The following is a 144,179-nucleotide window of genomic DNA, read 5'->3' as shown; positions in this document are numbered from 1 at the left end:
GTATAGACCTTTTGTAGATTTCTTATTTTATTTGCTTTCTCAAAGTCCCAAACTTCAGAGACTAACTACTAAAGGGTGGCTCACAAGAATTATCCTCTCAGCATTTAACGCTAGGCCGCGTTTTTCACGTACGTTGGGTTGCTTCGTCATTTAACGCTTTTTCACCTCTTCTTAGGCGTCGCTGTTTTCTTGTCGATCTTTTAAAAAAACTTTATTTGTTGGTACCCGATCAATTCGTGGCAGATCTAAATGTTAACTGTTAGTAAAATGTATCGCAAAGCAGTTGCTTATAACGGAATTAGTTGTACTTTACGAGGCCCTCGAAGTTCTGCAAGTATTATCTATCTTTATGTGAAACAGAAATAACTCAGTCGTTAAAGCGAAGCAAGAAACTGACGTAGCAAAAAAAAAAAAAAAAGAAAAAAAAAGAAAAAAATTCTTGAAACACTCAAAACAAATGAACCACTGTGAATTACGATGATAGTGGAAGAGAAACACAGATTCAAAGGAGTCGTAATTAAGGAATCATCTTGTGGTGAGCGTAACAAATTTCAAATATTTCGGAAGAATTTTTTTGTCTTTGGCAAACAATATAACAAACTGCTGTGAAGACTTGGATTTCTTTTCGGATGCAACCGTATGAAATTCAGATCCTGACCTTCAGACAAATATGAGGATGTGTTTTATCGTGACATGGCATTTCATCGCTTACGTAATGAGGTGAGTTTTAAAATAAGTGAAAGCACGTGTGCGTTGCACACTTACAGAAAATCTTCAACATGCATGCTCTTCTGTAAAACAGTTTGTGAAAGCAGTATAAATTATCGATATATCTATGGTTGAACGTGAAGGCGGATTTGATGCAGTGAATCTAATGCTCATCAGAGAAATTATTTATAAATTCCGACACTTTCAAGTCTACCTTTTTCAGTAAATGGACCTTCACTGCGTTGCTTCAGTGCAGAACAATTTTTAGTTAGATGGATCCAATATCAGCACCACAGTGCTCTTGGCAAACCCTCGAATCTTCAGAAAGCAGTCTCATTCATCTCGTCTTTTCAACTAACTCTGTCACCTAAAATAACGAGTACATACTGTAGAATTTTTTTATAATTGTGCTTTATCTATATTGTCCTTTTAAGTTGCATCAAGAAGGTAATCACAAATTATATCAGGTGATCCAAAAAGAAAGAACAGATTTCAATTGTTTATTACAGAGAAACTGTAAAACACAGAAACGTATTGCACATGTCACCGGATGGAGGAAGGTTCAAAGTTTTGACGCAGTTGCACTATTGTTTATTTGTAGCAATGTGGTGACCTCAGCACAACAGAAGTAATTTTCTGTTTTGGAATACGCGCGAAGTCAATCTACTGTTAAAATTCAATGTGTTTCCGCCGTAGATTCAGGAGAAGCCGGCTCTGCACAAGATTTATGACTGGCATACAAAATTTATGGAAGTTGGTTGCATATGCAATAGCCGCGCAAGTCTGATGAGAATGTTAAGTGTAACCGTGAGCGTTCACACGCAACCCTCGAAGTCCACAAGACGGGCAGGCCAGAATGTTCTGAAACGAGGTCTGCATGTGAAGCCTTACAAGTTGCAGTCTACAACAACTGCGTCCCGCAAACTACACTCCTGGAAATTGAAATAAGAACACCGTGAATTCATTGTCCCAGGAAGGGGAAACTTTATTGACACATTCCTGGGGTCAGATACATCACATGATCACACTGACAGAACCACAGGCACATAGACACAGGCAACAGAGCATGCACAATGTCGGCACTAGTACAGTGTATATCCACCTTTCGCAGCAATGCAGGCTGCTATTCTCCCATGGAGACGATCGTAGAGATGCTGGATGTAGTCCTGTGGAACGGCTTGCCATGCCATTTCCACCTGGCGCCTCAGTTGGACCAGCGTTCGTGCTGGACGTGCAGACCGCGTGAGACGACGCTTCATCCAGTCCCAAACATGCTCAATGGGGGACAGATCCGGAGATCTTGCTGGCCAGGGTAGTTGACTTACACCTTCTAGAGCACGTTGGGTGGCACGGGATACATGCGGACGTGCATTGTCCTGTTGGAACAGCAAGTTCCCTTGCCGGTCTAGGAATGGTAGAACGATGGGTTCGATGACGGTTTGGATGTACCGTGCACTATTCAGTTTCCCCTCGACGATCACCAGTGGTGTACGGCCAGTGTAGGAGATCGCTCCCCACACCATGATGCCGGGTGTTGGCCCTGTGTGCCTCGGTCGTATGCAGTCCTGATTGTGGCGCTCACCTGCACGGCGCCAAACACGCATACGACCATCATTGGCACCAAGGCAGAAGCGACTCTCATCGCTGAAGACGACACGTCTCCATTCGTCCCTCCATTCACGCCTGTCGCGACACCACTGGAGGCGGGCTGCACGATGTTGGGGCGTGAGCGGAAGTCGGCCTAACGGTGTGCGGGACCGTAGCCCGGCTTCATGGAGACGGTTGCGAATGGTCCTCGCCGATACCCCAGGAGCAACAGTGTCCCTAATTTGCTGGTAAGTGGCGGTGCGGTCCCCTACGGCACTGCGTAATATCCTACGGTCTTGGCGTGCATCCGTGCGTCGCTGCGGTCCGGTCCCAGGTCGACGGGCACGTGCACCTTCCGCCGACCACTGGCGACAACATCGATGTACTGTGGAGACCTCACGCCCCACGTGTTGAGCAATTCGGCGGTACGTCCACCCGGCCTCCCGCATGCCCACTATACGCCCTCGCTCAAAGTCCGTCAACTGCACATACGGTTCACGTCCGCTGTGCCGTGCGTGTGATCATTGCTTGTACAGCTCTCTCGCAGTGTCCGGAGCAAGTATGGTGGTTCTGACACACCGGTGTCAATGTGTTCTTTTTTCCATTTCCAGGAGTGTATAACAGATGGTACGAATTTTGCATTCCGCTTCTCCAGGATATGGCAGAGGACACTTTTTCCCAACTCAAATCAAATAGCTCTGAGCACTATGGGACTTAACTGCTGAGGTCATCAGTCCCCTAGAACTTAGAAGTAATTAAACCTAACTAACCTAAGGACATCACACACATCCATGCCCGAGGAAGGAGTCGAACCTGCGACCGTAGCGGTCGCGCGGTTCCAGACTGAAGCGCGTAAAACCGCTCGGTCACAACGGCCGGCGAACATAAAAGAGACTTGCCGAAACTGAATGTGGTTTGCGCCATTTCTGTTAAGAAAGTTTATGGACCATTCTTTTTTGTGGAGGGAACTGCGAAGAGAATATCATTCCTGGACATGGTGCAAAACTGATATTTCTCTAACTTCAGGAAGGTTCCAACGATTTTATTTTTATGCATGAATGCGCCCCGCCTCTCTTTCACCTTGAGCTACGGCGTTGTCTTAACACCACCCCACAACATTGGATTGGGAGTGATAGACCACAAGTTCTTGTTCGTTGCATTTAACCTGCTTGGTTACCAGACTTCACAGGCTGCGATTTCTTTCTGTGGGGGGTACTTAAAAGACAGAGTATAGTGCCACCTATGGCAGTTACGCTTCAAAAGCTGGCAAATCGAACTGATATAGTCTTCTAGCATATCCACCTCCCCTCCCCCATCTTCCACCCCAACCACACTTAAGTGGTACACTACTGACCATTAAAATTGCTACACCAAGAAGAAATGTATATCATAAACGGGTATTCATTGGAAAAATATTTTATACTAGAACTGACATGTGATTACATTTTCACGCAATTTGGCTGCATATATATCCTGAGAGGTCAATACCCAGAACAACCACCTCTGGCCGTAATAACGGCCTTGATACGCCTGGGCGTTGAGTCAAACAGAGCTTGAATGGGGTGTACAGGTACAGCTGCCGATGCAGCTTCAACACGATACCACAGTTCATCAAGAGTAGTGACTGGCGTGTTGTGACGAGCCAGTTGCTCGACCACCATTGACCAGACGTTTCCAATTGGTGAGAGATCTAGAGAATGTGCTGGCCAGGGCAGCAGTCGAACATTTTCTGTATCCAAAAAGGCCCGTAGAGGACTTGCAACATGCGGTCGTGCATTATCCTGCTGAAATTTAGGTTTTTTCAGGGATTGAATGAAGGGTAGAGCCACGGGTCGTAACACATCTGAAATGTAACGTCCACTGTTCCAAGTGCCGTCAATGCAAACAAGAGGTGACTGAGACGCGTAACCAGTGGCACCCCATACCATAACGCCGGGTGATACGCCAGTATACCGATGAAGAATACACGTTTCCAATGTGCGTTCACCGCGATGTAGCCAAACACGGATGCGACCATCATGATGCTGTAAACAGAACCTGGATTCATCAGAAAAAATGACGTTTTGCCATTCGTGCACCGAGGTTCGTCGTTGAGTACACTATCGCAGGCGCTCCTGGCTGTGATGCAACATCTAGGTCCATGCTGCTGCAAACGTCGTCCAACTATTCGCACAGGTGGTTGTCGTCTTGCAAACGTCCCCATCTGTTGACTCAGGGATCGAGACGTGGCTGCACGATCCGTTACAGCCATGCGGATAAGATGCCTCTCATCTCGACTGCTAGTGATACGAGGCCGTTGGGATCCAGCACGGCGTTCCGTATTACCCTCCTGTACCTACCGATTCCATATTCTGCTAACAGTCGTTGGATCTCGACCAACGCGAGCAGCAATGTCGCGATACGCTAAACCGCAGTCGCGATAGGCTACAATAGATCTATATCAAAGTCTGAAACGTGATGGTACGCTTTTCTCCTCCATACAAACGGCATCGCACCAACGTTTCACCAGACAACGCAGGTCAACTGCTGTTTGTGTATGAGAAATCGGTTGGAAAATTTCCTCATGTCAGTAGGTTGTAGAGGTCGCCACCGGCGCCAACCTCATGTGAATGCTCTGAAAAGCTAATAATTTGCATATCACAGCATCATCTTCCTGTCGGTTAAATTTCGCGACTGTAGCACGTCATCTTGGTGGTGTAGCAATTTTAATGGCCAGCACGTATCACTCACTGTCTAGCGGGTATCGACAAACCTGTTGCGGCAGACGCAAGCACAGTCCAGCTTCGCCCCTTGGTACTGGGGCCACACTGTTTGCACGCGGCAAGTGTAAACACGGCGCGCGCCGACCGGCCTTTCGCTGGGCAAACGACACGAGCTGCGCGCCGCGCCCGCAGACACCTGCGGTTTTGCGAAACGGTCGCTGCCGGCCGGATTGCCGTCATTTGCGGCACGTGCGCGACCGCCGCCACCGCCGCCGAAAACGGCCTTCTGCGCCCGTCTGTGGCTGTGTCATTACGGCTCGGCCGCTGTCGGACAAACGAGCGGCCTACGTGAAGCTATGCCCTTCTCCCGACTGAGGGAGCGCGGTCGCCTGACGTCACCGCTATACATCACGTTTGCTTTAACTTTGGACAACTAGGTGTCTCCAGCACGACGCATTGCACAAAAAACTATTCTAGGTGAAAAGCTAGTATCAGTAAAGGGGACGTCTGTCTGCAACACAACCGGCCATCTCCTAACCACCTATCCTGTGTGGGCGGGGTCAGCTTTGCATTTTCAAGGAGGGACCCTCAATTTTTATTGCGAATTCGGATTCTACTCCAGGAAAGTACGAATTGCTATTCAAAGCATTGGTTTCCAGTTGTGACAGAAGGCGCTGTAATTAAGAACCAACGCATTTGATGGTTCAAATGGCTCTGAGCACTATGGGACTTAACTTCTGACGTCATCAGTCCCCTAGTACTTACGCCGGAAGGACGATGGTTCAATCCCACGTCCGACCATCCTGATTTAGGTTTTCTGTGATTTCCCTAAATCGCTCCAGGCAAATGCCGGGGTGGTTCCTTTCAAAGGGAACGGTCGACTTCCTTCCCCGTCCTTCCCTAATCCGATGAGACCGATGGCCTAGCTGTCTGGTCTCCTCCCCCAAAGCAACCCAACTTACGCCGGCCGGTGTGGCCGTGCGGTTCTAGGCGCTTCAGTCTGGAACCGCGTGACCACTACGGTCGCAGGTTCGAATCCTGAATCGTGACTGTGTGGGAAGCTCAGCTGGGCTTCCGTGGGAGCTGTTGTAGTCATCGAAGGTACCGCCAGGGCGGTGGACTACCTGTGCATTATTGAAGACCACCTGCATTCGTTCACGTTTGATGTCCTATCCGAACGCGATGTCATCTTCCAGCAGGCTAATCGTTCATATCACAAGGGCGGAATCGTGCTATAATGGTTTGAGGAGCATGATAGTGGTTGTTATCTTAACCATCAGCTTCACCTGAGCCGAACCCGACACAACACTACTGGGGCGTCAGCTCTGCACCTCCAAACCATCGCTCCGTGATTTACGGGATTGCGTGAACCTTGGGTAGACATTTGACACTGCATAACCCCGCACAATCGGCTTAGCACCTCATGCATCCAAGTTGCTGACAATAACAATATAGAGAAGAATGGAAAGAAAATTGAGAATGTGTTGGATGACGATCCGTTTGGCTTTAGGAAAGCTAAAGGCAGCAGAGAGACAATTCTGACGTTGTGGTTGATAATGGAAGCAAGACGAAAGAAAAATCAAGACTTGTTCAGAGGATTTGTCGACCTGCAAAAAGGCATTCGACAATGCAAAATGATGCAAGATATTCGAAATTTTGAGAAAAATATGAATAAGCTATAGGGAAATACGGATAATATACAGTATGTACAAGAGCCGACAGGGAATAATAACAGTGGACAACCAGGAACGAAGTGCTCGGATAAGAAAGGGTGTACGACAAGGATGTAGCTTTTCGCCCCTACTGTGCAATCTGTACATTGAAGAAGCAATGAAGGAAATAAAAGAAAGGTTCAGGAGTCGAATTAAAACAAAGGTGAAAGGATATAAAAGATGCGATTCGCTTATGACATTCTGCCAACGGCCTTATTAAAGAGGGCGGAGGAGCGGATAGAGGTTCAGGGCACTCTCTTGTCCTAGGGGTGGGAAATTGCCCCTAAAGGTGGAAGAATCAGTAATGATTAACGACATGAGGATGCAGAAGGCAATGGAAACCACTGCATTAAAGACACGTAACGTGTATCCACAGGACATGTGGCCTGTAATTGAAGAAGTGTCATGATGATCTCTCCATTGGCAAAAGATTCCGGAATAGTCCCCCATTCGGATCTCCGGGAGGGGACTGCCAAGGGGGAGGTTACCATGAGAAAAAGATTGAATATGGCAAAAGATTCCGGAATAGTCCCCATTCGGATCTCCGGGAGGGGACTGCCAAGGGGGAGGTTACCATGAGAAAAAAATTGAATAATCAACGAAAGGATAACGTTCTACGAGTCGGGGCGTGGAATGTCAGAAGCTTGAACGTGGTAGCGAAACTAGAAAATCTGAAAAGGGAAATGCAAAGGCTCAATCTAGATATAGTAGGGATCAGTGAAATGAAGTGGAAGGAAGACAAGGATTTCTGGTCAGATGAGTATCGGGTAATATCAATAGCAGCAGAAAATGGTGTAAAAGGTGTAGGATTTGTTTTGAATAGGAAGGTAGGGCAGAGGGTGTGTTACTGTGAACAGTTCAGTGACCGGGTTGTTCTAATCAGAATCGACAGCAGACCAACACCGACAACGATAGTTCAGATGTAAATGCCGACGTCGCAAGCTGAAGATGAACAGATAGAGAAAGTGTATGAGGATATTGAAAGGGTAATGCAGTATGTAAAGGGGGACGAAAATCTAATAGTCATGGGCGACTGGAATGCAGTTGTAGGGGAAGGAGTAGAAGAAAAGGTTACAGGAGAATATGGGCTTGGGACAAGGAATGAAAGAGAAGAAAGACTAATTGAGTTCTGTAACAAGTTTCAGCTAGTAATAGCGAATACCTGTTCAAGAATCACAAGAGGAGGAGGTATACTTGGAAAAGGCCGGGAGATACGGGAAGATTCAGTTAGATTACATCATGGTCAGACAGAGATTCCGAAATCAGATACTGGATTGTAAGGCGTACCCAGGAGCAGATATAGACTCAGATCACAATATAGTAGTGATGAAGAGTAGGCTGAAGTTCAAGACATGAGTCAGGAAGAATCAATACGCAAAGAAGTGGGATACGGAAGTACTAAGGAATGACGAGATACGTTTGAAGTTCTCTAACGCTATAGATACAACAATAAGGAATAGCGCAGTAGGCAGTACAGTTGAAGAGGAATGGACATCTCTAAAAAGGGACATCACAGAAGTTGGGAAGGAAAACATAGGTACAAAGAAGGTAGCTGCGAAGAAACCATGGGTAACAGAAGAAATACTTCAGTTGATTGATGAAAGGAGGAAGTACAAACGTGTTCCGGGAAAAAAAATGGCTCTGAGCACTATGGGACTTAACTTCTGTGGTCATCAGTCCCCTAGAACGTAGAACTACTTAAACCTAACTAACCTAAGGACAACTCACACATCCATGCCCGAGGCAGGATTCGAACCTGCGACCGTAGCAGTCGCGCGGTTCCGGACTGAGCGCCTTAACCGCGGCCGGCGTTCCGGGAAAATCAGGCATACAGAAATACAAGTCGCTGAGGAATGAAATAAATAGGAAGTGCAGGGAAGCTAAGACGAAATGGCTGCAGGAAAAATGAGAAGACGTCGAAAAAGATATGATTGTCGGAAGACAGACTCAGCATACAGGAAAGTCAAAACAACCTTTGGTGACATTAAAAGCAACGGTGGTAACATTACGAGTGCAACGGGAATTCCACTGTTAAATGCAGAGGAGAGAGCAGATAGGTGGAAAGAATGCATTGAAAGCCTCTATCAGGGTGAAGATTTGTCTGATGTGATAGAAGAAGAAACAGGACTCGATTTAGAAGAGATAGGGGATCCAGTATTAGATTCGGAATTTAAAAGAGCTTTGGAGGACTTACGGTCAAATAAGGTAGAAGGGATAGATAACATTCCATCAGAATTTCTAAAATGATTGGGGGAAGTGGTAACAAAACGACTATTCACGTTGGTGTGTAGAATATATGAGTCTGGCGACATACCATCTGACTTTCGGAAAAGCATCATCCACACAATTCCGAAGACGCCAAGAGCTGACAAGTGCGAGAATTATCACACAATCAGCTTAACAGCTCATGCATCCAAGCTGCTTACAAGAATAATATACAGAAGAATGGAAAAGAAAATTGAGAATGCGCTGGGTGACGATCAGTTTGGCTTTAGGAAAAGTAAAGGGACGAGAGAGGTAGTTCTGACGTTACGGCTAATAATGAAAGCAAGGCTAAAGAAAAATCAAGACACGTTCATAGGATTTGTCGACCTGGAAAAAGCGTTCGACAATATAAAATGGTGCAAGCTGTTCGAGATTCTGAAAAAAGTAGGGGTAAGCTATAGGGAGAGACGGGTCATATACAATATGTACAACAACCAAGAGGGAATAATAAGAGTGGACGATCAAGAACGAAGTGCTCGTATTAAGAAGGGTGTAAGACAAGGCTGTAGCCTTTCGCCCCTACTCTTCAATCTGTACATTGAGGAAGCAATGATGGAAATAAAAGAAAGGTTCAGGAGTGGAATTAAGAGATGTGGTGCTATAGACGAATGTTGAAAATTAAGTGGGCTGATAAGTTAAGTAATGAAGAGGTTCTACGCAGAATCGGAGAGGAAAGGAATATGTGGAAAACACTGATAAGGAGAAGGGACAGGATGATAGGACATCTGCTAAGACATGAGGGAATGACTTCCATGGCACTAGAGGGAGCTGTAGAGGGCAAAAACTGTAGAGGAAGACAGAGATTGGAATACGTCAAGCAAATAATTGTGGACGTAGGTTGCAAGTGCTACTCTGAGTTGAAGAGGTTAGCACAGGAAAGGAATTCGTGGCGGGCCGCATCAAACCAGTCAGTAGACTGATGACCAATAACAACAACAAATGCAAAAAAAAAAAAGAACAGTTTCAAATACACTCCTGGAAATGGAAAAAAGAACACATTGACACCGGTGTGTCAGACCCACCATACTTGCTCCGGACACTGCGAGAGGGCTGTACAAGTAATGATCACACGCACGGCACAGCGGACACACCAGGAACCGCGGTGTTGGCCGTCGAATGGCGCTAGCTGCGCAGCATTTGTGCACCGCCGCCGTCAGTGTCAGCCAGTTTGCCGTGGCATACGGAGCTCCATCGCAGTCTTTAACACTGGTAGCATGCCGCGACAGCGTGGACGTGAACCGTATGTGCAGTTGACGGACTTTGAGCGAGGGCGTATAGTGGGCATGAGGGAGGCCGGGTGGACGTACCGCCGAATTGCTCAACACGTGGGGCGTGAGGTCTCCACAGTACATCGATGTTGTCGCCAGTGGTCGGCGGAAGGTGCACGTGCCCGTCGACCTGGGACCGGACCGCAGCAACGCACGGATGCACGCCAAGACCGTAGGATCCTACGCAGTGCCGTAGGGGACCGCACCGCCACTTCCCAGCAAATTAGGGACACTGTTGCTCCTGGGGTATCGGCGAGGACCATTCGCAACCGTCTCCAGGAAGCTGGGCTACGGTCCCGCACACCGTTAGGCCGTCTTCCGCTCGCGCCCCAACATCGTGCAGCCCGCCTCCAGTGGTGTCGCGACAGGCGTGAATGGAGGGACGAATGGAGACGTGTCGTCTTCAGCGATGAGAGTCGCTTCTGCCTTGGTGCCAATGATGGTCGTATGCGTGTTTGGCGCCGTGCAGGTGAGCGCCACAATCAGGACTGCATACGACCGAGGCACACAGGGCCAACACCCGGCATCATGGTGTGGGGAGCGATCTCCTACACTGGCCGTACACCACTGGTGATCGTCGAGGGGACACTGAATAGTGCACGGTACATCCAAACCGTCATCGAACCCATCGTTCTACCATTCCTAGACCGGCAAGGGAACTTGCTGTTCCAACAGGACAATGCACGTCCGCATGTATCCCGTGCCACCCAACGTGCTCTAGAAGGTGTAAGTCAACTACCCTGGCCAGCAAGATCTCCGGATCTGTCCCCCATTGAGCATGTTTGGGACTGGATGAAGCGTCGTCTCACGCGGTCTGCACGTCCAGCACGAACGCTGGTCCAACTGAGGCGCCAGGTGGAAATGGCATGGCAAGCCGTTCCACAGGACTACATCCAGCATCTCTACGATCGTCTCCATGGGAGAATAGCAGCCTGCATTGCTGCGAAAGGTGGATATACACTGTACTAGTGCCGACATTGTGCATGCTCTGTTGCCTATGTCTATGTGCCTGTGGTTCTGTCAGTGTGATCATGTGATGTATCTGACCCCAGGAATGTATCAATAAAGTTTCCCCTTCCTGGGACAATGAATTCACGGTGTTCTTATTTCAATTTCCAGGAGTGTATTTACCGAAAATTGAGAAAAAGAAATATATAAGGATATCGACACTCGATACGGGCATTTCGGTACCGAAGCATCGGGAAACTGTATCGAAGATATTGATCGATATCTTTTTTCAGTCAGACTAATAGTGGGGTTCGAGGTCGACCACCGAAATCAAGTGGGGACTGATCACAATCAACCCTACAGGGAACGGAAAACTCCGTTGCAATACGAGTAGCTTCTTTGCCAGAAATGTCAGTGTCTAGTCATATTATTTCGGCAGTACAATGAATTTTCTATACTGAAGTAATGTTAGAACACCAATATCAAGTGTTGGAACTCAGAAGTTTGCATTCACATCGTAAATGAAACGCAGAATCGTGTCGGCTCTTAACTGAAAAAAGGCACACTTGATATTTATCGATTACAGCGCCATGTATCACGAATGGGAAGTAATGGATAGTAAACATTACGTTTTTGTTTTCTACATTTTGTTGTTCGCATAGAATCCAGATGTTCAATGAAAGTGAGAAGGAGGGGGGGGGGGGGGGCGGGGGAAGGTTCTCATTTGGAAATACAAAGTAGACCCCCTCCTCCCCCACGCAGGAGGTGCCCAGTTGTAGCACACACAGATTCCTCTTTATCAATATTAACGTCTCATCAGGACCGTTTTTTTCGTTCGCTGCGTCGTTTTCGAGACATTTATCTGTCTCAAGTTAAAACAAAAACCGTATAGGTCTGACCAAAATTACAGTTAAGCTTTTATTATCTGTGGCTGCATTTTCTACTTTGTGGATTATCCGCAGCCTATTTCACCCACTTCTACTGTTGAAAATTTTCACGCGACAATGATCGCGGATGAGCTCTAATGCAGTAAACAATGTGTAGCTCGAACAATGGAAGCACTGTGCTGTAATTGTTGCAGAAGACAGTCATTGGTGTTTGTTAGTGTCGAACAATGTCTGAAAATAGATAGCTTGTGGTGTTAACAGTGCATCAGAAACTGTAGATAATATACAAACTCGAAGAAGGCAGTACTGTTACACGAAATCTAGCACTGATTTACAATGTGGGTGAAACCACAATCCGTGGTATTCGGAACGACAAACACAAAATAGTTCAGTTTGCTGGCAATTTTGGCAAGTTTGACAAAGGGGAAGGTGTGTTCAACAGGAAAGATCAGAGGGCACATAAGAATCTGTCCCAGCATGCACCAAACAGGTGTACTTTTTCATTAAAATCTCGGGGATTGAAGGAGATTTTAATGGATCTTCCAGATGATTGAAGACATTTAAACCGCGTCATATCCGGGATATTGCTGTACAAGGAAAAACATTATGTGGGGATAATTAAGGTGCTTCTGAATTTTGTAATCATTTCCAGGCATCTATTGCACTAGAAAATTTAGAGTGGGAGCAAATATACAATACGGACCACATGGGGTTGTTTTGGAAGTGTCTACCAACAAAGGCTTCAGCTTTCGCGATAGACGGTAATACGCCTGGTTAAAAAACAAGAAAGGAAAGGATAACTGTGTTGTGTTGTGCTAATGGTACGGGATCACATAAAGTTAAGCTTAGTCAATAGGTAAAGCTAAAAAACAGCGCTGTTTCCAAGGAAAACAATTTACCTGCAAATTATTTTCACCAGAAAGGGGATAGACTGCCTAATATTTCAAAAGTGGTTCAATAATTTCTTTGTGCCACCGATGCGAGAACAAACAACATTAAAGGGTCTACCTGCAAAGACCGTATCGCTACTGGAGAACGTACAATCACATCAGAACAAAAATGTTCTGGAATAGGATGAGCGGATGATATTTGAAAAATATTTACCCCCTAATGTGACAGCCTTAATCCAGCCAATGGATCAGGGTGTCATTGCTGCCAAGAGGAGCTATGGGGGAAGTCTGCTACAAAAACCTATTGATGAGGTCAGTAATTTTCAAACATTTTGGAGACCACTGTGCCAGATGCAATTTATAGTGTTCAAGTCGTGTTGTGACATACGGTAAAAGAATTAACCACAGCTAAGTCATAGGAAAACTTTAATTGTAAAATTGATGAAATTAGAAACTCAGATGACAGGAAAGACTGCTCATTAGCAATATGAGCTGCTGTTTTGACAAGTACTCTAGTGTGTGAAACTGTTGACAAGGAATATGTTTCTGGATGGTCTGACATCGACCGCACAGAGGCAGGTCATGGGATGTTGAGTGTCAATGATATTGTTACATGAGTACAAGAGAAATCGAAGCTAGTGAAAGACAATGAGGAGGATGATTACATTATTCTAGTTCCAGAAACAATAGTCAGTCAAACATCAGCACTTCAGTGGGATTAAGGGTTACTGGACGTACTGGAACAACAAGAAGATGCTTCCCTTTCTGATAATCTGGTGATATCTAAAATTCGTAGAGCGATATGTAAAAGACAAGCTACCTCACTGCGACACAAATCAATTACGACTATTCTGATTGAAAGTCGAGTAATATAATGTTGTTCAAATGGTTCAAATGGCTCTAAGCACTGTGGTACTTAACATCTGAGGTCATCAGTCTCCTAGACGTAGAACTACGTAAACCTAACTAACCTAAAGACATCACACACATCCATGCCCGAGGCAGGATTCGAATCTGCGACCGTAGCAGCAGCGCGGTTCCGGACTGAAGCGCCTAGAACCACTCGGCCACAAAATGTAATGTGAAATTCGATTATACTGTAATATTTGTAAGCATCATATTGTCACACATACTTTGATGATTAAAGAATAATTCATACACATTGCAGAAATAGATTTTTTCGAACGGTATGTGTGTGTGTGTGTGTGTGTGTTTTCCACATCCCCTCCTAAACCACAGAACCGATTTCATTCAAGACATTCAGATTTATTACTTCTTTGCTACTAACCCTATTCGCGCACATTTTTCAGACAGTATCAACAATCCCACGAGATTTGCCTAAAACATTATGTCATTATATGACACATAGATCAGGAGATATTACATCATAGACACTGAGGTGCTTGAGAAACTGCCGCATCATGTATGACTTTTAAATTTAATGCTTCGTTGCTGCATACTAGATTCGCAACTTGTTTCATAGACAGTATCCACGTATGCCAGTGAATGTACCTGTACAAATATACCATTGTGCAGCACATGGTTCAAGATATATGACGTCATAAATACTGAGATACGTGAAAAATGCTACATCGTACATGATATTTTAATACATTTATTCTGTAGTCGAGTCATCTTAAGGATATCACTGACGCCTGACAGTGCTTTTGATAGCTTTAAATGGCGGCTGTGAGTGAAAACAAAATCCTTCTATACAGCTATGAAGAGGCGTTGCCATAGAGACGTTTAAAAAATCGGGTTGTAAGGCGAAGGAGCTGCGCACAGCGTACAGAAACTGCCCTGGACCATCACACACCGACTTTATTGCAGGAGCACTTACAAGACTCTGACAAACGAAAGGAAAATGTTGGTCTTGTTCACATGCCAAATTTCCAAAATTAAAGACGGAGCAATGTCAGTTTTTTCAGGTATTTTATTATAAACATTAGTTAAGTGATTTCAATTATGGCATTTTAATTAATTTTTTGAACAACCGTAATAAATTACTGTGTTCTTTAATTGAAGATTATATTTGGGATTCGTTTATCTGCAGTTTTCAACTCTCCAATTACCGTGGATAATTGAAAGTTTAGTGTACTTACGTGTTGACACCTCGACAGCAAAACATCGAGGAGTGGTGCTGAGTTGCGAAGTCTCCCGCAAAACACATGCGTCACCTTAGCTCCACTTTACACCGGAGAAAATGGAAGTGGACGTAGGTGAATTCGTATTCACCGAATACCGAGGAGGAAGATTCCGAGTTTCTTCAGGTATGTTACACCCGGCTCAAGCTGCTCACTGATGAACAGAAATCGTAAAACAGCCAGATTGCAGCGATGTTGACTGGCACACTGACCCACTGTTCCAAATAGACTAACAAAGGGACACAATCTACTTGACCTCACATTTTAAGGACAAAAAAGCGTACTGTCAAGATATCAGCCTCAGTAATCGCTCCTGTGCGAAAATATGGACTGTAATTCTGATAGTATTCAGTGATGACCTTCTGGAGGCATAGATTTTAAACTATCGCGCGCACCGGTTGTCTGTCGCTAGCTCCGCCCCACTGCAGCCACCCATTGTCCGAGTGTGAAATACAGCACAGCGGAGTGACAGCCAGAGCTATCCTATTGGTGGTATGTTGAAAGTGAGAGAAGGGGAAGTGCCCACTGTGTTATGAAATCTTGTTCGAGTTCTTGCTCGAGTACACAGGTTGTTCTATGCGAAAAATAGGTGACTAATATTACGTAGAATGTTAACCTCGCACACACACACACACACACACACACACACACACAGGCACCAGTCATATTAAAGTGACGACTGTCTATGCTCGACGTCTAAGTGTAATAACCACTCACAGATGACAATTGGCAGGACTAGAAATTGAGGCTATACAAAGGGGGGGGGGGGGGGGGAGAGAGACGTGGACAACAATTTATATGACGTCCAAAACGGCGTGATCATTGCCTTTCGGGCCAGGGGTGGAAGCATTTCCGAAACGACTGAGTTTGTAAACATTATGAAGTTTCTAATGTTGTGAGAGTCTGTTGACGTTACAGTTCTTGAATGAATTGCGCGACAAATATAAATTTCAATTTTTCAGACGATTGCATTTCGAATTATCTTCTTCTCACAACTGCAGTTTCTTCGAGGATAGCCGGCCGCGGTGGTCTAGCGGTTCTGGCGCTGCAGTCCGTAACCGCGGGACTGCTACGGTCGCAGGTTCGAATCCTGCCTCGGGTATGGGTGTGTGTGATGTCCTTAGGTTAGTTAGGTTTAAGTAGTTCTAAGTTCTAGGGGACTGATGGCCTAAGATGTTGAGTCCCATAGTGCTCAGAGCCATTTGAACCATTTGAATCTTCGAGGATATATTAAAGTCTTAAACATAAACCCAAACAAATTATTATTATTATTATTTAAAATATTACTAATTATTAGAAAGCTCCGGAGAGTTCCTCCGTCTGTATGTGAAGGATAATCTTAGGAACTACTGCGCGGATTATGATACGTTTTCACTAATAGAGGGACCGATTCACAACGAAGGTTTTTGTATACACACTGAAGTGCCAAGGAAACTAGTATAGGCATGTGTATTCAAATACAGAGATACCCTAACAGGCAGAATACGGCGCTGCGGTAGGCAATGCCTATATAACATAACAAGTGTCTGGCGCAGTTGTTAGACCGGTTGCTGCTGATACAGTCGCATGTTTTCAAGATTTAAGTGGGTTTGAACGTGGTGTTATAGTCGACGCACAAGCGATTGGAGGCCGATCTCCGACGTAGAGATGAAGTGGGGATTTTCCCGTACGACTATTTCACAAGTGTACCGTAAACATCAAATGTCCAGAAAAACATCAAATCTCCGATATCGTTGAGGGTGGATAAAAGATCCTGCAAGAACGGGACCAACGACGAGTGAAGAGAATCGTTCAACTGAACAGAAGTGCAACCCTTCCGCAAACTACTACAGACTACAATGCTGGGCCGTCAGCGCGCAAACCATTCAACTGAACATCATCGATATGGGCTTTCGGAGCCGAAGGTCCACTGTTGTACCCTTGATGACTGCATGACACAATGCTTTACGCCTCGCCTTCGCCCGTCAAGACCGACATTGGCCTGTCGATAATTGCAAACATGTTGCGTGGTAGGGCGAGTCTCGTTTCAAATTGTATCTATCGGATGGAAGTGTACGCGTATGGAGACAACCTCATGAAACCATGGACTCTACACGTCAGCAGCGGACAGTTCAGGCCGGCCGAAGTGGCCGTGCGGTTAAAGGCGCTGCAGTCTGGAACCGCAAGACCGCTACGGTCGCAGGTTCGAATCCTGATGTCCTTAGGTTAGCTAGGTTTAACTAGTTCTAAGTTCTAGGTGACTAATAACCTCAGCAGTTCAGTCCCATAGTGCTCAGAGCCAATTGAACCATTTTTTGACAGTTCAAGCTGATGGAGGCCTTGTAATGATGTGGGGCGTGTGCAGTTGGAGTGATGTGGAACCTGTGATACGTCTGGGATACGACTTTGACAGGTGACACGCACGTGAGCATCCTGTCTGATCACCTGCATCCATTGTCCGCCCCCGGTAGCTGAGTGGTCAGCGCGACAGCATGTCAATCCTAAGGGCCCGGATTCGATTCCCGGCTGGGTCGGAGATTTTCTCCGCTTGGGGACTGGATGTTGTGCTGTCCTAATCATCATCATCATTTCATTACCATCGAAGCGCAAGTCGTCGAAGTGGCGTCAAATCGAAAGACTTGCATCCGGCGAACGGTCTATCCGACGGGAGGCCGTAGTCACACGATATTTTACATTTTTTACCTCCATCCATTCATGTCCACTGTGCATTCCGTCGGACTTGAGCTATTCCAGCAGGACAATGCGACACCCCACACGTCCAGAATTGCTACAGGTTGACTCCAGGAACACTCTTCTGAGTTTAAACACCCGCTGGTCATCAAGCTTCCCAGACATGGACGTTATTGAGCATATCTAGGATGCCTTGCAACGTGCTGTTCCGAAGATATCTCCAACTCCTCGTACTCTTACGGATTTATGGACAGACCTGTGGGATTCATGGTGACAATTCCGTCCAGACATTAGTCGAGTTCATTCCACGTCGTGTTGCGCCACTTCTGCGTGCTCGCGGGGGTCTTACAGGATATTAGGCAGGTTTGCTAGTTTCTTTGACTGTTCAGTATCTATGGGACAGGTAGATTAAAAAGGAGACATGGAAAAAGTGAGTAAGTTGCTTATTTTTATAAAAGTAATCACCATAACTGTTAATACATTTACCCCAGTGTGAGACAAGATGTTCAGTGCCCTCATGGGAAAATAATTGCTGTTGCCTACATAACAGTGATTGTATCCATGCGTGCACCGCTTCGCCCGAAGCAAATCGGCGGCCACGACTGTCCCCCTTCAGGGCTCTAAAACTATGGAAATCGCTTGGTGAGGGATCGGGACTATATGGAGGATATGTAACAACTTCCCAGCGAAACTTCTGCAGCGTACACGAAACAACTTGGCGACATGTGGACAGAGATTTACGTAGATTCTGTCCATACGTGCAGTTCGAGTGTATTTCCGACCCACCTTACATTTCAAGGCGGTTGGTTTCTCTTTACTGTGAATAAAATAAATAAAGAAATAATAACTTCAATTTAGTGTTATTAGTAACACATACCTGTATTCCATGTAATGTTACCGAGATTTGTAGGTAATAAACACCCCGTGGGTAAGTCTACACAGTACATCGCTATTGATTCGTAAGGCGCGCTCCAGAAAAGTCCGTCTATAACATCGTGAAACACCTTGTAGTGGATTCTGGTCATGTAGCGGAATAGACAGAATGGGGAATAGCCTGCTACGTCTTCAGTTTGCAGAGCTGTGAAGGATGGTCGTGTACGATCACAATCCGATACCTAGCTCCTTCACGCTTCTGCCACTTACACTGCCCCGCTGCACACTGTTAGAAACCTAGTATACGATCCATATATTAATTCGGCACTACTGCACCTAGGTCTGGAGCACACACGTAATACTTGTTATTAACTCACTTCATTCAACAAGAAACGTTAATTTTATGCCATTAAAACACTACTTTTAGTAATCTACGAATGTCTCATCCCCTGCAACGCAGCAGCTACACGTTCCAGTCACATTAATGCGACCACCACCTGTGTTTGATGTCAATGTGCAGTAACCACTCATAGACGGCAGATGGCAGCACTGGGAGTGGAGGATATGTAAAGCGTGTTGGGGGACGCCAAGTGCAGTGGTTGTCGTAATTCGCAAATTGAGTGATATGTGATTCCAAAAGAGTAGGATCATTGGCTCCCCGGTAAGGGTGGAAACATTTCCGAAACGATCAAGTTCGTAAACCGTTTCCGTGACGCCATGGTTAAAGTATACTCTGCATGGCAAGAAGGCAGTAACCACAACCGGTACCAAGGCAACTGTTGTGAAAAACGGGCAATAGGTAACAGGGTTGAACATTTCCGGCGGTACTCCGAAAGGATACCGCCCTTCGATTGTGCCATTCCAGCACTAATCGAAGCGCTAGGTTTTCAGGTGCCAGTCAGCCGAGCAGCAGCGGTACAGCCGGCAGCAGCCAGCTAGCCAGCCAGCCAGTCAGCCAGCCCTCCAGCAGCTGCTGTCCAGCCAGCCAGCCCTCCAGCAGCAGCAGTCCAGCCAGCCAGCCAGCCAGCCAGCCAGCCAGCCAGCCTTCCAGCAGCTGCGGTCCAGCCAGCCAGCCCTCCAGCAGCAGCAGTCCAGCCAGCCAGCCAGCCAGCCAGCCAGCCAGCGCTCCAGCAGCAGCAGCGCCAGCAGCAGCGGCCCCGGCCCCGTCCGCGGCAGCAGCAGCAGCTGCGGCGTTCCTGCCAGCCGTCGTCAGCGTCAGCGCCAGCAGCGTGGGACTCTGGTCTTCGTCCGTCTTCGTCTTCGTCCGTCTTTGTTTTCGTCCGTCTTCGTCTTCATCCGTCTTCGTCTTCGTCTGTTCCCAGTTTTTTCGTTTCCTTTTCGTCCTGTGCATTTTTGTTTATCCCTGTCGTCATGTCAGCGCCCACCACCACTACCACCACTACCACCACAGACGTAGTTTATACTTCCCCCTCCGCCGCCACCACCAACATTATATGGTGTGCCCAGTCACACCCCCCTCTTTCCATCCCTCCTCTTCTCACTCTCCCTTCGCCCTCGCTCTTTGTCGCCACCTCTCCAGCTTCTTCCTCCCGGTCCTCTCCCTCTCATCCTTTCCCCCCACTCCCGCAGCCTGTCACTGCAGCTCCAGGTAGGGTGGTGGCCCGTTGGGCCACTGTCCATGCCCAGCTCTCCCCATCGCCTTCGCCATCACCGCCACCACTGTCGCCGTCGCCGTCGCCGTCGCCTTCACCGTCACCATCTCCGGCGCCGACTGCTGCGTCAACGCCGGGACCTGTCCCTTCCCGCCACCTCCCTATAGCTCCCGTCCCTCATGTCACCACCCACCCTTCTGCAGCCGTTAAACGCCCTAGTGGCACCACCACCTCCTCCGCTCCCAAAAAGGCCCTGCCCCGTCCTCCTTCCCCCCCCCCCCAGGATGCCATGGATGTGTCCCCACCTGACCCTGCTCCCTCCGCCGCCTCCTCCTCCTCCTCCTCCTCCCCCCCTCTTTATACAAATACATCCTCTCCCGTCCCAATCCTTCCCTTCTCAAGGCCCAGAATCTCTCCCTCCTCCTCTGCCAACACTTCCCTGGTGCCCCCATCTCTCTCCTCACTCCCAGACGGGATTCCGTTCTCATCTCCTCCCCCAGCCCAACCATCCATACTGACATCCTCTCCCGCCTCCCTATCACCTGTTTTGGCCCCAATGCCTCCCTCAACCCTGCTCCTTCTCCATCTCCTACCCGCCAACCCCAAACCCCGCGACACCCGCCGACCCTCACCGCCGTGATCACTCGGCTCAGTCTGTTGATCATGGAGGAGGAGGTGTTGGCGGAGCTCAAGGCGCATCCCATGCTGGAGGTGCGGGCAGTCCACTGCATTTTCAACTTGGCCGGCCCCACCCGCCTTATGCGGGTTTTCTCCGAGGACGCCCCCTCCATTGACCGTCTCCTGAAGGAGGGTGCCTTCCTCTTCAACCAGTGCTATAAGGTCGACCTGTCCGTCCTCTGGACGCCCCCACCCCTCCTGGCAATTCCCTTCGTCCCTCCCCCCCCCCCCCACTGTGGACATCATCAGGTTCCTTACCACTGTCCTACAAAACGTCCACCCTTTCCAGCGCTCTCACACCCTCCAACAGGTCTCCCTCGCCGCCCGTTCCATTTTCCACTTAAAAACGTATGCCACCTACTCCAACAATAAGGCCCATTTCACCTTCTCCCGTCTTGACACCCTTGTCTAACTCACTGTCATGGTCTGACAGCACCATATCCTTTTCAACAACATCCGCTCCCTTCCTGCCAACAAGTACCTCTTCCTGCACACCCTTGCCACCCACCACATGGATGCCTTCCTCCTCAATGAAACTTTCCTCCAAACCCACCACACCAGCCACACGTCACCCTACATCCTTCACCGCTCTGATAATCCCCTCCTGATTGCCATTGGTCACCACCACCAGATCCCAGTTCGGCTCCAACCTCTCCTTCCCGACCCCACCGAACACCTGATCATTAGTCTCTTATTCCCCGGCCTTACCATCACCTGCGCCACCATATATGTTCGCCCTAACGTCCCTATCCCCTTCGACTTCCTCTCTCACATTGACTGTATCTTCTCCTCCTACGTGATCGCCGCCGACCTCAACATCCACAGTCGTTCCGCCGCCCAGTTACGGCAGTGGCATCGGTTCCTCTCCACCCTTCAAGGTGACCTCATCCCCCAGCACACCCATCCTGAATCCAACTCCACTCTCGATGTTATCCTTTCCTCCCCTAACCTCCTTGGCTGCATAATGGTGAATGTTGTGGAGCCTATTGGTAGCGACCATCTCCCTGTCTTCCTCACTGTTTCAGACGGTCGTCGCCCCCACCCCTACCCTCGTAATGACCCTCCCCCAAAGTACGTCCATGACTATTCCCGTGCCAACTGGAATGCCTACCGGGATACCCTCTCCACCCAGGTCGATAGCCACCCCTTCACTTGCCACCACCCTGACAATGTAACCCATGCCGCCTCCTTTCTCCAGCAGACCTTGTCTGAGGCCGTGGAGGCCCACGTCCCTACTGTCGCCATCCACCCCCACAGTCCTACCTTACCCCCACAGGCCGTCCTCCTCTGTGAATCCCGCCATCTTTACCATGCCTTCCTCCACACGCGTGACCCGGACACACTCTGACGCCACCGGCAACTACAGTGACACATTCGAAATTTGCTCGTGGCTAAGAAACGCCGGGACTGGCGACAGGCATGCACCCGTTTAAATGCTACCCTACCTATAAACTCGTCCAAGTTCTGGTCAGCCTTCCGTCGCCTTACCGGAACTAAACCCTCCCCCTACTATCCTCTTCTCCATGATGATCACCCCTTCCCTGACATCCTTAGTAAGGCCAATCACTTTGCCTCTTACCTCTCTGATGTCTTTTCCATCCCCAATGATCCCCAGTTCGATTACTCCCTCTTCCCGGATGTCTGCGATCGAACTGACACTTCTGTCCCTCCCCTCGCACCTGGTTTCCAGCACTTGGACAACATTGCACACACGGAACTCAATGCCCCTATCACTACACAGGATCTCATTGCTACACTCCGCACGAAATGCAACACTGCTCCTGGTCACGGTCGTGTCACCTACCATCACCTTCATGAAGCTCCTGTCTCTTTCCTCTCCACCCTCGCCAGGCTCTACAATGTAGTCCTGTCCACCGGTTACTACCCCGACCTGTGGAAAACCTCCCATATCCTGATGTTCCTTAAACCTGGTAAACCGCCGTCCGCCATCTCCTCCTACCATCCCATCAGCCTTACCTCGGTCTTCAGCAAGGTCCTGGAATCTATCCTCACCCGCCGCATCCACCAGCATCTCCGCCAGCACCGCCTCCTTCCCGTTACCCAGTGTGGCTTTCGGCCGTCCTTCTCTTCCGACGACATTCTCCTTCACCTCAGTCATCTCCTTTCCGACCAGCTTAATTCCCGTCGCTCCGCAATCTTCCTCTACCTGGACCTCGATTGAGCTTATGACCACGTATGGCATTCCGGTCTCCTCTTCAAGCTCCAAATCTTCGCCCTTCCCATTAACTACGTCCGTCTGATCGGCTCCTTTCTCTCCCACCGTCCTTCCTACGTCACCATCCATAACACGGATTCCTACACCTTTTTTCCCTCCGCCGGTGTGCCCCAAGGCTCCGTCCTCTCCCCCCTTCTGTACCTTTTATATACGGCGGACATGCCGCCGCCGTCCACCTTCTCCAGTTTGCCGATGACACCGCCTTCCTTGCCCTTGCCCCCACCCTGCAGCGCTCCCAACACCTTCTCCAATCCCATCTTGACCGGTTCACTGCTTGGTGCAACCAGTGGTTGCTCAAGGTCAATCCCTCCAAAACCCAGGCGATCATTGTAGGCAAAACTACCCCTTCCTTCCGCCTCCCTGATTTCTATCTCACCATTTAAGGCCGTCCTATCGCCCTCACCCCCACCCTTAACTACCTTGGCGTCACCCTCGATCGTCGACTCTCCTGGACCCCCCATCTCCGGACAATCCAAGCCAAGGCACGCTACTGACTCCGTCTCCTCAAGCTCCCACCCAGTCTCCATCTCTCCACCCTCCTTACCCTGTCCCAAGGTGGCTTCCGCCATCTCCATCTCCCTGATGATGCCCTCCTCCCCTCCATCTACCTCTCCTACCAACTATGATCCTCCCTGCCTCTTCCTGTTTTTGCTCCTTTGGGCACCCTCCCACCCTTCTCTCCCTCTTCCCTCCCTCCTCTATTTCTCCCCACTCCTCCCCCTGCCTTGCCCTCCCCTGTCCCTCTCCTTCTCCCCCCATCTCAGCCATTGGCATCTTTGTTCTCCCCTCTCCCCCACCTCACCCTTCTTCCCCTTTTGGCAGGTCCCCGGACTCGCACACGCTAAGTGGTCATTCGCGCGCCGGAGATCATTGCCATCAGTGTCTCGTGTGTGCCGTCGTCTTTAGTGTTCCGTGTTCACCGTCGCACTCCATCGTTCACCTGTGCCATCGCCATCTTAAGTGTTTGTGCGTCGTATCAACAGTTTGCAGTGTGGATTATCGTCGAGTGTGAACAGCTCCGTGTTTGTCTTTATGTGTCTACTGTTTTATTACTCACCGTTCTGTAACTTATGTGTATTCTTTCTGTTTTTTCTCATTGTGTATTCTGTGGCTGAAGAGCAGCATAGAATGCTGCTGACAGCCTGCCTGTTGTACAGGTTTTAAAATAACAATAAAGAAAAAGAAAACAGGGTTGAAGGATGGTTTCAGAGAGGAGTACGGGCAAACTGACGTGCAGCTGTTGAGCAGCTGCCCGCCAAATGAACCAAGGGCCTACCAACAGTGTCTTCTCAACAACCGTTCGGCGATCGTTGCTGTGCATGGGTCGCCACTGCATGCACCTGGACCAAGCACCCATGCAGACTGTTGTTCATCGGTGACAAAGGCTGAAATCTGCACGCCGCAACTAGATGACCACTGCGGTGGGAGGGGGGGCGGGGGGGGGGAGAGGCAGCGGATGGCTTTTTCAGATGACGCATGGCCGTTGGGGTGTACGGCATGAAACGTCTGAAAGCAAACACCCTGTAACGATCTAAGCTGGGTCTATGCCACAGGAAGGAGAGTCTTGATCTTACGCAGCATTCCCTGGGTGATTTCGCCATTCTGGAAGGCACAGCGCATGAACATAAGTATGCATCTGTGCTTGGTGACTATGTCCAACCATATGTACAGTTTTTCTCTCCTCGGCACGATAACATCTATGAGCAGGACAATGCAACGCATCACACAGCTTGCAGTGTACGTGTGTGGCTCGAAAGGCACCAGGATGAGTTTATCGTACTCACCTGGCTATCAAACTTGACAGGTTTAAATCAACTCGAGAATCTGTAGGGTCACCTCGACAGGGGTGTTCGTGCCATTGAACCTCAACCGAGAAACCTAGCGGATGTGGCCATGGCAGTGGAGTCTACATGGGTCCATATCACTGCTGATACCTTCCAGAACCACACTAACTCTCTTCCTGCGCATCTCGCAGCGATCGCGCTACAGAAGGTGGTTATTCAGACTTTTGACAGCTGGACAGTATAACAGTGCTAGAAAACAAGGGATAAGACATTTTTATACGCGTTTCAATTCTCGCTGCAAGTCACGGTTTTCCCGTTTTTCAGGGAAAACGTAAAAAAGTGATCTTTAAACGCCGCGCCCCAAATCCCAAGCCGGCCGCTGTGGCCGAGTGGTTCTAGGAGATTCAGTCCGCAACCGCGCTGCTGCTACAGTCGCAGGTTTGAATCCTGCCTCGGACATTGATGTGCGTGATGTCCTTAGTTTAGTTAGGTTTAAGTAGTTCTAAGTCTAGGGGACTGATGACAAGTCCCATAGTGCTTAGAGCCATTTGAGCCATTTTGAGCCAAATCCCAAACGGTAGGTTGTCGAATGTGGTTGTATGTGGTGGGTGGGGGCGGCTTTTCAAAATCACTTTTTTACACTTTCTCTGAAAAACGGGAAAACCACGACTTGCAGCGAAATTTAAATCTCTCATAAAGTGTTATCCATTGTTTTCTAGGACTATAACGCTGTCAACATGTCAGAAGTCTGAATAACCATCTTTTGCGAAAAGTGCAGGAAGAGAGTCACTGACATTTTGGAAGGTATCATCATGGATATGGAGCCATGCCGACTCCACTACCCTAGGTTTCTCGGCTGAGGTTGCACTGAGCGAACAACCCTGTCGAAGTGGTATGTTGTTCATAGCTGTCCCGCCTACCACTGCACGAAAATTTGGGACGACATAAATTATCTCCCATATTTTACGCTATAGAAGCCGTCCAGTCGTAGATAGTGCCCCACGTGCAAAGCTAGGGTAGTTCAAAATTGTTAAGGCTTTCGTGGCCACTTATTGACAAACTGCTTATTGGCTTCTGTCTCGGGTTCTTCAGCCGACGTTCATCTAATGATTCCCGCAAGACATCACAAAGCTCTTCCATGCATGTCTCACCACGAGCTATTTCACGTGGAATGGCGATTTCTACGAACAGTTGGAAGGCGTCGCCATGGGTAGTCCTCTTAGTCCAGTGGTGGCCAAATTCTTCATGGAGCAATTCGAAGCACAGGCACTGGAGATGGCGACTTGCAAACCTAAGGTGTGGTACAGGTACGTCGATGATACTTTCGTTTTGTGGAACCATGGTGAAGATCAGCTCGGTGACTTCCTAAGACACTTGAACAGCCTCCAAGCCAAGATAAAATTTGCCATGGAAGTACAAAAGGACAAAAAATTGACATTTCTAGATGTGCTGGTCACAAGGGATGGCGAAAACCTGGGACACAGCTTGTATCGAAAACCGACACACACGGACCGATACCTGCACAAACTATCAAACCACCACCCGAGCCAGAAAAGAGGCATGATTAATACGCTCGTAACGTGAGCGGGACGAATATGTTAACCGCAGCACCTCAGACGCGAAATGCAACACCTGGGAAGTGTTCTGAGAAGCAATCGGTACTCCACAAGTTATATTAGAAGTGTATCAGAGCTAAACACTCGGCGAAGTAAGGAATCAAAAAAAGAAATGTCGGGTTCGGCCTTTCTGCCATACATTCCCAGAGTGACGGACAGAATCGGCTGTATATTGCGCAAACACGGCGTAAAGACGATTTTCAAACCGACAAGGAAGATCAAAGAGTGTCTCAGATCGGCAAAGGAGAAAAGGGACCCAGTTGCAACGTCGGGAATATACCATATACCATGCACATGCGGAAAAGTTTATGTCGGAATGAGTCGACCAACAATCAACACCAGAATCAAAGAACATAAGCGACACTGCAGGTTGGGGCAGGTGGAGAAATCGGCTGTGGTAGAGCACGCACTGAGTGGGACCGACCACGTAATAAAATTCGCCGACATGGAAGTTCTGGCTGTAGCGAAGCACTATCACACGCGCTTGTTCAGAGAGCTGTAGAAATACAAAAACACGCGAACAGTTTCAACAAGAAAGAGGAAAGCCTTATGGTAAACGGATCCTGGCTTCCCGTACTGCAGTGAACGAACGTCGCAGGTAGCAAGAGGAGAACCGCACCGGAATGACCGAGGAGAAGCCCCCGGACGTTGGCGCGCCAGTTACATATAGTCTGCGGTCGCTTATCTCCACAACACGACAACTCTTACGGGTCGTTGAACATATAACACATGGCTTCAACACAAACAAAGCAACAGGGGCGGTATTCCTGGACATCGAAAAGGCTTTCGACCGTCTATGGCACAACGGCCTAATTCGCAAACTCAGCGACGTGGGATTCCCCGACGGGCTGGTGCGTCTGACACACTCATTCCTCACAGACAGGAGTTTCAACACTGACGTGCCGGGAAAACAATCAACACGACACGGTAAACACGCGGGAGTACCTCAGGGAAGAATCCTAGGGGCCCTACTGTTTAACCTTTGCATAAACGATCTCCCAACCACACACAACACTACGATTGCAATCTACGCGGATGACACTGCCATCCTCGCGCAAGATTGGAAACCATCAAACATTACGTCACGCTTACAGACTGCACTTAGAGTGGCTGAGCCTTGGGTGGAGAAATGGCGTGTTAGAGTAAACGTCAACAAGTGCGAAGCCGTTCTGTTCACTAGAAGACCGAAGCAACTGCGGACCAATAACTACATGCGCACCCAATACGTTTCCGTGAGAAAGCCAAATACCTCAGTGTCTGGCTGGACCGTAAATTACTCTGGGGGGACCACATACAACACATGACCAATCGAGCAAGCGCGAGGCTCAAACAGCTCTACCCTATGCTCAACAGGCGTAGCACACTGAACAGAAGGGTGTCGAGGTCCATGTACATGACACTTACTCGACCCCTGATGACGTACGCAGCTCCTGTCTGGGGATACGCTGAGCCTACACGCCTGCGCTGTCTGCAGCTCATACAAAACAAAGTACTCAAAATCATAAGCAATGCTCCACGATACACACGCATCTCGGACCTTCACCGGGAATACCGACTTGAGACTCTCACGGAGGTAATCCACAAACTCACCAAAAGACTATACAGAAACTCCAAACATTCGCATAACCCGTTTATTCTGAATCTGGGGAACTATGGCCACAACCATAGATGGAAACATAAAAGACCAAAAGACATACTTGTAAGGACCTAACATCTATGGCCTAGCACACGCAAACACAACGGTGCAGGTGAGCCCCTGTTAATCAGATGCCATTACTGGATATCGAGCTGGAATACACTGCCGAAAAGCTGGCACCACGCAGGGAAGCCGTACCGTGCACTGCATGCAGACAAGCTCCACACATCCCCCACACAGTGAGACGATCTATGGCCGATCTCCCACTACTGCATAACGATCTTGATTGTTCCAGGAATGCAGCGGCTGCAGCAACTGGGATACATCGCTATCGCTTGTCACGGTAATGATGCATGATACCCATACTAACAAATCCAACCTTGCATGAACTATCGCAGCTAGTAAGCCACTACTGCTCTTACTACCCATCCCACTGCCGCAGAGGTTTTTTTCCCACGGCACGAGCCATGGCACTTTTTTCCCTCTCCTCTTCAAATTGCTACCCTCATTCGCGTTTCGTCCACTATCTATCACCTGATGGACCGTGTTAATGCGTAGTCTTACCCAGACACACGGATAACATCACAGCCCAGCATCCTGTGATCTATTTACTAGATAACTAACATGTTGACGGAGGTGACAGTAGAACTTTTGGTTTGGTCACCACGTTGGTGCGGGCGTGGAGGGGCCCCATCTCTATTTTTAACTCGGCTCCAGTTCACCACAGGCAATGGTGGGTGAAGCTTCGACAATGCCAGACACTCGTGCTGTCAAAACGTCAGTAAAATCATTAGATGAACGTCGGCCGAAGAACACGAGACAGAAGCCAATAGGCAGTTAGTCTAGGGTAGTTCGCTAGTTTTACATATTTTGTTGTTATTAATGCAAAACTCATAGAACTCTGGGGAATATTAAAAGTGAGTGTGATGCCAAGTTATATTTGGTGTGGAGGAGGAGGGAGGGGGGGGGGGCGTGGTTGGGGTAGAGAGTCAGTACCAAAAGGTGACACCAGCCAGAACCGAACCCTGGTCTGCTGTCGGTTTCCTCTGCCTTAGCTTCCATGCGCTCGGTTCGGGAATAGATTGGGCGTGCTAAGGCATGATGTGCACAGTAATTGGTTTCCTATCGTATTTTGTATGCTCATTATGAGGCTGGAGGGAAGCCATTCATCCTTCGTGCTGGCACGAGCGCTGTCCAGCCTGCCTGGACTTCGTGCGGCCGCCTGCAGACGGCTGAGCTGAGGTAGGCCCGCTCGCAGCAGGACGTCCGTAATAGGAGGGTTCCAGGCGGACGCTGCTGCCAGCTGAGGCGGCCCACGCACACGTCGGCATTAAGCGGCTGCGATTTATCTCGGTGGCGCGCAGCAGCCGTTCCGATAATTGCTCATTATCGGTCGGCTAATCGCAGACGTGCTCCTTATTAGGGGTGGTGGGGTGTCCCTAGCAGGCGCGCCTTTTTCCCAACCAGCCGTAATGAATGGCGCCACATCGCTTATGACTCGTGGAAGGCGAGCCTGCGCGCTCGAGTCCGCGATTCATTAGTCAGCACTGCATAATAATGGCAGCCGAACGCCAGTCTCAAACGGCGCGTTGCGCTCTGAAATTTGCAAGTACGCTCTCGGCAAGATAACTGCGTTACAAAAAGTAATAACCTAATGCTGTCCGATTACAAGATCAGTGCTGGACATATTGTGCAAGTAAGAATCAGCAGGTAAGTATTCAGAGGTAATGCTAAGAAGCGATATGAAATGGGACGGTAAGTACGCTACTGGTCATTAAAATTGCTACACTACGAAGATGACGCGCTAAAGACGCGAAATTTAACCGACTGGAAGAAGATGCTGTGATATGCAAATGATTAGCTTTTCAGAGCATTCACACAAGGTTGCCGCCGGTGGCGACACCTACAACGTGCTGACATGAGGAAAGTTTCCAACCGATTTCTCATACACAGACAGAAGTTGACCGGTGTTGCCTGGTGAAACGTTGTTGTGATGCCTCGTGTAAGGAGCAGAAATGCGTACCATCACGTTTCCGACTTTGATAAAGGTCGGATTGTAGCCTATCGCGATTGCGGTTTATCGTATCGCGACATTGCTGCTCGCGTTGGTCGAGATCCAATGACTGTTAGCAGAATGTGAAATAGGTGGGTTGAGGAGGGTAATACGGAACGCCGTGCTGGATGCCAACCGCTTCGTACCACTAGCAGTCGAAATGACTGACATCTTATCCGGGTAACTGTAACCGATCGTGCAGCCACGTCTCGATCCCTGAGTCAACAGATGGGGACGTTTGCAAGACAACAACCATCTGCACGAACAGTTCGACGACGTATGCAGCAGCATGGACTATCAGCTCGGAGACCATGGCTGCGGTTACCCTTGGTGCTGCATCATAGACAGGGGTGCCTGCGATGGTGTATTCAACGACGAACCTGGGTGCACGAATGGCAAAACGTCATTTTTTCGGATGAGTCCAGTTTCTGTTTACAGCATCGTGATGGTCGCATCCGTGTTTGGTGACATTGCGGTGAACACACATTGGAAGTGTGTATTCATCGCCATACTGGCGTGTCACCCGGCTTGATGGTATGGGTGCCATTGGTTACACGTCTCGGTCACCTCTTGTTCGCATTGACGGCACTTTGAACAGTGGACGTGACATTTCAGATGTGTTACGACCCGTGGCTCTACCCTTCATTCGATCACTGCGAAACCCTACATTTGAGCAGGATAATGCACGACCGCATGTTGCAGGCCCTGTACGGGCCTTTCTGGATACAGAAAATATTCGACTGCTGCCCTGGACAGCACATTCTCCAGATCTCTCACCAATTGAAAACGTCTGGTCAATGTGACCTTGAAACTGGCTCGTCACAATACGCGAGTCATTACTCTTGATGAACTGTGGTATCGTGTTGAAGCTGCATGGGCACGCCATCCAAGCTCTGTTTGACTCAATGCCCAGGTGTATCAAGGTCGTTATTAAGGCCAGAGGTGGTTGTTCTGGGTACTGATTTCTCTGGGTCTATGCACCCAAATTGCGTGGAAATGTAATCACATATCAGTTCTAGTATAATATATTTGTCCAATGAACATCCGTTTATCATCTGCATTTCTTCTTGGTGTAGCAATTTTAATGGCCAGTAGTGTATAAGACGAGGCGAACAAGAGACTCAGATTTGTTGCAAGGGTTCTGGGAACGCACGGTATATCTACAAGGCGTTTCCGCAAGAGCGTGCAAAAATTTAAGAGGACATAGAGGATGCTCCACTGAACAATTTGAGGTAGTGAACCTGGGGTCGGAGAAGCTAGCTCAAGGAGATAATAGGAATAAAATCGCGTTACTGTGTACTTTTTTATTTACGCCAGTTACCGTCAGCTACAAATACCGACAGACATACTGAACGAACCATTTGTATTGTATCTTACAAAAAGTATTGAAACTGACAACCATCAGCCTCAATGGAAGAATGACATCGGTGAACAAGATTCTGACGCAACCTCACGAATATCCCTGGTGTGTTACGAATCACATCACAGGCAGCTACAATTCTGGCAACTAGTTCCATCCCCCTATCCACTGGGGTATCATACACAAGTGACTTTAGGTATCCCCATTGGAAATAATCACGGGGATTCAGGTCAGGTGACCTAGTAGGCCCTTCCAATCCAGCGACCAGGAAATACTGTTGGTTGGTTGATTTGGGGGAGGGGACCAAACAGCTAGGTCATCCATCGGTCCCATCAGATTAGGGAAGGAAGTCGGTCGTGCCCTTTCAAAGGGACCACTCCAGCTTTTGCCTCAAGCGATTTAGGGAAATCAGGGAAAATCTAAATCAGGTTCTGCACTCACCGGATGATATCGTCGGTGGGGCATACAAACCAAGGAGCCTTCTGTATGACTTCAGGACATTTCTGGTAGGGACTGTGGGAACACTGATGCTTCAGCGGTATCTCACGCACATCTTGTTCTCGCATATATTACCTGTCAATTGTTGGTATTATGGTACCGTTTTTCAACAGTGCAATGCTCGACCAAACGCGGGGCCTACCTCTGTGAACTGTCTCTGTGATACTGAGGTACTTTCGTGGCCAGCAAGAGCACCATATCTGTCCACTTTAGACTGTATGTGGGACCGCCATCCTGGACGTTAGCTTCGTTCCAGTGCCATTATCGAGGATATTGTAAGTAGGCTGTTTAGGTTTTTTTATTGGTAACGCCACCTCTGTATGAAAATCGCTGGCTGTGCTGTGTGCAGTCTGTGGCTGCTTTGCATTGTTGTAATACTCGCCATTGTAGTGTTAGGCAGCTGGCTGTGAACAGCGCGTAGCATTGCGCAGTTGGAGGTGAGCCGCCAGCAGTGGTGGATGTGGGGAGAGAGATGGTGGAGTTTTGAAATTTGTCATGAACTGCTATATTTATATATGATGATGTCATGGTAAATACATTGTTTGTTCTCTATTAATATCTTTCATTTGCTAACCATCCCCAACAGTAGTTAGTGTATTCCATAGTTTGAATCATTTATTTAGCTGGCAGTAGTGGCGCTCGCTGTATTGCAGTAGCTTGAGCAGCGAAGATTTTTGTGAGGTAAGTGATTTGTGAAAGGTATAGTTTAATGTTAGTCAGGGCCATTCTTTTGTAGGGAATTTTGAAAGTCAGATTGCGTTGCGCTAACAAAATATTGTGTGTCAGTTTAAGCACAGTCATGTATAATTGTTCAAAGGGGACGTTTCATATTGCCTCATATTAGTTGTAATGTTGAATTGCTTGGTAATTTAGATTAACTGTAGCTTGCTTTGCGATTTTCCATTTTTTTATTGCTGTTTATATTAATTGTTTTATGTGCTGCTGCATTGCCTCGTCCCTTAGTTTAGCATCTGAGCTCAGTAGATTTAAGTTAGCTTAAGAGGGGGTAGACTATATAAGAAACTAACTATTATAAATTTATAAGAAATAGGATACTGTACAGTGGAGAAAAACTATTATTGACAGAGGATGTGAACAAAATACAGAAGGCAGGCTTAGATAGGACTTTTTGGGAATAATGATGAACAAAGGGAGATCTCCATGCAAAATACTGCAGTAAAACAAACCCTGTCCTTTCCCTTTTGTGTTATCCCACTATATGTTTGTGTACCCTTGTGTATTTGTTTTCTTCCTGTCTCTGTGTAGTTTCATAGAATTTTTTCTTCTTTTAATATTAAGCTACATTCACTATGATGAGGAATACTGTTATCCTCGAATATAATTGGCATTAATAATATGTTATTTACTTTGTAAAGATGTTAGACATTATTAATTCCGTTCTGTTTAATGCTCATGTGTGAAGTTGATGTTTCAAAAGTTATTGTGATCTTTTATGTATGTACTCATGTCATAATTCCACTGATGTATATGTTAGTTCGATTCATTTGTAAAGCCTGTACTACAAATGTTATCTGTATTATTATGTTCTTTAATGATGTATTTTGTACCTTTGTTATTGTATTTTTATGTTACCAAATTGTAATTGTTACCAGTTCTTCAAATTAAGTAACATTTCACTGCACACGTTTCTGTTGGTCATAGTACATGGACAATATGTGACAAGTAGGGACTGATAGTGTTTGCACGTGTGTTAATGATTCAGCAAGGGACTGGATAACAGCATTGCTGGATCTAAGGACAATTCCAGAAACTTTGTGACTGCACAAGTGGTGGTTTATGGACTTGCTATATTGTCCGCAAGACTCTTCGATGGTGATTGTGCACCTGCACATTTGCAACAGATGGCTGCTGGCCGTCTCTACCAGGACTACAGTGGGTCTGCATCTTTGATGGCCCACCAATTGCTACAAGGACTGCAGTGGGTCTGCACCTCTGGTGGCCCACCAGTACCGTAATTTCTACCAGGACTACAGTGGGTCTGCTCTGTGATGACCTAACTACCAATATTCTTCAAAACGTCGACTGACTCTGCTGTGGGTTTACTCTGTTGTGGCCCATTACCTGTCTGCATGTCGAGTCAGCACTGTCTTTCCGTTGGAAGGACAACACTACTTCTTCAAGACTGCATGGAAATCCACGACGTCTGTGTGCATTGTCTTTTACTGCTCAGACTTTGAGAAAAACACTGCAATTTTACTGTGACGAATGATGAGGACTATCTTTATGGACTGTGAGAAAATTTTAGCTTTTGACCAACATTGTATCAATAAGTGTGTGCATTTGATTTCTTTGTTATTGTAATTATGAAAAAAATTTTCAAATCTGTATTGGCCACTGCCCAATACAATTTGTAAAATTTTTTTGGGTAGCATGGGGGCTATGTAAGTAGGCTGTTTAGGTTTTTTTTTTTGGTAACGCCACCTCTGTATGAAAATCGCTGGCTGTGCTGTGTGCAGTCTGTGGCTGCTTTGCATTGTTGTAATACTCGCCATTGTAGTGTTAGGCAGCTGGCTGTGAACAGCGCGTAGCATTGCGCAGTTGGAGGTGAGCCGCCAGCAGTGGTGGATGTGGGGAGAGAGATGGTGGAGTTTTGAAATTTGTCATGAACTGCTATATTTATATATGATGATGTCAAGGTAAATACATTGTTTGTTCTCTATTAATATCTTTCATTTGCTAACTATCCCCAACAGTAGTTAGTGTATTCCATAGTTTGAATCATTTATTTAGCTGGCAGTAGTGGCGCTCGCTGTATTGCAGTAGCTTGAGCAGCGAAGATTTTTGTGAGGTAAGTGATTTGTGAAAGGTATAGTTTAATGTTAGTCAGGGCCATTCTTTTGTAGGGAATTTTGAAAGTCAGATTGCGTTGCGCTAACAAAATATTGTGTGTCAGTTTAAGCACAGTCATGTATAATTGTTCAAAGGGGACGTTTCAATATGAAGGACAAGTTACAACAGCTGTGGAACATCTTGAGTCAGGAGCGGATACAACGGCTTTCCGACAACCTTCGCAACCGTATCAGTGCGTGGATCTGGGTCAAAGTGGTTGCAGCTTCATAGTGATAAGTGGGCTGATATTGCCAAGTTCTTTGTTAATTTGAGTCGATTTTGTAATCTCTGTAACAATGTCAGATACCCTCTCAATCCGTAAGTTCCATTTCGTTCCCTGCTCCCGTTCTGAGTACCCCACGTTTTTCGAACATTGTCCACACAAATGCGGGAACGAATTCAGCTCTGACGAGGCTCAGATACTATCAATGACGCTCATGAAAACGATAAACGTTTAATGAAATCATGGATCGTTTAACCGTCGCCTACGGGAACTGGATTGAACCGTAATCTACAGCATTTCCAAGATTAAAGTGAGATTTCACACAGAACTCGCCCTGGTGCGGTACCGCCTTCGTTACGTCACGCAGGCTACTTGTCAGTCGTCGCAGGCTCCGCAGTATTTCCCGTAGGCTACGGCTAAGTCTAATGTACATAACTCACCTACATTGTGTCCGGCCCCGGTAGCTGCGTGGTTGCCGGCACGGTAGCTCAGCGTGTTCGGTCAGAGGGCGGGGTGCTCTCTCTAATAAAAAAACTGAGTCAAGGAATTAACGATCAACTTGAACGCATGTCTTGTGCCGTCCGCCCAGACCAAACGCAACGAACTATATCGAGGAAAAAAAAAAAAAAAAAAAGCCGGCACGGTAACTCAGCGTGTTCGGTCAGAGGGTTAGCTTCCCTCTGCAATAAAAAATAAACTGAGTTAATGGATCAATGGCTAACTGATACTGGTGTCTTGCGACGTCCGCCCCGAACAGATATAAGGAACGAAAACGAACAAAATGAGATTTAAAAAAGCGCGACAGAATGTCAATCCTAAGGGCCCGGGTTCGATTCCCGTCTCAGTCGGAGATTTTCTCCGCTCAGGGACTGGGTGTTGTGTTGTCCCAATCATCATCATTCATCCCAATCGATACGCAAGTCGCCGAAGTGGCGTCAAATCGAATGACTTGCACCTGGCGAACGGTCTACCCGACGGGAGGCCCTAGTCGCACGACCTTCAGAGATACACAGACAGATAGCTCCAAATACATCGAAAACGAGTGAAAATATGTCCGTACAGTTTCGCTTAGTTGTAGTGGACTACGTGGGGACGTGACGTTGAGCAGTAATTCTTAATGCGTGTAACTGCCGATTTACGACACTGTTTTATTTAATGGAACTAAATACTGCCTTTTGTAGCATTAGAAAGGGCTTTCGTAAAGACCTACAGCGACATGACAGATGTAGTTACTGAGCAAACTATAATTATATTGCAGCACTGTTAACTACTATTGAGCCATCAGGAAAATAGGTCCAACAAAGGCTGTTCTACTGACCAAACGTATCCAAACAGGTACGGTTCATGTGTTCCGCTGTGAACATGAAACCGATTATTCTGTGTTCTGATGTTCTGGGGAATAGACAACTTGCTCGTGAAGTTATTCAGACTTTAACAAGTATACCATGCTCGAAAAGGTGTATATAGTTTTAGCTTATTATGAAGTCACCAAATTTTTTGACTAAATATGCAGTTGTATGATGACAGGTAACCTGACAGTGTCAACGCCTGACATTCTGGCTTTGCAAAAATTTAAAAAAAATCAAGAACCTGCAAATACTAAGAATAAAAAACGCCCACGGTAGAGATCAGAAACTGAAGAGGAAACTGAGGCTAACATTTTCGCAGCGGTAGCACAAACCTTACAAATATCATTACGATTCAGCTTGAATGTACCGAAGGAGTATTCTCACACGCCAGTGCGTTTCATCCTATGAACATTTCGCTCCATCAACAGCTCCGTGGCAACGACTTCCAAAGTCGATTAGAGTTCTCCGATGGTGGCTACGAAAACTCCTAATTGATGCGGCCTTTGTATGCAGGGACGAAGCATCATTTACAAACTATGGACAAATCAATCTTCGCAACAGGCGAAAGATGCCTAAATTCCACCGCTTTCGTGATTTTATTTATTATAGCATAAACAGTAAGGTACAAAATTATTTCAACAATGTCATACTCCACTCCAGGATGTCGTTTACGGTATCTGATTTTGAGAATGGAAACTGCGAGAAAAAATATACGCATTTCACTCAACTTTCTAAATATTTGCAATGGTACAAATGAGGAACTTGGTTTCATAATGTGTACCAGAGACTGCATACATTGAAACACCCTTATAAACTATGTCCCTGAGCTTAAAGATATGTACTAGTATAAGTTTAAGAAAATGTTCCGTATTAGTTCTTACATCACGGTTTGCAGCCATTACAACATAAGTTTTTCACTCCTCTCGTCAACCCTGCAAACTTCGTAGAAGGCTACATTTTGCATGTCATGCTTCTGATCATTTTCTCTGTGCGATCTTCTTCGTACAGCCCACTACTCTATTCCTGTGTTTTACGATTGGGTTACTTTGTTTCCTCCCTGTAGAGTCTCAGAAACACTTCAGTTTCACAGATGGAGCAGTGCTCGTCAGCCCACAGACTCCTCGGTTAAGCCTCCGAGTTTTGCTTACATCTTTCATCATTTCTCTTGGATTCGGTGAAAGTTCCACGATGGACGACTTCGGCACAGTTTCCTCCCCGACCGGTTGCTTTCCCGTGAGTAGTGTCGCGATTCGTTTATCTCAGAGTGGCAGATGTATACGAATTGACTTATAGTGTGCGCTAAATGTATCGCTTGCACAATTACACGAAACGCACGTAGTCACAACACAAAATAATTTTCTTTTGACTACGCAAACTTCTTAGCTTCACGTCCTGTTCCACGCTACGAAGAGAGAGGTGGGCTTCCATCAGTTCACACAGTGGATAAAGTAAAACTGGCACGGAAAATATTTCATGCTGTTTAAGACAGGCAACCCAATTTACATCATCTGCACCAAAGGCCAATTTCACTATGCCCACACTGAATCTCGCAGAAAACAACTGTCATCCATTTCGCAGCAACCGCCAACGATCTCGCACCAAAGAAACAAACGCAATGCTGACGAAAATTATCGATACACACAACCATATGAAACTTAAAACTGAGTGCATTGAGGTGACAAAAGCCATGGCATAACTCCCAATATCATGTCGGATCTCTTTTAGCCCGGCGTAATGAAGCAACCTGGTATGGACTCAAAAAGACGTTCCAAGTTCCTAACAGTTATACAGAGCAATGCCGCCTCTATAGCCGCCCATAATTACGGAAGTGTTGCCGGTGGAAGCTTTTGTGCACGAAGTGACCTCTTGTTTATGTCCCATAAATGTTCGATGGGATTCATGTCCGCCGATTTGAGTGGTCATATCATTCGCTAAAATTGACAGGAATGTTCTTTAAACCAATCGTGAACAGCTGTTGCTCCGAGACAAGGCACATTGTCGTCCATAAAAATTGCATCTTCGTTTGTGAATGTCAAGTTCGTGAATGATTGTAAATGGTGTTCAGATAGCCGAATATAAGAATTTCCCGTCAATGATCGGTTTAATTGGACCAGAGGACGTAGTCTATTCCATGTAAACACTGCCCAAACCATTATGGGGCCACTACCAGGTTACACAATGCCTTTTGACAACAGGGGTCCGTGGCTTCTTAGAGTCTGCGCAACACCCTTACCTTACCAACTGAAAGCTTGACTCATTTGTCCAGACCACGGTTTCCACTCTCCTAGGGTCCAATGGATGTGGTCACGAACCCAGCAGAGGCGCTGCAGGCCGTGTCGTGCTGCTAGCAAAGCACTCGCGTCGGTTGTCTGCTGCCATAGACCATTAACACCAAATTTCGCCACACTTTCCTAGCGGATACGTTCATTGTATGTCCCACATTGATTTCTGCTGTTATTTCAAGCAGTGTTGCTTGTCTGTCAGCACTGACAACTCTACTCAAACGCCGTTGTTCGTGGTCGTCAAGTGAAGGGCATCAGCCACTGCTTCGTCCGTAGTGAGAGGTAATGGCTGAAACTGGTATTCTCGGCACACTCATGACACTTTGGATTGTGGAATATTGAATTCCGTGACGATTTTCGAAATGGACTGTCCTATGGTTGTAGCTCCAGCTGCTACTCCGCGATGAAAGTCTGTTAATTTTCGTTGTGCGGCTATACGTCGGAAACCTCTTCACTTGAATCACCTGAGTACAACTGACGTCTCTGTCAATGCACTGCTCATTTATACCTTGTGTACTCTATACTACCGCCATCTGTATATGTCCATTTTGCTATCCCGTATTTTTGTCACCTTTGTGTATGTTTATTTACATTTGCAGTAATACCGATACTTAGCCGGTGGTTATAATTAAATTTTCCCTCTTTAACATTTTATAACACAGAAACTAATTACTGTAGAAGAACCAAATTTCGTAGTATTAATGCAAAGCACTGGAGAAGACAAATAATGAAGAATCAATTCAACTGAAACACTTTTAATGTGGTGCTACGGTACACCATACCATTACATACAGGTACCATTACTGCTGCAAAAGGGGCTCAATACGGGGCCCATCAGTGTCCAGAAGAGTCTAAAAGCTCAGGATTGCATTCTACACATCACAACGGAGCATGCCCGTAGGTATTCTGGCTACCTCTCTTGATATGTTGCACTTTCAGATCAGCACATGTGTGAATTTTCCCCAGTGTTTCAGGTAGCCCTACATCCAAAAATCACAGGGAGTGAGGTCACGTGATAGTGCCGGCCAAGCATTTGGAAATGATTGTTGACAAACGTGTTTCGGAGAAGCAGGTAAAGTTCACGAGTGTTGTACTTTGGGGCCCAACCTTAAATGAAAATCGTTGAGTTCAAAACGTTCAAATGGCTCTGAGCACTATGGGACTTAACATCTGAGGTCATCAGTCCCCGAGAACTTAGAACTACTTAAACGTAACAAACCTAAGGACATCACACACATCCAAGCCCGAGGCAGGAATCGAACCTACCGCCGTAGCGGTCACGCGGTTCCAGACTGAGGCGCCTAGAAACGCTCGACCACAACGGCCGGCATTGTTGAGTTCAGTGCGGCTCTCTCCTGTTGGGTGGGTATGACATGCTGTCGAACCATATCGCTGTAGCGCTGCCCAGTCACATTGCACGTCTTTGGTCGTTCAGCGCCAACGTGTTCAAAAAAGAAAGGGCCAATGAAAAATGAAATGTCGTGTGGCTGGGGCCTCCCGTTGGGTAGACCTATCGCCTGATGCAAGTATTTTGAGTTAAGCCACTGCGGCGACTTGCGTGTCGATGGGGATGATCTGATGATGATGATGAAGAGAACACAACCCCCACTCCCTGAGCGGAGAAAATCTCCAACCCAGCCGGAAATAGAACCCCGGCCCCGTTGCATGCCATTCCGTCGTGTCGACCATACTTTTTTATCTCGTTTTGTTCGTTAGCGTTCGTTGTAGTTGTTCGTGACGAACGTCCGATGATGCTTGTTCAAGTTCATCGTTCGCCAATTAACTCGGTTGTTTATTACAGAGGGCAGCTAACCCGCTGACCGAACACGCTGAGCTACCCTGCCGGCACCACTCAGTTATAGTGGCGGACAGCACCAATGATGAACGTAGCCGTGAAACCACACCATACGGTGACACACCCACAATACAGAGCAACGTCATGCACAGTGACTGGAGGTGAGGATCTCCACATTGGAAAATTCTGTGTGTTCACCTCACGCATCAGATAAACACGAGCTTCGTCTGTCCATAGGATGGTCCAGGGCCAGCCATCGTCAACTTCAATCTTTGAGAGAATGTGGAGAGTAAGGTCAAAACGTCGTTGTGCGTCCTGTGGTGCAACCTGCTGTACTATTTGAGAATGGTTCGAAACACCTTCTGTACAGTGGATCTCGGGATGTTCAACTGCCGTGACACAGTACGCGCACTGCCTGACGATCGGGAATTGCCCGCAGCGTTGTCTGCCATAGCAACAGCGATTTCATCAACCACCTGTGTTGCAACCAGTCGTCAGCCTCTTTCCGGAGCGATGTCCAGTCCTCCAGTTGGTTCGAACATTTTCATCATGCTCTGCACAGCAGGTGGGGAAAGAGGACCCTTCCGTAATTATAAAGTTTGGTTCTCGTACGGTAATCCTTTCAGGCTGCGATATTCTCGAAGAGCACCTGCAGCATTACTGTTGTTTTGATAACAGGGCTTCACCAATGATGCCCTGCTCCTTTTGTGCAAACTCATGTTGACACGCCAACATGTGCACTCTGACTGATCAGGTGTGTGAGACTATGAACCACGATGACTGATCGCGGCACCTGGTGGCCATAGCTGGAACTGGACGGTGGCGCTGGAACGAATGGAAATCACGCACCCCATATTCTGGACATGTCTGCTACCGAGTTTGGTACTCGCACGGTAATTAGTTCCCGTGTTATAACGTGGTAAACAGGGAAAGTTTAATCATAGCCACCCGGTCTTACAAGTATGCGCCACGTTTTTCCGTTTATTTACCAGTTACAGCAATGGCGAATAATTGCTGCTGCTGCAGAAGCAAATACTGAAACGTGAAGCGGGTAACAGCAGCTTTTCGCCTTCTGTATCCACCTTCCGTCCCCCACGCGCATTCTCTACGACCTCATCCCCTTCCCCCACCTTCTCCTTTTCCTTGAACACATCCGCACACTATATATTGTCCGCCGCCTTGATCCCCCTCACCCCTTAATGTCTCCCTTCCTCTCCACCCCCAAACAGTTGCCTTGCCTTTACCGTTGTGTCCCACCCTCTCTCCATCTCCACACCCTCCATCTCCTTTTCCAACACAACTTCAACCGTCTACCCCTCCTGGAAGATGAGCTTCTCCCTGACATCTACCCTTCCTACCAACCCTAACCCCATCTTCCTGCCACCTCCTTAGGGCTCCCTCTCCTCCCCCTCCCTCCTCCTGCGCGGCTTCCCCCTCCTACTCCCCCTCCCTTTCTTGTGCCCCCTTTCAGTGCGTCTGCACATCCACCTGCCTTGTCTTCCCTCTTCATCCCCTGCCCCACGTGTCTCCTGCCTCTTAGTGTACCCACTGACGCCCCTCCTCTCTTCATCCCGCCGCTTCCCCTGCTGCCCCTTGCTCTCCCCTCCTTTTCCATCCTCTCTGACCTTTCCCTCGGTAGATCCCACCTGGCAGTTTTCTTCTTCGTCGTGTGTGCTCCAAGTGGGTTTTAAGTGTGTTGTTCCGGAGTGTTTTTAAGACTGTGGCCGAATTTTAACCTGTGCATGGGCATTCAGTGTCTTCTGTGCATTTTAAGAATCGCCAACTACGTTTTTTAACTTTCTGGGCAGGGGAATGAAATCACAATAAAGAAAAAAAACAGCAGCTTTTCATTGATAAGTACCACAAAGCCACCTGACGTATGGGACAATATATGTTGACGACAGAAGAATCCTGTTCTGTTCTGCGCGTCTGAGTGCTCACTGTCTCACGATTGGCACAACTCAGAATCCTCCTCTCGCCTGGTGAGCGCGTGTAACGATGCAGCGGTGCCTTCGGCGCTACGCAGCCAGCTTATTACGAGAGTCGAGACGGCAGAGGAGCTTAATCTGGACGATCAGGAGGCCAAATTAGTGGGGTTCGACAGCCGCTGCTCTGACGGTCATTACAACCCGCCGGCCCGCGTCTCTTCTGCTTAAGAAGCGTTCGGCATAATGCGGTCCTAATGTAATTGCTGCCCGCTGCGGGCCACTTGAGCAGAGGCGAGGGCTCGTTGCGTACGCCTTCTGCCGGGTCCCGTCGTCTTCATTTGGGACGTCAGCAGCGCAGATAGAAATCGGCTTTCGCAGTCGAGATCCGAGATTACAGTTTAACAGTGGCACAATTATACAGCGATTACTGCCACTGCTTTCCGCCCGCCTCCGTAACGTAGAAAGTTTCTCAGATGAGGGCACCACTCGAAGTGGTGCTAATCACCCGGACGGAGATGTTGATATGGTCGGTTAGCGATGTCGTCTGTGCACTAGCTCCTTCATCCTTCAACAGTATTCTGCTGACACTTTCTTTCTAATTTAGCAGAACCTTTTTGTGATTAACGATACATCCAGTAACCACCGATAGAGCTAAAAATAAAAAATAAAAATTGAATCCACGTCATTCCTGGAAAATAAAAGATCTTCCTTATACTCCTTTCTCTTGTCACAGAATTTTCCGCTTAATTTGACGCGTTTTGCGGCTTGCTTTCGGAGACGGGGTTTCTAGCATCACATTTAAGCCGTTTCTCTTAAAGTTTAATACCTTATTATGGAGCACTGTTGAACATATGCTCAGAGATCAGATTACTCTTGAGCCGTATATCTGAACGTTCTCGCTTTTAGAAAATTCATTAATGATCTGAATGCACCAGCAATCGAACGAGTAAATAGCATTCGTTATATCAGATACATAGATGGTTATTCACCCGAATAAGAGGTCAAAACCAATTTGTGCTCTGTATCCTACATGTACGGGGAACTATGTTTAATAACTGTTCTGAAATGATAAAAACCACTTAAATTAAACACAGTTTATTCTTTCACCTGTAGTCATCCTCTATAATCCAACAACACTCTTATCGCTTAACCACATCAGTCAGTTTCTATCAACTATTTCACGTTAAGATTATTTCAGTAATTTAGTTACTTGTTGAAGACTTTTTCCGATATTCAACTTTTTACACAGTCGCCTAAGTGATTAATTACACGTGTGGCATTAATGTCAACTACACCACTGGCCATTAAAATTGCTACACCACGAAGATGTGCTAAGAGACGCGAAATTTAACCGACGGGAAGAAGATGCTGTGATGTGCAAATGATTAGCTTTTCAGAGCATTCACACAAGGTTGGCGCCGGTGGCGACACCTACAACGTGCTGACATCAGGAAAGTTTCCAACCGATTTCTCATACACAAACAGCAGTTGACCGGCGTTGCCCGGTGAAACGTTGTTGTGAAAGAAGGAGAAATGCGTACCATCACGTTTCCGACTTTGATAAAGGTCGGATTGTAGCCTATCGCGATTGCGGTCTATCGTATCGCGACATCGCTGCTCGAATTGGTCGAGATCCAATGACTGTTAGCAGAGTATGGTATCAGTGGGTTCAGGAGGGTAAAGCGGAACGCCGTGCTGGATCCCAACTGCCTCGTATCACTAGCAGTCGAGATGACAGGCATCTTATCCGCATGGCTGTAACGGATCGTGCAACCACGTCTCGATCCCTGAGTCAACAGATGGGGACGTTTGCAGGACAACAACCATCTGCACGAACAGTTCGACGACGTTTGCAGCAGCGTCGACTATCAGCTCGGAGACCATGGCTGCGGTTATCCTTGACGCTGCATCACAGACAGGAGCGCCTGCGATGGTGTACTCAGAGACGAACCTGGTTGAACGAATGGAAAAACGTCATTTTTTCGGATGAATCCAGGTTCTGTTTACAGCATTATGATAGTCGCATCCGTGTTTGGCGGCATCGTGTGTATTCGTCATCGCCATACTGGCGTATCACCCAGTGTGATGTTATGGGGTGCCATTGGTTACACGTCTCTGTCACCTCTTGTTCGCATTGACGGCACTTTGAACAGTGGACGTTACATTTCAGATTTGTTACGACCAGTGGCTCTACCCTTCATTCGATCCCTGCGAAACCCTACATTTCAGTAGGGTAATGCATATTTTTGCTTCACGAAATTACATTTCATGAATTTTCAGTCCGGAACGCTACTCTAGTGCTTCTCCTTATCTATATCTACTGTATATACATACTTCAACCCATTTCGTTTCCTGTTCGATTCGAATACAGAGTGAGGGAAAAATGACAGTCTATATGCCTCCACACAAGCCTTACCTTCTCTTATAGTATCTTTGTAGTCTTTACGCGAAATGTACGTTGGAGGCAGTAGAATCGTTCTGCAGTCATCTTCAGATGCCGGTTCACTACATTTCCTCAAAAGTGTTCCATGTTCTTCAGGAACTCAAGAGCATGAAGCATCTCCATAATACTGGCGTGTTGACTAAACCTATCGGTAACAAATCTTACAGCCTGCCTCTGAATTACTCCGATGTCTTCCATTTATCTGACCTGGAGTTATCCCAAACACACCAGCAGTACCCAAGTACGGATCGCGCTAGTGTTCTACACGTAGTCTCCGTTATAGATGACTCGCGCTACTCTAAAGTTCTCCGAATAAACTGAACTTGTCCATACGTCTTCCCTACTACAGTCATTATGTGCTCGTTCCACTTCATATTGAGTTGCAACTTTACTCCTCGATATTAGTCAAGCAACACACTACTAATGCTGTTCTCGAATATTACAGGATTGTTTTCCTAACCGTCTGTACTCCTGTATCCAATCATAACCCCAACCAGAAATTTTTTCTCAGTCACTTTGACAATCATTATACTCCAGTATTAAACTTCTGCCCACGCTCCAGGGCGACAACACAACCGTCACCTCTGACCACTAGCCAAAGACTCACTCAATCCAACGTCCCGAAAGCGCTTGCGGTCTACGTGTGATTTCCCGGCCGTTGACGACTGACTTTAACTTCCAGAAACTCAGAGCATCAACGAAATCGCAGCCATCGGAATTGAACTGCCATTGCCACCTTCAGTCAGGTTATCGATGATAGCACCCTTATACGAGCAGACATCTGGACCCGTCAGGGTTGCCGATAGCGTTAATGCAGTTCTCACTCTCTCATGACCTACATTAGACACAGATAGCTGGGATACTCTACTTACGTTCTAGGGGGTTCGGGCAGGAAGGGGATCCGGCCACCCTTTGTAACTAACACTGCCAAATTCGTCATACCACGGCAAACCCCGCGTGACGTGGGACAAGGCCCAAAGAAAGAAAGTAAGAAACTACTAGCAGACATCCAGAGCATATCTTGCTTCCAGGAATAGCAGTTGTTACTACACATTAGCCAATTGTCTTTGTGATCTTTCAGTATTCTGAGGCCACGTCACCAATCACAATACCTACGTCTGCTTCACATTTATCTCGCATCATACTCATAATTGTAATTTAGGTTTTTCACAGTAATAGGTGCTCCTCGAAACACACATGGAAAGTTCACATGCATAGTTATTATGCTGCTGACACATGACATATAATGTTCTTTAATTCTGGCATTGATCTCTGCAATCTACTACAGGCATCTACTAAACTGAAGGTACCTAGATTTGAAGATGGCTAACTCAGTTGCATAGCACTCATTTGCAAATTACTGGATAAATACTTACTATTAAATTTTCCTCGCTGAAGCCAATATGTGAAGGCAGGGGCTAGTTTGAAATATCCAGACATAATGCAATCAGTGGAAGGCGTGAGCAGTCCTTGTTGAAACTGCTAAAAACACCACATCCACTTTTTATTTTTCTTATGACCGCGTTGTCGACGGTATGTTTTTTAACACTAAACTTCCTTTCTTTCGTTCTACAGTTCTTCTACTTGTTTTCACACATTTCAGTTTTGAGCAGTTTGGTCTTTCCGTCTCTGCTGCTGCTGACTATTATTTTTTGTTAATCCTTACCCTCTGGTTCTTCGTTTCAGGACAGAATAACAATGTCGTCCCCATTTCTAATTCCCTGCACAAAATTCATTAAGTTTCCTTTATTCAGTCGTCAGCAAATATGTTAATAAAGTAACAGGAGAGCGCCCTGCTGTCTTTCCTCGTATATTTGTTTTTCATTAACTGTCCGTCTCTGACACTGTACAGCTGATAAAAAAGAGAACCGGAATGAAGGCTATAGAACATTATTAAATGACAGTCTTTTGGTTTCTGTTTCCCAAAATCTGTACGAAAACATCTGGTGGATTACACTGAGTCCAATGTGTATAACCATAGTGACCAGATCGGCAGATAACAATAATGGCAGAAGTGCGGAAAATCTTCACTGTATGTGCAGTCCTGATATGGTTCAAATGGTTCAAATGGCTCTGAGCACTATTGGGCTAAACATCTACGGTCATCAGTCCCCTAGAACTTAGAACTACAAAACTTAACTAACCTAAGGACAGCACAGAACACCCAGTCATCACGAGGCAGAGAAAATCGAACCCGGGCGCGGGAAGCGAGACCTGACATGTATTATAGCTGAGCATTATAAAGAAGTGTAGAGACTCTTTGACAAAAGACCTACTCGTAGAAATGGCGATGAAGGTTTTGACAAACTACGCAGAATGGATCTCAGGACAATATTTTTACTTCTTTTATTGTTTCACTTTTTATTCCATTAGGTCACCGAAATATAGTTTATTAGTAATGTCACGAATCTGCTGACTAAACGAGCAATCCATTCAACTATTTATACAGGCTGACAGATTTGCCTGAGGTCCAATGAAAAATTATATACAAAGACTGAAAGCATAAAACAATTAAAAATCGAAGAGAACTGTCCTATAACATAATGACCATCTGACGACCAAAATTTAAAATTTTCTAGAACCTAAGTCATCTGAATGAAGATGATTCCAAGGGTTTGAGAGAAATCCACGAGAGATGTACATTGCTTAAGGTAAAATAAATGATTACAATGGTCTCAGAAGGAACATGAAAAGCTATCAGAGTTTTACGATTGAATTGGAACCGAGAAGATGGACAAGTACTTTACCAGACGAGCGAAAGAAAACAATGATTCATGGATGACCTGAAGAGATAATGGTAGCAGGTTAAGGCTGATCGACGAACAGGATCTACACACCGTTGTGTAGTCTGCTAAGACGCAATCTATGGAAGGTCAACTCAGAGTAAGAAGTAATGACATTTGTAAAGAGTTTGCTTAATACTGGAGAAAATCCTTGTGGGAGACTATCAATCATACATGACAAGGCCAATAATTAATAATGAAATGTTTGGCTGAACATTTTCCAGAAACTAGGAATGGATATGGCGATATTCTGTTTTAACAACAGTCGTTATTCGCCTAGAATGATTTAGGAAAGCCATCAAAAACTCAAATGATGGATATCGAAACAACAGTAACCTTGAGTACAATAATTTCTCATTTCCATTTACTTTACTAAGGGTCAGAAAACGCACCTAAAATGCTTTACTGTATAGAAAGTAGGTAGTTAGATAACAGGTAAGTCTGGAACTAGGGGGGGAACTATGCGTTTTATCAGTCGCCGCATCTAATTCTTGCGAAAGCCAATTGTAAACGTTTGGTGAGAGATAATACACATTTCTCTGAACTATGGAAAAGGACGTGTTCTCCGCACACGCTTGAAGTATCTTGTGTTCATGGAATGGATTCTATGGTTATTTTTAAACTAAAGAGAGAAGAGATAAATATGAAAATTAAAATGCAAATTTACAATACAATTTTGGCGCAATTACAGCGTATTGAATGTAGAGTTTGGCCCTGCTAGATAAACACCTAAGTAGGATTACTGCCACTGAGGTATATGAGCAGCACAGTTGGAAAAACCAGACAAAATCGAGTTGGGTATGAAAGAATACTATACGTATTTGAAATGAATGTGCAGGGAGGAGCTGGACGAAGAGGACATCGCATCACATCAGTGAACAGGGTCGAGAAACTGTGACAAATGCTCGGACAACACTTGTGTAAATGAAGAAATTGTGTGAGAATAGAGTGGAAAGGAAGAAATGGGTAGATCGAGGCTACCCAACGCTTGAAGGCACAAGGAAAGTGAAGTAGATGAAGAAGAGTACTGTCAATGAGAAACCTCACGAGAAAGACGATTTACTGTGATATCATGTAGTAACACCCAGATAAACAAATAATGGCCCTCACCTACACCTACACGTACTGTGAATGATCATACGTGACCATACAGTAGACTTCTGTTGTTTACTTTTCCATGAGTCTTCGACAGGTGTGATGCGGCCAGCCGCAATTTTCTCTCTGACGCCAGTATCTAAATCTTAAAGTAGCACATACAGAAATCGTCTTCAGTATTAGTTCTACATGTTCTGATTTGTGTCTTTCCCTTCAATTTTTTTCCCTCAACAGATCCCTCTAGTAATACTGAAGTTATTCGGTGATATCACAAGACACAACCCAATATTCTATCCTTTCATCTAGGTAGTGCTTGCCACATATTCCCTTGCTCAACGATTCTGTGGGAAAGCTCTTCATTTCTAATTTTATCAGTCCTTTACATTTACACCATCCTTCTGCAATACAATACAGAAAACACTTTTATACTCTGCTTTTCCAATTTTGTCACGGTTTGTGGTTCACTTCCATTCAGTGCTGTGTTCGAGACGTACATTCTCAAAACTTTTTCCTCATATAAAAGGCGACTCTTGATAGTGTACACTTGTATAGCGAAGAAAGTTCTCTTTATCTGTGTTATTCTGCTTTTTATATCCTCCTTGCTTCTTCCTCCATAAGCAATTTTTCTTCCAAGAATTCTTTCGATTCGTCTACTATTTATAATTTTATTGCTAATCTCATTTCCGCTACTTTTATCTTTTTTCGGTTAACTCTGTTTACATTCCATGATCAGTATACTGTTCATTGCATCCGACAAGTCGTCATAACAGTTTGATCGGCAAATGGTATCATACTGAATTTTCATCGCACTTCCGGAACTTTATCTTACTTCCTTCATTGCTTCTTCCATATAAGTACTGAACAACCTACTTAATTGGAGCAGATATCACTTGATTTTTTGTTCTTAATCTTTTAAATTAAAAATATCCCTAATGTCTGAAATGAATGGTTTCAGGATATTACCATGTATAACAATGGAGTAAAAAGTTTTCGAATTTTAAGTATATCATAAAGACTTACCGTGGACGACAACTTGACTATCATGTTGGCTCCGATCCCTGTCTGGAGTAATTCATGCATTGAATTTTCCGTTTATCCCGAAGTCTGATTTCATATCAATCATCGCTCCATGATAATAACTTATCATGGGCTTGTTTTCTACATTAAAAAATTTGCTTCGAAAGAAATTCAACAACTGCAGACAGCTCGACCCTCTGTTTCTTCACGTTATTTATTAAATCTCAACCATAACTATCATGGACGAGAAATCGATATATTTGCTGCTGGCAGTAAAGTTTTCTGTTTGATTTTCTATCTCGCGCACGTCGCTAGTTGGTTAATAATAAACAATGGGGCGCGCGAATTATTGTGAGACATAATGAGATGCTTACCAAGAGTCGCTTCTGCGACTGTCTGGGAACTTCATTCTATTGTAAATACGTGTAAGTTTATCACTGCTAATGTTTTACTTTCCAACATATAGTGATAAATGTACAGTTACTACTTAATGAATTTTGAAGATTCTTTTGTGTAGAAACCCCCCATGCTGGCAGAAACAGAAACCAGGCACGAAGATATTTGGTATTACAGATTTTCAAGACGCCCTGCACACGTTCTTTTCTCAATACTATTACAGGAAACAAATAAAATTTAGTGGTGTAAATAACATTACTTGCCTTGCCTTTTCTGTATGCCTTGCCTTTTTTCTAATAATATATTGTGTATCTAACATGTCATGCGTTAGCAGTATATCACGAAAAACTGCAAATCTTTCCATAACACAGAATATGAATATAATTTTCCTTGTATTTACAAAATTGCAACAGTTACACAAAACTGAAACAGTGATGATTTCCCCCTTTCAAAATCCGTAGCTACGACATAATGTGCTGGGAATGTCTTACGTTCTGCCTTAGTCAACCACCTACAATTTCCACGCCCAGTAGTCAGGATACATATGTAGTCACAGACACACTAGACCTGTAACAACCATAAATAATACTTACATACAATATGTAACACTCATTTGGTAACGGAGAACGAAATTCTAACGACTTTATGTAATAAAATTGAATTGTATCAAGCACTAGAGCTTACGTATGTCAAAAAAAGTGTGAAGACAAAATACAAAATGAAAAAAATTCGACATTGTTGCAGTACACTTCTTTAAATGTTTCGGGAAAAACCCTTATAAAAAAAATTAAAACTACCATGTAGAGAAAAAGTAAGCTCATAGTTATTACGTAAAAAGGAGTATTTTTTACCTAAGGAAAAAAATTTTCCTTCAACATACTTTGCTGTGTCATTTTGACGATTTGTAACACCAAACATTTCGTTTTTGGTCAAACGTTTGAGAGAAGCAAAAGCAAGACTCCTTTGAAATCACGCAATGGTTTTTTCTTCGAATTTTCATAGCGAAACTGAAGGCGGGAAATGGACAAAAGGGGTATCAAACTGACATGTATCAGGCCTAGTTTTAATGAAGTGAAATTGCTTGAAACTAATCAGGTTAATTAAGAAAAACATAATTAGTGATTTGAAGAAACATTTGTCCCAGTTTTCAGGGTCAGATGAAGAGTGAGAAATAGAGGAAAGGAGTGTAAATTGACGAGGGTGAGATCTAGTTCCCCAAAAAGGTTCGGCTGCAGAAAAGTAATCGCAACAGTTAAGAAAAACTTGATTACTGGTTTAAGCAAAAAGTGACATCTTCACACAAACAGCAGCTGTCAGCTATAAATAAAATGTAAAAATAAAATCAAATCACAGCATTAATTAAAAGTACTCTGCTGTCTCTTGGTACATATACTCGTAATAACAACAAAAAGATATTAAAGATATTATATTTCATGCTTTACGAGCAAAACAGGAAAATAGAAAGGTTTTGGAAAGAATGGTCGTACGTTTCGTGAACTGATTTGTCTAAAAGTAAGAAATAAAGTAGATTAGAAAAACATTTCAAGTGAATTTGAATGGTGCTCAAAATCATGTACAGCAAATGAGGTGCGAATTGAGAATTAATAGTCGAAAGTAAGACTTGAAAGTTTTTGATTTAGAGAGCCCTAAAGGCTATTTGTCACGAGGAATTTAACTGAGTGCTCTCCTTACGCAGCTAACGTATGGGCACCTACATGCTACACATGATTTCCAGCAACAGTCAAAGGCGCGGCGAATGTTTCTCTAATCTGTTACATTTATTATTTGTAGACAAATCATTTCACAAAACATTTGACCATTTGTTGCCAAACCTCCTTCTAACCTATGTTCTTTTTGAAGCACATAAGTGAAATACGAGTACATAAGTGGTATTTGGCATGTGTGAAGTTCTCGGTAGCAGTACACTCATATTTATTTGATTAATGTTATTTTCGCCTTTCACAGTACGTGCAGTATAAGAAATGGCAGTAACCACAATTTTCACGTGCCTGTATCACAACAAAGGTTCCAGAACAACGCAGAAGATTTCTGTTATCCTTGAATTATGCATATTTATTTGTTGTCCATGAATGTCAAACTACATAAACACGTAGAATTATATAAATAAACTTTCAAAACTTTCATTACCTATAGAATTAGTTTTATATAAGCAGTACACCCCGTTGTAGTACAGAAAAGAAGGAAACCTGCGAAAAATGCTCCTGTCAGAGCATAAAAAAGGCAAACATGTTTCTCTTCAAAAATTTTAACAGAAAAGTAGGAAACCAGGTGCTGCAATCCTCATCCGTCTTCCTCGCTAAAAGTTTTGATATGCAGCCATATTAGACCTTTTCGTGCTTAAAGGAGTGTAACAGAGAGACAGTGGAAGAGATAGTCCCAGTGAGAGAGATAGAGAGAGAAGACAGTGATGGTAGGAGAGAGAACGTGGCAGTGAAAGAGTAAGGAAGATGGGTGAAGACAATCGTAGTGGGAACCAAAGAGAAAGGAGATATTGGTGGTCAGTGAGAGACAATGTCAGTAAAATGGAAAGAGAGATGAGTGGGTACGGAAGTAGTGGGAGCAAAATAGAGTGGAGATAGTGAGAATGACAAACATAGATGAGTGGGGACCATACAGAGGCTTGTGGGTCTGGACTCTGCCAGATGATCGAACTGTACCACGTGAGTATAGGGCAGGGCGCATTTTAAACTGCAATTGTGAACATGAAACTATACAGGAAAATTAAGTTGGACGGGCAGAAGTTTTGACCTTGCGAGGTCTCGTGGAGACAGTAGCTGTGCGAAAGAAATACAAAAGGAGATAGTGTAAACGTGAGATGGGATAGTGGCAGTGTAAATGAAAAACATAAAAAGGAGAGAAAGGTATATACAGCAATGAGACGGCGATGAGTATGAAGGCTTAACTACTAAGAGAGCTTGGGTAAAAGTATTCAAATGTTCTGTTTTAAACGATCGCGAATATTTTCACATGCGAAAGGTTTTTTGTGAGGAAGGTGAAATGAAGATGGATGCAGCCTGTTCTCCACATTTCTATCAGGGTCTTATTTAAAGAAATACATATTCGCCTATTTTGGTCATTTTTCCTCTGATTGTTATGTAAATACTAGCTAACCGGCGTGGCTTCACATGGAAAGTACTAGGTGTTCACGGCCAGACGAATTTTTTACAATGTGCAGTGATAGACACAAATCTTTTCGTTAATTAGTCGACTTGTGAAAACCATATCACTATCTTTACGGAATTTCCTGAAATTGGCCTTCCCACACATACAGAAAAAAGTGGTCGGCACATTAATTTGTATAAATGCAGAAGAAAATGAGCGAAGTCAACTCATTTAATTTCTGCTAATTTGTTTGTCTCTGTTAGTCTTTAACGAATTAATATTCACAGTCTTGTACGTACACAACTTTATTTTGTGACTTCGCTTCCACCTTCCAATTTTATAGAATGCTGTTTTTTTGCGGTCGACACAGGCACATAACAGTACCCGCTGACAAACGGTGCATCCGAGGAAAGTTCCTCGCGATGTTATCTCTACCCGGGCCGAGGGAACTTCTCACATCTAATCGGGCCTTATCTAGCGAATGACACGGCTCTTACGTCGACCAATCGCATCGCCGGCGGTGTTTGCACTGCGGCCGGAAGTGCGGTCGCACTCGGCGCCGGTGCGCTTGCACCGGCCAGTATCGCAGGAGGCGCTTGTGAGGCGCGGGTAGCCGGTGCGCAGGGGCGTCGCGCAAGAGACCAGTACTGGCGTGGATAACCGAGTGTGGGGACGGTTGTGGTCGCTGCAATGAGCGGAAATACGCGTCGTAAAGTGCGGACGGTCGTGTCACGATGCTTCGTGAGTCTGATGAAGGAAAGGCGACCAGCTAGTTGTGAGTATCTGTGACGGAGACAGGAGACGAACACCTAATTTCATTGGTGGTGACTTGTCTTGAGAAACTATTCGAATCTTGAGCCCTTCCGTCTGGTAAATACAACTTACTGATCAAGATTTGAACCTAGAGTGTTACCTGTAGTTATGGATGGTAAAATGTGTTTATTACGTTATTATTTTCTCTGCACAGTACCATATTTAGGCTCTACAGATATGTGGTGCGGGCCTTGACCGGGGAACCATCCTACCAAAATAGGATTTTCCTGCCAGTTTTCGAAGGCTGATTCGATCTATTGATGTTCCGTTTATGGTTCTGGAGAGTTTCAATAGTTTTAAATGTCCCTGGATGTCACACCCTGTATAGAGATTGGTTTTCATATCTAAAACTGTGTTGCGGAGGCGCAGAGCACTAGCGCTTGATTTTCCTGGTCCTTCTTCTTCCCGGGAAATTTCAAAACTTGCGTTCTTTATTTCTTCACAGTCTCGCAAGAAGGCTTTTGTAGTGACGTGTTGGCGAGTCCAAAGTGTTTCTCGTTATGGCACGACAACAGGTTTTGCAGTTTCGCTTTTCTTTCGAGCAGCTGCTTAGGACTTCATAGGGTCCAGATGAAGGTGTAAAAGATACTTAAGTTTTGCCAAAATCTCAAAAAAATTTACTGCAAAAATGGTTCAAATGGCTCTGAGCACTATGGGACTTAACATCTGTGGTCATCAGTTCCCTTAGAACTTAGAACTACTTAAACCTAACTAACCTAAGGACATCACACACATCCATGCCCGAGGCAGGATTCGAACCTGCGACCGTAGCAGTCGCGCAGTTCCGGACTGAGCGCCTAGAACCGCTAGACCACCGCGGCCGGCCAATTTTACTGCACTCAGCTCTCGGCCACTCCTTGCAGTGCAATACTAAGTGAATTTCCAGCGCAAGACACTCACACTGCTAAGTTATTTTTCGTTATTACAAACGTTTGTCGCAGGTTCGAATCCTGCCTCGGGCATGGATGTGTGTGATGTCCTTAGATTAGATAGGTTTAAGTCGTTCTAAGTTCTAAGGGACTGATGACCTCAGATGTTAAGTCCCATGGAGCTCAGAGCCATTTGAACCATTTACAAACGTTTGAAAGCAATTATACTTCCGTCTCGTTGAAGAAGTATTATCACAACTGACTGCGGTAGTTATTAATGTTCGTTATTCTCCTTCAAAAACTTGTTCAAACTTTGTGGCCCCGGGTAGCATGAATGTTACAAATTTTTGAATAGGGATGATTTCCTCTGAATAACTGTAAAATCGAATTGAGCTGATCAACATCACCTAGGCCTGGAGTTGTCCAATATAGAGTAGTATTTTGACGGCCTGATTCGAAGGAAAATTAAGCTGAAAACTATTCTGTGAACTAGTTGCACAACATTTACGCCAATCGTTGAGGGAATATAAAGTGTGTGATAAGGTCTCCGGTTTACGTGCGTCTTACGTCACTGTTCAAAAAGTCAGCACATTGCGCAGAGAGCTCTAGTAATCCCAGATATTTACGCTTATCTGTGAACCATGTGTGCGACGTTCGGGCGCCACTGAGACTTTCACGCGAAAGATCAGGAGGTTTGAAAGGCTTAGTTCACATTATCTGTCCATCGAAAAATTCTGCCGAATAAGCCCTCGACCACAATGTTACTACTTCTTTTACGATTATATTACATATTTTAAATGTTTATAGTATTGTAATCTAGATAGCCTGTTTGTAAATGAGCCCACATGTCTCCAGTCAGCTACGCTTGTAGCTTTTTGTCTATTTTCGATCGATATCGAAGCTGTCTGAGGCTTCACTTCGAGACACTTCAGCTGCGTAATCGATGACTTAAACCTCCGCAAGTATATCGGGTTACTGAAAACGTGCACACTGTTGCCAGTTGCGTAGTAAATTCAGTACAAAATGCAAGAGTTCGTTGAACCAATATACATCCGGAGGTACAAGACATCGATTACCTAGCTAAAGTGCCTGAAGATGAAGCTATACAGGGCTTCCACATCGATTTAAAAAAGAAAATAAAAACTATGAACACATTGGAGACAAAATAATCATAGAACAAATATTTTTTATTTTGCGTGACAAATTATTCCGTTGCTGAAGTCCCGAACCAGTACTATGGAGACAAAAGGTTGGAATTTTACCTTTCTAATGCGACGCTCTACCATGTACTTGTAAGTCACACCACAACTTTCCTTTTATTTCCTCAGATCTCATCTCTCTATCCACTCCGCTCCTTTCATGTCAGAGGACCCATTCAAGACAATCGTCCTTACCATGTCTTAAACATGTGTTTTAGTACCGAACTAGTGATTAGTTTTCATCTATGAGGGTGTACACTTACACTCAACAGTGGCAAATTTTTGCTGCATAATGGTTGCTCAAATTCTCAGTAGATCGTGAGTGTGGTCCATCGTCAATTATCCGCCAGTGAGTAGGAATTCTTCGCTACCTATTATTATCTGTGTATCTCTACACTGGTTGCCTGCTCTACTGTATCCTATGTCACATAATTCACGTTTTTCCCAGAAGTGTTATCATTTGTCCATTGCTCACAGATCGACAACGTTGTGTTTTCCTGTGCCAAGTGTGTAATACAAACTTGAATCAAATTTCCAGTACCTGGTACCTTCTTTTTCGAAGACCTCGGTTCGAGCCTCCTCATGGGGTTTGGTTTTGATGTATCCAGATGGTTTATTTCGCCTCACACACCAATGCCGAGTTACAGCATCTTGTTGCAATATTTACTCGTACTGTGAAAAGCTCAGTAGTTCATTATTGACATCAATTGTTAAATGTATGCTCTTCAGCGCGAATCCTTCGATACGTTTTGTTTCATGTGTATCACTTCATAAGCTGCTCACCCAGCTCTGTGTTCCGTTGCCTCACTGAGGGTTTGGTATTCATTTACTACAAATATCATGTCTATCGATCACAGGTCAAAGTCAGCGTAGCCGTATCTGCTGCGAGAACGCTTTTGAACCAGGACGTACTTAATGCGGCTCATGTCTCCACCTCAGTTTAGTGGCTTCTTTCCGAGAAACTAGCGTCATCTACAACTACTCTTCAAAATAATCTTGTCTTTTGAAACTTATATTTTTCACAAGCTTCACATAAGAACACCTCGATGGATTTTACTACGACCACAATCTTCCGCAACAGGAATTATTTACGGCTTAATTTACCTCGTTTTTATATTTCAAGAAAACAGTCACTTTAAAGGGTTGAGATACACAGAAACAGCAGCATATCTCATTAAAACATAATCTCCCCCCCCCCCCCCTCCTAGTCAAATGCTTTCCAGTTATCCAAAGTTTCAGTATCTAAGGTAACTAGAAGACAAAAGGAACCTAACGTTGCAGGCAACAGCGGAAATAAATAACTTAATTTGACTTAATAGTGTAACACCTTCCGATAAATCTTTATCTCCTCCGTCACAAAGCTCTTTCCTGCATCCCCCTAGAAGTCACACACAATTGACGTTTTGTGCACTGGACGTAATTACAACACCTGTTTTCAGTTTATTTTTGAACTACTGAATATAGTCTTCTGATATACGGAAATCTTTCGTACTTCACTACACAGCGGTTGCACTTTATAGATAAAGTGATATAGTCTACGCTCAGGAACAATATACAAACATTGAACTATTTTTGTTCCAGTTCGGTTGATTCTAGTACTGATAGCTCCGACGTTAGGTTGCCTTTCTTGTTCTTTGGATTCTGGAGCACTATCGTCTGGTCGTTAGCGCCCACTTAGGAAAGTATCTAACCGAAGTCTTATCCTGAGTTTAAATATTTCACTTAATGCCCTTTACTTACTTCGGAGAAATCATTCTCTCTCTCCATAGGAAATACTACGTATTTTGTACAATAAATGACACCGCCGTAGATGTGGACGTGTATGGCAATACGAAAGTATATCAATTATTTGAGGAATTTTTGACTGAAGAAAGAGGTTTTTTTTACGTATTGCCTGTTGACTTTTTTGGCCCGGGAACGATGGCCATTTGTTTAACTATTTTTCTGACGTCACCATCGTTAGTGGCTGTAAATATGAAGAACTGCCAAAGATTACCGTCCATTGTTGGCAGTTCGACACCGACAGTGTACTGTGAACCTTTGATAAAGCCAGCCACTTGTGCTGATAAAACATTAATAAAATCGTTAAATGAAGGTTACTCCTCGATCCTTGTACAAAATGGCCAACAGGCAATATGTGAAAAAGGGTCCACCAAAGCCTCAACAATATTCGCTTCTTTTCCTTTAACTTGCCATTCTTATTATTATTAATAGTCGGAGCTTTCTATATTGTTCTCGAAGAAAAAAGTTTATTTTTGTTTTAATCGCAACGATGATATTAGCAGACGTTAAATTATGTATTTGACGAACAGTTATCAGGTATCACTTATCAGCTACGTAAGAAAATGAATTCAGAGTCTAATGGGATACATCACATTTTATCCAAACATATTCTTAGTAATCCAAGTTTTGTTTCAAGTGAGGTCGTTTGTTTTCTTGTTGTTCGTAAACTGAATTACTTTTTTGCCTATATTAATGCACAATCAATGCTACACATGGTACGGCAAGCTCGCTTAACAGCTTCGTGGAATTAAAATGTCATTGTATTTCCCTTCCTCCTAAGAAAGCATGATGATATACATCGGCTAGACATACTTCTACAGACTTGTGTTTGAGAGCTAATACTTTGCCGTTGTCAGTCACAGATGTGTAGCGAAGAGATGAGAGAAGTATCTAAAACACTTCACTCTTTGTCTCTTCTGGTTTTCACTGTATCTAAGTATTTAGTTATTACAGTTTTTTCGTACGGTATTTGAGGAAACACGATGATAACCTGTGGATCGGGTAGCATAAAAAGCACTATACTCCTTTCTTTCTGTTGCTAGTCCTTTGAACTACGTTCAGTTGTAGAAGATTACCTATACTATTACAATGTTATCATTATTTCTATTTTTGTAGAATAGGCGATGCACCTATGTTCAAATATTTTCTGTTCCGATATTTACTTTTCTGAAACTAACTTATACGTTCTGTGTTTTAGTTATCTGCTGTACAAATGGTGTGACACCGTCCGTGTTTAAACTCTACGACTCTAACCTTCTTTTTAATTTTACGGAAGGTCTGCAGCTGGGTACGAGTATTTTTACATATTCGCTGCTTGTTTTGAGGAAATTGTTGATTGACAGCAAACATCAGGCGGTATTCGTTCTGTTTTCTCGCCCGTCCCATTACGTACTAAAAACGGGGTGGCTGTGTGCGATGTGAGATTACGTTCCCCCACTTGTAGGCTTCAATGCGGATAGTTGACCTCGTCGGTGCAACCCACCTGCGCCACCACCGGCTCTCTGACAGTGGATTAATCTGAAATCTAATCAGAAAACAGAACACCTGCACGCTTAAGATTTTGGACGCTTTCATGACGCTTCCGATAACCTCCACAAAGTACTTAATCTTCCGCTTACGACAGGTGCATCAGTTCTCAAGTGTAAACTTCAAATGTTCTGTAATTTATGACGCACGCACGACCTTTCGGACACTAATAATGTGCGTTCTGTTGTCAGTCATCTAAGATTCGTAACTAAGGTTTCAGTTATTTGGCCGGAGCAGTAAAACATATCTTGTATTAATGAACAGATTAGTCACTTTCCGCGATGAACTTAAAAAAATGGCAATTAGCGAAAAGCAAACACATTGGAGTTCTTTATTGTGCTATAACTGTCAGAGGAATAAAAAAACATAATTTGATGGTGATAAAGTTGTGACGTTCTTGGGTTTCCACATATTGTATCCCAAAAAGGACAGCCACTTAGTACAAGCACTCTGGCTAATTCTTTAACACAATGCGCTGGAAGACAAAGAAACCAAAAATCTGCTTCATGAGAGTGAACAAACGTACGAACACCTTGCTATGTGTCGTTAGGATCGAGTCACACACCATAACATACAGACTAGCAGCGAAACTCAGTGAAATAAACTGGCTCCACAAATGACCCAGCCACTCGAAAATTTTTTAAAGTACGCTGGTTTTGGGGATTAAACATAAAGAAAATTGGAAAATTTATAAGTAAAAACTATGAATGATAAAACTGTTGTGGTAAAAGCTGTAGGCTACACCAAAGGTTGCTTTTCCCATACAACAAACTCAAAATAAAATGGAATCGCGATACACAAAAAATATGAAAGCAAAATATAAAAGACATAAGAATAACGGAATAATTGCAACGTAAGATTGCACAAATGCGATACAAATACGAGCCGACTGCCACAGTTCAGCGCATCATTTCAAATATGTGTATTATAAATTTCCATACAGCATTAATTGTTGACAACTTAATAAATGGTTCAAATGGCACTGAGCACTATGGGACTTAACATCTGAGGTCATCAGTCCCCTAGAACATAGAAATACTTAAGCCTAACTGACCTACGGACATCACACACATCCATGCCCGAGGCAGGATTCGAACCTGAGACCGTAGCGGTCGTGCGGTTCCAGACTGAAGCGCCTAGAACCGGCCACTGCGGCCGGCGACAAGTTAATAGCCAACTCACATATACTTGGAGCTCAGTAATATGATGAACATTTCTAAATTCTCACAACCGATAATAAATTCTATCTCGTTATCTTCTTGCAAATATAAAAAAAATCCAAAGTATTTCTTAGTCCCTTCTGCACATATCCGGAAACGCACAAATGTTCCGATTGGCTCCTAGATCCTAAGTTCAACTCACTAGGCAGTTTTACTTACAAGGGCAGGCCACGACATTTGGAACGCGGATTTACTGCAAACTTCGTACACTCGTAGCACTCCATGAGGACAACAAAACGTGTAAGCAGTAGCGCTTACTTCTCAAGCGTTATTAAGTGCAAGAAAATTTCGGTCGTCCAATATATACCTGCGCGTGTCCATTTTTACCATGAAGCTGCGGCAGCCGAGTGCTTAGCGTACAAGCCCCGTAACCGATGGATCGAGTCCCGTTCGTAAGTTTCTTTTTTTTAATTCTCAACACATTTTCTTTACTATTTATGTTACAATTGATATAATGGGAGATATAATGGGAAAATAGGTATAATCGGCTGGACTTTTATTAAATTTACAATGTTATTTGGCTGTCTACAAATTTTTATTATCACAAATAATATAATATTCATAACTATCGACTAGTAAACGATCAAACGCATAAAGTGATACTGAAAATGCATGCTTGTCAGTGATTTGAGAAATCCCTTATACCTGGAAGGAGCCCGAAACTTCCAGTTGCCTGCAAGTTTTGACCGGCACACACGGCTTTCGAAAGATGTACACTTAATCGTCGCTTTCGACATCACGAGTACAAGCTGCAGGATGGTATTTTTCGTCAAAACATGGAAAACATGAAGTTATGAATATTATATTATTCGTGAAAGTAAAAATTTGTAGACTGCCAAATAACATTGTAAATTCAATAAAAGTTCATCCGTTTACTCGTATTTTTCCCATTATGTCAATTGTAATATAAATAGTAAAGAAAATGACTGTTGATAAAAAAACTGACGATCAGGACTCGATCCAGCGATACAGCGATTGCGGTGCTTGAACGCTAACCACTCAGCTGCCGCCGCTTCATAGTAAGAATACCCACGCACAGCTATATATTTGACGACCGAAATTATCTTGCGATTTTCTCAATAACGCTTGAGAAGTACGCGCTACTGCTTACACATTTTGTTGTCCTAATGGAGTACTACGAGTGTACGAAGTTTGCAGTCAATCCGGGTTTCAAACGTCGTGACCTCCCCTTGTTAGTACCCACAAAAGTTAAAGCACCACACGGCTGCTTGTCACTCAAATTCTATTAATTTACTATGTCATATGAACCCAAACGGGTACCCACCCAAAAGTTACCTCTTCACTGTCTCGGAACATAATGACCCAGACCGGTCTTCCCCAACCCCTTTTATGCCTTATTTTTAAGCCCGCAGAAGTTAGTCAAACGAACAAATTGGACCTCCATTCAAAATATGTCGAACTACAGAAAAGATTCACATGTTGGGAGGACTGCGCCTCTTCACTGGTCCTTCTGTGACCACACATGGTATTCTAACCCTAATAGTTTCGTCATAATTAACTGGAATTCAAATTGTACATAAATGCGCTCAAGATTGAATATGAAGAAATACCATACAAATAAACAACAATTAATAAATGTGGCCTGCTAATAAGAAGCGTATTTTTTCAGCTTTGTTCAATGGTGGTGTTGTAATCTGCGTGAGCAACGCAGCTTTGGAGTGACTCACGTCTTTGGAAACAGCCAAATAAATATTCAAATTACTAACCTACTTATTTAATCGTATGGTGATTTTATACAATATACAGTTGATGTAAGGCAAATGATTTTATACATATGATATAAGACAAGATTAAACCTTGAAGTCCGTGTTTTTCAACCAGTTGATTAAGCTGGGTGTGAGAGTGAACAAGTCATCGGGAATTCCAGGGTATGAATGAAGTGGACAGCGTTGAACTAAATGTTCAATTGTCTGCTCTTCTTGATTACATTCACACACTGGTGAACTGATCCAGCCCCATTTGTACCTGAAGTAGCTACAACAACCATGCCCAGTCATTAACCTGTTGAGGCGACACCAAAGTTTCCTCGGTAGGTCAAAACCTTTTGGCTTCTTTGTGTGGTCAAGGTGATGGGCTCTTGTTCCCAATGTTTTTGTTGACCATTCATGCTTCCAGCTTTCATTTAGATCAATACCATCCGCGATGAGTTGTCCTGCAGTAACACTTGTTGCTCTTCTTGATCGCAATCGTTGCTGTGGCGAATGACAGAATTCGTGGTGCAGTGGTAGAGACGGTGATGCAGAGATTTTCTTCGACTCCCTCAGTAGAGCTTTTTTCCGCCTTAAGTGGGGCGGAGGGATGTGTTTCAGCACAGGTAACCAGTGGCATGGGGTTGATTTGATGGAACCAGTACTGCAGCGCATTGTTTCGTCAAGTTTTGTGTCTACCTTCTTCACATGTACACTTTCCAACCAGACAGGTGCACAGTACTCGGCAGCAGAGTACAAAAGAATGATGCCAGTTAAGCGCAGACAGTCAGCAGAGGTTCTCCAGGGGGTACAACTGAGCTTATGTAGTATGATGTTCCTTGCAGCAACTTTATGAGAAAGATTGGTGATGTGCTCTTTGTGTCTCAGGGTTCTATCTAGAGTGATTCCGAGTTATTTTGGGAAAGGATTGTACCTCAACGTTTGTCCATTGAGCAGAACTCTTGGTTTGTAGTTCGCAGCACGATTCGCTAGATGGAAACAAGAGACTTCAGTTTTTGATGTGCTTTGGATCAATCTCGAGGTCTTAAAGAAAGTTGACATCTTCTCCAGATCCTCTGTAAGAATTCGTTCACCATCTTCGAAATTATTGCTCTGTCATACCAGTGCGATGTCATCAGCATACATGAATTTAGTTGATATTGTGGTTGGTAAATCATTAATGTATAAATTGAATAGTGATTGGACTAAAACAGACCCCTGTGGTAGTCCATTATTTAGTTTCCGTTACTGACCTATAAATCAATCTAAAAACTATACATATAGGATATTGAAACTTAGAGAGTAGTTCAGCGTTCAGTTAATTATTACTTACGGGAGTATGTGTGGAGAAATCCTAGTCCTTACTTCTTTGCGTAATGTACAGTAATTAAAATATTCCGTAATTGAGTCTATATAATAGTTAGCGACGTGGGAAACTCAGTGACAGTAGCTTGCACCCTCACCTTTAGCCTGACACTTTGACTATGATATTTGCTCAAAGTGCTTACGAGTTACTAATTTCAAAGGTTTGAGTGATACTAATTAGGTTTTGTACCGACATCACTGCCATAGTTTTTAGAATATGTTGACTAGTGAAGCAGTAATCCACGCTCTACCGTGTTGTGTTCAAGATGATATACTTGAATTTTTGATACGACGTCTCTGGCTTATTATTCGCAGTGTGCTGGGGCACCCTTTATTCGACATATTGCGAAGTCGACCCTTTGCCGCCTCTCTGACCATATTCTCCCCACCTGCAGCGTTCGGGGAAATCCACCCAAACTGGTCTTCTCTGCACGTTCTCCGGCGCGGCTTATGATCTGCGTCAACAAGCACTTAATCTATTCAGTAGTGGAAATCAGTATAAAGGCATGGATATGTGTAGGAAAATTAAGATTCAAATGATACAGCACAGCAGTCGGCCTTCCTTTCCATGCAGGTTTTATTCGAGAAATCCAGATTTCACCTAGTGCCTAGCCACTATCAATGCTAAAAATTAGAAGTACATAGTCAGGTGATAGGATAAAGAGTTACAGCTAGTGGCATAATCTGTATGGCTTACACATTACATTACATATCACCATTTCGTAGTATCAATGCATGTTCTAGTACGTCAGTCCCCTATTATCCGGCGTTCTGTCACAGTTCGTTCAAGACTGGACTGTTTGCATTCTTGTTGTTGAACTGTGACTGTACGTACCTTGGCGTAAGCTTTTTAGAAATACACTTAATGAAAATTAACACTGTCGATTGGAATAGTCGTGCACAGTATATACTCAATAGTATGAGATCCAGTACACCGACAAATGAAGTCAAATGGAATCGCATTTGATGTCAACAGTGCAGTACGTAACAATACAGTGATTAAAGTGGTAGAGGGTGGAACTCTGTATAAAGACAATCGGCTCTGTGCGGTGCTGTGTGCGTGCCTTTACTGCAGACAGGAAACAGCCACCGTTAGTGACAGTGTGTGTTATGTGCATAAAACACGATGGTGACAATGCCACGCAGGAAACAGTGATTGATAATTTCGTTAGATTGGACACCGTGGCCAGAAGGGAAAATACGGTCAAGTTAGAAAATTTTCTGATGCATCGAAATTGTTACTTTTGCGTTAAGCAAGGGCCGCAGACCGTTATTCCTCTCAAGATTGCTGCTAATTTACAAGTTCCCAGTAAAGGCCAGACGTGTACGACAAATTTTGTCACATGAGAAACATCTTGCATTCGAGATACGGCTGCATAAATCTGCACTGACACCCAAATATAATGAGGCTATACTGAAGACTGCTGAAAATATATGTTATGGTCTTCCGAATGGGATAAAGTGGCCTCCAGTTATGAGAAGAAGTTCAGTTTAGGTGGGCCGGATGAATTTCAACATTACTGGAATGATTTTAGAACAAAACAGCAGGCAAGAATGCCTTGTGTTTTGGTGGTAATTCGGACAGCCCTTTGCTCAAAAGTAAATCACGCATTTCTTGGCTGAACACCAGAATCAAATGTAACATGTACACTGAGATGCAAGAGACAAAACTGATTAGAATGTATAAGGACTTAAGGAAGGAAAGACCAAAATTTCAGCAAACTAATGCATCTGCGCATGTTTCTACTACAACCAAAAAGTGGTATGAAGATAAATATAGCCATGTCTCGCCCTGGGATTCAGCTAGCCCGGGTTTTAACCACGTGGAAAACCTTTGGGAAATACATACAAAGCGTGTTCATCGCATTGACAGCCAATTTGATGGCGTACGTGGGATGAAAAGAGCGGTACGAGATGTGTGGGCAAGAACTGCAAATCCTAACAAAATCAATAGTAAGGAGAGTTTTTGAGGTAATTAGGAAGAAAGGACGCTAGACAAAGTACTAACAATTCAATAACACAACACGACAGTGAGTGCCTTTTTACCAGTTTCCATCCAAAAAATGCAAACACCTTGATTCATTAGTCGTGTTGTGAAAGAAATTATGTAATTCCGTTATGATTGTCTATGTTTTATATGTGTCTACTACTCATATCAGATTCGATATATGTGGGCTTAGGAGGTTGTACTACGATCTTCGTGAGAATACTGCCTTAATACTGAATTCCACTATTGAGCGACGATCACAGGGTATAGAACCCTAATACGCTCAATATTTATTGCGCAATAATACTGTATCAGTATATTTATGTGTGAAGTGCGAGGCCGAGTACTGCAAAATATTATTAGACGATACTGTCGCCCAGGAAGCGTCAGATAGAACTCTGCCTGCGTAGCCAACATGTCGGCGCTCTATGATGTAAAACTCGCAAATATTGCGAATGCAGTCCACACGTGCTGCAAAAGCAAAAACAAGAGGAAGCCATAGCGACATGCTTACCGCACTTGTAGCAGGCGAGAAGGCTATCTGAAACTTTTAGGGATGAACGAGTAACGTTTCAACGATCTGGTGAACTTCGATACACCGTATGCACTGAGAAAAGATGTTCTTCATATACACGTCAGAGTTCACTTTTCAGAATGATAGAAGTGATCTTTACGCCTGAGTAAAATGCATTATGGTATAGGATCGTAGGTGGAGCTGTTACGCATTTCTCTTATAAATATTTCAAGCTTCCGAAAAGGATGAGCAAGCGGTTGGGGTTGTATTTTCTGAACTTATACACTTTTACGAATATTCCAGACGTGTTTACTAAATAAGTATTAAATATGTAATCAAGCTACTCCCTTCAATGCGTTCATCTGTCTTTCTTGATTTATGTCGATATGGGGTCGCTGTGTGAACTGTTTACACCTCCGCAAGTCGTGACGTATTGCGCTAACTTTCCTTACCGCTCTCAGACAGTCAATAGTGTAGGAGAGTACTCAGTTTTGATCGATAAATATTGTACTAGAGTGGGGGGGGGGGGCTTAACAGAATTACAGGTTACCTATGTAATGGATTACAGGGGAAAAGAAAAAATTAGTTTTCACAATTTCATATAGATGGGAACCGAATTAAAAACTTTAAAATGCTAACATAATCTACTCCTTACGAGGTATAGTATTACGCGCAAAGTTCAACACAGTAAGACAGGTGTTACAGTTGTAATCTGTGTATATGTCTTGCGGCAGTCTAACTCACTGCGTGCGAATATCCAGACTACATTCATTCAGTATTAGGAAATGAGAGCACTTAGAGATTTGCAAGAAAATTTATACATAATTTCAAATCTTGACGAAGCTTTTTCTTCTTGACAGAACTCATAAAGTGATGCCAGAGAAAAGCTTATCGCCTCCTACTGTTTCGATATTCATGCAGTAAAAGGACCGCATCATCCATGTCGTTTCAATTTTCGAGTATTTCATCTGTACTGCTAACTGTATTCGCAACACAATTTGCAGACAGTGTCCACATACAGCACTGACTGTACGTGCAAAATTATGTCACTGTACGAAAGGAAGAAGGAAGGCAGACTAGGTTCAACGTCCCGTCCACATCGATGTTATCAGAGACGGAGTACAACCTCGGATTGAGGCGTGTATGGGGAAGGAAATCGGCCATGCCCTATCAAAGGAACCATACCGGCATTTGCCTGGAGTGATTTGGGGAAATTGCGGAAAAACTAAATTGGATGGCCGGACGCGGGTTGGAACCGTCATCCTCCACATTGGAGTCCAGTGTACTATCAACTGCGCCACCTCGCTCCGCATCACTGTATGACACACGATTCTGGAGATACGAACATCAACAAAAGCAAAACGAGGATAATGGAATGTAGTCGAATTCAATCAGGTGATGTGAGGGAATTAGGTTAGGAAATGAGACACTTAAAGTCGTTTATGAGTTCTGTTATTTGGGGAGCAAAATAACTGATGATGGTCCAAGTAGAGAGGATATAAAATGTAGACTGTCAATGGCAAGGAAAGCGTTTCTGAAGGAGAGAAATTTGTTAACATCGAATATAGATTTCAGTGTCTGGAAGTCTTTTCTCTAAGTATTTGTATGGTGTGTAGCCATGTATCGAAGTGAAACGTGGACGATAAATACTTATACAAGAAGAGAATAGAAGCTTTCGAAATGTGGTGCAACAGAAGAATGCTGAAGATTAGATGGGTAGATCACGTAAGTAATGAGGAGTTTCTGACTAGAACTAGGGGGAAGAGGAATTTGTGGCACAAGTTGACTAGAAGAAGGGATCGGTTGGTAGGACATGTTCCGAGGCATCAAGGAATCACCAATTTGGTATTGGAGGGCAGCGTGGAGGGTAAAAATCGTAGAGGGAGACCAAGAGATGAATACACTAAGCAGATTCAGAAGGATGTAGGCTGCAGTAGGTACTCGGAGATGAAGAAGCTTGCACAGGATAGAGTACCATGGAGAGCTGCATCAAACCAGTCTCCGGACTGCAGACCACAACAACATTACCCAGAATACAGTCATCCAGTATTTGATAATGAGAGCTCTCAGTGACTTCCAAGAAATGTTAAACATAATTGCAAACCTTTCCTAAATGTTTTCTCGCTTCATGCTTTACATCAAAAGTGTAACGCATTCGCTCATTTGTAAAGTAATCAGAAGTCTAAAGCTGTTTTATACGTGGGAGTTCGATTCTTTAAAACTTAGGGGTTTACTTGTGTTCGTACAATACATTCCAGTGAGAGTTTGGCAAATGAGCTTTACGTTATGGAGGCCAGCCCCAATTAAAGTCGCAGTGCAGTGAGTAGGTTGAAAATTGGGATGTGTAACAAGTTGTAATATGTGCGGAAGGTTCTAGCGGCATACATCACCACTATAAGGCGTTATTATTTCGTCTTTGCTCAGAACTGCAAAATTTTAACTCAGCAGATTAAGTTTTTTTCTGGAACTTTAAGAATCGTACGACGACATACGATATTCACCATTTCTATCCAAGAGCTACAGGAAACATTTCATTCTTTCAATTACTAACAGTTGAGAAGATCTGACGCATTTTGTGACGTTTTTGTCCTTTGTCGTAGTGAGTTTCTGAAGGGTACTGCTACCTGAAAAGAAACTTGGAAAGCTAATATAAATAATCATGTAGTAATCAATTCATACAGAATACTGTCGAAGAATTGATTGTATATATGTCAAACTTCAGACTTTCCGTTCACCAAAACTTTACAGTGAATAAATCGTAGAATTTTCAGTCCTGGTCATATTTCATTTTATTGATACAGCCATTACCAGATTTAATGGAGGAAAATAAAATATGACTAGAAGTTAAAACCATTGCGCTACATTTTCGGACATTGTTTTATTAAAGCGACTAGCGTATAGAGGGTGTTAGGGTATAAGCGCAGATATTTTTATTGGTGACTGAAGAAAATGTACTGGACAATAGTGCATCAGTATTTACTTCATTTGCAGACTAATAATTGTAGTTATTTGAGTAGTATGTATGTAGGTATGTTGTATGTTAGTATCTCCACATGTGGCAAGAATAAGCCGTTAATGCTTATTTTCCCCAGGGCAGTGCGTAGATGCAAAACTGTCAGTCTATATTGATGTAGTCCACTTAGTGACGCAGTTACGAGCATCCAGGAAACATCAGGTAGTAAATAATTTGATTGTGTGTGTGGGAAGACTTTTGGATGGGAAAAAGCAGCTAACACACTAAAGTGGATACATGCGAGTATTGAGGTACCAATGATCACAGTATCTGCACTTGTACACCAAAGACTCTGTATAGCTGGCAATTGTATGATATTCACCCCTGACTGCGTTTTTTGACATTTAATTTCTCTCAGTAAATATTTGCTCCATGGAGAACTCCTACAGCCCATCCATCAATGCTTCTAGTGACCAAACTTGGAATTTTTACCCGTTTCTTAAGTCGTTGTTATTCTGGGTTTTCGTGGGAAGACTTTTTTCATGCAAGCCTGCATACTAATCTGTCCTGGGCCAATCTCTTATCCTTACATAAAAGTTGCTTCCTACATACATCTCAAAATGCTCACTGTTGTCATCCTTTGGTCACCCTAAGGACTTTTAACGGCCCTCCCACTGCAAAAATTCTATCTATTTCTAAATTAAGAATACCTTGAGTCCTCAGATTGTGTTCTATTAGCCAATCTCTTCTTTTATTCAAATTGTGCCATAAACTTCTTTTTCTCCCAATTCGGATCAGTACCTATCCATCACTTATTGATCGAAACACCTAATATGCAGCATTTTACTCTAATGCCACATATCAAAAGCTTCTATTTTCTTCTTGCATAACGCTAACCGTTCACGTTCAGTTTTGTATAAGACTGCACTCAAGACAAATACCTTCATAAAAATACTTCCTAGCAGTTAAATTTGTGCCCGATGTCAACAAATTTCTCTTTTTCATAAAAGCTTTTCCAGTTATTGACAGTTTGCCTCTTGTCTCGAATGCCGCCATCGTCAGTTACTTTGCTACCCAAGTAGCAAAACTCATCTACTGCTTTTCGTATCTCCTGTTCTAAACTAATTCTTTCAACCGCCGCTGATTTAATTTGACAGCGTTCCATTACCTTTATTTGTTGTTTTACTAGTGTTGATGTTGACTTTATAACCTCTTTTAAACATAAGATATGTGTGAGAGAGGTAATTCGTGTGATTTTTTTATCTATCAGAGGTACTATTCTGTTCAAAGCACAAAGTGGTTCCCTTCGGCAGACATACACCGTTCTCAGTCTTGGTAGCAACGCCGAAAGGCTTCAACTGGTAGGGCCTTTAACATGTCAGTCACATTTCTTGAATGCTCTCCGGAGTCCCAAAATGACGTCTTTTTAACTCATTTTTCAATTTTCGGAAAAAAATCACGAAGACTCAGATTTGTTTCAAAGGGGGTCTGTGGAACAACAGGAAATCCTTTTGAGATCAAAAGTTTCATGAGGGATGTGGCCGTGTGATATGGGGCGTTGTCATAATGCAACAGCCACTTGTCTGCAATGTCCGTTCTCAATCGATTCATGCTTTTGCTGATTTTTTCAAGGACTTTTTTTTGCAAACACTGGTTGAAAGTTTTTCCTGGAGGAACCGTATCACAAGACAACTCATACGTTTGACGTTTTCGTCGGCTTTTGAAGTTGGAGGTCTTCCTAAGCGAGGTTCATCAGCGTGTTCTCGGCCTTCCAAAAATGATTTTTTTCCAGTGAAATACATGTTCCCTTGATAAGGAGTGTTCCTCATACGCCTTTTACAACTTTTCAAAGGCCACACTCTGTTAACAATAACTTGATGGCATAACATTGTTCTGAATTCCGTTGTTGCATTTTCGTAATATACCACAAAACACAACTTCACTTATGACACTCTCAAAAACCGCATGATAGCTGTCTGGAGGTCAAACTCACAAAGAGCATCTGGAACGGACGGACACACAGATCTACCTAAGTAGATCAACACAGTGTCGCCAAATCGCTAGCAAAGTTGTCAGTCTTATTACTTTTCCCACGCACTTTACAGTATTCTCTGCATCTGGTCTCCCAAGTGCTTTGATTTCCTTGACGGAATTACAATGCCATCGGCAGACATCAAAGGTTTCATTTCTTCTCCCTGAACTTTAATCCCCTTTCCAGATTCCTTCTTGGTTTCCTTTAACGCTTGCTCAGTCTACAGATTGCATAAAATTAGAAATAGACAACATCCTTGATACGGTTCCTTCTCAATCAATGTTTCCTTTCATGTCCTCCGACGCTTATAACTGCAGCATGCAACATACGTCTCCTCATAACACCTGGACTAACTACGGGCGTACTGAACTTGAAACGTTTGAAAACGCTACCCACACCAGCCAACGTTATTGTGGCAGTGTACTCATTCCCCATGTGTGTCTTTTCAGGTGTGCATTCGGCCCTGATTTCGTTTTTATGGATGACAAAACGCGAACGCATCGAATAGATCAGGTGGGGGAGATGCGGGACCAGAGGACATTCGACGAATGGACTGGCCAGCCCATTCTCCCAACTTACATACCGTCGAGCACGTGTGGGATGGGTTAGGGGATGCGTATTACAGCGCATCTACGTGGACCAGTAATTGTAAACCGTGATGGTAGTGGGAATGCAAGAATTCCTTACGAACATTGTGGTAAGTATGTGAGCACGTTTTAAAGCCAGTGTTGCCGTTCATGGTGAGCACACGTACTATTAAGAACCATGTCCAGTCTTGTCTAATGCCTAGAAAACCATAATGAAACGCGGTTGCCCCAGTGTAATAATTGTCTTTGTATAGAAGTGTTATTTTTGTTCGTATCATTGTGTATTTCTTTAAGTTATCTTCTGTACTGCATTTACTTTCTTTGTATGGGTTTTGGCCTATGGCCTGTTGTCTTTCTACGTATGGACCAAGTTTCATCGAGTTTGACAGTGACACAACATTCAGAAGTTACTTTCCACTTTGCATTCTGCGATCCAATGTTGTTCTCGCCTGCAGGCGGGCAGCCTACGAGTAATGAACGGATTTACAACGCGGATTTCGTTGTGCTTCCCTGCAGCACTGAATTTTCAATGAAAAGGGAATGGTTGTGGTTGTTTCCGGTGACTGCTAGCCTGTATTTCAGCAAAATTTTCTGGTTTTTTGTTTTGCCCGTATATGAACCTACCACTTTCGCGGAGATTCCGTAGTTATCCACTGCTCGTTATGGATTATGGATGCAAAACGTAACTCTGCAGTCGGAAGGTAGCGAGTATGAACGCAGATATTTGCTCTGTTTCTCGATGGGCACAGGACCTAGGTCTGAAACTAAACCTCAAGTAATCCCAGGTCATTCTTATATCTCACCCAAAGTTAATCAGCCGGTACTTTCGCGAAACAGTCCCTCAAATACTCCTCATTGGTACCCAACCACCATACCAAAAAACCGTAAAAGACCTTGGAATAATCTTGGATGAACACCTAAACTGGGAAGAACAAACAGTCACAGCTTGCCGCGAATCGCTCTCCTCCCTACATGCAATTCAAAAATTTAGAAAAATATTTCCAACCCATGTTAAACAAAAATTAGTCCAAACACTAGTATTGCCTAATCTTTGGTACTGTGATGTAGTTCAACACGTCACAAATAGTGAAAATTCGAGCTGCCTCGAGCTAGTGATGAATGCTTGCGTTAGATACGGTTGTATGATCATATCAGTCCTTCATACTCCCAGCTAGGTTGGATACGCCAACATAAGGCACGCGATCTCCACACGATATGCTTACTTCATCGATTTCTTAGTGACTGGTGCCCCCAATACTTATCTTCTCACATTAAACACCTATCATCATTCCACAACCTCAATACTAGATCGGATACGTCTAGCATCTTGGCTGTACCTTTACATAACACAAAATCCTTCTCCTTGTCATTCTCCATCTCAGGCATACGGCTATGGAACGCGCTCCCCTGTGATCTGCGTCTTATCCAGAACCACTCAACATTCAAGAGGGAACTCAAAACTTAAATATTAGGGATGGTATAGCCACCATTGTTATGCCCTCTCATCTCTTTCTTTCTCCTCTCCATCATAGCTTCGAATTTTACCATTCTATTTCTCTTCCTCTAACCCAGATACCTCTTCTATATCTCTTATGTCTCTGCTCGATGTGAATAACTCACAAGCTGCAAGAACATAACGAGAAAATTATCAACTAGCAATAGGACTGACATTCATAAAAGAAAAACAGGTTTACTTTCATATATATATAGTCATTAATATTATTATTATTATTATTATTGTTGTTATTATTATTCTTGATTGTTATAATTATTTCTTTGATTGTTATAATTATCCTTGTACTACTGTCATAATCTCTATTTTTTTTGTTTAACATTAATACTGTATAACACGTGGTATGTCCATAATGTTCTGTACAAACTGAAATTCGTTCAATCTGAGTATTCCTCGTTAGGTGCAAGAGAGGGCCTGAAGGCCCTAATCTTTCCAGGTAAAATAAATAAATAAATTTCCGGACTTATACAAAGAAATTTGGGGATGGCCAATGTTTAAATGAACCCTGTGACGAAATGGGCTTTTTTATTATAATGAGTCCACACAGTAGACGATAAGTTACAAATAACTACCCTGCAACAACTGACTCACTTCGATCCATTTCACCGCAACTCTGGGTCGCATTTAAATATGAAGCACATTCTGGATCACAAAATTAAAACTGTCTTCTTTAAAAATAAATAGTGGTTTACTACCTTTTGGAGGTTAGTTGATTCGGGGGAGGGGACCAAACAGCGAGGCCATTGGTCCCCTCGGATTAGGGAAGGATGGGGAAGGAAGTCGCCCGTGCCCTTTCAAAGGGACCATTTCAGCATTTGTCTGAAGCAATTTAGGAAAATCACAGAAAACCTAAATCAGGATGGCTGGATGCGGGTTTGAACCGCCGTCCTCCCGAATCCGAGTCCAGTGTGCTAACCACCGCGCCACCTCGCTCGGTTTATTACCTGTAATTTGATTACGTCGAACTTTCGGGCAGTTACTTTCGTACTTTATTATTTGTACATTTTCCTCAGGTTTTTATAGAGTTTTCAGGCAAGCTACTCGAATGTGGAAAGATGTTCATCATTTAAAGAGAGCCGATTAAAGTTAAACAAAAATGTAAATAAAAATGAACACTATTGCAAAAGGACTGCGATAGTACAAAGAGACAAGTGACACATAATAGAAAAGGGTTCGAAAATACCGCAACTAATTACCTGTACGTATTACAGGGAGAATACCATAACGAAGTCTTCCGCGTTAGATGTGAAAATATTTGGTTTGGTTATCTGTCAGATTATTTACTCCTGTTGGAAATTAAAAATGTAATGAAGCAAGTGATACACGCCTTTCTGTAAAGCGCTTAAGAAGAGTAGTTCAGGTGTTCACGGTTTTTATGTTCACAAACTTGAAGTTCTTCACTGTCTGTCCTATGTGGTCTACTTACTATTGTTGAGTAGGCCATAGTGCCGCTATGATCATCGCTACAGGGGCCGCCTTTCTACATAGGCTTTCACCTATGTTGTCATTCTTACGATACAAGATGATCACTCGGTTCATTCTGCGAGTGAAGTGCAAAAACTGAAAACCTGGAAGATGAAAATGGCCATAGGTGTCTGAAAATTGTCACCGACAAGAAATAAAAAAGATACTTCTTCATGCAGCTGATGACAGAGCTACAACCATTTATTTCCGTTTTTATGTTCATTGTTCGCCGAGTGGATTTGAATCGATTCAAACTATTAGCCACGTATTTCCTGAAAGGGAATGCAGGGTGTTAAAGGTAAGCTGTTTTTCTCAGCAACTTACGAAATAATAAATGAAAGGAATATTTATTTAGAGTGGCAAACGTAAGAAATTTTACGGTTTCTGCTGAGTTATGAACATATTTTATTTCCTTATTTCCGGAGAGTTGCACCAGCGAGCTACAATTTTTTTTTACAGAACATTATTTTTTCTGTCCGGTAACTTAAACGTTTAAACTGCCTGTATACAAATCTTTTTAAATCAAATTTCTATCAATTTCAGTTAGGGATATAGAAATGTTCAGAGGTTTAACGGTTGGATGCAACATGCAGTAAATAAACTTTCTGGTGTGACGCAGCATTCCGCTGTTTGATGTCATCTGGGGTTGTCGGGGCGGGGACATAAACACGATTCTTCATATGTCACCACAAACGGGAGTGTAATGTTGATCCCGCGCCCCGCGTGACATTATAGGGGACCGCCTTGTCCAAAACATCTTCCAGGTTTTCAGTTTTTGCACTTCACTCGCAGAATGGACTGAGTGACCATCTTGTTGCGTCCACATACGACCAATAATGTCTAACATTTTCAAAGGGAACACCTAAACCGCAGACGATAAAGGCTTGATACCTCTCACTTGCGTATTTCGCCTGAGACAAACTCTTGCATATCCTCAGTTCTTGCTGGTCTTTGCCTATTACCGCCATGTCTTCTCAGATTACGTCTTTCTCGAAGTCGTTGGAGAGTACGTTAGAAAGTAATGGCTGACGGAGCTCTTTGACGAGTATTCGCCGAACGTCAGAAACACGTCAACATACTCGTACTCGTTTATGCCATGTTTTTTCTTTGTTTTTTGTTTTTTTGAGTCAATGTCTGCGGCACACAGAATCTCGTTTTTTCGTGAATTCCAACCACCTAGTACATGACGGTGTAAAAATACGTTCTACACTCTGGTCGAACAGCGCATCGAAAAAGCTTGTCTTCCGTGACACCAGTAACTTTATGTACAGACTTGAATCAACCCCCAAAACTTTGAATTATTCTAGCACCCTAAATAAAACTGACAGAGATTAGTTTATACTGATTTGCACACAAGCTGCTTAACGTACGTCAGCTGTATAATGGGAAAAATTATAACTCGTTGCTATAACTTTCTGGAAGATAATTAAATAAACTATGGTCATAGCTCCACATAAAAAATATCTTTTCGTACATTCATATATCTAAATAATTATTCCTTTCACTTATTGTTTTGGAAGTTACAGAGAAAGACACGTCATCTGCAACACCTTGAATGTACAGGAATGGCAAAAATAGAATCCAGAGATATTAGAACAATGGTCTGCGCAAAGTTCGCGAACTGACATCGCATATCGTTCACGCTACCCTGTGGATATTCCTTCCGAACGCACAGAGTTGCCCCAAAATTTAATTCAACAGCTACCCCTACCGAAAGCGTTTGGTGCGACTCACACGGTTATATCTAGCCTTCAAAAACCACGCTCAAGATTTTCATATTTCACTCTCGCTGTGCGCAGTTAGTCCCACAGAAAAAATGAAGAGCACCTGATTGTAGGAAATTTTATACTGACGTACATTTTCGCTGAAGGCCATGGTTTCTGAATTACTCAAGTAAGACGTACAAAAGTGACTTTCAAATACATGTCCGCAACGACACCCAGTCCTCACCAGTCAGGATTTCTAGTATGTTGTTCGTGACGCTCCGTCCTACCACTCTACAAAGATTGTAGACGTGACGAATACAACAATGCAGTTGTTTATTTATGCTGTTAAAATTCACTAATTTTTTGGGTGAAATTTACACAAACAACAGTTTTACAGTTTGTTAGTGCTCGACTAACCAGGTGGCATAATAAGGCCTGTCAGTAAAGACCAGATATGTCGAGTGTGGGAAATAATTCATACAGTCGCAAATTTTTGCACAGTGGCAGTAGGGAATGCCATGAACAATACTATAAATGTGTGTTGCAGTGGAGGTGTGATTGAAGGTCACTTTCCTACGCTTTTCTTGGATAACTCTAAAACTACGGCCTCCAGCGGAAACATATCCTTATACAAAATTTACCTAAATTAAATTTCCCACAAAAAGACAATGTTCGTATTCTCTGTAGTACTAATAAGTTAGCGCTTAGCGAGAGAGACAAAATGACAATCTCGCTCATGGTTTTGAACACTAGATATAATGCTGCGGGTTGCGTAAAACGACTTCGGCAGGACCAGCTGAGTCTCCCTGTGACAGAGTGCAAGTATACGAACCAAGAATACTTCATTGTTTGAGCGTTAGAGATGGTGTGGATTATTCTTATAGTGCAAATAGTAGTATTCAGTAGTATTCATATTCTGCACCAGAATCTAAGCCTTTCAAGGAAGCTACTCATTAGTCATCAATCATATGAATTTAAAATGTTCTTTACCAACTTTTTGATCGTTTTGTGGCCACAAAACTGCGCTTTTATGACAATAACAAATTATGTGTCAAGTGATTTATTGTTGTCAATCGCTCTGTGTGCCGCGGTGGCTCACTATTAAAGCATTTACATTACTAGGGACTGCTAGGTATAGAGTGTGATACTCCCTGGATTTCTGTGTGTCGGTATCACTTCTCTCGTGTGTAAAAATGTTTATTAATGTGAAAAACGTCCAGTTTCGCCGTGGTTCGCAATACACATTTAACTGCAGGTCCTCCTATTACCAACTGTGTAAGTGAGTTCGAAGGTCGAAGTAGTGCTACATTATACTCTCTCGAATAGGATCGTCGCTAGGGAAACACTGTGATTTACAAATCAACTTCCAGGTTTACCTTATGACAGTTTTACCTTAATCGAATATACGTCCTCCGCCAACTTCGTGCTCATGTTAGGTTCTACGATATTTGCTAAATAATTCGTATTAAATTCCACGTTTATGAAAGTGACACATTTGTTATTTGAAAATGCAATATGTAATAACTCGTGGTATTTATTGGCACATCACTCATATACACTAAGAAAAGCAGGGGACCTGGAACTGACTCCTAGGGAACCATGTAATCATTTGCACCGAAGAGAGATTCAGATTTGTTTCCTCTTAGCAGATACTGGAGAAAAACTTTCGTCTTTGTTTCCTGCTACGAAAGCAACCATTGGTAGAATCATTCTCTGAACTAATATCGCACCTATTTATGCAAAAGTTCAGTAAAACATTATGGTACGCACATTCAAATGCATTTGTTGAGTCGAAGAAGATACACTCTGTTTATAATTTGGGCCCACAAAGATTTGATGCATTAAATATTATTATTATTATTATTACGATTATTGTAATTTTTTGCAGCTTCCCAAAAGCCAAGATGTCAGATAACGTATGTTAACTGAGATTGGATGCTAACCGCACATGGAAGGTAAATCACAGACGTGAATAATTGACGCACTAATGTATGGGTATTACTCTTCGTAGGCCTAAGAATTCTTCCCTGCAGTCACACGACTCCTAATTCATCAGTGGATTATATACGATCAGGAGGCCACTTTGGTTCTTTCCTAAAGCGATAATAATCTGTGTGACTTCAATATAGTACTCCAAAACAAACATTTATGTATGGGGGATATTTACAGCACACTATGTTCGAAACGCAGTGTCTTAAGCCTGCTACTGGGTAACAAACTCAACATTCTTCCTTTTAATAAATAGCAGTGCCTGTGTTACTAAGATATATGATTCAGTGTTCCTTCGAGATGCATGATTGTCAGAAAGAACACTGCTTCGTAGTTCTTAATAATACAGGCACTGTTATTTCGTATTTATTCGCCAATACCAGACCCTCGACTCCCAATAAATACGAGGGGCGTTTGAAAAGTCCTTGCAAAGTCCGAGAGATGGCACCACCGGCGCGTATCGAGGTCACGTTTAGTTAGCAGCATCTTTGGAAAGAACGCACACCAAGTTTCGGCCATATTGGTCTATTTCTTTGTTTTTGGCATTCGTGTGAATCAAGTAAGTCGAGTGATTGTCAAAAAATGGACGATAAAGAATTTTGTGGTGATTAAACATTACTTTATGAAAGGCAAAACGCCTCAGGAGAATAAAGAGAAGGTTGATGAACATTACGGTGGCTCTGCGCCTTCGATTAGAACAGTTTATAAGTGGTTTCAAAATTTTCGGAGTGGACACATGGGCACAAGTGATGCTGAACGTTCTGGACGCCCTGTGGAGGTTACGATTCCAGAAATCATTGATGAAATTCATGATACGGTGATGGATGATAGAAGAGTTAAGATGCATGAAATTACACGTGCTGGGAGAATATCGAATGAACGGGTACATAAACATTTGGACGTGAGAAGGCTATCCGCAAGATAGGTTCCGCGATTGCTCACACTTCACCAAAAACGGAATCGTGTGAAGTGTTGCAAGGATGGTTTTCAGCTGTTCAGGAAAAATCCACAGGATTTTAAGCGTCGTTTCGTCACTGTGGATGACACATGGATACATTACTATACTCCTGAGACCAAACAATGGGTTACCAAGGCAAAATCTGCACCAAAAAAGGCGAAGACCATTCCTTCGGCCGGAAAGTTTATGGCGACTGTCTTTTGGGATTCGCAAGGGGTAATCCTCATCGACTATCTGGAAAAGGGTAAAACTATTACAGGTACATGTTCGCCAGACTTGGCTCCCTCGGACTACTATTTGTTCGCCAATTTGAAGAAATGGTTGGTGGGACAAAGATTTTATTCAAACGAGGAGATGATTGCAGCAACTAATAACTACATTGCAGACTTAGACAATTCCTATTATTTGGAAGGGGTCAGCAAATTAGAACAGCGTTGGACGAAGTGTATAAGTCTAAAAGGAGAATATGTCGAAAAATAAAAAAGGTTTACCCCAAACTCGTAAGTAGTTTTTATTTCTTCATTGACTTTTGAAATGCCCCTCGTATGTCCTTCCTGGATGGGACTACATGTAACGTACGAGAGTAGGTTGAGAGACATGGATGACGACATATGTAAGTTCGGTCTGGCCGTGATTCGAGCACGGATAACCGATGCGGTTAAGCTGACCGCTCACGTAAAGTAGGAAATTTGGGTTCGAGACCTGATCTGGCACAAATTTTCATTGCCATCATGCCAAATTATAATTGATTTCCAGTATTCTTCCTCTTGTTTGGTTACTGCTGAACAAAAGCTAAATACAACAAGTTTCCCAGTGCACTGTTGGGTTTAGAACTAGTGCAGGAAGCAAAAAACCTCCAAAGTGGCGCGAAACGCCGTAATAGCACAATCGCCGTACAGTGTCTTGAGTGTCATGACATGAGTTCCATTTGGAATCTAGTGACTACTGTATGGTAACTCGTCCGCAGCCGAAAGCTCAAAGAAAGCAGGTCTTCAAAATCTGCAACCACGACATGACCTGCGCATAATATTTGGCTTCATCTGCACCCGGTCACGTGTTGGTTGTATAAACATACGTCACAACGTGCATCGTTTGTACCACCAGTGACAAGCCTGAATGCTGACGGATCGATGTTCATAACGTTCTGTCTCAATAGTCTATGTTTTGTTTTCTGATTAATTCATGTTGAGGGAAAAGAGGGGAGACCAGACCACTAGTTCAAGCTGCTGTTTTGTTGCAAATGGTCTAAGCTTTACCAACGAAGCACATGATGTGTAAGGTACGTGGTATGCGTTAGAGCTCCGTCGTTGTTGTTTTGATTTACAGTCTGAAGACTAACTTGATGGAGGTGTCCACTCTATTCAAGGAAGTGTATCATGTCATCGGTAAACACACGGTCCAGTCACATTGATGTGACCACGGCCTATGTTCGACGTCAATGCGCAATAACCACTCACAGAGGTCAGGTGGCAGCACTGACAGTTCAGGGTTTATAAAACGTGACGGGGGTGGTGGGGAGCCGGGGGGGGGGGGGGGGGGCGTAAACGTTGTAGTCGTTGTCGCAATGCGGGAACGGAGCTATTTGTGTGACGTACAAAACGGAATGATCATTGATCATAGAATGAAGGCTTTCACGGCAGGTGTTGTCATCACTTAACACTTCCGGGCTGAGATGCCGTGGTCCATACATAAGACTCTCCCCTGACGTTTCGCCTTCCACTGCGGAAGTCATCCTCCAAGGACAATCGGCGAACTGCGACAAGAACGCGAGTGAGCGCCATGTATAAAAGCCATCCAGAGGGAGCCGCTGTCAATCACGTGACGTCGGCTGTGCTATGATCTCTGATATTGCCAACTTTCTCAATTGAAACTAATCGCTTGTCACGCTGTTGCCGCGATGTTGACATCCATATCTTACCCAGCTTAATGCCTTCATCTTTTCTATTAAAATTATTGCAGTGTTTGGCAATCTCAATGGCCTCGCTGTACATTTGCGCATAATAATGCGTGAACCAGTTCACTTAGATGATGAGACTGAACACCTTAGAACGAGCTTCAAGAAGGGTATTCCAACAGAGAGATAGATCATGCACTACGCCCTAGACTGACAACCAGAACGGACGAGGATCGACACCAACCCAAGGGGAAAGTGTTCTTACCATTCATCAGTAAGGTCACTGATCGCATTGTAAAATTTTTAAGCAAGTACGATGTGGAAACTGTTTTCAGACCCACCACGAAAATTAAGAATGTTTACGATCCGCAAAAGATAAACAACATCCTCTAGTTACAGCAGGTGTCTATAAAATTCCGTGCAGTTGTGAAAAGGTCTATATAGGCACAACAAAAAGAAGCGTCAACACCCGTCTGGCTGAACATAAAAGGAACTTGTCGCCTGGGACATATTGATAAATCGGTTGTAGCGAGGCATGTGTTTCAGGAAGGTTATCATGAAATAAAGTTTAGTGAGACGACATTCATAGCAAAGACGTCGCATTATTATGCGCGAATGTACAGAGAGGCCACTGAGATTGCCAAACACTGCAATAATTTTAATAGAAAAGATGAAGGAGTTAAAGTGGATATGGATGTAAACATTGCACCAACAGCGTGACAATCGATTAATTTCAATTGAGAAAGTTGGCAATATCAGAGATCATAGCACAGCCAACGTCACGTGATTGACAGCGGCGCCCTCTGGATGGCTTATATATACGGCGCTCACTCGTGCTCTCGTCACAGTTCGCCGATTGTCCTCGGAGGATGACTTCCGCAGTGGAAGGCGAAGTGTCAGGGGAGAGTCTTATGTATGGACCACGGCATCTCAGCCCGGAAGTGTTACGTGATGGAATGATCATTGTCTATCGGGGCAACGGTAGAAGCATTTCCGAAACAGCTAAGTTTGTAAACTGTTCGCGAGCCGTCGTGGTTAAAGCCTACCTTGGATGGCAAAATGGCGCTAACCAAATGCGGAGATGAAAGCGGGCGAATACTTGTGCAACTGGTGAACAGCTTATCTCCCAAATTAAGCAAGTGGCTACCAACAGTGTCTGCTCAACGAACGTTCTGCGAACGTTGGTGTGTACGGGTCACCGAAGCAGCTGCATGTTCTACGCACCTATGCAGAGTGCTGCTCACCAGCGCCGAGCCGGCCGAAGTGGCCGTGCGGTTAAAGGCGCTGCAGTCTGGAACCGCAAGACCGCTACGGTCGCAGGTTCGAATCCTGCCTCGGGCATGGATGTTTGTGATGTCCTTAGGTTAGTTAGGTTTAACTAGTTCTAAGTTCTAGGGGACTAATGACCTCAGCAGTTGAGTCCCATAGTGCTCAGAGCCATTTGAACCATTTTTGAACCAGCGTCGAAGGCTGAAATTGGCGAACGGAACTGGGCATTCACTAAGTGGCGACAGACAGCCTTTCCAGATGGCAGGTGGCCGTTGACGTGTACGGCGTGAAACGTCTGAAAGCAAACGCTCAGCAAAAATCGTGGGAAAGGGTCCAGGCCGAAGGAGAGAGCGTTATTGTCTGGGGAATGTTTTCGCAACATTCCCTGCATAGTCTCGTCATTCTGGAAGGCACTATGGATGAACACAAGTATGCACGTATCCTTGGGGACCATGCCCACTAATAAATGCACTTTGTTTTTCCTCGGCGCCATGGCATCTCCCAGCACGACAGTACAACGTGTCACGCAGCTCACAGAGTTTGAAGAGGTTTGAAGAGAACCAGGATTGAGTGTACAGTACTCCCTAGGCACCAAAATCACCGGTTTCAAAAAACTCAATCGAGAATCTGTAGAACCACGTCGATCGGGCTGTTCGCGCCCGTCCGCACCTCGTGGTCGTGCGGTAGCGTTCTCGCTTCTGGCGCCCGGGTTTCCGGGTTCTATTCCCGGCGGGGTCAGGTATTTTCTCTGCCTCGCCATGACTGGGTGTTGTGTGCTGTCCTTAAGTTAGTTAGGTATAAGTAGTTCTAAGTTCTAGGGGACTGATGACCATAGATGTTAAGTCCCATAGAGCCATTTTTTTGTTCGCGCCCTGGTTCTTCAACCGAGGAAGCTACCGGGACAGGACGCGGCATTGGAGTTGGCATGGCTGCAATTTCTTGTCGGAATTACCGGAATATCTTCCTGCACGTCTTTCGGCGGTCCGCGGCGCGAGCGTTGGTTATTCAGTATTATGGCAGATGGTCACAGAAGTGTGACTCGTTAGTGTATAATGAGTGAAGTTCCCCATTGACTTCAGCTGAATCGCAGTACCGACACGTTAGCTAATATTACGATATAAGTTCAGTGAGTCATCCTGACTGTCATCCTGTAACTACTCAAAACACTGGTGCAACATGTTGTGAGCCATAAATGTCGCTTCGCCCTCTATCCTGCTCTCTCTCTCTCTCAGTCTCTGTCTCTCTCTCTCTCTTTGTCTCCCTCTCTCTCTCTCTCTCTCTCTCTCTCTATCAGTCAACAGAGTGTCACAGCTTATTATTACTTTTTTAGCTTCTGCTACGTATTTGTTTGAGTTAACCCTATTCAGTTATTAACATGGTTTGCTATAAAAATGTTCTGTATTTAGTTAGTATAGTCATTTTAGTCTATTATCACTAGGCTATTACCTTTTATTTGGTTACAAATAGCCTGAAGATGGCGGTAATGCCGAGATAGGCCTATTGCTAAAATTTTTACGTGCGGATACTATGTATTATTTAGTTTTCTTTATGAAGTTTAGCGTCAGTCAGATGTAATTCTCTTGCACGTAACCTTCATACATATATACTGAGAATCAGCTGTTTGATCAATACTCTTCCTAACTTATTAGGTCCACAACTTCACTTCCGACTTTTTTTCTCGATGTTTGAGGCTTTATTGTGAAAAATTTACGAGAAATTTACAATTCAAGCTATTGGCCATCGCTGGGCACTACTTTCTCCTACCTCTAGGACAGCATACGAAGTCCCCGGTGGAAGAACTGGATCCGTAAATTGACCTTGCACTTGTTCGTATGCTGGCCAGACAGGCCGTTTGCCGTTGATCGAAAATATTGTAGTCAGAGGGAGCAATGACTGGAGAATGCGGCAGGTCGAGTAGAACTTCCCACTTCAACGTTTCCAGGTATGTTTTGATGGGTTTTGCGATATGGTGTCAAGCATTATCACGCTGCAAAATCGTCTATTTATGAAACTTCCTGGCAGATTAAAACTGTGTGCCCGACCGAGACTCGAACTCGGGACCTTTGCCTTTCGCGGGCAAGTGCTCTACCAACTGAGCTACCGAAGCACGACTCACGCCCGGTACTCACAGCTTTACTTCTGGCAGTACCTCGTCTCCTACCTTCCAAACTTTACAGAAGCTCTCCTGCGAACCTTGCAGAACTAGCACTCCTGAAAGAAAGGATATTGCGGAGTCATGGCTTAGCCACAGCCTGGGGGATGTTTCCAGAATGAGATTTTCACTCTGCAGCGGAGTGTGCGCTGATATGAAACTTCCTGGCAGATTAAAACTGTGTGCCGGACCGAGACTCGAACTCGGGACCTTTGCTTTTCGCGGGCAAGTGCTCTACCAACTGAGCTACCGAAGCACGACTCACGCACGGTACTCACAGCTTTACTTCTCCCAGTACCTCGTCTCCTACCTTCCAAACTTTACAGAAGCTCTCCTGCGAACCTTGCAGAACTAGCACTCCTTTCTTTCAGGAGTGCTAGTTCTGCAAGGTTCGCAGGAGAGCTTCTGTAAAGTTTGGAAGGTAGGAGACGAGGTACTGGCAGAAGTAAAGCTGTGAGTACCGGGCGTGAGTCGTGCTTCGGTAGCTCAGTTGGTAATCCCTTTCATACATAGCTCTCTATCTGCAGCCTATTTGTTTTCTCTCTCTTGTGCTCAAAAAAAAAAAAAAAAAAAAATGCTGCTGATGGTGAGACTGTACACTCATTTATGTTACCAAAAAAACATACAAATACAAAAGAAGGCCGTTGCGGAAATATAGCTACCTTTTATGTTTTACGTTTTCAAAGGATATTGTGTTATTTATGAAGAACGTCGTCTTTTATTTTCATACCCTAGAGGTTTTTATTTGTTTTCTTTAAAAAAAAAAAAAAAAAAAAGATGGTAGAGCACTTGCCCGCGAAAGGCAAAGGACCCGAGTTCGAGTCTTGGTCGGGCACACAGTTTTTAATCTGCCAGGAAGTTTCAAAGTTCAGTTGACTGATGAAAGGAGGAAGTACAAACATGTTCCGGGAAAATCAGGAAAAATAAAAAATAAAAAAATAAAAAAAAACAAAAAAAAAGTTGGTAGAGCACTTGCCCGCGAAAGGTAAAGGTCCCGAGTTCGAGTCTCGGTCGGGCACACAGTTTTAATCTGCCAGGAAGTTTCATATCAGCGCACACTCCGCTGCAGAGTGAAAATCTCATTCTGGAAAAATCGTCTATTTATGTCTGTCACTGTATTGTGGCCGTTTGTCTTTCAGTGTTCGGCTCAAGCGCATCAATTGCTATCGATAAACTATCTCCTGTGATTGGTTCCGTCGGTTTTTATAGCTTCGAAAACCTCTCCTTCACCGCCATACCGGTCTTCAATGTCAGAATCACGATTCTTGAAGAGTTGGAATCATTCTTTGTACGTTCGTTCCCCAACATGCGCCTCACAATATCACCATCGGTTTTATCCAGCATTTTATGAGGCTCAGCTGCAAATTTGTTCATGTTAAGGTAGAAAACTGAAACTTCCGTAAATGACGAGACCTTGGCTCGTAAGCTAACATATTGACATATTAACTCTAGGCTAACTTCGCGATGCAATCACAAATCGAGCAATATTTTGATGGCTTGATGTTTACAAATGCCTAAACTTATTGAATTACACTTACGTCCTGTCACCTGCCCCATCACTTGTCGCTACTGTTATCTGTTGCAAAACGGCGGAAACAAAGTTGTAGACCTAATATATTGGTTGAATGTTCTTCGCAGTGCATAGGATCTCGTTTCGGTTGTTTTGTCCAACTTTCAGCTCAGAAGTTTGGAGACGATGCATTTAGTTGCTTCGATGACAGGGAATTTACCCAAGTGTAACGAATGTTCCGATGGTTCGTCGTATCATCAGAATTATACTAAGATTTCATTCGTAAGTTAAATGTTGAGAATGTGGCATGTTATTTGTTTTGTTCTGCAAGAGTCTTCAACAGGATTAGTGTGTGGTCCCTCTGAATTCAACCCCATCTTCCCGACATAAGATCGTTCTTTGTGAAGTAAACTTTCTGTAACGCTAATTAATATTGGTTTAAGTCTGGGATATTGTTTTCGACATCGAGTCGATTATATATACACTGAGCAACACTGATCCAGATATTCGGAATCTTACATTCAGAGTCTCTTTTCTTACTCATTTCAATTCCCTTCTTTTAGAACTGAATTGACATCGACCATAAATCTGTCATCTCACCTTCTTTTATTTCCTTTTTGTGTGTGTTTGTCAAGTCTAGGATAAAGGAAGAAGTATTAGATATGGAGCACAAATACGCACTGGACAATGGTGCTGCACGAAATAAACTGTACGTTTTTCTAAGGAACCGTCTGGGGCCTCGTTCAAGTGACTTAGGTAAACCATGAACAACCACAGTGTTAATCATAGGGCGACCACAATCATGGAATGTGAGCCTAGCGTCCTGACCAGTGGTCAACCACGACTGACCCCATTGAGCATAAAATCGTTGGGTATCACCTAAGGCATGTTCTTTTCTTTCCGGAAGAGTTACGTGATTTAGTAAGAACAATAAATGCGGCCGGATGTTGCAATGGCTAGCGCGTATTCTACTCAATGCGACGCGCAATACGCAACAACGCTTTGGGTGCAAACAGGTGGTAAAAATCTCAGGGAGGAGATGGCAGGCTTTTATCTCACTTCGAGAGCACTATTTAGAGTTACAGGGCATCAGTTCGTATATCGACGCAGGTGTGCAAGTTTTCCAGAGTGAGATAATGTATTATCTCTCGGTGACTATTGGTCGGTGATGGTGATGAATAACGGTGGGTGGAGTCGTGGCATCTTGCGCAGGATACACACAGGTGCGTGTCCCCAGCGCGTGACTTCGCTCCGATGCGCAACACCTGTGTCACTGTACACCCGTCATTACGACGGTCAAAGTCCGCGGCCACGTTGCATCTACGTTATGGAATGTTCCACACGTTTCTAGTTATGCAACAATAAAAAATCAGAAGAAGGAAAGGAATGGTGCAATAGGGTGTGAGGTATAATTCTCGCTATACTGGCAGCTTGCACACTGCACAACGCACATTGAGCAAAGAAAGTAACGAATATTCGACAAGTAGAAAACCATAAGTATAGCGTACGCTGCAGAGGAGAATGTAAGTCTTCTCCATCTTCTTCTCCTCCGCCTCCTCGCCTCTTTTTTCTTCTTCTTCTTCTTATTCTTCTTCGCTCTATCTCTTCTATGGTCTTCCTCAATTTCTTCCTCTATTGTATTTATAATCAAGATGGAACCTTTACCTGTAGTCTTTCTTCTCCCTTATGGTGCACATATTCCTTCCATTTCTCCTATTTTCTTCAGTGTTCAATGAGTTACCTATGTTACTACTTTTTTCGATGATCTGAAAATGAATTTTGAAGTGTCGAAACCGACTATTTCTTGGGAAACTGTACAGTGATCGTATCTGTGAAATACGCACATCGATTAACACAGAAGTAAAAAAGGAAAAAAGAAGAAAAGCTCGGCTTTATATATTTTCGCCATTTCGTGATAGGCTAAAAAATAATGACTCGAGGTCCGTTCGCTAACAAGGGTAGACGCCACACTACTAAATATTTTCCTAGGTACTTTTGTTTTGGGCATCTTTTGTGAAACGGTAGATTAGGAGAGTTGTTACTCACCACATACCGGAGATGCTGAGTCGCAATTCGGGCACACTGGCCTCATTTGTCTGAGAGTGGAGTCATGTGTGTGTTAGTTACATTTAGTATGTGTCTGTGTGTGTGCCTGTTGTTTACTTCTGACGAAGTTCTTACTGGCCGAAAGCTATATTTATGACAGTCTTCTTGCTGTGCCCGTCGGCGACTCAGCATCTCCGCTATATGGTGAGTAGCAACTCCCGTTTTCATAATATTGTTACTTCCATCCCGGATTTTCCATTGTTTGGTAGATTAGGAGAGTATTTTACACGGGAAGAAAGTCTGTGAAATAGCTTTATTGTATTAAGCACGGAAATGTCGTTTGCGACAACGAATTTTCTAGGAGTATAGTGTTCTACATAACGATACAGACACAATGTCTCACCCAAATCTACACTGCTACACGAAACTATGATATGAATGAGATAAATCTTTGTAAATAGTTACTAACTTCATGTGATTATCGAATGAGAAAAAACGAAATAAAGCTCTTTCTTTAATATGTATGGGAAGTTACAGAAAACGTGTTTTTCTTTTTGACTTGTAATACAGTAAAATAATGGAATATTTGCTCAGGTAGCTAAACAGAGGAAACCTCACTCCATCTACGCAGTGATGATAACAGTTAATTTTGCTTATTTTAAAAGAATTAAAGCAACGACTCACGATTTTCAATGGAAAGAAATGTGCGTTTGGCGTCATTGGCCGGGAGGCCCCGTAGGGGGCAGGTTCGGCCTCCTTGGTGCAGATCTTATTACATTCGACGCCACATTGGGCGACCTGCTCGCCGGATGGGGATGAAATGATGATGAAGACAACACAACACCCAGTCCCTGAGCGGAGAAAATCCCCGACCCAGCCGGGAATCGAACTCGGGTCCGTAGGACGACAATCCGTCACGTTGACCACTCAGCTATTTTTTTCCCCCATTTTGTTCGTTGTTGATCGTTGTCTTTGATCGTTGCGGACGTCACATCACATCCGTTCAAGTTCGTTTATTGATCCTTCCACTCAGTTTTTTCTTATTACAGAGGTCAACCAGCTCTCTGACCGAACACGATGAGCTACCGTGTCGGCTAAGCTATCGGGGCGGACGTAATTTTCTATTACTCTCTAAAACCAGAAACTACGGCACATGTCTCGAGACAAAGGACAGCTGTGGGAGACCAACATGACTGTCGTCAGTCATACAGCCCGACAACCAGGAGTGGTGTTTTAGGGTGCCATTTATTTGCATAGCAAGACCCTTTCGATTGTCATCTGCAGCACATTTACAGCACAGCGGTACGTCGACGATTTTGTACGTCCCGTTTTGGTGCCCTTAACGGCAAGCCACTCCCGGTTGACATATCAGTAGATAATGTCTGCCTACAGACGACGAGATTTTCTACTGCTTGTCTTCGTGCTTCCCAAACCCAACTTTGGCCATCAAGGTCGCCGGATCTCTCCCTAATTGAGAACGTTATGGGCAGGACTCTTCAACCATCTGGGGTGTGGACTATCTAACGCACCAATTGGACCGAATTTGGCACGATATCCCTCAGGAGACATCCAACACCTCTATCAGACAATGCTAACGCGAATGATTACTTCATTGAGGGCTAGGGTAGGACTGACGCATTATTGACGTGCTCAATTTGAGAAGCTCTTGCTCTTAAATAAAACATCCAGTTTTTCTGAAATTGTTATTTGTTTTTCTGTACATGGACATCCACCGGTTTTCGTCCTATTCTGACAATTCCTTTGTGGTGCGTTCTCTCTCTCTCTCTCTCTCTCTCTCTCTCTCTCTCTGTCTGTCTCTCTCTTTCATGTTCAATGCGTCAACTATGTTGCAACACTTTTGACGAACTGAATATGAATTTTGTAATGTCGAAGCAGGCTATTTCTTGTGAACAGTACTGTGAACATGTCTGTGGAATACGCACTTCTATGAACACAGCACCCTCTCTTTCCATGCATCGGGACTTGCAGGATCTGCCGGTTAATCGGATGTGGCATGTTAATGTTAAGGGGTGGCCAGATTTCTTCCTTCCTGTCGCTACTCCGTACCCCCCCCCCCCCCCCTCGGGAAAGAAAAGAATTAGTGAACACCAACTGCCTGCGTCTAGTGTAAACCATGGAAGAGTGCAAATGTGTACAGACGCCTGCGAGCCGTGTAACTGAGGCGGAACATGGGGACCAGGTCGGTATTCACCTATCGGGATGTGGTAAACCACCTAAAAACCACATCCAGATTAGCCGGCACGCCGGCGCTCGTCGTTAATCCGCTAGGCAGATTCGACCCAGGGCCGACGCGCCTACCCGAGTCCAGGAAGAAGTGCGTTAGGGCTCTCGGCTACCCTGGCGGGTCTTCTATGAACACAGCGCTACCAAAATGAAACTGGGCTTTGATATATTTGCGGTATTACGCCAAAAAATCATGTATCGACGTTCTTTGTGACCATTACCAGCATCCTTATAAAGAGTGCTTCTCTTGTTCTTTAACATGTTATACTTACACATTTTGCTGGCTGGTTTTTATATGAGAACCCTGTGTACGGATTGGTAGATTCAGAAAGAGTTTTACAAAACAAGAAAATCCATGAAATAATTTTATTGTGTTACACACAAAATGTTGGCTCCAACAACGAAGCACTGGAGTATACAGCCATTTACAAAACGTTGCACACTCAACCATTCACTCACATCTGCAGTGCTAAACTAAATCCCTACATATTATAAAAATGGATGGATCCACACTCCTGGAAATTGAAATAAGAACACCGTGAATTCATTGTCCCAGGAAGGGGAAACTTTATTGACACATTCCTGGGGTCAGATACATCACACTGACAGAACCACAGGCACATAGACACAGGCAACAGAGCATGCACAATGTCGGCACTAGTACAGTGTATATCCACCTTTCGCAGCAATGCAGGCTGCTATTCTCCCATGGAGACGATCGTAGAGATGCTGGATGTAGTCCTGTGGAACGGCTTGCCATGCCATTTCCACCTGGCGCCTCAGTTGAACCAGCGTTCGTGCTGGACGTGCAGACCGCGTGAGACGACGCTTCATCCAGTCCCAAACATGCTCAATGGGGGACAGATCCGGAGATCTTGCTGGCCAGGGTAGTTGACTTACACCTTCTAGAGCACGTTGGGTGGCACGGGATACATGCGGACGTGCATTGTCCTGTTGGAACAGCAAGTTCCCTTGCCGGTCTAGGAATGGCAGAACGATGGGTTCGATGACGGTTTGAATGTACCGTGCACTATTCAGTGTCCCCTCGACGATCACCAGTGGTGTACGGCCAGTGTAGGAGATCGCTCCCCACACCATGATGCCGGGTGTTGGCCCTGTGTGCCTCGGTCGTATGCAGTCCTGATTGTGGCGCTCACCTGCACGGCGCCAAACACGCATACGACCATCATTGGCACCAAGGCAAAAGCGACTCTCATCGCTGAAGACGACACGTCTCCATTCGTCCCTCCATTCACGCCTGTCGCGACACCACTGGAGGCGGGCTGCACGATGTTGGGGCGTGAGCGGAAGACGGCCTAACGGTGTGCGGGACCGTAGCCCAGCTTCATGGAGACGGTTGCGAATGGTCCTCGCCGATACCCCAGGAGCAACAGTGTCCCTAATTTTCTGGGAAGTGGCGGTGCGGTCCCCTACGGCACTGCGTAGGATCCTACGGTCTTGGCGTGCACCCGTGCGTCGCTGCGGTCCGGTCCCAGGTCGACGGGCACGTGCACCTTCCGCCGACCACTGGCGACAACATCGATGTACTGTGGAGACCGAACGCCCCACTTGTTGAGCAATTCGGCGGTACGTCCACCCGGCCTCCCGCATGCCCACTATACGCCCTCGCTCAAAGTCCGTCAACTGCACATACGGTTCACGTCCACGCTGTCGCGGCATGCTACCAGTGTTAAAGACTGCGATGGAGCTCCGTATGCCACGGCAAACTGGCTGACACTGACGGCGGCGGTGCACAAATGCTGCGCAGCTAGCGCCATTCGACGGCCAACACCGCGGTTCCTGGTGTGTCCGCTGTGCCGTGCGTGTGATCATTGCTTGTACAGCCCTCTCGCAGTGTCCGGAGCAAGTATGGTGGGTCTGACACACCGGTGTCAATGTGTTCTTTTTTCCATTTCCAGGAGTGTATATGTGTATGTACCACATGTGCTACTAAACCACTTGAACAATTTCAACCAAACTTGGTACACATATCCCTTTCTGTTAGGCAACAATCTCTATCGGGGTAGGAACCACCAACCTATAATAGTTCAGGAAACATGACGTCAAAAACACCCGAGATGCGTGAGAAACTGCCGCATCAAGTATGACGTTTAAATTTATTACTGAATCCATTCGTAACATTTCCCAGACGGTATCCAAATATACCGCTGAATGTACCTACACAAATATACCACTGTACAGTACATAGTTCCAGAGATATCACGTCATAAACACTAAGATGTGTGAACCAATGCCACAACATGCACGAAGGTTTAATTACATCCATTCACTACTCCAGAGACACTCCTACAGTCGACTCGACGTACACATATCCCTGACATCTGGCAGTGCATTTAATATCTTTTGACTACGAAACGCAAACGACTGTAAGCGAAAACAATAACTGCCTACAGAGCTATGAAGAGGTGTAGCCACAAGTAGTAGATCAAGAAGAGAACGACATCACTTTGACCCTGACACAGAGGTAACTCTTGGAAGTATCATGTAACTGCGCATGTCGTATTTCGCTGACATCGGCAGCATCAGCACTTCCTTACCTCCAAGGTCATTAGAGGAATCACGATATCCAGCTATGTGCCAAGGTGAAGGAGGGGAGAGCTCAGCGCTTCTACAAATTTAACATGAAGCAAACCCCCCCCTCCCCCACACCGAGTGCTCCCCTGCATCTGTGGGAGAGAGCCTCGACTAAGTATTATTTTTCGCTGACATCAGCACTCCGACTCACCCCTCCACACTTCCGCAAATTTTGCATGAAGCACCCTTCACCCTGCTCCTCCACGCCCCCACACACCTCACACTTCCACTCTGCAGCTATGTTTGCCTTACTGACTTCCAAAAAATTCGTTTGAGGACTGGCACACCAGCGCCCACATTGATAACTTTGATCATAATTCGCGATGGAATATTGGGACGTGTAGATAGCATATTCCTCTAAAAATAACGAGAAACGAACATTTGTTCTGAAAATGTAAATAACGGACTAGCAATTCGCATTTGTTGAGCATAAATTTTATCCTAAATACAATACCAAAACCCCAGAAAGCGTGAAATAACAGCAAATGTCAGACCCTCCTGTCACCAGCGACCATAGTCCGATGTTTGTACCACAACAAAGAAAGGCTCCAATGCCAGTTAAAAACGGAGTAGATCATAAATTAGTTCTTTTATGCATCCAAGATGTTGCAAATATTCTAAAATGTCTGCAGAATACGTCAAGAGCACAGAAATGGGAAGTTTACGTAGCGCATTGAGGGGAATCACGATTTGTAGACCAAGATTTAGTACTTCCCTGAATAGAATGCTCTACAATTTAGAAAAAAAACGCAGCAGAGTCGTCAATTAATTATTTTGCTCATCTAAGATGAAAAATTTCTAAAGTGTTCGCAAAATACGAAAAAGTGCGACATTCACATTGTTGTTAGAGGTAAATCCACGAAAAACGCTATCTGATGTCACAATATGAACAAAAGGTCTTTAATGTAAAAGAAAGTACTTGTTAATTTCCACATACACACACACTCATAAAATTAGAGTCAAAAATTCTGAAGTATGTACGCCAATGGTAATTCATAGCAATTAGGACTAAAAACTCGATGTCATAAAACTGGCCTGACCAGGCCCCTAATTGCAGAAAAATTAATATTAACTGAGAAGGCAAAGAGACACACTGAATATAATTACTCACAACGTGCCCTCAAACAATATATTTCTGAGGCAGTGCAAAAAGTGCAATGTGTTTTTCAATAGTTGAGCTTTATACGTAAAGAACAATGGTTGACGTCACAACACTGAAAAAATCTGTTGTGTAAGAGGAAGTGTGATTCAGTTTTCATGTATACACATGTCGTCAAATTAGTGCTTAAAATTCTGAATGACGATGTCTCAGGGAAAGGACTGCGAGATGTCTCACACTTACCAAGCACAAATTAAATATTGCTGCATGTGAATTGTGACCACGCTCGGCTGCGTAAGCAATAAGAGCATATTTGAACTTGCATATGTATATGTGGAATATCAAAGAAACGGATAAATATTGAAAAATTACACACATTATCTAAATCAGCCCCACCTACTTGCATGCCAAGAAAACCACAAACTGCTTGGGTATTGTGGAATAAAAAATAAATTACACATAGATGCCTGCATCTATATGTGAAGCATTACAAACTACTGATAACGTGATCATTAACTTGAATTGTCCGAGACGGTAGTGCCTCCCTGAAGTGACATGGATGCCTTACTTCTCCCCTGCTAGACACTTACGTTTCTGCACCTTTCGTTTCAAATTGTTTTACCTGCAAATTAGGATGAGGCGTTGCTTTACTATCTTCCATTAACAGAACATAGATTTGAACGGGAGTGCTGATTGCCTGACGGTCGGCCGGAATGACCGAGCGGTTTTAGGCGCTTCAGTCTGGAACCGTGCAACCGCTACGGTCGCATGTTCGAATCCTGCGTCGGGCATGGGCGTGTGTGATGTCCTTACGTTAGTTAGGTTTAAGTAGTTCTAAGTTCTAGGGCACTGATGACCTCAGATGTTAAGTCCCATAGTGCTCAGAGCCTTTTTGTTTTTTTTTTTTTTTTGCCTGACACCTACTGCCTGACGTCTGTCACCTGACACCCAACACAGGTATGCATGACACCCAATGCCCAACACCAGATAGCTCTGCGAAAAACTGACACACACGTACAGGCGATGGTGTAACTGAGATAGGAGTTTACAGTTAGACAGCAAGTACTAGCAAGTTTAAAAGGAATTAGCCGACCATCATGTGAGCAGAAGTACAACAATCTTTGATCTTTAGATTGTAAAACGAAGCTTCTCTGGTAGTGGAAAGTACTAACATTTCTTCTCCAATGTTCTAAACATACCTCAGCTATTAGGGAGGTAGGGAGGAAAAAGAGACCAACCGATCAACACTTTGGTTTGTTGTTATTACTGGAGAACATAGACAGTCTTGTTAGTGATATTGGTAGTATAAATTACACGTTCATCGATAAATAATTTTTTTTTGTAACTAGAGCTTTTATTTATTTATTCGCTTCCCATTTTCCACCCGCTCGCTCATAGACATCAAGTAAGTTTTTGACATACGTCATATGTGCTCCTCCTACAGAATATGAGAAATTATTACGGAGATTTCATCAATACGATGATGAAAGCGCAAGTGGTTAACTGCAAGAAAGAGAACTCGCTTCCTGACATTCATGTCTCCAGCAGGTGCGGCACAGCTGTTGCTGCTGAGTGGGAGACCCGGATGTTTTCCAGTTGCACCAGCAGATCCCAATGGGCATGGGGCCAAATCGTCAGCTCTCCAATTCCACTGCAGCTGTATGTGGTACAACAGTGTGCACTATGATTTCGATTCACGGTAGTTGCTGATCGATAATGGCACTTTAACCATGCTGGGTCTTTATATACAGGGTTATTACAAATGATTGAAGCGATTTCACAGCTCTACAATAACTTTATTATTTGAGATATTTTCACAATGCTTTGCACACACATACAAAAACTCAAAGCTTTTTAGGCATTCACAAATGTTCGATATGTGCCTCTTTAGTGATTCGGCAGACAGCAAGCCGATAGTCAAGTTCCTCCCACACTCGGCGCAGCATGTCCCCATCAATGAGTTCGAAAGCATCGTTGATGCGAGCTCGCAGTTCTGGCACGTTTATTGGTAGAGGAGGTTTAAACACTGAATCTTTCACATAACCCCACAGAAAGAAATCGCTTGGGGTTAAGTCGGGAGAGCGTGGAGGCCATGACATGAATTGCTGATCATGATCTCCACCACGACCGACCCATCGGTTTTCCAATCTCCTCTTTAAGAAATGCGGAACATCATGATGGAAGTGCGGTGGAGCACCATCCTGTTGAAAGATGAAGTCGGCGCTGTCGGTCTCCAGTTGTGGCATGAGCCAATTTTCCAGCATGTCCAGATACACGTGTTCAGCCGTTTCTTCGCTCACTGCAGGCCGACCCGTTGATTTCCCCTTACAGAGGCATCCAGAAGCTTTAAACTGCGCATACAATCGCCGAATGGAGTTAGCAGTTGGTGGATCTTTGTTGAACTTCGTCCTGAAGTGTCGTTGCACTGTTATGACTGACTGTTGTGAGTGCATTTCAAGCACGACATACGCTTTCTTGACCATATGTCAATGAATGGAGCTACAGTGAATTTATGAAATCGCTTCAATCATTTGTAATTGCCCTGTAGATGTAGGAGGTAGAACTGTGCAGAATGGAAACATGGTCCAAATTTCTTTCCAGAACCAACGCCTGAACACATTTCAGCTTAAACTGCGCGTGTGACCAGTGTGGCCTAAATACAGCACAAAGGAGGCTAGATTAGCAACATTTGACGAGTGGCCCCCTGCTAGTACGCAGCGACCAGGTGGGCCATGATGATAATGATGGTGAAACAGCTTGTTTTGATTCTGGTGATGGTTTGAAGCATTAATGTGAGAAGTTGATCCATGGACAGCTCACGCTCTGTGGATCTCCAAATGTGTGTTTCTGATTCGTGTAAAGAGCAGTGACTTAGTGGATACTATCCGTCGGACGAATAATGTTATAATTACAGCAAATATTGTTATGCTAAATATTAAACTTTAGGCAGATATTCTGAACAAACAGTGCCATCAGGACAACATGACAATGAGGCTACTCATCTGGCTAAAATTTGCTTCCAGGACGAGGTGGGCACAAAGTTCAATCCATTTGGATACATTATTACCTGTGTTAAGTGTGCAGTCTCCATTTCCTATTGTGTTGCATGTTGAGTGCCTATAGCATCTACAGTTAAGGTATTCATTCAATTTAATTATGACAGTATCAGCAAGTAGTGTATTTTTTGCCTTTGCAACATGTTAAATAACACAGCACACAAATTATGTATATATATATATATATATATATATATATATATATATATATATATATATATGTGTGTGTGTGTGTGTGTGTGTGTGTGTTTGTGTGTATGTATATATAAGTGCTATATGAAGTGGCTGAGTCACACACACACATTCTTGTTGATCACTAACCCCACTGCAAGTCCATCTTCCCGCTGCAGTCAAATCGTTTACAGCACATGAGAACTGGGCGACAGATGAGTGTTTACTATCACGCAATTATAATGGGTTTTAGGTTTCACTCACTATATTAGAGCACCCAATCCAGTAATATGTCTCCTAAACTTGTATGCTGTCACTGTCAGTTCTGCCGGCATTGGGGCAGAACACCCTCTTGCTGTTTGTCTACTGGAATACCGGTAGACCACTAACCACTATTCTATCCGCATACAGCTACAATAATTTGCTCCAACGCAAGTGCTATATTAAAAAAGGGGAAATGTTGTTCTCCACAATACCGTTGGCGGTACAGTCTGTCCATTGCTATTTAGTACTCTGTCACACAAATAGCCTTACTTATCATTAAATTATCCCATTACGTTATTATTTGCAGTCATATTTTGTGGCATATGCTATGACGCACAGCACACGTATTTTACCTTAAAAAGCTGCACTATAAATCTACATGAACAGAACCAGCCAGGATCGGTAATACAATGACATCTAGGGTTTTGCTATGTGATAAGACTGTGTAATGTGGGTGACCTCTATATAAAAAATTTACATAATATATACGTCACATCACAACTCCAGGAGCGGGAAACTTTAATGTGTTTTATCCCTGTGCCAGGCTGTTTAGGTGTGTACTCGATGAGTTTTCAGTTAGTCTGTTATGGAATGTAATTACATGACTTCAGAAATTATTGGCAATTCCGCACCGTCATTACTGCTGTAATCACATTATTTTCCGTGTATTACGACGACAGTGATCGTCTCTGCAAACTGGCAATGTCATGCCGTCACACCGTAATGCTGAGATACCATATCCCGTAATATTTAGAGGCACTTTGCTTATTGGAAATCCTATCATTGGCGATATGGTTGACGGCTTGATATAAAGCGCACATTTCAGCTCGGTCAGCAGCATGCGCTAGTAGAATCTCTAACGTCATTTCCGGTTGTGGTACGTTAGAAACATGACGACTTGCACATGTACATATCTATTCGTTACAGAGAATAGAATCGCTTTAGTACCAGTTGTGGCGCTTAATTAGCATTTCTAGGTATGGAGGATAGTCATACAAAGTCTTTGGCTAGGCGTATTAAGATGGCTCTTCGTGTCTCAAGGCATACGAAATCGAATTTTCGTAGGGATTCAGTTTGTATTACGATAGACATGTATTTTGATGAGTTATACAGACTATTGATACACCAATGTTTAATTTGTGCTTGCTATGTGTGAGATGTCTCACAGGTTACTATGTTAAGCCCTTTTCTCTAAGATAGGCACTTTGACATTGTCTTTGGAAATTTCTGTTGCCATCTTTGATAGTGTGTTTACAAGTTGTACATGTTCCTCGTATTGTCTAAATAACATTTTTGGTAGTAATGAACACTTTATCCTTTCCTTATTTCCCCAATAATGCAATTCTGCTACGTGTGTCTGCTGTGCTGTTATAGTTGTTTACAAGTTTTTATTTTATTTTTGTACCTCATTAATTACATTCAGTCTGCCTATTTGCCTGATCACATAACTAATAAGGAGGTACTGAATAGAATTGGGGAGAAGAGCAGTTTGTGGCACAACTTGACAAGAAGAAGGGACCGGTTGGTAGGACATGTTCTGAGGCATCAAGGGATCACAAATTTAGCATTGGAGGGCAGCGTGGAGGATAAAATCGTAGAGGGAGAACAAGAGATGAATACACAAAGCAGATTCAGAAGGATGTAGGTTGCAGTAAGTACTGGGAGATGAAGAAGCTTGCACAGGATAGAGTAGCATGGAGAGCTGCATCAAACCAGTCTCAGGACTGAAGGCCACAATAACAACAACAACAACAACATTTTCCTGCTTAACTAACACTTACTTTTCTGCTGTTACTGGCCTGGTCACGCTAGTTTAGTGACATCAAATTTTCACGCCTAATTCCTATGAGTGTCAAATATTGTAATCTACCATTGGGGTACATACTTCAGAATTTTTGGCACTAATTTGATGAATAAGCATATATGTAGAAATTAACATCTGCTCTCATTTACATTACAGACGTTTCTCGCAATATTGTGACGTCAGACAGTGTCTTGGTGTATTTACCTCCACTAGCAAAATGAAACGTCGCCCTTTTTCGCGCTACATACGTATTTTGCAGACTTTTTAGTAATTTTTCAGCATCTTAGATGTCGAAAATAATCAATTTGCGACTCTGTTGTAGTTTTATTTCCTAGATCGTGCGGCAGTCTATGCGTGGTGGTACAAAATCACGATCTACAAACCGAACATCCCTCAACGAGCTATGTAAACTTCGCAATTTTCCCGCTGCTGGTGTATTCTGCAGACATTTCACAATATTTGCAACGTCTTAGACTCATAAAATAATTAATTAACGGTCTGTTGGGTTTTTAATTGCAACTGGAGCCATCTATTGGCGAGGTACAAAGATCGAACTATCTTCGCGTCTGGTGGTGTTTGAAGGAATTAGGAGTTGCTATTATTTCACGTTTCCTGAGTTTGTGGGATAGTACATGAGGTAAAACTCATGTTCAACAAACATGAATTCTTAATTCATTATTTATATGTTATAGTAAATGTTAGTTTTTAGTTATTTATAGAGAAGTATCGATTTTTCAGTGCAGCCATCTGGTGGTGACAGGAGCAGGTACGACGTGAAAGTGGATTTGCTTTTACTTATGTTTTCAGAGCTTGTTGGATAAAGTCTATTGTAAAAATCTCATTTCTAATAAATAAAATTTCCTATTTCATTATTTATGTTTTATAAACAAATGTTGTCTCGTAATCGTTTATAGACACATATGCTATCTACTATGGCAAATGATTTGCGCTGTATCTTCAAACCAAATTATCTGTGTGAGGACCGGTGTGCTACTCCTTACACGAACTTTCTGGAAATCAGTAACGTGACATATCTGTGGAGCAGAAGCATGAGGTTCATGGCGGCGTAAGGGCATGTGATGGTGGATGCTTAATGCAAAATTAAATTTGCAGAAGTTCAGGTAGGATGCTGGTGTCAGCGAAATATTACACGCAGTTGAGTCTCGCTCCCAAAAATGAAAGGGGGGGGGGGGGCGTGGGAGGCTGGCGCTTGTGGCGGGAGAGGGTGGGTTCCTCATGCGAAATTTGCTCTCTCCTCCCCACCCCTCCTTCATCTTGGCACATGGCAGGATATCACGATTCCTGGGCTGACCTTGGAGATAAGGAAGTGCTGACGCTAATGTCAGCGAAATATGATACACGCAATTGCATGAGATTTCCCAGAATAACCTCTAGGTCAGAGTGAAGGTTATCTCGTTCTCTTCTTGCCCTACTGCTACCATAGAGACGTTAACAAATTCGCGTTGTAGACATGTGGACCGACTGTACCTAGCGTACGGAAACGGTCTGGATCATCTCATAGCTACACAACTACTTGATTTCAGAGTTGTTTTCACGAAATCATGGAAATGAAATTTTTGTGATATTACACTGCAAATCACAACTTTTTAACAGGCAATGTGAGGTTTGTCAGCTAACTCTGATATAAATTAGTTTTTGCAGATACTTACTAAATTTATTTACCTAATCTGAAAAACCTAAACAATACTCTTTCGCTAACGTATTCAGCGCTTTACATACAATTTATTTTTTTCTGCTACTGTAATACAGTAAGACAATGGACTATTAGGTAGTTAAACGTAGGAAACCATAGCCTTTCTGTGGTGCTGTGAGCAAAATTTATTTTTCTAATTTTCAAAGTGTTAATGCAACGAATTATAATTTTTAAGTAGAATGCTCGTTTTTTCTATCATGTTGTTGATGTATTTAAGTCAGCTCTGCACAAATCAGTTTAAATATCTGTCCACTTTTCTTATGAAGCTAGAAAAGTCCTAAGACTTGGGCATCAAAGCAATATGCAGTACAAGATCAGAGTCCAGATGATGTTCTGGGGCGGAATGTTCCACTTACATTAGGCGTTCAACAAGTTCCCATTTTTCTGAATGCGCAGCTGAGTGTGCCTTCTAAAAGACTTGACGAGGAGATGTAAAGCTGCTGATGTCTCGGAGCGACAAGCTTTCTCGATGCTCTCTTTGAAGACTTCTGGGGATATGAGTTCTGTTACATAAAGCGTGATTCTTTAGATATCCACACAAAAAGAAATCTACTTGTATTAAACCAGTCGACTGTGCGTTCCTTTTCTGCGGTCCACGGCATCCTGACCATCTGAGAGGAAACCTATCTTCAATTGTTGTACTACAACATGCGTAGAATGGGCTGCGTGACCATGATGCTGCATTCACACATGGCCTCTGGTGTTTCAACTGACATATTCAAGGAGAACAACTAAACTGTTGACGAAAGAACCTGCATGCGTTTCACATGTTACAGTAAAAGTGATATAGTGCGCAATACATTTCACCTGTTGGAGTACCTGCAATATACTGTGGACTGATTATTTCAGCTCCATTGATTCCACATCACAAATTAATGAGCCAGCTCCTTTGACTATCTACATGATGTAATCATCACCTAGCATGTTCTGTGATCCAGTAATTACTTTGTGACGGTTCACCACACATAATATACGTACAGAGATTCGTCTGAGAATATGATATTTTGTGAGACGTCGAGAGTGAAATTCTTCACGGCCTTTTCGCTCAAATAGTCCCCATGACGTCCTTATATCAGTGGCAGGTGGTACGATTGAAATTTGTGACCGTGTACTATTCGCCACATAGATGTAAGTCTCATACTAGTGACTGAGGCAACTTGTCGTATACTATCATAATGTTCGTGTTATATTTCAGCTCAAACAAACATTTTCGTATTCTCATCCCTTGATGGTTTTCGCCTATTTCTGTCTTCTCAGACTACTTATTTTTCGAAGTCGCTCTTCAGCACGTAAGAACGAAATGGCTGATGGAGTTTTACAACCAGGATATCTGACGGCAGATGTCACGGCTATTTCACGGATGTGTATACCAAGTTAATATCGTGGTAGACCGAATCTCGTTTGTTCATGCATAGCGAACTCTCTTACACACGGCAGTATAAGTATACATTTTACAACCTAACCGAAGGAGGTTTAAAACAACATAGACACGCTTGCCCTCCATGACATCAGCAGGTCATTTAGGAGGCGCAGTGAGTTGTGTACTCAGGATATGGGCACGCCTTTGAACAGTTCATTTCAGTAAACACTCTGGCACCAGAAAAGCCATCTGAACGCCGCTTATCTTGCACAGCATATTGCATCCTCCCTAAACATTGCACGTTTCTGGATCACTAATTACATTTTACAAAAATTACATTTACATTGATTTGCGCACATTTTTTAAACAGATCGGTAATATGGTAGAAAAACGTGATGTTCTGCTTAAAAATTGTAACTTGTTGCTGTAACTCTTTGCAGGTAAGTAAATTAGGGAAGTTTGGAGCGGTATTGGCGGCCATACAGAACTGCCCACTGCTGTAATTTCCCTTTCTGGCTCCAAATGACAGAAGTGTACACATAGGAATCAGAAGCAAGCTTGTATATCCACGTGCACTACATGGATATCTTTTGCCCCTCTTCAGTGCTCAGTCTGCTCTGACTGCTTGTTGGTGTTTCTGAAATTCTTAGCGCAGGGAACATATTTTCAAGCCCGTGGTGCCCGTTTTTAAGGTAAGTACTTAATTTCGTTGCTGTATTTTGATTACCTATGTTATGTGTAGGAAGACATCTAACAAACGTTCCATGATAATTTCTATAAGGGAACGCACAATATGACGAGATCCTACTGTGTGTTTGTCGTGTAGGACTGGCAACCTTATTGTCTTTCAGTATCAGCCAGAAGTAATTTAATTTTTAAATAATATTTTCTTCTTCTTCCTTCTTTTCAGATTGAAATGGCGGAAAATGAGAAAAAAGTAGGAAGAGAATGGAAGGAAATGTTCCTGAAAATGACTGTGCTCAAATTTATGTGCGGACTACGAGGGAGGCAGCTCAAGCCTCGTCAACAATTAGAAAAGAAAAAAATCGCTAACGAAGACAGGCAGAAAAAATGAATGCTGAATGACAGTTGAAGGAAGCTAAACTGAACCCCGGTGTTCCAAAATAAACACGTAATATGTGACCACTGAAAGCCAAATTATTACAAAGCGGCAAAGAAAACTGGAATTGCCTGGAAACAATGGGTCAGCAGAAGAGACTGAAAAGTGAATGATGTGTGTGTAGTCATTTGAAGAAGACTGGGTGGTGTGTACCAAGCGTATATGCTGCGCACATGCTGGATGTGTGAATCAGACAAATATTTTGTATTTTATTTTTGCGAGGTCTGCAAAACAGTGAGCTAAACATTGGTGAACTGGGATTAAACAGTAGCAATGAATTCCCATGATTGCGTGTTGTATTATTATTCAGTAAGTATCAGTACAGCGTATCATTAACAACCGGTTAATGGCCGATAGTGTTAGACACTTTCTACAAGCCTTGTAATTGCAGCTCTTTTAGTTCCGATACAATTAAATACTACAAATAAAAAACAAAAATCATTACACTATGTTGCTAATAGCACATGTCTTGTGGTAAGGAAATAGATTATTAATATTTCAACTGCCCACCATAGCTACACAGTAAAGCCAAAAAAACTTAAGTCGTCCTTTACGGCACGGCTCTCCCGTAAGTATCTTGATAATTCCGCACAAACAGTAACGTTTTTTACGTTTACCTGTAGAAATAGATATTGCTATCATTTATTGTTTTGAAAGCTACAGGGAAATTGGCCTCAGTCATTTGATTATTTATGGTTATTAGTTTGTAACTGGGTAGCAGCAGTTATTAATTACAGTAAATACAGTTCGCCGGTGACACAATGTTGGCGAGGCTATTATGTTTACTATAGACCATTGTGTGCTCTCAAAACTGCACCATCAACTTTTCTTCTTGGGATTTCGTAACAATGAAAACGTGATTGCCTGTCTGTCCTGACTGTGTAATAAATACAGCTAGTGTCCAGGTGAAACCTAAGTGTATTAAGGTTGCCGAACGGCGCAAACGTTTTGCAGAAACCGTAATCGTTCCGCATTAAATTTCAATTATCGTGATCATTTATCCTGGAAGCTGTTGGCGGCACGCCGATACAGAGGCACTTAGTCCACTCCGCACGCTTATCCTAGGGAGAGACTGCTCTAGATACATTAGTCTAGTCACGCAATAGCTATTTAACTGTGCTTCACATGCAAAAGACGCATAGCTGGCGCGGTGCAATCGGCTCCGCGTGGGAAACCGGTAAGCACGGACTATGCAACCGCACACGCTGTCTGTTCGCTATTTTATTCCTCTGTAATAGCGATCAATGAGTGCGTTAGATTACACTTTTAATAAAAATATTTCATGATTCAAATTCTGTGTGAGCCCAGGTCATAGTCTCATCGTTAATTACCTTCGTTTTCAGAATTGATTTACATCACGCGGCTAGAGGTTTGGTGCATTGAGACCGACACAAACTGCGCACCTTGGATAACCTCCTAGGTTGCCACACAACACTTGCTATGTTCAGCTACGCGATAGGTATGTCTAACTTTCTCTTCCACTGATATTACACTACTGGGCATTAAAATTGCTACACCATGAAGATGACGTGCTACAGGCACGATATTTAACCGACAGGAAGAAGATGCTGTGATATCCAAACGATTAGCTTTTCAGAGCATTCACGCAAGATTGGCGCCGGTGGCGACACTTACAACGTGCTGACATGAGGAAAGTCTCCAATCGATTTCTCATACACAAACAACAATTGACCGGCGTTGTCTGGTGAAACGTTGTTGTGATGCCTCGTGTAAGGAGGAGAAATGCATACCACCACGTTTCCGACTTTGATAAAGGTCGGCTTGTAGCCTATCGCGATTGCGGTTTAACGTATCGCGACATTGCTGCTCGCGTTGGTCGAGATGCAATGACTGTTAGCAGAATATGGAATCGGTGGGTTCAGGAGGGTAATACGGAACGCCGTGCTCGATCCCAACGGACTCGTATCACTAGCAGTCGAGATGACAGGCAAATTATCCGCATGGCAGTAACTGATCGTGCAGCCACGTCTCGATCCCTGAGTCAACAGATGGGGACGTTTACAAGACAACAACCATCTGCAATAACAGTTCGACGACATTTGCAGCAGCATGGACTATCAGCTCGGAGACCATGGCTGCGGTTACCCTGGACGCTGCATTACAGACAGGAGCGCCTGCGATGGAGTACTCAACGACGAACATGGGTGCACGAATGGCAAAACGTCATTTTTTCGGATGAATCCACGTTCTGTTTACACAGTCATGATGGTCGCATCCGTGTTTATCGACACCGCGGTGAACGCACATTGGAAGCGTGTATTCGTCATCACCATACTGGCGTATCACCCCGCGTGATGGTATGGGGTGCCATTGGTTACATGTCTCGGTCACCTCTTGTTCGCATTGCCTACTATAGGGAAGTGTATCCTCAAGTTTGTTCTGAAAGTTTAATAAAGCGTAAAAGATTGAAATTTGGTTTTGTGCTTTTATGAAGTTGCCAGTTCCTTAAAGGAAATCAGTGAAGTTTGGAAAATGAAAGGTAAGCAGTTGGATATTCGACAGGTTTACAGAGATGACCTTGACAGGACGGATGCATCAAGAATTTTTGCTGAAACCAAAAAGTAGAAGTAAATCATGCCAAGATTATTTATGGAGCTTAGCTCTCTGAAGCAGTCAAACAACTGAGGCACATAAAATCCAACTCTGTCTCTGAATCACTGAGGGTGTTTATATGAGGCACTATCTGCATGCATTAGTGAAGACAGATAAAAGAAGGCTCTATTCAGTGCGTAATAAGAAACTAAGAAAAGAATAAAAAGCATGTTAAGCGATAAAACTTCGCAAATATATTGTCAAGTATAAGAAGGTGTAATCAGATGAATGACGAAAACTAATTTCGCTTGATAAAGGTTCATTCAGCACTTGCACATATAAGAGCGCGGAGCGAACTGCCTCCGGCCAGAACACATACGGCATATATGCAGTTACAGAACATTCCCGTACAATGATTCTTGACATTAGTGGATGCTTCTAGAATGTACTCGAACCGAATATAGAAATTAAAATTTCAAAGTTCAGGTGTGTTTTCAACTCACGACCCTCCACGCAACAGTCTAGTACCGTAACCACTACAGCACAGTGACTGTGCTGCTCAGTTTCTTCTGCGACAATATTATAAATAAATATTAGTTAAATTGCATAATAATTGTGTTATGCTTTGTAGATGTGTATTTCCTAATCATGAAACGTGCAGCCATGCTCCTTAGTTGAAACTGGGGCAATCTCACTGTCAAAATGGTTGATTGCCTTATTTACATTTCTATGTCTGATGCTATATTTGTACTACAACTGAATTTCAAACTCTTAAAGTGTTATATTGACATAAAATATTAGTAAAAACAGACTAGAAATGAATCAATTATTTTAACAGCTTTTTGAAGACAAATTAGTTACTGTGATTAATGAAAACTCTGAATGTAGTATGAGGAAATGACTTTGTCTTAGCATGTTTAAACTCTTGAATGAAATTTTCACTCTACAGCGGAGTGTGCGCTCATATGAAACTCCCTGGCAGATTAAAACTGTGTGCCGGACCGAGACTCGAACTCGGGACCTTTGCCTTTCGCGGGCAAGTGCTCTACCAACTGAGCTACCCAAGCACGACTCACGCCCCGTCCTCACAGCTTAACTTCTGCCAGTACCTCGTCTCCTACCTTCCAAACTTTACAGAAGCTCTCCTGCGAACCTAGCAGAACCAGCACTCCTGAAAGAAAGGATATTCTGGAGACATGGCTTAGCCACAGCAGAATGAAATTTTCACTCAGGCTGTGGCTAAGCCATGTCTCCGCAATATCCTTTCTTTCAGGAGTGCTAGTTCTGCTAGGTTCGCAGGAGAGCTTCTGTAAAGTTTGGAAGGTAGAAGACGAGGTAATGGCAGAAGTAAAGCTGTGAGGACGGGACGTGAGTCGTGCTTGGGTAGCTCAGCTGGTAGAGCACTTGCCTGCGAAAGGCAAAGGTCCCGAGTTCGAGTGTCGGTCCGGTACACAGTTTTAATCTGCCAGGAAGTTTCACTGTTTAAACTCTTAGTTGCTCTAAGTACGTGTCTTAAACCATCCGAAAAACCCGTTACTTATCTAGATGCAAATTCAGTTGCTATTTGCCTGCTAGTATCTACGCAAGGTGTGTCTAAATGTATGTATGCAAGGGGGTAGAGATCAAATGGTTATAAAATATTTCGACATATTTTACTAAAAAAATAGGTGTCTGAGGTGCAAGCATGTCTTTTTAATCCAGGAGTCTGTGTATGCTAAGTATAGGAGAGCCAAATAAATAATATCCAGATTATATTTATCAGTTATTTGAGAATGAGTACACTTACAGACTTCGAACTTACTTAACGAACAGGGTATTAGCGGTATTGTGAGCATTCATATGTACCCACTTCAGTGTGTTAATTGTTTTTTCTGGGCATGTAACAGTCTTCTCGCAATCACGTCACAGAATTTACTTTCTGATGTTTTCTGCACAGTCGTAACTGCACCATTATGTAGACCACGTTTGTCAGTATAGACTTACCGTTTTGCGTCTAACTATCGACACTTTAACATCTGACTTGCTGGGCCGGGGGGTGGGGAGATAAACATTAGTGGCTTGCTCTTGACACATGTACTTGGAGATACTAACCAACCTAGAAACATACTACTCCCAATAGCTATAATTATAAGGCTACAAGTGAAGTAAATACTGATGAAATGTTGTTCAGTACACTGTCCTCAGTCAGCAGTAAAAATATCTGTACTTATACCACTAACACCCAAATAACTGAAAATCTGTTTGAAACATTTTCCCGCTGAAATCCCCAACAAAATAATGAAAGGATTAAGGTTTATCGCTTACTACATTTTCGCTGTTCGTGCACGAAAAGTTCAACATCAAGCACGACGTTTTATTACTTCTTTACTTCTGATTGTATTCGCAATCCATTCTGCTAGCATTTACCGCTTAATGTGTCTGCTAAATATTATCATTTAACGACGGATAGCTCAGGAGATATGACATCATAAACCATGAGTTGCGAGAAAAACTAGCTTTTCTAAAAATTGAGCGCAAATTTTCTACGCTATACTCAGCCACTGCAAATGAGGGTATTTAGTGACTTCCAACCGTAACGTCTGATCGAGATTACATAATAAAACTGCAAATTAATGACTTTGCTTCTATAACTTACCTTTCGCCACTGTCAAGCCTAAAATAGATGGTCTGGCACTCGGAACTAATTGCCAAACTATCTCACACGTACGTACATATAAATAGGTTACCACTTATTTGGTTTACCAGTTTTCGTATTTAAGGTTTTCATTGGTCGGTGGGTGAATAATCTGAAACTAACAAAATCAACATAATTAGGCTGTTGCTTCTTCGACCACACTAACTCATTTGTGTAGCAATCAGACACTTGAAGCTGTTTTATATATGGGAGGTCGATCTTCGGAGAAATTTTTGTTCATGTTATTTCTATGTAGCCTGCATCACAGCTTTGCATTCAGGTTTGTGAAGTCCTGCTCCTGGAATTTTTCTCCCATACTTTATGGAAACGGCCAAGCCTTGTTTGTTTGAAACATAGCAAAGCGAAAATTACGAGACAAGATATACTGGTCGCCTGTGCGTGGCAACAGCCAGAATTTGGAGGACGGTTAAATAAAATGTCAGTGGCTCCTAAGAGCATCGAGGAAAAGTGCTGAGCAGGGAAGAAAGGGTAGTAACGGTCGGCTATCGCAGTAAGACTGTCAGCTGTAAAAACAAGAGTGATACCATTGCAGAGAAGGAGCGAGGGTAAGAGACGGATAAAAGGAACGGGTCTTCGGAAGGGGCTCCTGTATGTCATGAACAGCTTATTGCAGGTCCCTCCACTCAGCCTCGGAAGAATAGTGCACAGTTCGAACCAATGAGATCGTGAGCAGGTACTGGCGAGAGCGAAGGGCAGAACTGAAAACAACTAGGAGGCAGGACGCTCTGAGAGTTCTACTGCAGCCAGATTAGGAAGTTGGTAGTTGTATCAGCAGGATCAGCCGAGCAGAGCAGCCAGGCAGGGCTAAGCAGAGTTGTCTGCAGTAGTTTCTGAGCAGCTGATGGAATCCTAGTCTTTTAGCTAGGGAGTTGTGCCTTTCGTGTCATGAGTGGAGGCTCTGTTAGTACCGACAGTGTACTAGTTAGTCACTGTCTCTGTGTAAAGACTTGGGCCCTTCGTGGGTACAAATCCCTTACAACAAGTACCGAGTGCTTATAATTAAAGTGCAACTTCTCACTGCCATCCATTGTAGGCTGTAATTATCGTATGGCAGCGAAACTTTGTAGATATGTTGCTCCATTAATAAAACTAAACTCCACCCGAGCAGGCCATGAAGACCTAACGGTACCGAACGGCCGCCGTGTCATCCTCAGGGCACAGGCGTCACTGGATGCAGATATGTACGGTCATGTGTCCCTCCCCCGTTTACTAAGAGCACTGGGCAGACCGGATGGCCACCCATCCAAGTGCTACATTAGCCCGACAGCGCTTAACTTCGGTGATCTGACGGGAACCAGTGTTACCACTGCGGCAAGACCATTGGCTTGCTAGTACATTAATGCTGAACAGATTTATGCTGAAAAAAAGTAGCTCCTATTGTGCCCACTAGGTGCAAATCTGGCGTTGTACAACATCTAGTCGACGTCTCCGGTGCCCATATTGAATAAATAGTGCAAGTGGCGGTTAATAATAAAATCAACAATATGCCTTTCTCATTTGCCTGACCTTTTATGTCCACTTCTGTTCCTAATCCGTTACATATGAAAACATTTATATACATCTTTCTTGCATTCGCTGCGTCAGATTTGCATCTGGCGGCAAAAATTCGAACTTGTTTGTACCCAGAGTAAATCTGTTCCACATTTATATGTTGGAAAATCTACCAAGTTTCGCTGCCATACGATAATTACAGCCCTCACTTGACCTCCGTGAGTAGCTCACCTCTATGAGTACTTGGACTGTAATTATAACCACCGGGTGTTCAAGTGGTTCAAATGGCTCTGAGCACTATGAGACTTAACTTCTTAGGTCATCAGTCCCCAATAACTTAGAACTAGTTAAACCTAACTAACCTAAGGACGTCAGATACATCCGTGCCCGAGGCAGGATTCGAACCTGCGACCGTAGTGGTGGCGCGGTTCCAGCGCCTAGAACCGCTCGGCCCCTCCGGCCGGCCACCGGGTGTATCACGAGTTGATACTGTTTTCTGAATAAAGTCAGAAGTTGAGAAACGTCCATGCTGTTTGTCATTCAGTATCCATTCCAAGCCTTTTGTAATACGACACTTTTAACAACGTAGTCAGATCAAGATTCCCTCTCACTTTATTAGGGCAATCAACTACTTCACTTCTTCCCGAACCCTGTCGCCCAATTCCGAGCAATACTCACGTTTAGAACGGATCTTGTGTGGAGAACGTGCACAGTGTTATGTGCTATGTAGATGCCCTGATTCTTTAGCACTTTTCGCTAATCCGTGTGTTTGTTTACGTATGCGAAACATTCTGTATTGTTTCTGTTCTGTGTTACCATTGTATTTGTGCGCTGTTTGTATTTCTGGGTTGGAGGCTCGCATTTTTGCTACGTACTGGTTTTAGTAAAGTTGCACTACCCCCTTCTGCCTCTAATCTATCATCCCGCCTAGTTTTATGCAGACTGGTTGAAAAGACGTGGTACAATCACTGTAGTAGGAGATGAATTCTAAGTTTAATGCTGAAGAGACCAAGCAAAATCTCATCGTCAAGAGGCAGAAATCAAAAGAATGAGAGTATACACGGATCAGTCAGTAGAATATGACCAACAACCTAGCAGGGTCACCTGACGATGAATGACTGTTAGTCAGACACACGCATGGTGCATGTAGTATCAGTGAGCATGCTGTCCGCGTGTAGAATGGGGAACGCGGACGATGTATCTGGGTTTGACCGAGGGCATAACGTGATGCGAAACTTGGAAGGTGACTAACCACATCGAAAACCAGCTCCAAGTTTTTATCGACCGCTCTCTCCGGCGTACTTTAAATGTGAGATGGCCAGATATAATGACAAATGAAGATCTTTGGAGGGAGACAAATCAGCAACCAGTCAATATACAAATCAAAGAAACAAAATGGAACTGGATTGGGCATACATTGGGGAAACCAGATGGAGCTGTTGAAAGGGTGGCATTGGGTTGGAACCCTCAAGGAATTAGAAAACGTGGTCGTCCCAAACAGATGTCGAAAAGGACGATAGAGAGAGAAGCTGCGGAGGATGGAAACACCTGGCGTGAAGTGAAGAGACTTGCTAGAAATCTAACCAGGTGGAGGAATTTCGTGACGGCCCTATGTCCCAGAGGGAACGACAGGAACTAAGTCAAGTCAAGTCATATTATGATGGCCCGGAATCTCAGCAGGAGCATTTGGGAAACTGTACGACCTGTTGGGTGTTCGACGAGTGCTGTGCTGTGTGTCTTCAACACGTGGCGATACCAAGGTGAAACTGCGGCCAGATGTGGCGCCGATGGGCAGCCACCCCTAATTTCAGATGTCGGACGATGTAGGCTGGACAGACTGGTAAAACAGGACAGTCGTCGCACTGTGGAAGATTTAACATTAGATTTTAACACTAGAAAGAGCACAAGTGTGTCCGAACACACAGTGCACTGAATAATCCAAACGATTGGTATCTGCAGCCAACGAGCCATGCACGTGCCAATGTTAACACCACGACATAGGAAACTACTACTGAAATGGGCAGGCGACCATCGACATTGGACGTGGCCCAGCGGTAGAGAGTTGCATCGCCTGATGCATCCCGATACCATCTTCATGATGCCAGGAGAACAACACCATGATTCCTGTTCTGTGGGGCGGAGACAAGCTGGCGGCGGCACCATTATACTCTGGGAAACATTCACATGGGCATCCATCCGTCCAGTGGAGCTCGTGCAAGGCAACATAGCGGCAACGGAATATCGTACAATGGTTGCTGACCTTGCACACTCACGTTATGACGATCATGGTTGCCGACGGCAGTGGCATTTTTCAAGATAATGCGCCATGTCACAAGGACAGCATTGTGATGGAGAAGTGCGAGGGACACACTCACAAGGGAACATCCCCATCGCACCCCCCTCAGATTTAGTTATAAGTTGGCACAGTGGATAGGCCTTGAAAAACTGAACACAGATCGATCGAGAAAACAGGAAGAAGTTGTGTGGAACTATGAAAAAATAAGCAAAATATACAAACTGGGTCGTCCATGTGTAATATAGGCAATATTAAGGGCAGTATTGGTCCAAGAGCGCCGTGGTCCCATGGTTAGTGTGAAGAGCTGCACAACGAGAGGTCTTCAGTTCAAATCTTCCCTCGACCGAAAATTTTAACTTTTTATTTTCAGTTTATGTGAAAAACTCTAATGTTCTCATCACTTTTTTTGGAGTGATTATTACATCCACAAGAAAACCTAAATCGGGCAATGTAGAAGAATCTTTTCACCCATTCGCGAAGTGTACTAGTTAGGTGGGTCGACAACATATTCCTGTCATGTGACGCACATGCTGTCACCAGTGTCGTATACTAAATATCAGACGTGTTTTCCTGTGGAGGAATCGGTTGACCTATCAAATGTTTTCGGTTCCCATTGGAGAGGCACGCCCTTTCGTCAACTAATCACACGGTTTTGCGGTGCGGTCGCAAAACACAGACACTAAACTTATTACAGTGAACAGAGACGTCAATGAACGAACGGACAAATCATAACTTTGCGAAAATAAAGAAAGCAAAATTTTCAATCGAGGGTAGATTTGAACCAAGGACCTCTCGTTCCGTAGCTGTTCATGCGAACCACGGGACCACGGCGCTCCTCGCCTCACATTGCCCTTAATGTTGCCTATCTTACGCATGCACGACCCAGTTTGTATATTTTGCTTATTTTTTCATAGTTCCACACAACTTCTTCCTGTTTTCTCGATTGATCTGTGTTCAGTTTTTCAAAGCCTATCCACTGTGCCAACTTATAACTAAATCTGAGGGGGGTGCGATGGGGATGTTCCCTTGTCAGATTGATGTGCTGTCCCCCTCCCCACAACTCAGCAGATATGGACACGAGTGAAAACATCGGGATATGACTGAACGTCGTGTCAGAGCTCATCGCCCCCTTCCCCGAAATTTACGGGAATTAAGCGACTTGTGTGTGCAGATGTGGTGCCAACTCCCTCATTGCTTCCATGCCACGACGTGTCGCCGCTGCCACCCGTGACACCGGCATTTAGGTAGATGGTCATAACGAAAATGGTTCAAATGGCTCTGAGCACTATGGGACTTAACTACTGTGGTCATCAGTCCCCTAGAACTTAGAATGGCCATAACGTTCAGGTATTCACTGAGAGATATATTATACTATACTGAACTTGGTACTTCGGTACATAGCGTCCTTGTCGAACTCCGTAAGCAAGTCCCTGGAAAGCTGGGGTACGTTAAACACTTTAACTGTTCACAATACAGAAATAACCATAAGTGTGTGATGTACTACTTCCGTCAACAAAGTTGAGACTTCACTGTGACGATCCTGGACTGCGGCTAACTGGAGCTACTCGACAAGTGGACAAGTACTCGGCAAGAACTGGCTGGAGCTGCAGTCCGTGGCGCAGCTCACGGCACGCAGAACTCTTGCAGCCAGCGCTTGGGCGGCACCGATCGCTGCTGGTGTCCAAAAACAGCGGAGCCTCTAGGGCCAATCTCTGTAAACGGAACGACTGCCCCCTGTATCGTATCGACTGAAGAGCTACATTCTGGAGCCGCGCGACCGCTACGGTCGCAGGTTCAAATCCTGCCTCGGACATGGATGTGTGTGATGTCCTTAGCATGGTTAGGTTTAGGTAGTTCTAAGTTCTAGGGGACTGATGACCTCAGCTGTTGAGTCCCATAGTGCTCATATCTATTTGAACTTTTTTTTTTTTTTTTATTTTACTGAAGAGCGGAAGGAAGTGGTATATCCGCCGAATATCGTGTTCGCCCCCCGCCAACACACAGATGCGCCGCAACACGACGTGATATGAACTCGACTAATGTCTGAAGTAGTGATGGAGGGAACTGACACCATGAATCCTGCAGGGCTTTCCATAAATCCGTAAGAGCACGATGAGGTCGAGATCTCTTCTGAACAGCACGTTGCAAGGCATCCCAGATATGCTCAATAATGTTCATGTCACGGGAGTTTAGTGCTCCGCGGAAATATTTAAACTCAGAATAGTAATCCTGGACTTACTCTGTAGCAATTCTGGATGTGTGTGATGTTGCATTGTCATGTTGTAATTTCCCAAGTGCGTCGAAATGCACAATGGACATGAATGGATGTAGGAGAACAGATAGGTTGTTTACGTGTCACCTGTCAGAGTCGTATCTAGACGCGTCAGAGGTCTCGTATAACCCCAACTGCACACTCCCCACACAATTACAGAGCCTCCACCAGCTTGAACAGTCCACTGCTGACACGCAATGTACATGGATTCATGAGGTTGTCTTTATACCCGTACACGTCCATTCGCTCAATAGAATTTGAAACTTGACTCGTCCGACCAGGCAACATCTTTCCAGTCATCGAGAGTCCAATGTCAGTATTGACGGTCCCAGACCCGTCACCTATGGCACGCGAGTGGGCCTCCGGCTCCGAAAGCCCATATCGGTGACGTTTCGTTGAATAGTTCGCACGCTGACACTTGTTGATGGCCCAGCACTAAAATCTGCAGCAGTTTGCGGAAGGGTTACACTTCTGTCACGTAGAACGATTCTCTTCAGTCGTCATTGGTCCAGTTCTTGCAGAATAATTTTTCCGGCCGGAGCGATGTCAGACAGTTGATGTCTTACTGTTTGCCTAATATTCACGGTACGCTCGTGAAATGGTCGACGGGAAAATCCCCACTTCATCGCTACCTTGGCGATGCTGTGTCCCATCGCTCGAGCGCCACGTTCATTCACTCCGTCTTCAGGCCACGAGTGGCCCATCGGTGCCGTCCGACCACCGTGTCATCTTCAGCTGAGGATGCGGATAGGAGGGGCGTGTGGTCAGCACACCGTTCTCCCGGTCGTTAGGATGGTTTTCTTTGGCCGGAGCCGCTACCTTTCGAAAACACCACGTTCAACCTCACTTAAATCTTGACAACCTGCCATTGTAGCAGCAGTAACCGATCTAACAACAGCACCACACACTTGTTGCCTTATATAGGCGCTGCCGACAGCGGCGCAGTATTCTGCCAGTTAACATACAGGGTGTTTCAAAAATGACCGGTATATTTGAAACGGCAATAAAAACTAAACGAGCAGCGATAGAAATACACCGTTTGTTGGAATATGCTTGGGACAACAGTACATTTTCAGGCGGACAAACTTTCGAAATTACAGTAGTTACAATTTTCAACAACAGATGGCGCTGCAAGTGATGTGAAAGATATAGAAGACAACGCAGTCTGTGGGTGCGCCATTCTGTACGTCGTCTTTCTGCTGTAAGTGTGTGCTGTTCACAACGTGCAAGTGTGCTGTAGACACCACAGTTTATTCCTTAGACAAGAGGATTTTTCTGGTGTTGGAATTCCACCGCCTAGAACACAGTGTTGTTGCAACAAGACGATGTTTTCAACGGAGGTTTAATGTAACCAAAGGACCGAAAAGCGATACAATAAAGGATCTGTTTGAAAAATTTCAACGGACTGGGAACGTGACGGATGAACGTGCTGGAAAGGTAGGGCGACCGCGTACGGCAACCACAGAGGGCAACGCGCAGCTAGTGCAGCAGGTGATCCAACAGCGTCTTCGGGTTTCCGTTCACCGTGTTGCAGCTCCGGTCAAAATGACGCCAACGTCCACTTATCGCCTCATGCGCCAGAGTTTACACCTCTATCCATACAAAATTCAAACGCGGCAACCCCTCAGCGCCGCTACCATTGCTGCACGAGAGACATTCGTTAACGATATAGTGCACAGGATTGATGACGGCGATATGCATGTGGGCAGCATTTGGTTTACTGACGAAGCTTATTTTTACCTGGATGGCTTCGTCAGTAAACAGAACTGGCGCATATGGGGAACCGAAAAACCCCATGTTGCAGTCCCATCGTCCCGGCATCCTCAAAAAGTACTGGTCTGGGCCGCCATTTCTTCCAAAGGAATCATTGGCACATTTTTCAGATCCGAACGCTATCTGGACATTCTTCGTGAAGTTTTGGCGGTACAATCTGCCTTAGACGACACAGCGAACACCTCGTGGTTTATGCAAGATGGTGCCCGGCCACATCGCACGGCCGACGTCTTTAATTTCCTGAATGAATATTTCGATGATCGTGTGATTGCTTTGGGCTATCCGAAACATAGAGGAGGCGGCGTGGATTGGCCTCCCTATTCGCCAGATATGAACCCCTGTGACTTCTTTCTGTGGGGACACTTGAAAGACCAGGTGTACCGCCAGAATCCAGAAACAATTGAACAGCTGAAGCAGTACATGTCATCTGCATGTGAAGCCATTCCACCAGACACGTTGTCAAAGGTTTCGGGTAATTTCATTCAGAGACTACGCCATATTATTGCTACGCATGGTGGATATGTGGAAAATATCGTACTATAGAGTTTCCCAGACCGCAGCGCCATCTGTTGTTGAAAATTGTAACTACTGTAATTTAGAAAGTTTGTCTGCCTGAAAATGTACTGTTGTCCCAAGCATATTGCAACAAACGGTGTATTTCTATCGCTGCTCGTTTAGTTTTTATTGCCGTTTCAAATATACCGGTCATTTTTGAAACACCCTGTATCTCTGTATTTGAATCTGCATGCCCGTACGTGCTTCAGTGTATAAGGGAACGGTGAGGGCAGGGAGCGGGACAGCGGGTGCAAGCCTCCGAGCCCCGCTACTAGGAACACGGTTTCGCCGTTTCGCGAGTGCGCCTCCTGGCCGGCAGTGTGGGCAGCGCGGCACTTTGGCTCGCGTCGTGGCGCTGGTTGTTGGTGTGGCCAGAGGCAGGCGCGCAGCCCGCGGCCTTAAAAGGAGTCCCCGGACGCGGCAGCCGGCCTGCGCTGCGCGCTCGTTATTGCTTGTCCGCCGCGCCGCCGCCGATCCCCCAGGCCGCCCGCTATTAAACACGGATTACGTGACCGGAATGGAGCACCGCTGACGACGCCCTTCAAACCGTAATTGCTGTCCGGCCGTTTCCTGCGCTGGGCCGCTCTGACGGACGCCGGAATCCGCCTATTAACGAGAGCATTTGCAATTATAACCGTGTTCTGCGGCCCTGCCATTGAATTCGCAGCCAGACTCAGACGTATCCGGAGTTCATTGAGCCCAGGTGTCTCCCGTAGGCCGGAATGCCTGATTCTTAGCGTTGCTGTCACGGTGATCTACGGGCAAGCAGAAAACCACAGACACAGGCATCCAATCATACCCACAAGCAGAAGCCAGCTCAACTAAGCCACATGCTACACAGAGTAAACAAGATTCCACTCATCAAGAGACATTATGAAAATCAAATGTTTACAATCAATAATATACAGGGTGGTCCATTGATCGTGACCGGGCCAAATATCTCACGAAATAAGCGTCAAACGAAAAAACTACAAAGAACTTGAAGGGGCAAACCAGATGACGCTATAGTTGGCCCGCTAGATGGCGGTGCCATAGGTCAAACGGATAACAACTGCGTTTTTTTAAAATAAGAACCCCCATTTTTTATTACGTATTCGTGTAGTACGTAAAGAAATATGAATGTTTATTTGGACCACTTTTTTCGCTTTGTGATAGATGGCGCTCTAATAGTCACAAACATATGGCTCACAATTTTAGACGAACAGTTAGTAACAAGTAGGTTTTCTAAATTAAAATAAAGAACGTAGGTACGTTTGAACATTTTATTTCGCTTGTTCAAATGTGATACATGTACATTTGTGAACTTATCATTTCTGAGAACTCATGCTGTTACAGCTTGATTACCTGTAAATACCACATTAATGCAATAAATGCTCAAAATGATCTCCGCCAACCTCAATGCATTTGGCAATACATGTAACGACATTCCTCTCAACAGCGAGTAGTTCGCCACCGGTTATGTTCGCACATGCATTGACAATGCGCTGACGCATGTTGTCAGGCGTTGTGGTGGATCACGACAGCAAATATCCATCAACTTTCCCCACAGAAATAAATGCGGAGACGTCAGATCCGGTGAATGTGCGGGCCATGGTATGGTGCTTCGACGACCAATCCACCTGTCATTAAATATGCTATTCAATACCGCTTCAACAGCAGGCGAGCTACGTGCCGGACATCCAACATGTTGGAAGTACATCGCCATTCTGTCATGCAGTGAAACATCTTGTAGTAACATCGGTAGAACATTACGTAGGACATCAGCATACATTGCACCATTTAGATTGCCATCGATAAAATTGGGGCCAATTATCCTTCGTCCCATAATGCCGCACCATACATTAACCCGCCAAGGTCGCTGATGTTCCACTTGTCGCAACCATAGTGGATTTTCCGTTGCCCAATGGTGCATATTATGCCGGTTTACGTTACCGCTGTTGGTGAATGAGGCTTCGTCGCTAAATAGAACGCGTGCAAAAAATCTGTCATCGTCCCGTAATTCCTCTAGTGCCCAGTGGCAGAACTGTACACGACGTTCAAAGTCGTCACGATGGGTTCCTGGTGCATATAAATATGTTACGGGTGTAATCGATGTTGATGTAGCATTGTCAACAGCTACGTTTCTGAGATTCCCGATTCTCGCGCAATTTGTCTGCTACTGATCTGTGGACTAGCCGCGACAGCAGCTAAAACACCTACTTGCGCATCATCATTCGTTGCAGGTCGTGGTTGAAGTTTCACATGTGGCTGAACACTTCCTGTTCCCTTAAATAACGTAACTATCCGGCGAACGGTCCGGACACTTTGATGATGTCGCCCAGGATACCGAGCAGCATATATAGCACACGCTCGTTGGGCATTTTGATCACAATAGCCATATATCAACACGATATCGACCTTTTCCTCAATTGGTAAACGGTCCATTTTAACACAGGTAATGTATCACGAAGCAAATACCGTCCGCACTGGCGGAACGTTACGTGATACCACATATTTACACGTTTGTGACTATTACAGCGCCATCTATCACAAAGCGAAAAAAGTGGTCCAAACAAAACATTCATAATTCTTTACGTACTACATGAATATGTAATAAAAAATGGGCGTTCCTATTTTAAAAAACACAGTTGATATCTGTTTGACCCATGGCAGCGCCATCTAGCGGGCCAACCATAGCGCCATCTGGTTTCCCCCTTCAAGGTAGACGAGTTTCGTTCTTTGTAGTTTTTTCGTTTGATGGCCCGGTCACTAACAGTGGATCACCCCGTATTAGGTGTTTTGTAAGAGCGTGCAACAATTTAACAGGACATGGAGGATTCTCCACTGAAGAATTTGAGGTAGGAAACCTGGGGTCGGCAAGAGAGCTTAAAGAGATAATAGGAATAACTTCACATTCCTGTGTACTCTTTTATTCACATTAGTTAACTGCAAATACCATCACTGACACTATGAACATACCATTTATACTGTATCCTACAAAGTGTGCTGAAAATGACGGCCATCAACTTCAATGCAAGTATGACATCGCCGAAGAAGATTCTGACGAACCCTGACGAATATCCCTGGTGTGTTTCGAATCACATCACAGGCAGCTACAATTCTCGCAACTGTTTCCATCTCCGCATTCACTGGAGTCTTATACACAAGTGACTTTAGATATCCCCATAAGAAATAATGAAGCGGATTCAGGTCAGGTGACCTCACAAGTCATGGAATAGGACCTCCCCTTCCAATCCAGAGACCAGGAAATACTGTACCGGTACTGCTACAACGTACAGTATTGTACATCTCTGAACAGCACTGAGTAATGAATAGATGTACCGTTCATTCACAGCACGTCTTGTCGTGGGGCGATGTAATGCGATACATCAGAGCCACCTTATGGGCAAGTGAAGTAAACAAAACCTGCATCATGTCAATGCCGGCCGGTGTGGCCGTGCGGTTCTAGGCGCTTCAGTCTGGAACCGCGTGACCGCTACGGTCGCAGGTTCGAATTCTGCCTCGGGCATGCATGTGTGTGATGTCCTTAGGTTAATTAGGTTTAAGTAGTTCTGAGTTCTAGGGGACTGATGACCACAGATGTTAAGTCCCATAGTGCTCAGAGCCATTTGAACCATTTGAACCTGCATCATGACTTCCTGGTAGTCAGGTTCGTCCTCCTCGTTTTCTTGCAGGACATAAATAATGTACATGTAAATGAAGAGCACAGTACTTGTAAACTTGTGTGCATGTTAGTTACAAATGAGCTGGAAAACAGTAATGTTAGACAGAGTGGCAGACAAGTTTACTTCCATATCTCCTTTTGCTGTCTTCTTCGATCCCAGTTTTCCTGTCCCAAATTGTTCAGCTGAGCATTCTCTGCGTGCTGTTAGATTTTTGCACACACTTACAGAAACACCCCGTACATAGGAACAACGGAAATGACACACACATAGTACACAGACCCAAGCAAAAAATAAAACACAGCTGCTAAACAAACACAACATATACAGAATGCAGGAAAATGACAATCTCCCACCCCACAAACATTCACTACACACCAACACACTGACAACAGACTCCATGGTATACTTTGACTTACACACATAAAACAGCACACGGAGTGGCAAACATTGTGAAGGAACAGGGGCCGGCCGGTGTGGCCGTGCGGTTAAAGGCGCTTCAGTCTGGAACCGCGTGACCGCTACGGTCGCAGGTTCGAATCCTGCCTCGGGCATGGATGTGCGTGATGTCCTTAGGTTAGTTAGGTTTAATTAGTTCTAAGTTCTAGGCGACTGATGACCTCAGAAGTTAAGTCGCATAGTGCTCAGAGCCAAGGAACAGGGCCTTCATTCATATGAAACTGTGTAAACACTCGAAACAAGCTTCAGCAAACCAACAGTCAAGAGTGGAAAATTGCAGTGAGCAGGATTATGCAAAACTGCCGAATCTCTGAAGTATTGCACGTAGGAATGACATGCAGAATACTTACAACATGTTGCATAGAACATATCAAATGCTGGAAGCATTAAACAAACCATTCCACATTCGCAGAGTACTTACAACTCGATAATCATCATTCCACCAACATATAAGAAGAAGACATGAGAATCATTAGCCACAACAAATGCCCCATCCCAATGAAGGAAAAACTGCCACACTCAGAATGCCATTCTAAAAACCGAACGGATACATACAAATACCAGCTCTCTGCTAAATCAGATAACAGAAATGAAAATATAAGTGAGACTTATATATACCTTATTACACTGGAGTAAGTACAACTTCACACACACACACACACACACACACACACACACACACACAAACACAGACACAGACACTGGCATATAACGAAGATAGTATTAATGCCCACGCAGCTATTGGCTACAGTATTCAACAGTTCTCAACAACATTCGAAATAGGGCGTGAGGAAAACATGCATTTGTATTCTCTATGTTGTGCTAGCGAAAAATTGAAAGACTGCAAGCAGAACAGCTTGACTATCAGCAGAGCAACCGTAAAAGTAGAGAAGCATCTAGAAATTAAGCTTTCAGACCATTGTGACACAGCAAATATCAGAAAACTCCAGAACAGTTTTTAACCGGAAAGTGGAGCCTGTACTATGTAAACGAAAACTGTATACACGTAAACATGCATATATTTCAGAACACTGATGATGTCTTTCCATAACTAAGACCATGATAAAATTCGTTTTCTTCAGTTGCAAATTGACGAACCTAACCTGAAAATTATCAACATAAGCTAGTATAAGTGTTCAGAGCAGTGCAAGGAACGAAAACAGTCGTGCGTGAACTCAAAGGTAAGCTTCTTCGAAGGCGGCCACCATCAATTGGATATATCTGGTGAGTACACAAATTTGTCTGGTCCCTGTACGACATCTGACGATAAAACGCGTCAAGTTTTTTCGCTGGTGCTTCAGCATCCTTTGAACTTTACTTCTGATGTAGTGGATTTACATATGCTTGCTTGGTAGGCTCACTCAATTGTACCTTCATCTTATGATCTGTGTTAGTGTACATTGAATATGGTTTAAGTAAATTTATCACATAATCTATTAAGATAAAGACAGAAACTGATGAAAGTAATTAAAATGAGTACCACGGCAGGGACTTGAATCTTGGTCTCCTTTCTTACTAGGCAGGTGTGCTAGTCATTACACCACCACCATAGTATAAGTAGCAGAGCAGCACGGACTACCTAAGTCCAAGACGCTCCCTAACAGAAAGTTCAATTCATGTCTTCAGCTTATTTTCCCCTTCTGAAATAAAAAAAAATAAACAAAAAATAAAAAAAGAAGACTGAACACCTTGATGAAGTTAGAGTGCAAAAGAAGGAAACAGCAAGAATAATAGTAATAAAATATCTTTTGAGAAATCACAACTTCTTAACATACAAAACAACTTGGTGAAAAATAACTTCTGGAATTTCAATCATATCTTTAAAAGTCATCTAAAGGGCTACCAAGCTACAAGTATCTCCTTTACGGATGAAAATAGTAAAGTAGGCCTAAGCAACAGCCAGAATTCTGAAATACTAACAAAGTGCTTTGAAAAATTATTTAACTGTGAACAACTAAACTGTAAGCTAGAATTTCCAGATCTCCATAAAAATACAGAAGTAGATTCACCACCTATTGCTGAAAAAATTTAAAAAAAGCAGTAAGTACCCCGAAAAACAACAAAGCCAGCGGAGAAAACTCTATTACAGCTGAAGTTATTAAATGGTCTCAACCAAAAATTATAACTGACCTTCAGCCTATGTTATAAGAAATGTGGGAAACACAAAAAATACCAGAAGACTGGAAACTGGCTCTCATCCATCCCTTGCACAAGAAAGGTGATAAGCAAAATGTAAATAACTACTGAGGTATATCTTTGTTGCCAGTGGGCTATAAAATATTTTCAACTATACTGCTAAACAAGCTAGAAACAACACTTGATAGACATTGGGGAGAATATCAGAGTGGATTTAGAAAGGACAAATCTTGCTAAGACCATATTTTCAACCTAAAGTCCATAATCACACACCTACAAACTCCAAAAATATAGCTGTTAAAACACTAGACAAAGTAATCAGAGAATTTGGCATCAAATTTTAATTAGCAAACCTTAGTCATGAAACGCTCACAGACACAAAATCAAAAGTAAAGTTTCGGGGTGAAATATCGAAGGCATTCAACATAAAAACAGGTGTAAGGCAAGGTGATAGACTGTCTCCACTCCTCTTTAACTGCGTACTAGAGAAAATAGTGAGAGAACGGAGACAAAAACTAAAACAACAGAAGATATCACCAATCAGACTGGGAACTAAAAACAAAGGTATTGAAATCCACGGTTTTGCATTTGAGGATAATTTTGCTATTCTTTCTGAAAACCTACCAAATACCGGAATACAAATCAATCTCTTAGAAGAAATAGCCAACGAAACAGGTTTAAGAATGTCAGCAGAAAAAAAAACAAAATTTATGACAAATATAAAAAGTGCTCTGGAATCCCTAGAAACAGATATTGGCCACTCAAAGAGGGTAAATAAATTTAAACATTTGGGAGAAATTATCCAAGAAGATGGCTTACAAAAATGCAACGTAGAAAAAAGAGTACATAAAATGGAGAGAGCTTATGAAATAACTAGGAATGTCTATGACAAAAGGTGTCTGTCTAAGAATTTGAAGATACAGCATCATAACACAACAGTAAAACCAGAATGTCTTAATGCAAGTGAATGTTTAGTACTGACCTACAAATTTCTTGAAGTCCTAGAAAGAAAAATCATTCAAAAAATACTTGAGCCACCAAAAAATACAGAGGTATGGAAATTAAGAAGCAATGAAGAAATTTATAACAACACAGGAACCATAAATGAATCTCTACGAAAGGGGCGACTGCTATTTTTTGGACACTTATACAGCACGGACAGCAGCAGGTTAACCAAACAGATTTTTAAATATCTTTGGGACAAGAAGGCAACAATGCCTGGATTCAAGAAGTTATGAAACATTTGGAAAGAAACAACATGAGTGAAAAGATGCAACAGAAAGAGAGATTTTTCAAGAGAAAAGTGTTAACAATGGAAGGATTCCAATGCAAGAGGGAGAAGAACACAGTGTGAAAATGGACCGAGGAGAGAAAAAGGATACATAGTGAAAAGATGAAAGAATACTGGAGGAAAAAGAAAGAACAGCAAAGAAGGAAGCATTGAAATTAGTGCATGGTTCTTAGATGACACAAACGAAGAAAGAAGAAATAAAGAAGAACGATTGAAGGAAATCGTTCCTCGAACAGCCTTAGTCGTTAAGACTTTCTGCAGATTTTCGAGACCAATTAAGAGATTGGTTATATATATATATATATATATATATATATATATATATATATATATATATATATATATATGTGTGTGTGTGTGTGTGTGTGTGTGTGTGTGTGTGTGTGTGTGTGTGTGTGTGATAGTGAAATGTAACAATAAGTATATCTAGTCCTGCTGTTGTCGTGGTCTTCAGTCCGCATGCTGGTTTGATGCAGCTCTCCACGTTACACTGTCCTGTCCAGGCCTCTTCATGTCCGAATAACTACTGCAACCTACATCCACTTCAATTGGCTTTCCTTTTTCATGCCTAGATATCTCTCTCTACAATTTTCACCACCCCCAGCCCTGGCTCCCACACACAGAACCCCTACTGAGAGATACCCCAGAATGTGTCATACCAACCGACCCCTTATTTTAGTAAAGCTGTGCCATACATTTCTTTTATCCCCAGTTCAGTTCAATACCTCCTCATTACTTATTCGATCTATCCATCTAATCTTCAGCATTGTTGTACCATGTCACTTTTCAGAAGCTTCTATTCTCTTAGTGTCCGAACTCCTTTTCGCCCGCATTTCACTTCTATACAAGACCACACTCTAAAGAAATATCTTCGAAAAAGAACCCTTACACGTCAATATGATTATAGTAGGTGTTAAAAAATTCCTCTTGCTCATCCTCTCCGTTTCACCATCTCGAGTTATTTTACTGCCCAAACATCAAAACTGTTCTACTAGGCTTTGTGTCTCACCACCTTGTCTAACTACACTGATGTCGACAAACCTCAAAGTATTTCCTCTCCCTGAACTTTAAATCCTTTACCAAATATCAGCCCGGTCTCCTTTGATGCTTGCTCAGTGTACAATGCACTGCTTGGTCAATATTTGAATAACAGGGGGGACAGGCTAACTGTCTCACTTCCTTCTCAACCATTGTTTCCCTTTCATGCCTCCTGTCTCTTATCACTGCAGACTGGTTTCCGTGCAAGTTGTAAACAGCATTTCACTCCTCGCAGTATGTGCCTGGTGCCATCAAATTTTCAAAGAGTGTATTTCACTGAACATTGTCAAAAGCCTCCTCTAAATCTGCAAGCGCTGTAAACTTACGTGTGCCTTTGTTCAACCTACCTTCTAGGGTAAGTCGTAAGTTCAGTACTGCCTCAGGTCTCCTACCTTCCTCCGAAGCCCAAGCTAATCCACCGCGTGGTCTGCTTCTACCTGTTTCCCTATTTTACTGTAAATAATGCGTGTCAGCACTTCGTAATCTGGACTTTTAAACTGATAGTTCGGTAATATTCGCACCTCTCAGCACCTGCCTTCTTTTGAATTGTAAATCTGCTATTAGTAATCATAAGACTTATCAAACCGTATTATGAAAATGTATCTTAAGAAAAATATACCAAATAGAGAGTAGCGGTTGGCAATTAGATATGGTGAGTGATTACATAAGATGGAAGAATCACTGACAGAACTGCCTTCGAGTAACGTCATCACCTTACCTATAGGCAGATATACGTGGCCACAATGAAACAGAAATGTGTAGGACGTTATATAGAACGGAATGTGCAAATTAGTTTCAGCTGTGATCTTAAGCTGTGCATCACGTCAGAAACTTCCACGTGTACCGACACAACCATCACACGTGCGTGGCAATGATGATTGTACAAATCATTGCTATTCGTTCCACTTATAATATTTCCTGCTCGGAAATCAACAAATATTCCGAAAAAAACCTACGTAATGTAGCACATAACAGCATCGTCCACTACATCTAAGTCATTGTATTTCTTATTAAATACGACAATAAATTCCGTTTAGCTAATATATTTTCCAAAAGAGACGTTGCAGCCGCTATGGTTCGTAACTATTTTGGAAAATGCGCTATCTCAGCGTTGTTTATCGGTGCCATGTCACTTCCTGTACAGATCGATACTCAAGTTTATCCGCTTTCGTTTTCAAGCGTTCTGAAATCTGCAGCGTACCTACCTTTTTCTGGACAGCAAGTTGTGATCGCAGATCGCAGCACTCCCTGTCCTGCAGCCCTTCCTTGTGGTTGAGGTCGCCCACGTTCCGTTCTGTCTGGAGGACACGGCATGGTACACCGCCCACGGTCCGTGACTCGTTGCTACGCAACGTTCCAGCCATTTACAACAAAGACCAGAGGTGCACGACATGCGGAAACGGAGAAGAGTTTTTGATTTTCAGTCAGTTTCGGCCCTATGGTTTATTCACGTACATGAACGCAAGGAAAGCTTTAGCGATTACGATTCGAATCCGATTAACCTTCTTCGATAACAATGAGAGTGAAAAATCGAACATAAAAATCGGTGGACAGTTCACACGACCAATGGATATTTCGAGTTTAGGGGTTTTTGAGTCGAACTTCTACCTTGACTGCTTGAAGCGGTGGAAGGAAAACAGAAAAGGTAAAGAATATAGTCGTAATCAGCCACCACTTCCCAGAAGGAAGTGAACTCAGTAATGTTAATTTGTATTATTCCAGAGTGGTGTTGGAGAGAAACTTAAAGTTACAGATTTGGCCCAGTATAATTTTGAGAGGTCTACTGCATACAGCGATCGGTCAAGCACGTTATACTGTATGATTGGTAGAGTGTCGGACTTCGTTTCTGAGGAACAGCAGTTTCATTAGTTGGTTGGTTGGTTTGGGGAAGGAGACCAGACAGCGTGGTCATCGGTCTCATCGAATTAGGGAAGGATGGGGAAGGAAGTCGGCCGTGCCCTTTCAGAGGAACCATCCCAGCATTTGCCTGGAGTGATTTAGGGAAATCACGGAAAACCTAAATCAGGATGGCCGGACGCGGGATTGAACCGTCGTCCTTCCGAATGCGAGTCCAGTGTCTAACCACTGCGCCACCTCGCTCGGTAGTTTCATTAGTGTACAACTTGCTAGTCAGTATTTGGATCACGCCAGTATCGGACGGGTTCCACGTCACCACTTTTGCATTTCTTTCACGAATAGCTAAACAAATCCGATAATTACAACAAATTAATACAAAAGTATATTCTTCGGCTGTTAAATCAATTTAAAAGGTATTATTTCAATATACGTCAATACATTCGTGGGTCGTATGAGCTAACAATGTAAATGTTAACAGAGCGAAAGGTAAACGAAAAATGATGATGCGGAAGGTTGGCCGCAGAAAATGTGAACGCTGCAGCTTGCTCTCTTATCAAAAAAATTCTTAGAAGTACTTATTAACATTTGTGGACTGTCTGGTTCATAAATTTCATAACCATAAGGAAAGAAAAGTTTCTTGGGGGTCTTTCAGGTTGCTCATATATTTCGAATGTTGTTACTATATACGAGCTACATTTCTAAAATTACCTTTTATTATCTCGTGAAAACACGTTCTTTTATACGGCGACGAACCTTTGATTTCATAGACCTGCATTTACATCTACATCCATAACCCGAAATCCCTTTGTGGTGGGGGTAACTGTGTGTATCACATTCGCTTCCCTCTTTCCTGATCTAGCTCCAAATAGCCCCCGGAAGATCTATCATTCACTACGTTTACATGTGGCACATCTTCCGAAAGACGAAAACCGAATGTCGCGAACCGTTTATCACTGTCGTGTTTACATGTTAAATGGAGGCTTACTATCTTTTCGATAAAAAAATTTATTTTTTTAAATTGCATGTTTTGATCCATAAAAGTGTTTAGAATCAACGTCTGAAACGCTTTTTCTGATTACGGAACAGAAATGTGTGTTATTCGCGGTTGAACAAAAAATGCACCGGCAGGATTGGCCTTTTTCACGAACCAGTTTTTTCTTTCGGAGGACGAGTTATTGTACTGGTGCTTGGGAGGAAACACACAAAATTCAAATGAAAGTTTGGACGAGTGTGTTTGGAAGTTAGCCCCCAAGCATTTGCATTCTGGTGCGAAGACTGTGGAGATTGCGACTTTCCTGGCAGTGAACAGCTTCAACGAAGGGTATTCAGCAATTCTGAAGACCATGACAGCGATGGACGTCGCCCTAGGACTCTATTCGACGCAGTTCGCCAAGCACTCGGAAGAAAACCGCTTGTCACCAGCCGTACGAGCGGCTCTGGAGCAGCGCAGATTATCCCAGGGCGAGCAGAACGCCCTCTATGAGGAAGAGGAAGGACCCGGAATAGCAGATTGAACGTAAGTTGGATAATATCGCATTTATATGTCGTCAAAATTTCAAAGGCAATTAAAAATGACTTTTTTTATCGCGTGGTATGGTAACTTCAAATCTACTGAGCCGATTGCATGATTCTTTGTTTCCTACGAAGCTAACTAAATTGTCTAGGGGTTGTACCACTTTTATTCCGATCCATCAACTATAAATACTTTTACTTGGCCGACGAAGTCGAAAAATCGATGAAAAAATCCTATTTTCTTCAAATGGCCGCCATTTTGTTTCCTATGGTCCAAATAACTTAAGCGATGTACAACTTCTAAATAATCTTATATACTTTGCTAACGTCAGCTCAATTTTGATTTCGGACCAGTAGACTGACCTGTGACATACCGCGAGTGGAGGTCTGCATCGAAATTTTGTTTCGTTCCAACGGCACTTCCGCCTTTGCTCTTCGACATTTCCGGTCCAAAAAAATTCCAGTTTGTAGAGGGAATATCAGTAAACATTTTGACAAAATTTGACTGTGATATCTATAACACATCCCTAGAAAAAAATTCTCAAAGAACATGCTTTTTTCTGGCCAAAGATAGTAAACCTCCCCATAAGATCTGAGGCGTATTTGCTATCCCAGTTAAATACGGCGCATGGAAAACGCCTGTTACAGTTTATGATTTAGTCAGCACAGTCGCTATTTCTCTTCAGTTAGACGATGTGTAAACAACTTCAGTCTAGTATTTTACTTAGTCTTAGCTGTTGAAAAAACCATTCCGTCCATGCTAGCAAAATTTTTTTTAAAAAAGAGACGAAAACTGACAGTCCAAGCGCGTTTCACAACGGTTACGTTTACATGTGAGCGAAAATAGATTGCGGAATTGGAAAACCGGCAACTAGAAACGGATTTCCAGAACTGATTTTGATGTGTTTATATGACCAACCAGAAGCGGCACTAAGAAATCTGTCCACGAAATCAGGTTTTGGGAGCCCCATGTAAACGGGGTGATTTGTAAGGCCCCGTGTGAGCTCGAATACTGCTAATTATCCTTCATGCTCTTTTCGCGAGATATACGCAGAAGGAATCAATATGTTGGTCGACTCTTCAAGGAGTGTATGCAAAACGGAATTTTAACAGCAAACCACACTGCGGTGCGGGAAGGCTCTGTTGTAGTGTGTACCACTGCAGCTGGCTAAGCTTCCCCGTGGCACTTTGGCATTACTACTCAGACCAGTGACGAAACACTCTAGTTTTGTTTCCTTCTTCATTATTTCCTTCATCAGTCCTGTCTGATACAAATCTGAGAGTGACAAGTGATAGTCAAATACTGGTCGAGCAAGTGTTTTGTTAGTTGCCCCCTTTGAGGGAGGACTATGCTTTCTGCGGACCCTTCAAGTCAGTCTCATTCTGACACTTTCCTTGTTGACGGTTAGTTTTATGTGGCTGTCCCACTTTAAATCACTCAGTGCACATCCTCCTAGATATTTCACGGATGTTATTGTTCTGCAGTCATGTAATGGTGCAATAACAAGTCTTCCCTCCTATTTATGTTTAATACGTTAACGTTTGTTTATACTGATGGTTAATTGCCAATACCTGCAGCAACTGTTGATCCTGTAACGGGACAGCCGCCTCTAGCATTTCTTTTCCTCAACAGTAATTGTCGATGGCAGCATTATTTTTCGAATTTTGTACAGGTCAATATTATCTCGACTGCTTTTCAAAAAACTTTCATGTAATTTTTGACACAATATGTTTTATTTGAAGCTAAAATTTGTGAAAAGAAATTACTTCACAAAATATGTTAGTTTCGATATTACAAAGTACTAGTACTGAATGTACAGTTAAAACTTATTTTTTTAGCTACACTTAAAATTACAAATTATTTGCGCACTTAAAATTTCTGTTGTTAATTACGCAAACCTGTAATGTTTACTATATTTATTTCTGGATTCATTTATGAAATAATAATCGAAGTTAATAATGTAACGAAAACTAGTAGGAATACATTTGTTAAGAAAAATTGTAAACCCTTTGGCATATGGTTATTTCCGCAGAGTGAGAGAGTCGTAAGATTGCCTCTGATGTCATCGGACGTATTTGTGTGTAATAGGTGCGAACAGTGTAATTCCAGCTTTGTTAATGTGAAAAATCAAAATACTGTACGAGATCCTAAAATGTGAAAAAAGCAGTGGAAAATATATTTACATAAAAAATCCTGCCACAACAATCTTCCAACTGTTCGAAGGGGTTTCATGTCGGGCGATCTGGGTGGCCATACCAGTCGCTCGAATTTATCAGAATGTTCTTCAAACCAATCGCAAAAAATTGTGGCCCGGTGACACGACATCGTTGTTTGGAAACATGAAGTACATGAATGGCTGAAAGTGGCCTCCTGGTAGCGAATCATAACCATTTCCAGTCAACGATCGGTTCAGTTTGACCAGAGGATCTACTCCATTCCACGTAAACACAGCCGTCGTCATTATCAAGCCACCACCATCTTGCTCAGTGCCTTAGTGACAGCTTGGGACCATCGCTTCATGAGGTCTGTGCCACAATCAAAATGTATCATCGGATCTTACCAACTGAAATCGGGACTCATCTGATCAGAGAACAGTTTTCCACTACAGGGCCAATACTGGTCGCGAGCCCAGGAGAGGTGTTGCAGGCGATATCGTGCTTCTAGCGAAGGTACTCGCGTCGGTCGTCTGGTGTCATACCGGCACTGTCCTGACCAATACGTTCGTCGTACGTCGCACATTCCTTTATGCCTTTATTTCACGCAGTGTTGCTTGTCTGTTAGAAACAGCTTTACGCAAACGTTGGTGCTCTTGTTCGTTAAGTCAAGGGACGTCGATGGTCGGCTGTCCGTGGTGAGAGGTAATGCCTGAAATTTAGTATTCTCGGCACGCTCTTCACACTGTGGATCTCGGAATACTGAATTCCCTAACGATTTCCGAAATGGAATATCTAATCCGCCTAGCTGCAACTGACATCCCGCGTTCAAAATTTTAGTTCGCGCCGTGCAGCAATAATCACAACAGAAACTTTTTAGCATGACTCCCCCGAGTACAAATGACAACTTCGCCAATGCACTGCCCTTTTATACCTTGTGTACGCGATACTACCGCCATCTGTGTATGCGCAAATCGCTACTCCATGACTATTGTCACCTGAGTGTTTGACATGACACAAGCTAATAAAGTTGTATTCAGTTGTATTCACAATAGTCCATACTGCTATAATGGCCACCAGGTTGTGACATCTCCTCGAGTATCTTTCCCTGTGAATATGCCTAAAGACAGGACTTAATATTTTTTTTTATTATGTGAAAAACATTGACATTTTTTCATGTGAAGTGCATCGAGTGAAAAGAACAAAGACTATGAGCACGATTTATTATCTGTGTAGACAATGAGTAAAGAAAACATTATACACTTTGTTAATTTTCATTTTTCTGGTAAAAGAGACGACAATGTACCTGACCCAGAAACACACGCTCTTCCTACGTTCCATGCTAAGAGGTCTACAATAATTGTAATAGTTGTTAATTTATCTAAATCATTTTCAGAATACAGCACGTTATTTGCCACTACTGAAATCATATTTTATTTATAGAAATATTGTATCCTGGCCTACAGTTATTAAAAGGTTTATTAGTTACGATTTTACCCACTGTTCTCCACCATTACTTTCGGTACAAATATTTTTGGTAATTACGGCTCTTCTAGCCCAGATATTATTGAAAATTCTTAATCATTTCATGCGTTTATGAAAGTAGTAAAGCATCTACGTCATTATTTTCTTTACCTGATGCAAAATTTTGCCGTTTTGGGCCACTAATGTCGAGTACGCTATTTTTCACGTGGGCGCCACTACAGAGAAAGCTACACTGAGGAGCCAAAGATACTGGTACACCTGCCTAATACCGTGTAGGGTCACCGCGGGCACGCGGTAGTGAAGAAGCACGACGTGGTATGGACTCGACTAATGTTTGCAATAGTGCTGGAGGCAACTGACACCATGAATCCTGCAGGTCTGTCCATAAATCCGTAAGAGTACGAGCTGGTGGAGATCTCTTCTGAACAGCACGTCCCAAAAGCATTCCACATATGATGAATAATGTTCATTTCTGTGTAGTTTTGTGGCCAGCGGAAGTGTTTAAACTCAGAAGAGTGTTCCTGGAGCCACTCGGTAGCAATTCTGGACCTGTAGGGTGTCGCATTGTCCTGCTGAAATTGTCCAAGTCCGTTGGAATGCACAAACGACATTAATGTATGCAAGTGATCAGATAAGATGCTTACTTGAGTGTCACGTGTCACAGTCGTATCTAGACGTATCAGGGGTCCCATATCACTCCAACTGCACACGCACCACACCATTACAGAGCCTCCACCAGCTTTAACAGTCCTCTGCTGACACGCAGGTTCCACGGATTCATGAGGTTGTCCCCATACCCGTACACGTCCATCCGTCCGATAGAGTTTGAAACGAGACTCGTCCGACCTGATAACGTGTTTCCAGTAATCAACAGTCCAATGTACGTATTGACGGGCCCAGGCGAGGCGTTAAACTTTGTGTCGTGCTGTCATCAAGGGTACACGAGTGGGCCTCGGGCTCCGAAAGCCCGTGTCCATGACGTTCCGCTGAATGATTGGCAAGCAGACACTTATTGATGGCACAGCATTGAAACCTATAGCAATTTGCGGAAGGGTTGCTCTTCTGTCACGTTGAACGCTTCTCTTCAGTCGTCGTTGGTTCCGTTCTTCCAGGGTATTGTTCCGGCCCTAGAAATATCAGAGATTTGATGTTTTACCGGATATTCACGGTCCACTCGTGAAATTGTCCTATGAGGAAGCCCCCACTTCATCGCTGCCTCGGAGATACTGTGTCCCATCCCTCGTGCTCCGACTATAACACCACGTTCAAACTCACTTAAATCTTTTATAACCTACCATTGTAGCAGCAGTAACCGATCTAACAACTCCGCCAGACACTTGTTTGTTTATATAGGCGTTGCCGGCCGCAGCGCCGTATTGTGCTCGTATAAATATCTCTGTATATGAATATGCATGCCTATACCAGCTTCTTTGGGCTTCAGTGTGTAAATAAATTTGCTTCTTGCAGTTAAAATTAACAAACCAGTGTGTTACTAATAAATATACATACATAAGAACCCTAACGTTTCAACACCTGAGACCAAAAGAGATCAGGTTCGTCTACTGTTCTTGCTTTTGTGTGCAATAAGGCATGTCCATGATAACGTAACTTCAATAAAAGGAAAATAATTATAAATAATTACTTACTTCTGAGGTCATCAGTCCCCTAGGACTTAGAACTACTTAATCCTAACTAACCTAAGGACATATCATACATCCATGCCCGAAGCAGGATTCGAACCTGCGACCGTAGCGGTCGCGCGGTACCACACTGCAGCGTCTAGGACGGCTCGGCCACCCCGGCCGGCAACATTTTTACAATTTAAAAGATCCAGCTGTGGCGAACGTTTTTTCTCCATTTTCCGATAGGTCATCTGAGGATGTGCTGCCATTCGTAGAACTACTCACATAAAAATAATTAACCATTACCTTTTTAAAAAGCAGTTTCATAGAACACGTTACATTTTCACACACACACACACACACACACAAAATAGACATATAATTACACTACATCTTTGGAGGGTTTGTTCCAACGAATACAAGAGACTGTTCTTGCCTGTGGGGGTCGCACTTCATACTCATGTTGATGATAGACTATTATTATTCTCATGTCAGAAACATGCGTGAAACACAGTTTATATAATTGATTTATACAATTGATGACAGATAAATACAGTTTATATAATCTTTGACCAAAATTAGGCCACTTCCGGTGCATTTTCCTTTGCCTGGTGATGGTGATATTTTGTGCAGGTGGCTCGATACAGTCGACACTGAAGCATATCCTGAACAGTCTGTTTTTCCTCGCCGTCACATTGGGTTTTGTTTTCTTCAATGTATCGCTATTTTGCCAGGTTAACCCGTGATCTGCCCACTCCTGACCTCAGCCTATTGAAGGATTTCCAGAGTAACCAACTCTCATCGTGACCAGGGGTAAAGGATCTGAAAATCTTTTCCAACCAGTAGGGTGGTGTATGTCTCAGCACTCCGTAGTTGCAGCCTGGCTTGTTCATCAGTGGCTGTTAGTTTCTTCGATGTTCTGAAGAAACCTTTTCTTTCTTCCAATCCACTATCAAAGGCCTTAGAATATATAGTTCATGACCAGCTCACCAACTACCTAACTACTAACAACCTATTAGACGAATACCAATCAGGTTTCCGTAAACATCGAAGCACAACATCCGCTCTGATAAAGGTGACAGATGACCTGAAACTTGCCATGGACAGACAAGAAGCGACTATCATTTGCTTCTTAGATTTCAGCAAAGCATTTGATACTGTCGACTTCGACATCTTACTAGCCAAACTTAGCGGTCTAAATTTCTCACCAAGCGCAGTGCAATGGTTTCGCTCATACATGACGTCTCGTCAGCAACGCGTCCTGTCTGGGGATATAAAATCACAATGGCGGCAGGTAGTGTCAGGCGTTCCCCAAGGCTCAGTATTAGGTCCTATACTCTTCTCTCTTTATGTCAATGATGTGTCATCGGTCCTGACCTATTGCAAATACCATATGTATGCTGATGACCTTCAGTTGTATCTTAGTGCGAAACCAAGCAATCTCAAGAAAGCTATTGAAAATTTCAATACTGACCTCGATGCACTGTCAAAATGGGCACAGGACATAGGTCTAAAACTAAACCCATCTAAAACCCAAGCGGTACTTGTTGGTCACTCTAAGCTCATTAGCCCAAAACATCGGGAATCCGCACCACCTCTTATCCTAAATGGAAAAATTATTAACTTCTCGCCCTCAGCAAAGAGTTTGGGAGTAATAATAGATGAAAATCTAAATTGGACAGAGCACGTAACTGCAGTATGCAAAAAAGCATCAGCATCCCTTCATGTCCTACAAAAATATAAAAAACTCTTCCCTTTCGATCTGAAAAAGAAATTAGTACAAACGCTTATACTCCCAATCATTGACTACAGCGATATTATCCTACAAGGCCTCTCTCAGGAAAATTCCCGACGTCTAGAACTGGTCACGAATGCCTGCGTCCGATATATCTGTGACGTTCGACTTTTTGATCACATTTCACCAGCATATGCAAAATTGTCCTGGCTGCGTGCAGACAAACGCAGAGATTTCCATACACTTTGTCTCATCTACTGCCTTATAAATGTACACTGTCCCTCATATCTCTCCTCGTCCCTAACACTCATGTCGGAACAACATGACAGAAACACACGTTCCCATCATAATAAAATCTTCTCCGTTCCACTGCATCGCTCAGTCACCTTCTCCAAGTCCTTTACAGTAGCGGGAACCCGACTCTGGAATAACCTCCCTCGTTATGTTAGAGAACTTAAAAACATGACCGGCTTCAAAAAACAGTTAATGACGTATCTACTTAAGCAACAGTAATGCCTTCCTCTGTACATGAGTGCACTTCACCTCAATACTTCCCTCTCTCCCCCTCCTTAAACCTCCCTTACCCAAAACTCGCTATACTAGTAAACATCTACTTTACACACCAAAATATTAATGTACATCTGCACAAACCTTCATTACCATTGCCAATCTTTCTCATGTTTGTCATTATTATTTGATTTTTTTTTTACTGTTATTATTATTGCTTTCACCATAATCTGTATGTATAGCACCTGATGTAAAATACTGCCAGCATTTACTTTATTAGGTCTTAGTCATGTTTATCATTATTAGATTTTTTGTTTTACTGTTATTATTATTGCTTTTATCATAATATGTATGTATAGCAACTGTTGTAAAAATACTTCCGCATTTACTTTATTAGGTCTTAGTCACTAGTCTTTATTCATATTGTCACTAGAGTAAGCTAATTTTCTCATTTAAACTATGTTCATGATGTTACTCTGATGTGTGAAATGCTGCATGTGTGGAACACTGGTCCGATGTAAGAGAGGGCCTGATGGCCCTAATCTGATCAGGTTAAATAAATAAATAAATAAATAAAATAAATAAATATGTGGCATATAGCAAACCGGTGCTTAACAGTATTGGTTAAAAACAGTCTTGGTTGCAATTTTATTTTTTTATTTTTCAACTACGCATTTCGCCTTATTTAGGCATCTTCAGGTTATCTTAAGAAATACAAAATTAAGATAACCTAAAGATGCCTAAATAAGGCGAAACGCGTAGTTGAAAAATAAAGAACTAAAATTACAACGAAGACTGTTTTTAACCAATTCTGAAAGCTTTTCTTGATCTTAGTCATTGAGGGTAGGGCTGTTGCCCGTAGATGCGATACGATTTTCCCTGCTCCAGTTTCGTTCTTTCCCTTTTTGCTGCTATTCGTTTTCGAAGGAAAGGTGGTGCAGTTCCTACAAGATGATAGAGCCACACGACTAGAGTTGACTTCAGACAGCTATTATAGTTCTGCATGAATCGTTTAGGAAAAATCCACCTATTTGGTATTTGTTGACTTATATTTGGCATTTGTTGACTTATACCAGACAAGGTAGGCATATTCCGCAGCGGAGCAGTTCAATAGCATAAAGCCATTCAGAGGTTCGCATGGTTTCAGCTTGACTGCCCCACTATTATCCGGCCAGCTCTCTGAGTACGTTGCTCCTGGTGGAGACTTTTGATCTGAAATTCTTGCAGTGGTTTTTGAACGCTAGAGATCTGTCAAATATTATTGGTAGGTATGATCGATATCAGTTCCGAATTGAATGAATGTTCAATCAGTTAACAGCCGTTATATGAAAAGCATATCCACAAAGTTCGATAAACGTTGGATGGCCGTTTCATGGCGCAGCACTGCCCATTTCAGTCGGCGTAGTCCTGTGCTCCTACGCGTTTGCTATGGACTTGTTTGGGAGGTTTCGGGTGTCTGCAGCCGCGTCGCCTGCTGGTGGCCTGTCGCGGCCTGGAGGGGCAGATGTGTGGTCCGTCTGGAGAGGGCGGACAGTCCGTCATCCAGTTAAGAGGCGGCCGTTGCATCACCGCACGTGGGAGGGCAGATGCGCGCCCGCCCGCCGACTGACTCATGCCGCTCCTCAGTCGCCGAGGCAGCTGATGCCTGACACGGGCCGCTCTGTTCCGAGGCGCAGGGCTCACAAAAACCAGCTGGGCCGTCGCCTGGAAGGCATCTGAGATACGGCGCTGCGTGGATGCCCTCCATACGCGACATCTTGTCATAACTGTTCTACAGCTCACATGTGTCTGTACACAGCAACCGGCCGCCTGTCTCTGCATTCAGTTAGTAATTTCAACACCAATTAAAGCACTTTTTGTACGCAGTAACAAGCGCGGCGATTGAAATACGAATAGGGATTCTCCAGCTACGCGAACAGTATGCTTGGGCATCCTGCCTCTTAACAGAACTGCGCCAGTAGCCATACGTCATGACTGTCGCTTGGTTGATAGCGCCTGCGCTGTAAGATTATTGTTCGTGATGGTTAGTGAACGTGTCGAGTGTCGTGAAGCTACAGCGGCTGCCAGAATCATTTACACTAACATTATTGTAGACCCGTGGGCAGCGTCACTGGCTGTGGACCAAAGCTAGATAATACTGTGAAGCGGACACTACGTGCCTGAGTACACTCATACACTCATACAATGTACACTCATACAGTGCTTCCAAGTGTAAGGGAAATTAATTTATATGCTTTTACGAAACTCCTGACACATTAAAATATTTGCCTATGCTGAACTCGAATCCGGAACCTTTTGTTTTTCCCAGGCAAATGCTCTACCTAGTTGGTTACTGAGGCACGATTAACGACCGGCGTCCACAGCTTTTCTTCTCCTACTACATCCACTACTCCCCTACTCCCCTCCCCCCCCCCCCCCCCCCCACCGAATCATGGACCTTGCCCTTGTTGGAGGGGCTTGCGTGCCTCAGCGACACAGATAGCCGCCGTACCATAGGTGCAACCACAACGGAGGGGTATCCGCTGAGAGACCAGACAAACGTGTGGTTCCTGAAGAGGGGCAGCAGCCTTTTCAGTAGCTGCAGTGCAACAGTCTGGATGACTGAATGATCTGGCGTTGTAACACTAACCAAAACGGCCTTGCTGTGCTGGTACTGCGAACGGTTGAAAGTAAGGGGAAACTACATCCGTCATTTTTTCCGAGGGCATGCAACTTTACTGTATGGTGAAATGATGATTGCGTCCTCTTGGGTAAAATATTCCTGAGGTAAAATAGTCCCCCATTCGGATCTCCGGGCGGGGACTACTCAAGAGCATGTCGTTATCAGGAGAAAGAAAACTGGCGCTCTACGGATCGGAGCGTGGAATGTCAGCTCACTTAATCGGGCAGGTAGGTTAGAAAATTTAAAAAGGGAAATGGATAGGTTAAAGTTAGATATAGTGGGAATTATTGAAGTTCGGTGGCGGGAGGAACAAGACTTCTGGTCAGGTTACTACAGAGTTATAAACACAAAATCAAATAGGGGTAATGCAGAAGTAGGTTTAATAATGGATAAAAAAGTAGGAGTGCGGGTAAGCTACTACAAACATCATAGTGAACGCATTATTGTGGCCAAGATAGATACGAAGCCCATGCCTACCACAGTAGTACAAGTTTATATGCCAACTATCTCCGCAGATGACGAAGAGATTGATGAAATGTACCATGAGATAAAAGAAATCGTTCAGCTAGTGAAGGGAGACGAAAATTTAATAGTCATGGGTGACTGGAATTCAATGGTAGGAAAAGGAAGAGAAAGAAACGTAGTAGGTGAATATGGAATGGGGTTAAAGAATGAAAGACGAAGCCGCCTGGTAGAATTATGCACAGAGAATAACTTAATCATAGCTAACACGTGGCTCAAGAATCATAAAAGACGGTTGTATACATGGAAGAAACCTGGAGATAGTGGAAGGTGTCAGATATATTATATAATGGTAAGACAGAGATTTAGGAATTAGGTTTTAAATTGTAAGACATTTCCAGGGGCAGATTTGGACTCTGACCACAATCTATTGGTTATGAACTATAGATTAAAACTGAAGAAACTGCAAAAAGGTGGGAATTTAAGGAAATGGGACCTGGATAAATTGAAAGAACCAGAGACGAATGGAAAAACTGGTAGAAGCCGGATTCGGGGAAGATCAGTTTGGATTCCGTGGAAATGTTGGAACACGTGGGGCAATACTGACCTTACGACTTACCTTAAAGAACAGATTAAGGAAAGGTAAGCCTACGTTTCTAGTATTTGTAGACTTAGAGAAAACACTTGACAATGTTGATTGGAATACTCTCTTTCAAATTCTGAAGGTGGCAGGGGTTAAATTTAGCGAGCGAAAGGCTATTTACATTGTGTACATAAACTAGTTATAAGAGTTCAGGAGCATGAAAGGGAAGCAGTGGTTGGGAAGGGAGTGAGACAAGGTTGTAGCCTCTCCCCGATGTTATTCAGTCCGTATATTGAGCAATCAGTAAAGGAAACAAAAGAAAAATTCGGGGTAGGAATTAAAATTCATGGAGAAGAAACAGAAACTTCGAGATTTGCCGATGACATTGGAATTCTATCAGAGACAACAAAGGACCTGGAAGAGCAGCTGAACAGAATGGACAGTGTCTTGAAAGGAGGATATAAGATGAACATCAACAAAAGCAAAACGAGGATAATGGGATGTAGTCCAATTAAATCGGGTGGTGCAGCGGGAATTAGATTAGAAAATGAGAAGCTTAAAGTAGTAAACGAGCTTTGCTATTTGGGGAGCAAAATAACTCATGATGGTCGAAGTAGAGATGATATAAAATGTACACTGGCAATGGCAAGGAAAGTGTTTCTAAAGAAGAAAAATTTGTTAACATCGAGTATAGATTTTAGTGTCAGGATGTCATTTCTGAAAGTATTTGTATGGAGTGTAGCCATGTATGGAAGCGAAACATGGACGGTAAATACTAAGTAATGGGCAGTGGAGACTTTGGCCACTTCAGTAGTGTATGAAGAAAGTGAATCCTTTATTGATACAATACGGAAAAGAAGGATTGCATTTTTCAGCCACATATCTTGCCTACCCAATATTAGAATCCTGAAGCAACTCTTTCGCTACTTCTGGAACAGTAAAACCAAAAACATCTGGTTTAAAGAAGTACAAAGTGATCTGGATGAACTGAACATCACCATACACCAAATTCAACAAAGAGAAGAGAAACTACTTCTGAAGAACAAATACACACGGCTGACATTCATACCATCAGAACGGAAGAAGTATGTCATATCTGCAGAATAACAAGCAGCCAGATCACAGGAAATGAAGAAGTTTTGGGAAACGAAGAAATTGGTGACTGCTAAGACCTAAACTAATTATTGTAGACTCTGCCGCATTATGTTTGATTTTAGTGCTCCAATGTGGGCGTAAACTATGTAAATAAATAAATAAGGCAGCCTTCACTAATATCAGTTCATGACCTCCTATCTCAGAGGCTACTAACGCTCACACCCGTTGCAGCGTGCGTTTACTTTACATCCTCATAGTGGTGCTTCTAGCGCTACTCTTATGCGTCTGGCTTGAAACCTGAAGAGAAATTTTCTTTCGGATGTAGGAAGATGCCTACAAGTTTCGTTTATGTCGCTTCGTGGTGTTGAGAGAGAGAGAGAGACAGAGAGAGAGAGAGAGAAATCGGGCTTGATTTACAACCGCATTGGAAGAATGAATCTTTGGACTTTGCACCATCCTTGCGGACAATGGATCTATTATTTCACTGCAGATGCACACCATGCCCGAACTCTTGTGGGAGTACGAAATGGCGAGTAAGGGGTTCATGGGTGTGTGACGCTACGCTAGTAATGTTTGACTGGCTGGGAATTTGGGTCTGACAGTATGCATGCTTGGATGAGTGAGACTGTTATTGCGACCACTCGTGGTTGGTGGGAGATTTGAGTTCAAGTCCTTCTTCTCCACAAACATTCGCAGTTACCATCGATTCATTTCAATGCCCATATGCGGTTAACATCTTGAAGACCTTTGAATAAACATGATCAAATGATTTCATCGGGTGAGAGACCCAAATAACACACTGGTGAAGGCAAGAGCCGAACACAATCTGTATCGGCATATGTGAGGCCGGACGGACAACCTATAATGTAACGTTATCTATAGTCATGATCATAAATTGAGGATGTCAATACATTCTGGAACAACGGTCTGGTGGGCGGTTTGGGGCTTTACATCACCTCGGGGTATGACCATGCGGTGCATTTGACCTGCGGTCGTCGCACTGTGGCGCTGGCAGCAGTCCACATATGCAGAGGTGTGTTGGTGCATGTCGAGAGTACAGTCCAGCGAGTAAGTGTGCAGACGTTTTCAGACGTGCTAGTGGTGACTGTGTGTTGAAAATGGCTCAAAGAACACATATTGATGACGTTACGAGGGTAGAATACTAGGGCGACTGGAGGTTCGTCGAACACAGCAGGTCGTAGCACGGGCCCTCCGTGTGCCACAAAGAGTGATCTCAAGATTATGGCAACGATTCCAGCAGACAGGAAACGTCTCCAGGGGCTACAGTGCATGACGTCCACGGTGTACAACACCACAAGGAGACCGATATTAAACCATCAGTGCCCGCAGATGCCCACGGAGTACCGCAGGTAGCCTTGCTCAGGACCTTACCGCAGCCACTGGAACAGTTGTCTCCAGACACACAATCTACAGACGAGTGAACAGACATGGTTTATTCGCCAGGAGACCTGGAAGGTGAATTCCACTGACCCCTGGTCACAGGAGAGCCCGTTAAGTCTGGAGTCGAGAACACAGTACATTGTCATTGGTACATTGGTGCCAAGTTATGTTGGCGGACGAGTCCAGCTATAGTGTGAACAGTGATTCTCGCCGGGTTTTTATCTGGCGTCAACCAGGAACTACATTTTTTTTTTCTTTTGGTCATCAGTCTACTGACTGGTTTGATGCGGCCCGCCACGAATTCCTTTCCTGTGCTAATCTCTTCATCTCAGAGTAGCACTTACAACCTACGTGCTCAATTATTTCCTTGACGTATTCCAATCTCCGTCTTCCTCTACAGTTTTTGCCCTCTACAGCTCCCTCTAATACCATGGAAGTCATTCCCTCATGTCTTAGCAGATGTCCTATCATCCTGTCCCTTCTCCTTATCAGTGTTTTCCACATATTCCTTTCCTCTCCGATTCTGCGTAGAACCTCCTCATTCCTTACCTTATCAGTCCACCTAATTTTCAACATTCGTCTATAGCACCACATCTCAAATGTTTAGATTCTCTTCTGTTCCGGATTTCCCACAGTCCATGTTTCACTACCATACAATGCTGTACTCCAGACGTACATCCTCAGAAATTTCTTCCTCAAATTAAGGCCGGTATTTGATATTAGTAGACTTCTCTTGGCCAGAAATGCCTTTTTTGCCATAGTGAGTCTGCTTTTCATGTCCTCCTTGCTCCGTCCGTCATTGGTTATTTTACTGCCTAGGTAGCAGAATTCCTTAACTTCATTGACTTCGTGACGATCAATCCTGATGTTAAGTTTCTCGCTGTTCTCATTTCTACTACTTCTCATTACCTTCGTCTTTCTCCGATTTACTCTCAAACCATACTGTGTACTCATTGGACTGTTCATTCCGTTCAGCAGATCATTTA

This window comes from Schistocerca serialis, chromosome 4, assembly GCF_023864345.2.
Source record: "Schistocerca serialis cubense isolate TAMUIC-IGC-003099 chromosome 4, iqSchSeri2.2, whole genome shotgun sequence".
Lineage (NCBI taxonomy): Eukaryota > Metazoa > Arthropoda > Insecta > Orthoptera > Acrididae > Schistocerca > Schistocerca serialis.
The sequence above is the reverse complement of the archived record's forward strand: the minus strand, read 5'-3'. Positions refer to the sequence as shown.